General features: G+C 42.1%; 2 protein-coding genes, 1 long non-coding RNA gene, 1 other non-coding gene and 1 pseudogene across 9 annotated transcripts; 3 read left to right on the top strand and 2 right to left on the bottom strand.

The window, feature by feature from the left end:
• Nucleotides 1-21,608: 21,608 nt before the first annotated feature.
• On the top strand, nt 21,609-22,787 carry LOC146425720 (syncytin-1-like; annotated as a pseudogene).
• A 3,430-nt stretch (nt 22,788-26,217) lies between these two features.
• LOC146425719 (uncharacterized) lies at nt 26,218-32,092 on the bottom strand. 2 transcript variants are annotated; one of them, XR_014846475.1, is made up of 3 exons: nt 30,272-32,092; nt 28,752-28,853; nt 26,218-26,756 (listed from the first exon to the last, which is right to left on the bottom strand). It is a non-coding gene; the product is annotated as an uncharacterized LOC146425719 (long non-coding RNA). The 2 variants fall into 2 exon arrangements; XR_014846474.1 differs by lacking the exon at nt 26,218-26,756 and adding an exon at nt 27,447-27,712.
• A 17,847-nt stretch (nt 32,093-49,939) lies between these two features.
• On the bottom strand, nt 49,940-62,577 carry LOC146425718 (activated RNA polymerase II transcriptional coactivator p15). 4 transcript variants are annotated; one of them, XM_085041520.1, is made up of 5 exons: nt 62,496-62,577; nt 60,824-60,896; nt 59,039-59,158; nt 51,532-51,640; nt 49,940-50,189 (listed from the first exon to the last, which is right to left on the bottom strand). In XM_085041520.1, exons 2-5 carry the CDS (start codon nt 60,893-60,895, stop codon nt 50,110-50,112), a joined length of 381 nt encoding a protein of 126 aa, XP_084897646.1. In that variant the 5' UTR covers nt 60,896; nt 62,496-62,577; the 3' UTR covers nt 49,940-50,109. The 4 variants fall into 4 exon arrangements, with proteins under 4 accessions (XP_084897646.1, XP_084897647.1, XP_084897644.1 ...); XM_085041521.1 differs by having other exon boundaries at nt 62,503-62,521; XM_085041518.1 differs by lacking the exon at nt 62,496-62,577 and adding an exon at nt 62,145-62,341.
• A 5,864-nt stretch (nt 62,578-68,441) lies between these two features.
• Nucleotides 68,442-121,568, top strand: LOC146425716 (zinc finger RNA-binding protein-like). Of its 2 annotated transcripts, XM_085041576.1 has the most exons (20): nt 68,442-68,582; nt 68,829-68,913; nt 78,464-78,746; nt 84,370-84,517; nt 85,293-85,511; nt 86,749-86,990; nt 87,976-88,167; nt 91,086-91,386; nt 92,303-92,496; nt 93,898-94,017; nt 94,965-95,110; nt 96,884-97,046; nt 99,254-99,459; nt 99,705-99,855; nt 102,634-102,775; nt 112,363-112,460; nt 113,257-113,352; nt 118,058-118,169; nt 118,280-118,377; nt 119,169-121,568. In XM_085041576.1, the coding sequence occupies exons 1-20, from the start codon at nt 68,546-68,548 to the stop codon at nt 119,346-119,348; spliced, it is 3,213 nt and encodes a 1,070-aa protein (XP_084897702.1). In that variant the 5' UTR covers nt 68,442-68,545; the 3' UTR covers nt 119,349-121,568. The 2 variants fall into 2 exon arrangements, with proteins under 2 accessions (XP_084897702.1, XP_084897703.1); XM_085041577.1 differs by lacking the exons at nt 112,363-112,460; nt 118,058-118,169; nt 118,280-118,377; nt 119,169-121,568.
• LOC146425717 (small nucleolar RNA SNORA66) lies at nt 75,810-75,946 on the top strand. Its single transcript, XR_014846654.1, has one exon. It is a non-coding gene; the product is annotated as a small nucleolar RNA SNORA66 (small nucleolar RNA).
• Nucleotides 121,569-144,179: the final 22,611 nt, after the last annotated feature.

Here is a 144,179-nt window from a genome sequence, read left to right as displayed (position 1 = left end):
TGTATCAGACTGCTGTTTCTGCTGGCAACGCTGTTGGTTAGTTCTGGTTCGCTGCTGAAGCTGTCAATCATTTCTTCATCCTTGGGGTGGAGTAGAGTTTAGAATCTCACTTTAGACGTCACCGTTGGGGCAGTGAAGGAGGCGTGGATGGCTCGCGGCTCCGCCCACCGGGGCACCCTCTGGGACCTCTGTTTTCGTTGTCATTCGGCCGGAAACCACGGTTGGAGCAACTTCCGCCACAGGTCTGTTTGTGTGGTCCGCAGGCGGTGCGCAGTGAAGGGTAGGGGCCGCCACTGCTACTCGGTCACTGGTCACTTTCTGTTTGTTCTTTTTGTTTTTACAAGCTTCTGTGCTGTGAGTATCTCTGTTGCAGCGGGAACACCAAACTTTTTCGTTACAGTTCTTTCTTATGTGTTTTTCACTCCCACTTCAATAACATCGGGATGATTTCTGGTTACTCTGTTTCTTTACCCGCGATATTTGAGCTCTCTCAAACAAAGCAGCTAAGATGTTTTTCGTTGTAAAATTGCCAAGCTCTGTGATATATTGAGACAGGAATAGCTTTTTCATCCGATCGAGTAACTTTGTATTCTCGGCTGTCGGCAGCGGCACGGAGCACCCTCTCCCCCCCCCCCCCCCGGCGGGGGGGGCTTCCCTGGCTGCGCTGCGGCTGCCGAAGTTTTACGCATAGCAAAAGCGGCACAGTAACTCACAGGTTTTTCTCTGCTCCATGCGGCTGTTATGTCCTGTGCCGTGAGCCACGCAAGGTTTTGCTCCGTGGTATGTTTCTGTAAGCAGGCTACGACTTTACTCCATGGTTTGCCAAGCTTTCTTGCAATTTTATCACACTCCAAAAGTAAAATAGCTCCATAATTCAACCATTCTCTTACATCGAATACTGTAATAGGATTTGTAAAAAATCCATAGGCTTGTCCCACTGCCATCAGGCCAGCCAAATGTGACAGGCTGCCTTTGTTAAGTCCATGCTTTTCTAAAAAGCATAACAATAAAAATTGGGCTACCTCTGTTTCCATTATGGTCCAGCTGGTTTTCAGGGTCCTGGTCGACACTGTCTAAGCACTCTGTCGGAGCTCGCAGTCGCCAGAGTTTGTGCAGTTCACCGAAGTGTAGCCCCCACGGTAGGCAGGTCCTATTCGGCCTGTGTCCCTGGGATCTCCCCCGATTCGGGCGAAGATCTTGACACACCGTCGCTGCACAGCTTCGGCGCCTCTCCGTTCCCGCCACTCTCAGAAGCAGGGTCGTAAAACTCTGCTGTTGGTGCCCGTAGTCGTCGGGGTCACCATTTAACATTGCGACGAGAGGGAAACTCACAGCAGTCTCAATATGAGATATAAAGTAAGCTCCATTTTATTTCACCAAACAAGAGAGTTATATACTGTTACCGATGCTACTAATTATAGCTACACACACATCTGCAGTCTGTTCTCACACATTCAGGGATCCTCCTGTTAACTCCCTTATTCTTTTCTCATAACACTTCTGACTCCCTAATCTTTCTCCTGACATTCTTCCCACAGCTCAGAAACACAGCTGTGGTTCTCAGGCGTCAGCTCTTCAAAACAACTTGTCAGGATTTTCACTGAGGCCTGGCTATGCTGAGGCTCCGTTCAGGCCTGTTTAGTTAGCATAAGTTTTGCTGGAAAACTGCGTTTTCCAACATACCTTCCCCAAGGGGCGGTGTCCAGCCTTCTAGTTCTTTAGCTAATTGATCTCCAAATATCGTGGGGCTATTTTTGAATCCTTGTGGCAATACAGTCCATGTAAGTTGGCTTTTTCTCCCTGTTTTAGGGTTTTCTCATTCAAAAGCAAAAATTTCCTGACTGCTTTCAGCTAATGGCAGACGAAAGCATCTTTTAAATCTAAAACTGAAAACCACACCCAGTCACTTCACAATTTTTTAAGCAAGGTGTAAGGGTTAGACACTACAGGATGTAGTGTTTTTGTTGTTGCATTTATTGCCCTCAGGTCCTGTACTAATCTGTAACTTCCGTTTGGCTTTTGCACTGGTAGAATTGGGGTATTGTAGGCAGACCTACATTCTCTTAGCAACCCTTGATCAATAAATTTAGCAATTATTGGTTCTATTTCTACCCGAGCTTCATGTCTTACTGGATATTGTTTTACTGATACTGGCTGTACTCCTTCCAGCAGATTAATAACCACTGGGGAAGCCTGTTTTGATCTTCCTGGAATTTTGACATCCCATACCAAGGGGAACACTTGATCTGTTATTTCACTATCTATGGGTATTTCTTCTTTTTCAGGGATATTTGCTAGGCTTAAAGCCATAATTAATTTTTCCTCGGGGACCTGTAGTCTCATTCCTTGTTCTGTGAATTCTATTTTTGCTTCTAACCAGGTTAGTAGATCTCTGCCTAATAAGGGTTTTGGTGAATTTGGAAGATATAAAAATTGGTGTATTCCCATTTTCTTGCCTAATGTAAATTTTAAAGGCCTCAAAAAGTAGGCATTTTCAGTTTTCCCCGTGGCTCCGATAACTTGGATGTAATTACTGCTTATAGGACTCAAAGTTTGATTCAGGACTGAGAATGTGGCTCCAGTATCCACTAAAAACTCCCCCTCCCGTTCCCCTAGCTTAATTTTAACCAGCGGGTCTGCTAGGGAGGGACTTGCCGGTCCCTGTCGTTCTGTATGCAGCTGTGCTACAGTCACTGGTTCTGGAGGCGCTGATGATTGCGTCTGCATAATCGCAGCACGGTTAGGACAATTTTGCTTCCAATGCCTGAACCCACTGCAGCACAGGCACTGGTCACGGCCTGGGCGTTGCCGTCTTTGCCCTCTAGGTGGGGGCCTTCTCCCACCCCTGGGGGTGCTCGGCTCCTCAGCCTGGGCCACTGCTACCATGACGGCCTGTTTTCTGTTCTTATATACTTCCCATGCTTCTGCTAAGAGTTTTTCTAAGTCTTGGCTATCTGGTCCCTTAATTTTTTGTAACTTTCTGCATATATCTGGTGCTGACTGACCCATCAAGAAAGATATTAACTGTTGTTGCCCGGCTTCAGAGGCTGGGTCCAGTGTAGTGTGTTTTCTCATATTATTTCTCAGTCTTTCTATAAATGAACCTGGGGACTCAGTGGTTTCCTGGTGAATATTGAATAATAAGGACCAATTGATGGTTTTAGGAATGGCATTTAGCAGTCCCCAATGTACTAATTCCCTGTATCTAACCAAAAATGGATACATTTGTGTATCGTTCGCATCCCACTGCGGATTTGAAATAGGAAAGATGTTATCTACATTCCCATGTAATATTCCAGTAGCTATCTGTCCCTGCACGTGTTCTTGCTGCAGATACTATTGCTGCCTTTTCTGTTTCAGTTAATTCTAATAGCATTAAATCTATGTCCTCCCAATCAATATCTTGATTTCTAACAATTAATTCAAACCTCTTTGCTACCTTTTCAGGGTCTTCTCTATACAGCCTGGCTGCCTCCCTCCAGGTATCTAAATCCAAAGCTGTAAATGGTGTTTTAACTTTTGTTATTCTCCCGTCTGGCCCTACCACTTGTCTGAGTGGTGCTATCAGTTTCTCTTTTACAAGGGCCTTGCTTCTAGTTCTGGATGATATTCCTGAGCTAGTTTCACTTGTCCCTTCATCCTCATTATCCTCTAGGAATGCTGAGGACCTGCGGGATGTTGCCCCTGATGTTAGGCTGTCACCATTGCAGTTCATCAGCTCCTGAGTTTCTAAGGGATCTTGGTCTCTCTCAGCTTTGAGCTTTAAACACCGCTGTCCAATGCTGCGAGATGAACAGCACCTTATCATGCGGCTTTTCCCTTTTGCCTCTTTTTCCAATACAAGGACCATCGAGTCCTGAGGTGCTAAATTAATACCACATTGTTTCTGCCATTCTGGTTTACGTCTTAAAGTGAAAAAGCAATCAGTGTAAGAGGTCTCATCCCATTTGTTTGCCCTCCTTAAAAATAACATTAGTTGTAGTAGGGTGTTATAGTTTAAAGTCCAATTTTCTGGCCACTTTTCACCATCATCTAATTTGTACAGTGGCCACCACTGGTTACAATATTTAATTAGGGTGCTCTTTTTCATAGTCCCCCCAGAGAACACTCCTAGTTGTTTCCAATGTGCTAACACACATCCCAATGGACTTTTTTGGGTATTTCCTTGCTTTCTGATGATCCCATTGCCTCCTTTTGTCTATTCTCCCTCTCTTCTTCCTTCCACACACACTTTCTTGCACGTCTCCTCTGGCTTTTCCTCTCAAAACCCCTCAGATCTGGGGAACCAGCCACAAAGTCACACTACTCTCTGCCACTTCTCCCCTTAATCTATTCCTTCAATAACAAGCACACAAAAGTCCAGTTTCCACACTAAACACAGGATTTCAGAAGGAAATCACATGGAGCTGTATTAGAAAGGTGTAGGGGGTCTGGGTGTTCTCAATTCAGTCTTTCCCCTCCAATAATACAATCTGCCTTCCTCCAGATACTCCAAACCAACAGTTTATATATGATTTATACTCATTCACTCTTTGCCAGTTGCTTCGCTTTTCTCTGGCTGTTTCTGTCACCAGAGAACAGAAACGCAGATAGAGCTCCACTCTCGCTTCGTGTCGGAGACAGGTCTCATTCATTCACACTCACACAGTAACAAAATAATGACACAGTCACGCAGTAACAAAATAACGACAGACAGAACAAAAATCACAGTATGGTTGTCCTTGGTTGCAATATAGATGTATTTAAGTATTCTATTACCACCAGCTGTGGGCTGTTAGCTGTTATCACCTGCTAATGACTTACTCCAGATGACAGACAATGGGCCATCCGTTAGCTGTTATCACCTGCTAATGACCCACCCCGGATAACAGACAATGGGCCATCAAGGACCCAACACATGACTGATGGATTTATCCCATTGTGGGATGCTCTGCCCAGGAGGGAGGAGCCAGGTGTTCCCACGTGGATATAACCTGCCTTTGGAACTGCCTGAGCTAGCCCTGTCTACTGGGTTCCCAGAGGACAAGAGCTACCACTGGACCTTCAGCTGGAGACTAGACCTTCACAGGATCACCGCTTCAACTGATCTACTTCAGTTGGACTGCTACCACCACCCTAACAGGGTGTCAGGTTGTATCTGACTTTGTCGGTGCTTTTTTTTGTTGTATTATTTCACTTATTTTTAATTTCAATCTTGACTTGTCATCTTCCACGGGTGTCACAGAATGGCTTCAGGATCGGGGGCACGGACCCTTAGGAGGTTTGTGCAAGCCAGACCATTGTTAGCTAACGTAGGCCATACAGGCCACGGCGGTGCGCTGGGAAACTGCCGTGGGAAAGGTACCAAGAAAGCGCAGCTGTGCCCTTGAGTGCTGAGAAAGAATGTACCAGGAGGGAGTTGTGATTAAGAAGAATGAAGGGGGAACCCTTAAAGTGTGAGAATGGAATGCAATAAAATGTAAATTGTAACTTGTGTGATTAACCAGTAGATTAGTAATCAATAATATAAGCATTGTAACAGTATATAAACTGCACACGCAGTAAAATAAATGGAGCTTGCTTATATCTCATATTGAGCTGGAGCTTGCTTCCCTCACCGGCAAAATGGTGACCCCGACGACCATGGACACTGATAGTGGAACTTAGGACCCTGTTCCGAAAAGCGGCTAGACCAGGAAAGCACCGGAGCAGCGCCGGTGAGCTAAGATCAACACCCCTTGCTCCGCAGGGGGCGATCCGAGAGCTCGGGCCGACCGAGAGGGGACCCGCCGCCCAGGGGGACTACACTCTGATAAGCTGCAAGGCGATCGCGGAGTGAAAAGAGAGACGCAAGCTGTGTGCTACTCTGACGCGACGACCAAGACGTTTTAAAACCAGCTGGACGAGAATGGAGAGAGAGGAAGCCCAAGATTTATTGCAACGCTTTTTAGAAAAGCGGGGGGTGAGCAAAGATACTTTAAAGCAATTAGCCGGACTAGTTGCCATAGGGAAAGCCAGAGGATTTTTGTTGATCCTGATATGGTATTTGAGGAGGGGGAGTGGTGAAAGTTTGGTGACTGCTTGTTTGATGGATTGCTAGATGGTGATAAGACGTGCACTAAATTAGGAAAGCCATGGAGGGAAGTGATTAATTGCTTACAGCGGTTTAAAGCAGAAAAGAAAATTGCTGCCATAGCCACTGAGAAGCTGGGAGTAGCTGTCAGGGAGAATCACTCTGAGTCAGGAGAGGGGGCTGTGAGGGGTGAGCGTCCCATTCCGGGCATGCTTGGCATAGGTGCAGAGCCACCCAGCTTGCCCGCAGTGGGAAAATGTACGGTGCTAGGGGTTCAGGGGTCGCTAGCAAAGCACGGCATCATTCCTGAGGCAGACCCTGTCAATCCAAGCCACTCTCAGCCCCAGTCGCCTCTGCCGCCGGGTTCTGTGGAGTGGCCCAGTGCACCTCCCCCACCTGAGGAGGATTACGTTCCCCTCAGACCAGTGCCTCAGATTTATAGTTGTTTAAGTGGCCAGCGGAGAATTAATTGGAAGAACGTAGAAGAAAAAGCTGTGGAGGAGGGTGATATGGAGCTGGCAGAGGCAGTCAGAGCACTGAGTCGAGCGCAGCTGGCGTTTCCAGTAGTGTTTCAACAGCTGGAGGGGGGTGAGGTACAAGCGACTCATACAGCTACCGATTGGAAGCTGCTCACCCAGCTGCGTAGCACAGCTAGTGAATCGGGTCTGCATGGTGAGCCCACAAGGATGATGTTGAATTATATTTGGGGAGGCTTTGTATTGTGTCCAGAAGACATCAAAGGTATTATCAGAATGATTATGACCCAGTCACAACAGTTGTTGTGGCAGGCTCACTGGCAACAGCTGTGTTACGATTCAGCGAACCAGCATCGGGGAGATGACGACCCCTTGCGGGGAGTCATTCCAGAACAGCTCATGGGTCAGGGGCGGTGGTCTACAATTATTGAGCAAATACAGCTGGGGGCAGAAATTTTGCTAGAATCTATGCGGACCGCACGAGAAGCCATAAACAAAGTGCGTACCCCACACACACACACCTTCGTATATGTCTATTAAACAAAGAAAGGATGAGTCTTTTGCTAGCTTTGTTGACAGAGTTTCAGCAGCAATTATAGCTTCTGGGCTAGCAGCATGGATGTCGGGGGCATTATTGCATCAGTGTGTGTTAGAAAATTGTAATCAGCAAACAAAAAGCATCCTTATTACACTCCCTGCGGATGCTACCCTAGAAATGATGTTAGAGAGAATGAGTCGAGTGCCAGTAGGCACCCAGGCGTTTGTAGCAGAGTTAGTAACAGCTATGGGAGATAAGCTAGGAGAAAAACTAGCCCAAGCACAATCTCAAGCCTTTGCTGCTTTAGGGCCACTGCGACCTCTTAGCTTGTCTGCAGGCGGAACAAAACCAGGGAAGACTATTAAGTGCTATCGCTGTGGGGCTGAGGGACACTTAAGGAGGCAGTGTAGTGGTCCAGTCTGGTGTAACAACTGCAACCGAGACACCCACTCCACGGCGGCTTGCCGGCAGTCGGGAAACGGGAAGAAGAGCGTGTCCGGCCGCCGCGCCTCGACAATAGTAGCGGCTCCAGCCCTCTCTGCAGCAGCAACGTTACCAGCTCCACCTTCATGCACGACTGTGTCTCTGCAGACAGGTTTGCCCACCGCCAACCCATTCGGCCAGCAAACACCCTTCAGCCCGCCACAAGAGGGAGCCTCGGCCTGGACCTGGCAACAGCAATAGGTACAACACTCATCGATTTGCGCCCTGTGAAAATTCCCACTAGAATTCAAGGCCCACTGAGCATCGACAACAAACCTGTGGGCGCGCTTCTAGTGGGACGTTCCTCTGCAAGCATGAAAGGACTGTTCGTACTACCAGGAGTAATTGATGCTGATTTTACAGGTGAAATTTGCATCATGGTGCAGACTATGTTTCCTCCTATTTACATTCCTAAAGGCACCAGATTAGCTCAGCTTGTTCCGCTCCCTCAAATGGTCGCGCGGATGCGAGAACACGAAGCACTCGTAGACCGAGGGGCCGGTGGATTTGGCTCTACGGGAGGACTTGCAATGCTAACAATTCCGATGGCAGAGCGGCCAGTTGTAGAGACCACCTGGACATGGAGGGGCATATCCCAGACCTTGCCAGCGCTGCTTGATACAGGTGTGGACATTACTATCATGTCCACAGCTTGTTGGCCACCAGAATGGCCACATCAACACACCTTGAGTGGAGTCGAAGGTGTGGGAGGCTCAGTCTCCGTGCAGCGGAGCTCTGACCCGATCCAGGTAGCCATTGAGGGCAAGATAGCTACGATTCATGTCACTATTATGCCCTTACCTAGAGGAGTAAATGCCTTGATCGGCCGAGATGTACTAGATCAATTGGGACTTGTGCTGACCAATCAGCATTTTTAGAAGCGGTCGCTGCAGAATGGACTTTCCCGATCCAGCTCACATGGACTACTGATGAGCCTGTATGGATCGTGCAGTGGCCACTGAAAAAGGAAAGTCTGGAGCAGGCACAACACTTGGTGCAAGAGCAACTGCAGCAGGGACATTTGCGACCTTCCACAAGTCCCTGGAACACGCCCATTTTTGTCATTAAGAAAAAATCCGGCAAATATAGACTTTTACATGATCTGCGAGCAGTCAATGCGCAAATGCAAGCAATGGGAGCCCTACAACCTGGACTACCGAATCCTGCAATGCTTCCTGAAGGTTGGCATTTGCTAGTAATTGACCTCAAAGACTGCTTTTTCACAATCAAATTACACCCAGTTGACACTGCGAGGTTTGCCTTTACATTGCCAACGCCTAATAGAGAAGCTCCCTTCCAGAGGTTTGAATGGACTGTTTTGCCTCAAGGAATGAAGAACAGCCCCACCTTGTGTCAGTTGTTTGTTGCTAACGCACTTCAGCCCATTCACAAGGCGTGGCCAGAGACGATGATTTACCATTACATGGATGACATTTTACTTGCCCAGGCTCAAGCCTTCACCAGCAGCCAAGAAAAAATACTAGAACAGCAGTTAAGCAAACATGGACTGATTATTGCTCCGGAAAAAATCCAGCATAGCCCTGTTTGGAAATACTTAGGCTGGCATATAACAGAAGGGCAAGTGCGGCCACAAAAATTGCAACTTGACACACATGTACAAACGCTGCATGACACACAGCGCCTCCTTGGTGACATTCAGTGGCTGCGTCCAGTTGTTGGCATCTCAAACGACGACATTGATGCTCTGCGACCATTGCTACAAGGCACTGACCCAGCACGAGCAGTGCACCCCACGCCAGAGCAACAATGCATCATTCAAAAAATTGGCACACAGATCGTACAGCACTGGGTTGACTGTCGCGACCTAGATGACCCCGTGGACCTTACAATTTTGAGTGGTGAGAAACAACTCCTTGGTGCACTGACGCAGTGCAAAAAGAAAAAGGGGGAAAACAAAGTGAAAATACTGGAATGGCTTTTTACCAGCATCCAACCCAAAACTACACTTCAACAGAAAATTGAAAATATAGCAGAATTGACCCAGAAGGGCCGCACCAGGATTTTACAGCTAACAAGCCAAGAGCCACGAACTGTTTACCTACCATTAAAACGACGAGATCTTGAGTGGTACTTACAACATTCACAGGCCTTACAAGTCAGCCTGCTGTCCCAGGCAATGGAGATTAATGTGGAACCACTGCAATCCACCATCCTGCGCTGGGTGAGTAATCAAGATTGGATTACAATACCTAAAAGGAGCAAGCGCCCATTGCCAAATGCAGTGACGGTCTTCACCAATGCAGGAAGGAAGTCCCGACGTGCAGTGGCGACTTGGATGCAAGACGGCAAGTGGCATCATCAGATATTAACCGCGGAGGAAAAAGACTCACTGCAAACCCTGGAACTGGCAGCAGTCGTTTGAGCCTTTGTGAACTGGCACTCCACAGAGCTAAATGTGGTTTCTGACTCCATGTATGTCACAGGCATAGTGCACCGTATAGAGGATGCCCGACTCTAAGACTGACAAAATAAACGGCTGTTCGAGCTGCTGAGACAACTGCAAGCTGCAATTCATCAGCGAGAATGTGCCTATGCTGTGATTCATATACGAAGCCACAAATGGTCAAAAGGCCTTGGAGAAGGCAACGAGAGGGCAGATCGTTTGGTTTCTGTAACAGTACCACTGAGCGAATTTGTTAAAGCCAGAGAAGCTCACAGCACCTTCCATCAAAATGCCAAGGGACTATTTCACCAGTTCAAAATAACTATGGAAGAGGCAAGAGGCATTGTTAAGGCTTGCCCCAGTTGTAGCCACCATGGTCCAGGCTTAGGAATTGGGGTGAATCCACGGGGTTTGGGCCCTTGTGAGCTTTGGCAGATGGATATCACCCATGTCCAACAGTTTGGTCGGCTAAAGTATGTTCATGTTACAATCGACACATATAGCAGATTTGTGTGGGCTACAGCTCAGGCAGGGGAGAAGGCCTCCCACGTGATACGGCACTTGACAAGCTGTTTTGCAGTCATGGGAGTGCCTCAGCAGATTAAGACCGACGACGGACCTACCTATGTCAGTGAAAGATTGCGACGATTCTGCCAACAATGGGGGGTCAAACATACGACAGGCATTCCCCACTCACCAACGGGACAGGCCATTGTCGAACAAACAAATCAAACACTGAAGCGATACCTGGATAAGTTTGATGAAATCCATGATACATACGAAAAACTGTCTAAAACATTGTTTGTATTAAACTATTTGTGTATTTTTTCTGATCAAGATTCTCCTCCTGCACAGGTCCATGGCCGAGTTGCAGCCTCAGAGCATAAGGCACCTATGATGGTTATGTATCGCGACCCTTGCACAGGCCTGTGGCAAGGCCCAGCAGAAGTGAAATATGTAGGGCGCGGTTACATGTGTGTGCTTACATCCACAGGTACACAGTGGGTCCCTGCGAAATGGACCAAGGCTGTTCCTCGTGCTGCTAGTGATCGAGATTCTGGTGTCAAGACCAGCCACAACCTTCATAGCAGAAGTTGAAGACAGACAAAATTTGTGGGTGACTTGGGCCAATGCAACACACAATTCAGAATTCTGCCTCAGCTTGCAATCAGCTACTGTACCATTTAAAACATGCTTAGTTGGAATACCTTTGTTTAGTTTTGAGGCTTTTAAGAATTATAGCACATATACAAAGTGCTCTGCAGCAAAAAGCACCTCTTGGTGTGCTGCAAACTTAATCAACCGATTAAACAACACCTTGCCATGGGACCCGCAGGAGTTACATCTCCTGGGCTCCATGAAAATTGGTAACACCTCTAACAACTGGACTCAAACGTGTATTTGGTTTGGAAATAAACAACAAAATGTAAATTTATATCTAAGTCACTCTAACGAAGGCTGGACAAATGTCAGCCCGATAAATATAGCAGGGTACTCACACACTGTTAAAGGCGGCTATTGCGGAAACAACAACACTGCTAATCAAAGTTTAGGTGCTTTGGGAGCTGAAATAAAAGGACCACCAATTACAATTTGGAACAACAGAACACCCAAAGCGTTGCCTCCATCTGTATTCTTGATATGTGGAGACAGAGCATGGCAAGGGATCCCTCATAACATTTTTGGCGGGCCATGCTATTTAGGAGAGCTGACTCTCCTGGCGCCCAACCACCGCCAATGGCTCAACGTAGCCGCTGAGCCAGGGCGCCAGCGATGCTCACTGTCTCACCAACTAGATCCCCAGTGCAAAGATGATGTTGAGTTGTGGTCTGTGACAGCTAAGGTGTTCACCTCCCTGTTCACCCCCAGAGTAGCCGCTGCACGTGCCCTTAGGCAGATTGAAAAACTGGCATGCTAGACAGTTAAGCAGGCAAATGTTACTACTAACATTCTTTCCCAATTGCTGCTTGATCAAAAGAGCTTGCGACATGCTGTGCTTCAAAATTGAGCTGCCATTGATTTTTTATTGTTAGCTCAAGGTCATGGTTGTGAAGACCTCGAAGGGATGTGCTGTTTCAATTTGTCAGATCATAGTAATTCTATCCATAAGCAACTACAGTGGCTGAAGAAACACACCTCCACAATTACAGTTGATGTCAATCCTTTTCATAAATGGTTATCATCCCTGTTTGGAGGTCTGTCACCATGGCTAATAACCTCGATTAAAGAAGGACTACGTTGGCTAGGAGTTTTTATATTAATAATTGTTGTAATAAAAATTGCCTATAGCTGTATTAATAACCAAATTACTCAAACAACTAACAAAGTCTTGCTCGCACAAAAGAAAAAAAAGGGGGAATTGTCACAGAATGGCTTCAGGATCACAGGCATGAATCCTTGGGAGGTTTGTGCGAACAAGACCATTGTTAGCTAAAGCAGGCCATACAGGCCACGGCAGTGCGCTGGGAAAGTGCCATGAGAAAGGTACCAGAAAGCGCAGCTGTGCCCTTGAGCGCTGAGAAAGAATGTATCAGGAGGGAACTTGCAATTAAGAAGAATGAGGGGGGGAACCCTTAAAGTGTGAGAATGGAATGCAATAGAATGTAAATTGTAACCTGTGTAATTAACCAGTAGATTAGTGATCAATAAATATAAGCATTGTAACAGTATTTAAACCGCACATGCAGTAAAATAAACGGAGCTTGCTTATATCTCATATTGAGCATGTCGCTTGCTTCCTCTCGCCTTTTAACAACGGAGGTTACTCCTTTTCCATTAGCTGCAGTCCATCTCAAAAGTCGCTCAAGTGAGTGAGAGGACATAGTCTTCTCATACTTTTCTAGCAGCTGTTTTGTTAAGTTCAAAATGGACTCTTCCTCCGTAGTAATATTTATTACCCATGTTCCCTATGGCTCACCTCTTCCACCGAGGTGATTGATTTCCAGCAGCTGCTTCCTTTTAGCAGAACTTCAGTTCCATGGGGCAAGCCACCAGATGGACAGATAACTGAATTATTCGCTCCTCACATGGGGCACCATTTGCAGCAATTAAGGCACAGACTACATTATGGTAGGCGAAGACCCTTTACTGCCAAAGTCCAGGGTTTTTAAACTGTTAGTTTGTTTTGAGTTTACATACTTGTGAGGCACAACAAATGTGTTTAACCAACCACCATAAACCACAATAGGAACACGCGTGAGGTATAACCAACCACCATACGCCACGATGTGAGCACTCACTGGTTCTATCAGTTGCTTTCCAGGGTTATGTAAATTGTTTTTTGTTGCAGTGTGCTAATAGGATTTCTGTATATGGTTTATGTTCCAGAAATTTCTCCCTAGCAAGAGCATGTACCCTCCCATGCTGTAAGCTCATTGGTGTACCTTTTTCCCCTCCTTAGTTCCTCCCCTTTGGCTTTCCCTGATTGGTTCTTTGGAGCTAACCACTCCTCTCTTCCCTCTCCTCTTAACCCTCTGTGAGAACCTTGCTCGGGGTTCGCCATCTTGGATTTTCGGCCCCTTCATCCCCCCCTTGCTCTCCATCCCTCGACCCTCACCTGTGAACCTTAATAAATTCCCTGGAAATCTGCACTTCTTTTATCGCTGCGCCTCCACAGCAGCTTGCGTCCCCAGCAGCTCCACCGCTTGCCGCAGCCAGGTGCTCGCCTGGCATGTTTTGGCCCTGGACAACTCCCTCTTAATGCGGCGTGGGATGGTCACTCGTGAACTGCGAGAATGCACTGCTGCAGTTTTTCACCTTTAGTTTAGCTGAGTAATTCCCAGAATGCTTTTCTGGTTAGTCAAAGTAACAGGAGTGAGCAAGGATTTTACAGGAGTAACATGCCCTCATTTTGTAAGGTTTTTCTGCTCTGCAACATTAGATCCTCTGTGTGTTACTAGAGATATTACTGGGTACTCATCGCCTTTTAATTAGGTTACTTACTTAGGAATCTAACTCAACATTTATGGACCATACTTCCTCGTATTGATGCCTGATGGGTTTTTGTCCTTTTTCATTTTACTTTTATACTCTATATATATCCTTTTACCCTTCCCCATTCCTGTACTTTTTACTCCCTGTATCTTAACCCTACATGTTTATAACCCTAGTACCCTTGCCCTGCTCAGAATTCTTTAGAGAAGACGAAACAAACCCCACAATCTCCAAAGCATGAGGCACCAACCTTAAACAGAGCCCCATCACTGAGACATGCTTTTGTAAACTAAGTTGTAACCTTTTGGGGGGGAGGTAACTTTAATAAGGGGGCAATTACTTCATTTGTTAAACTTCTTATTGGAGACTTTTAGATAGGTATTCTAATCTAGGCTGTCCATAAATTGTATACGAGAGATATCGTCAGGGGCTTGTTCATTGGTGTGCATCTGAGATCCTATTAAACCAAAGTAATACCCTTTTCCTATACTGTGTATCTGCGTCTCAAAATTTTTTACTAGTGATTTAAGGCATCAGTTCTGGCGAGCCAGCCAGGAGGAGAAGGAACCCCGAGTTCTGATTTTGGACCGAGAAACACCCCGCTGAACCCCTCCACTTGCTGGCACTACGGGAGGGAAGCGGCGGTCCAGGATTGAAAACCGGGAGTTTTCCAAAGACCCTACCGCAGAAACACAGCTGGAGAGGTAAGATCAAAGGGGTTGTTTTATGGTTTTATGGCTAGCTAGCACCTGGGGAGATCTCCAAGGGTGAGAGCGTGGCCAGAGGGGGCCATAAAAGGGGATTTTTAAACTACTCCGCTCCCGCAGGGGGATGCTGTGAGAAGGGGACGCTCTTCGTTATTACTCACAGCAAGCCACATAGGGCTCATGGGGGGGCTGTGGCTCAGAGGGGGCTGTGGCCCACGGGTTGGGGTGTGGGTTCAACTACCGAAGTTCGAATCCCGCCAGGGTTTCTAAGCTGAACACGCGTGGTTTTCAGGCTTGCTTTCTTTGCTCTACTGGTTTGCTCCTGTACTGACCTATAAGTTAGGAACCTTTTCCTACCGTTTCTTTCTGTTTATAAGTAAGATATTGGTGGTGTGTTATCTACCAACCCAAAAATCCCGCAGGATTCCCCGCTGGCTTTGATTTTGAAAAACTGGAATCTGCTGACAGTACAAAGCGTTGATTTACATTCCGGTGAATTAATCAGACTTTCACTGTGGGTGTGGCCTGTGTTGAAACTGGAAGGGGGGAGTAAATGGCCTCGGTTGGGCAGTTTAGATAATGAACTTATTACAGAGTTACTCGTAGAACTCCGAGTTCAGGGCAGGTTTAAGGAGTTAAGATATGCAGAATTGTTTTCTATATTTCTAAATCGAGAAGAAGCTTATAAGCAAATGAAAGAGAACCACTTTGAGATGGCTTTACAAAAATTAGAAAAGAAAAAAGATAGACAGAAACAGCCTCTGACGAAAGATGAGGAGATAGACATGACAGACACAGATTTGGTGGCACCAGCTTTATGCAGGGGGGCATCACACCATCCACAACAGGGGCCGATGCATCCCCTCCTCCCCCCTCTTCCTCCTCCTCCTCCTCCTCCTCCTCTCCCACCGCCATTCTGGCTGTCTGCCTTCCCCCTTCACCTACTTGATACAGCATGGGGAACAGAGGTGGTGTGGCCTCCTCCTCCCCCACTGCCACCATCCCCCGACCGTTCTGATGACGAGGATGAGGGTGGGAGCAGGGGCGGAGACAGGGGTGGAAGCAGGGGTGGAGGCAAAGGGGGGGACCGGAGCGGAGGGAAGGGCGGAACCGGGACGGACTGGGATGGAGAGGGAAGCACGTCTACCGCTGGCTCCTCCCAGACTGGGGAAAGGGGGGGCGGCGGGTGGCACCCTCTCCACAGCTCCACTAGAACTGAGAGGGGAAAAACCCAGATCAAGCGTGAGTCAGACGAATCCAGTGTAGATGTAGATAGTTCGGAAGAGGAAGGGGAAACCGAGGCTGAAGCTGCAGGCAGCGAACCTGCTGGGAAGAAAAGGGGGAAAATAGCCCAGGAAGCTATCAGAGCTGCCAGTCGGGTAGCAAAACGTACTAGATCTAAGAGAGATGAATCAAGGAAGGAGAAACCTGTCCTAGAAGTACCTCTAAGGCAGGCTGTCAGGAATCAAGGGATGGTTTATATCAAAACTCCTTTCTCCCTCAGAGAACTCCGACAATTGAAAGAGTCAGTCGGAACATACAGAGACAATCCAGAGAAAATAGCCATGTGGTTTGAATTAGCTATCAAGGCACAAAACCCAGATTGGAGTGACCTAAATGTAATGTTAGATGAAGTACTGGATAGTACAGAAAAGGAGATGGTTATCAAGGCTGCTGTAAATGCTGTGGAAACTCAAATTGCAGCTGGAACCATTCAAGGACCTGTTGGTAATATTTTTCCTTTCATAGATCCAGGTTGGGATCCCAATGTGCCCGAGGAAATGGCCAAATTAAAACAGTATCAAAAGTGGATAGTTATTGGACTAAAATGTGCTATTCCTAAAGCAATTAATTGGGCCAAAATATACGAAATTAGGCAAGGTCTAAATAAGACCCCCACAGATTTCCTGAACAGGCTCAAAGAGGCTGCACGGAAGTACACAAACTTGGACTTGGATTCCCCATTGCAGCAATCTAATTTAGCCTACATATTTGTAGGCCAATCTACACCTGATATAAAGAAAAAGCTGCAAAAATTGGATGAGTATGATCTAAATAAGTCGTTGAATGTGGCCTGGAAAGTATATCAAAATAGGGATTCAACAGATAAGGATACTGGTAAACCCCACTACAAGAAGAAACAGGGTCAGGGGAAAAGAAAGGGTCCGCCTCATCCTCCTCTAGCCGAGGACCAGTGTGCCATCTGCAAGAAGAAGGTACACTGGAAGAACGAGTGTCCAATGCAGGCGAAGGAGATGCCCACATCTTCTCAGTTAGCTGTGAATGGGAATTGACGGGGACCGAAGGCATTATCCACCCCAGCGGAGCCTTCAGTTATAATTAAGCTGGGGAAAGATGATGTTGAATTCTTGGTTGATACGGGGGCAACATATTCTGTGTTAAATACTTTAAAGGGGAAACTGAGTCAAGATACTGTAGATGTAATTGGTGCCACGGGGGTAAGTGAAACAAGGCCTTTCTTTCAACCTTTAAGATTTAAACTGGGGAAACATTGGGTGACTCATCAATTTTTATATATGCCAAATTCTCCAAAACCATTGTTGGGCAGAGATTTATTGGAAAAATTGGAGGCAGAAGTTAAATTTTCCAAGGAGGAGGGAGTGAAAGTTAATAATTCCTGAATCTAAATTTGTCGAAGCAGCTACTATTCTTATCCAGGAATGTTGTGGAGAAATTCCTAAAGAAGTTGAGGATGCGGTAATTCCACTAGTATGGGCCAGTGATTTTCCCGGGAGATCCAAAAGAGCTGAACCTGTGAGTATTGCACTCAAAGTGGGAGCAACACCGGTAAGGCAAAACCAATACCCTTTGAAATTAGAAAGTCGTAGGGGACTGGCACCTGTAATTGAGAAATTTCTCAAATTCGGGTTGCTAGTGGAATGTGAGTCCAAGTACAACACACCCATCCTGTGTGGCAGGACAAACACCCCCCCCTTCTCTCTCTCCCTGATTGCTGGCCGAGATCGATGGCTCAGATTAAGTCAATAGCTTAATCCAGACTATCAATGCTGGCGTCTGGAACTCAGTGTGAGACACTGAGAGAATGTGAAGAATTTTCAAGTGACTGCAAATACACACTCTTTTTCCCTATAAAACACCACGAAAAACTCAGCAAAAGTAGAAGCTTTCTACATGGACATTGAAGTAAAAGCTTTCTCCCCTGAGTTTGGACGCAAGCTCTGTGGTTACTTCCCGAGGGATTGGGTGAGGAAATCTTAATGTATTCCAGCTCCAAAATTGGATTTGGTAAGATCATTTGAGTTTCCTAAATTGTATTATTCCGGCTAACTTATAGGTACCTTTCTTAACTTGCATTTCAGCTAGCTCAAGCAAGCATCTCTTAACTTGCATTATAGTTCAAGCAAGCATTTCTTGCATTTTTGACTATTTTTATAGTTCAAGCAAGGTTTTACCCCATAATTGCATTTTTAACTATTGTAGTGTTGCAATTATGTATTCATTGTGTGTTTATGTGTGTCAATCTGTTCTATGTTTGTATGTTTGTTATGTTCTGTGTCAAATAAATGGTATTTTTAGACAAATCGGCCAGATGTCAAAGAATCTTGCGAACGGGACTAAGTCTTGGGGAACTAGCTATCTTAAAGTCTGTCAAACTGCAAAAACACATAAATCTCCTCTCCCATGCAAGACATCCTGCCAGTAAAGAAGGCTGATGGTAAGAGTTACAGGCTAGTGCAGGATTTGAGGGCAATCAACAGAATTACAGAGGACATACATTCAGTTGTACCAAATCCCTACACCTTTCTGACCACACTAACAAATGAATTAGGGTGGTTCTCAGTCTTAAATCTCAAAGATGCCTTTTTCTCTATTCCAATCCACAAAGATAGCCAGGAACTTTTTGCTTTTGAGTGGGGAAATCCTGAGACAGGAAGAAAGACTCAACTCACCTGGACAGTGCTACCCCAAGGGTTCAAGAACAGCCCAACAATATTTGGACACCAGCTATCAAAGGAACTGGAGGACTGGAAAAAACAAGAATCAAAAGGAGAAATCCTTCAATATGTTGATGACATCCTGATCGCAGCAAAAACACGAGATGACTGCATCCAACTCACTGTAAGTCTTTTGAATTTTTTGGGCATGGGCAGATACTGAGTCTCAAAAGAAAAGGCACAAGTTGCCAAAGAAACTGTAGTATACCTGGGGCTGGAAATTTTCCGTGGTCATCAACAACTTAGCAAAGAATGGAAAGAAGCTATCTGTCGGCTTCCAGAGCCCCACACGGTGAGAGAGATGCAAGCTTTCCTCGGCATGGTAGATTGGTGTCGACTTTGGGTGGCAAGGTATGAAATACTAGTAAAGCCTCTGTATGAAACCCTTAAGACAGCTGAAAAGGGAACCATTAACTGGATAGAGGAAGCGAAGGCTGCCTTTAAACAATTAAAACATTCCTTGATGTCTGCTCCAGCTTTAGGGCTGCCAGATTTAACAAAGCCCTTTGAACTATTTACATACGAGTGGCAGAATGTAGCTCTTGGAGTGCTAGCACAATATCTTGGGGATCAGCGAAGAGCTGTGGCCTATTTTTCAAAACAGCTAGACAATGTTAGCCAAGGGTGGCCAGGGTGTCTGAAAGCTGTGGCAGCAACTGTCATCCTAATCCAGGAAGCTCGGAAATTCACCCTTGGGCAGCACATTGTCGTGTATGTACCCTACGCCGTGATTTCTGTGCTGGAGCAAAAGGGGGGACACTGGTTATCCCCTAGCAGAATGCTTAAATACCAGGCTGTATTGTTGGAACAGGATGATGTCACTCTAAAAACAACATCTGTTGTAAACCCTGCAATGTTCTTGTCATCTACATTGCTTGATAACGTGCCTGAGCACGACTGCAGACAATAGAAGAAACCTACTCCAGTAGACCAGACCTGAAGGATGTGCCTCTGGAGAATCCAGATTGGGAAATTTTACTGATGGGAGCAGTTTCATATGGAACGGTAAGTGTATGACAGGCTACGCAGTGACCACCACAGATGAAGTAATTGAGGCAAAAGCCTTGCCTTCAGATGTATCATCACAGAAAGCTGAACTGATTGCACTGACCAGAGCTCTAGAACTGAGCGAGGGAAAGAAGGTAAATATATGGACTGATTCCAAATATGCATTCAGTGTTGTTCATGCCCATAGAGCTATTTGGAAAGAACATGGCCTGCTGACTGCTCAAGGTAATGGCATTAAACATGCCAAACAAATCCTAGCACTCCTGCAGAGCATCTGGAAACCTACAGAAGTAGCTGTCATGCACTGCAAAAGTCATCAAAAGGGAAAAACAACTCCTGAAGTGGGAAATTGCTTTGCTGATGAAATGGCAAGAGGGATAGCAGAAAAAGGCATTTTTGCAATAGTGCCACAGAAAGAAGTAGATCTGACAGGGTTTGCTCCAAAATATGATCAGAGTGACCAACAGTTAATTAAATCTCTTAAGGCTGAAATTAAGGAGGGTGGGTGTGTGGAAAGCTGGCTTCTAGAGAAGGGACACGCAGATGTAGATAGATTGCTTCTTAACAAGCCGCTTCTTAACAATAGCCATATTCAGCCAACTATTAATTAGATACCTTCGTCCAATCAGCGATCTAAGGTCACCATGACATTGCTGCAACATAGAAGTCGTGGGGGCCGTCTAGAATGCGTTAATTGGTAGCAAGAATGCTGAAATCAGGCATTATAGATGAACATAGATACATGTTAAGGCAAGTAGCCAAACTTAGGGCGTGGAAGTATATAACCAATAGTATTGTATGATTACAGAATATGCATGATTTAGTTAACTACACTATAAAACTGTATACTGTAAATCAATAAACTGAAGCTTGTATTAAACCCATATTGGATTGTCAAGCCTCCGTTTCTCAGCATGGATGGGCTGTTACACCTGTGGGCCAGGTTGTAGTCCCACCCCTGATCCTTCGAGAAATAGCGCAAAGAGAACATGAGAGTACACACTGGGGAACAGAAAACCTTTTAAAACATCTAAAGAAAGTAGTGATAGGGAGAGGAATGACTGACATCGTGCAGTCTGTAACAAGCAAGTGTGAAACCTGCTGCAAAAACAACCCTGACACAACTAAAAGAGTAGTGTTAGGAGTGACCAAGACAGGGCATCTCCCAGGAGATTACTGGCAAATAGATTTTGCTGAAATGCCACGGAGGGAAGGATAAAAATATGTATTGGTATTGGTTGATACATTCAGTGGATGGCCTGAAGCTTATCCCTGTCACACCAACGCAGCAAAAGAGGTAGTAAAAGCTTTGCTCAATCATATAATTCCAAGATTTGGGGTTCCCTTGGGAATGTCATCAGATAGGGGACCACATTTTATTGCAACAGTGGTCGGGGAAGTTAGCAAGATCCTGAGACTCACTTGGGACCTGCATACACCATACAGGCCCCAAGCAAGTGGCAAGGTTGAACGTATGAATGGAACCCTCAAAACCCTGATTGGAAAAATTTGTCAAGAAACATCTATGACATGGGTTCAGGCTTTGCCTATAGCCTTACTGAGGGTCCGCATACAACCAAGGTGAAGGGACAACATAAGTCCCTATGAAATTCTATATGGCAGACCATACCAAGTTCCACATATTCCAGGTGAAATTCACATGAGGGGAAAAATTGATTTGCAGAAATACTTAATGGCTTTGAGTTCCACTTTGCAGAAGCTCCAGAGATTCGTTGTCCTGTCCAAGCCGAGAGGATTGGACATCCCTGCCCATCCGTTTCAGCCTGGAGACTGGGTCTACATCAAGTGGTGGGACAGTGACCCCTTGCAACCCAAGTGGAAGGGACCATTCCAAGTCTTGCTGACCACCCTCACTGCTGTCAAGGTTGCTGGGAAAGGACCGTGGATCCACTATTCCAGAGTGAAGAAAGCTTCTGCTCCTGAGACTACCGAGAAAACAGAGACTGATACAAATCAAGATGATGGTTAAATTGTTCCTTACATGTATGCTGTTTTTCCAACTGGTAACCATGACTCAGGGCTCAGCCCAGGAGTTGCACAATACTGTGATGCAAAATGTATCTAAAGCTCTTAATATGAGCAATTGCTGGATCTGTACTCAATTACCACCTCTAAATGGGAAGGGGAAATGGTCATTGATTGGTATTGCAATGGAAGAGAAACATGCAGAAAGGTGGCAACGGATCGGGCCCAATACCACCTTGCTGCCTCCTATACCCCTGAGTGGCCTGATAAAACGTGGGAACTATACAGTTCGCTGCATGCTCATGAATGCTACAGGAAAGGCCGTTCTTCCACCATATTGTCATAAGACCAACTTTAGAGAAATACTTAACCCAAGATCTGTAGCAAAAATGAGGTTGCTGGGATGGAGATTGTCTCTGCCTTTTGGGACGGGAGTGTGTTGGATATGTGATGATAAGGCCTGGAAAATTCTACCTGTAGATAAAGACCAGGCCTGTGCCCTCGGGGCTGTAATTCCAAATATAACAATATTTGACCAAATTGAAAAACCAAGTAGGAGGGGGAAAAGAACTCTTAATCCCCTCATTGAACATCCCACAGTTTTCCATAGTATAGTGAGAGCCCTCCTTCCCTCTTATGGGATAGTTGAATTTGAAAGGGCAATTGTGAATATATCGAGTGTTATTGAAAATATTGAAAAACATACTGCTGATGCAATTATAGCTTTGCAAGAAGAAGTCCATGGCCTGTCAAGGGCAATGATGCAGTACAGGATAGCTCTCAAATTCTTGCTCGGCACTCATGAAGGGGTATGCGATATTATCAATGGCAGCAGTTGTTCCTTTGTGGACCAAGATGGGAGAATCAGAGAGGATTTGAAAGAAATTTGGAAGGGAACTCAAATTCTACACGAAGTGGGTTCAAGAAATTACACCTTGAAATTTGACCAAATTTTCCATGCCCTCACTTCATGGTTGCCAGACTGGGCCTGAGTGAAAGAAACATTTATAATTATTGTAATTGTAGTTATTATTTTTGCCATAGCTAGTTGTGTAAACCGATGTTGTAGATAGAGTAGTTTAGAGACTAAACAAGGTAAAAGCTTGTTAGTCTCCAAAAAGGGGGGAAATGATGCCTGATGGGTTTTTGTATTTTTTATTTTACTTTTATATTCTCTTTATATATCCTTTATATATAACCTTTTACCCTTCCCTGTTCCTGTACTTTTTACATGTCTATCACCCTAGTACCCCTTGCCCTGCTCAAAATCCTTTGGAAAGACGAAACAAACCCACAATCTCAAAAGCATGATGCACAACCTTGAACAGGGCCCCCATCACTGAGACATGTTTTTTGTAAACTAAGTAGCAATCTTTTGGGGGGGGGCAATTTTAATAAGGGGGCAGTTACTTCATTTGTTAGACTTCTTATTGGAGACTTTTAGATAGGTATTCTAATCTAGGCTGTCCATAAATTTTATACGGGAGATATCGTCGGGGCTTTCGGGCTTTTGGCTTTTTGGCTGGCCTTTGGGGCTTGCTTGTTCGTCGGTGCGCATCTAGGATCCTATTAAACCAAGGTAAAACCCCTATCCCATACAGTGTGTCTGCGTCTAAAAATTTTTCTAGCAATTTAAGGCATCAGAAGAAAGCCTTCTCTTCACCTGCTTCCTTCTGGGACAGCTATATCTCCTGCAGATATGCATATCTGAAGTTGCGGCAAGCTCCTTTTTGTTCCTTCTCGCTGCACCTTATGCCCCTCAGTGCAAATGCTGCCAGGAGCTTGCTGAAGCAGAAACAAGCATTCTGAGCACATTGTGGCTGAAAAGCAGCTTTCTGGTGAAATTCGGCCAAGTTCTGGACGAACTCAGCTGCAGTGTGTTCAGCCCCTGGTTTGTTCGCTTTCTGCGAACAGCCAGAGAGCAGGAGAGGTTCTGCTTGCGCTGGTACAGAGCAACTGTTCTGTGCCTCCTATAGCTGGTGTGTGACAAAGGCTTTGCACATGTCGCCCTGGCATCCATTTGGAATATTTTGAGAGAGCCTGCTTCCATAGCCGGCCATGTCCCAGACACTCCTCTCTTGGCATGTGTGGCCTTCCAAGCATAGTTTGGCATATCTCCTAAAGAATGAAGGGGGCGCACAGGCGGGTTGCAAGAAGGGACGAGGTGTGTGGACTTGAATAAAAGACAGCTCTGGAATAACTGAATTCCGAAGATCTTCCCCACCGTGAGATGACATCGATTGACGCAGAGGCCGAGGAACGCCTTCTGGACAGGACCCTCAGAGACGCTGGATGTCTGTGGAGCCGTGGTGATAGCCGTAGTGATAGCTATAAGACCCGTTTTCTTCCATTTTCTCCCTATCTTTCCCAGCCTCTCTCTCTCTCTTTCTAGCCCAGGCCGGTTTATGGGCTAAATTAATAAAGTCCCTCTTTGGACTGAAATTTAATTCCCTTGACTTGTTGAATTCTGTTGTGCTTTTTTCTTCTTTTTGCACTCCGAGATCATAGCTGGTACGAACCATCCCACGTCGGCTTCTAAGTGGACTGTGACAGGCACCTGGGTGACACCAAATCCCGCCAGGCACACGGCGTGTTCCTGCAGCCCCGTGTGTCTCAGCATGGATGGGGAAGTGTATGGGATACAGAACCTGCCCACTGCCTGCGTTTTTTGAACATCCAGTGCATTTCCTTGTCTCCTTGGGGTGTTCCTGTTCTCCTTGGGCAAAGTGCAGTTAGGTTCCAGGGGTGTGGGGGGAGGGAAAACCCTGAAACCATTTCTTTCCTGGAAAAATATCCCCTTCTTTCCAGCACAACTTGAGTGCTATTTCCTCCTGTCTCATCCCTTTTTCCTGGGAGTGAAGACCGAGAGAATGTGGCTAAACCAACCTTTCTGTGACTTGTTGATTGGGAGTACTTGAGCATACTAGCTCAGTGTTCTCTTCATGCCATCTTTGAATGCAATTATGGTTGGAATTCAACAGGAAATTCTAGATGAATGATAGAAGAAGGAGAATTCAGTAAGAAGTGAAAATGGACTGTGCCTGAAATGGCCCTGGTTATTTCTGAAGGAGATTGAGATGGTTGTGTATATCCATGCGGTGTGTTGTTTGCGAGACAAATTGCATGGTCAGAGGCTAATAATCAGAGCCTCCCAATGCTTTGAGGGTGCTGGAGGGTGTTTTGATTCAAAAGTATTTGATTCTTTTTTCTACTATTGCACTATCAGAAATCTGCTGGATTATTAGGCTGAGAACATTCTGGTTTCTCTTGACGGTGTTTGAAAGATCTGCCAAGGTTCTGGCAAAAGGTTTCTGTCTGTTGCTAAGCTCACCATGTTCTTGTATTTTGTGTGATTTGTGGTAGTTCCCAGTTTGAATACTCAGTAGATGAAGGAATGAAGCCCCTTGTCTCTCACAAGGGTCACGGAAGAGATTCCTGTTCAAGCTGATCCAGTGGCTCTGTAGAGCTTTTCAAATGACTACACTCCGCATAAATCCAAATCTAAGTTTTAAAAGCAAGAGTCCTTTCTTTATACATTCCTTTCTCTTTTTGTAAATAATGAAGAGGAAAAGGTACATCATGCTTTGTGAAAACCAGATTTGAAAATGATTTTCTGGAAGTTCGATTGAGCCACGAAGTGAGTTGCTCATCCATGCTCTCGAAATGCGTGTGTTAAGCCCAAGAAAGGAAGCCATTGTAGAGTGAAGTTAAACCAACGCACACTGGAAGGCAGCGTTGACTGCCAGAATCAGTCAATTCTTGTTGACCGTGAGGGTTTCTGCAGCCCGGGCTTTGGAAAGGCCTGCATCTGTCAGATGCCCCACTCACTCAGACCTGATCAAGAAGAATGATTTGTTTTTCTCCTTCAGGAGGAACGTCCGTGTGAGTATTGCTTTTGTTTGTGGCAGTGTCCAAACGATTGTTGTGAAATGTGGCAATGTGAGTCGACACAGGCACAGGCAACTGGAGCAACCGCAAAACCAGGGCAAAGGGTAACTTTATTTCCGTACCTCACTAAGCTGTTCTTGTATCATGAAAGGATGTGGAATATGGAGGTAATTCTTTCTTGTAAGCACACTTACTTTGGGATACCATCCTTCTCTCCACACTTTCATTTGAAAGGCAGCTACCAGCCTCCATCTCTTCTTTTGCAAGGCAGAAAAGCGTTACTCTAAGAAACCACCAAGTTTTCTACAAGGAACCAAAATAACTTACAACTGTATTTAAAATAAAAATAACATACAGATCTTTTGCATTGACCAATTAAAAAAAAAAAAAAAAAAGAACAAAAGTGTTTCTAAGGCTTCAAAAGAGCAAAGAACTTTGAACTCTTTACAACCCGGAGAGCCAGGTAAGGCACTTTGGCTTCCAGTCTGGGTCACTGTAAATTGTGTCTGATGCAGTGTATAAGGTCAGGCAGGGTGTTGGTCACGTCAGCTGTTTTTTTCTCAGCAAAAAAGCCTGGAAGAAGGGCAGGGAGAGAGAAAACCTTTGGTTGGATTCATCCAACAGGGACATGTGGCAGAGGACAGTCAATGACTGGAGTGACTTTGCTCCAAGAGGACTGGCAAAGCCTTTTGAATTTCAGCAGCTGCCTCCTCAGAGGGAGGATTTTAGGGCCTTCCAGCCCTTCAGTCAGGCACACGGCGTTTCTTTTCTTTTGCAAGCTTGCCAATAGATGGTGGCAATGCATCCCCTTGCCCAGAGGGTGTCACGAAACTTTGTGTTTGATGGAAAATGACACTGCAAAGGCCACGTGGGATGGCAGGTGTCAGCTTCTGAGCATTCCCCACTGCTTGCAACACAGGACAGCACAACATTTGTAAGGACTAAAGTGTACAATAAAAAAGTAGCAGCAACTCTAGGAATTCTGCTGGCAAATCCAGGTCACAGGCCCAGCAGGGAGTCAAAAATTCAAGTGCTGCTCAGCTCAAGCCAACTGACTCAGCAGGTGCTGCCCTGACTGGGCAGGTCTCCCCCACGTCTCCCTCTCTCTTTGCTCCCGAAAGAAGTGCTGATGATCAGGGAAGCAAAAGTCGGGGAGCTGCAGGGCCACTTCTGCCTGGTGGCTTCAGAAACTACAGGCAGGGCTGCGAACCAAACACTTCTGTTCAAACTTGAGGTCTTCTTGTCTTGTCTTCTTGTGGGAAAGGTGTCACCGGGAAAGGATTCTTCTCATCCCCCGAGGATCCCTGAAAAACCACGGAGAGAAGAATGCTGCTCAGAGAGAGATGCATAAAGCAATTCCAAAGCCCGGCTTCCCTAAATTTCAAGAGAAAATGTTCATTTGTCCTAGGCAGAGTCTATTCGCCAGGCTCTCCCCTCCTGCCTTCTTCCCCAACAATCCCTCCCCTAATGGAAATGGAACCTTGACTTCTCAGCTGGCAGCTCACAATGCTTAGCTCCAGTCAGCTTTTCCCAGGCACAGAGGAATTCAGCAGCAGGTGTCCTTGCTCAGTGCCTAGGAGAGCAGTGAGGGCTGCAAGCAGGAAAACGATGGGGGAAAAGCAAGCAGTTAGAAGGCAGCTACTACAGCGTGCACACTCTGGCCTAACACACACAGCCCCCAAACATGCCAGAGCCCACACCCAGAGCCATCAGTAAACAGCCATGGAATCCAGCTTTAGAACCTGGAAATGCAAAGCTGCAAGGCGGCTCACCAAGTTTGTCAGCAAACTAGAAAACCTTAGGCCCAGGTTGCAGCCAAAGCCACAGGTTTGCTGTTTCTTCTTTCGCAACAAACACCCATTGTTTTTAGAACCACACTCCTTTTGACACCCACCAGTCTTGTCTTGGCACTTGCCTACAACCAGAAATGGTTCCTTATCTGGGAGGATGTTTCTGAAGAGAATCACACAGCCCTTCAGCAGGGCTTGCAGGGAAGCTCCCCCCAGGTCTCCTGGATGCCAGTGTTGATGCCCTTCGATAGTTCCTTGTGATGTTCCTCCATTTTCCTGTCCTTGGATAACAAAGGATCCTGGTTCCTGGCAGGGTTATCCATGGCAGGCAGGTCGTCAGTGTCTCCGTTCTGCCTCTCTTTTGGCTCGTGGTGCTAGAGCTTGGTGCACGTTGTGCACTAGTCGTCATGCCTGGCAGTGGTGGCAGCACCACATTGTTCGTTTTCGTTTGGAATGAAGCTTTTGATGCTCTGCACAAGAGAAGCAAATCCATTCTTATGATGTACATACAATGGAGGGATTTCCTAAAAACTTGGCTACATCCTGAAGCAATTGTTGCCGGTGTCCCAACTAGACAATGCTTCCAATGTTGAGAGGCATCAAGTGAGAGGTGAGAGAGACTTTGAAAGTGGCAGAGACTTTCACATTTAATAGTAGAGTGGCCTAGCAGTTTTCTGATCATCTGAAATGAGCATGACCGGGGCACTCTGGCAACAATGAGCAGAACCAAACAGCTCTCTCAACCTTCTTTCACCACTGCTCATTGACATAAGTTTGAGTCAGCTTCTCCAAGTTTCCAAGAACACACCAAGCAATGAATCCCAGCTCATGGACTGCAGCATCAGAGGAGGAGGAAATGAAGTGAAACCTAGTGAGAAGGCTCAGGTGTGACGCTGCACTTCTTGCCCGACTCTGCTGTGCACAGGTCATTGCCCTGCCCTCTTTCAGCACCCACTTTTCCCATGCTTTGCTCTCTACTCCCTGCACACGTGCTCTCCAGCGTCTCTGTCTTGGCACCGCTGATGCTGTACAGAGGACTATTTGACACAGAGCACAGCACCATCCCCAACCTGATCAAGAGCCCTCTCTCCTCCAAAACACCTCCCATCCTTCCCATTCCAAAAGCCAGCACATGACTAAGACAGCTGCTCATTTTCCCTGAGAAAAAGGGAGGAAGGAACTCCAGAATTCAAGCTCTTCCGTTCCTACGGCAGTTGCAATATCTCTTCCCCCAGCTCCACGTCAGCCCCAACACCTCTGGGCTTGAGGATGATGTCAGAAGGGAAAGACTCCCTAGCCTTACCCACCTGCACCTACAGAGCTGCTTTCTGCACTGCTTGCTTCCAGCATGTAAAGGCCAATCTGCAGCATTTGAAGTTGCAGAAGGCATATGATGTTAGAAACTACCTCTCGAGTATCACGACAGGAGATGCAGCTCTTCGTCTCAGCCGTCTGAAGAAAGACTTAGATTTACACATCTTCCTGACATCCCACCGGCTGCATACTCACTTCAATTTCTTGCAGTCTTTGTTTGCTGGGGGCTGAAATCATTTGGTTGGGTTTCTTTCAATTCTTTTGTCTTCCTGGGAGTATCTGCCTTGTCTTCTCTCTCTAACACAGGAAGAAAGACAAAAGGAAAAAGAAAATCCCTCAGGCCTTGAAGGTTCACCTCAAGTACAGAGCAGTACAACTCAGCAGCTGCTTTGTCCAAAGGCTTGGGGGCATTCCAGGGAAAAAGGTGGCAAGAAATCCAACGATGTGACTTGCACATCTTGTGGGCCTTGAGTACTGATGCAAACAGGGAAGCTGTGTCCCAGTCCAGGCAGGAGAAGCCCTGGACTGGGGCCTCTGCAACCTTGTTAACGGCATAAAAACCCCAAAACACCACAGCAATCCAACTCATCTAGATCATTCACAAATTCTAGATGTTTCTTTCTTGTGCAGAGAATTCTTGAAAGACTTCCTGCCAGAAAAGATTTCTGCACACTGAGTAACTCCATCAGAATGTGATTGCCGTATGAAATTTTCTCGGCCAAATAGATCCGGTTCATCAAAAAAAGTCAAAATCAACTCATCACTTAGACAAAAATCATCAAGATGCTGAAAAATAATCACCATCAGGTGATTTTTTTCCTGAGATCAGATGCCTGCAGCTCACTTGCTCTACCTACCTGTGCTCTGCATCATCTTCTTTTGCCTCTGGTTGTTCCACTGCAAGTCTACAGCAGAAATTTTTCTGAGAAAAGAGGCAATTGCCTATCAAATTTCTCTTGAGGAGAGCTCTGAACCACAGCAGTAACACCACCGTTTGCCGCCTTCCCTGATCAGAGACACCATACCTATTGGCCAGCCCCTTTCCCACCTAAGCCAGTCACCCAGTCTGAACTTCTACAAACATTGGAAATCAAAGCTGAGCTTCACACAGTCACCTCCACTCCCTGCAATAGTAAAGCTTTCAAGTGTTCTACTTTTGGGATTAACAACCTGGATTGATTTCATTTTCTTGAATCACCTAAGCTATTTTCCTTCATGCATACATCCAGCATTTCCCAATGCATGCGTGTACTCAACGGGAACACAAATTTGTGCAGCCCAAATGTGACTAAGGACTAATGGCTCCACACAGCAGAAGGCTGCACTTGAACTGAAAATCGGTCTCACAAATCCTACTCCTGTGCTACAATGGGAAAATACCAATTTCTTTTGGAAGTACATGTTTCTGGCAAAGTTCTGTGAGAGAGAAAGAAAAAAAACCCAACAAACACCAAAATGTCCATCTGGAATTTTACCATAGCCTGGGGGTCTACTTGTGGATTCCAGTCTGAATCATAGAGAATTACAACCTCAGCAGTAGCCAGATTGATTCCAAGACCTCCTGCTCGTGTGCTCAACGTGAACACAAATTTGGAGCTGTCAGGATCGTTGAATGCATTCATGGAAGCCTAACTACATGAAAAGAACATATCAGTTGAACCAAATGTTTTACAAGTAGTATTTGACTTCAACACAATACTTCAAATTGTAAATACCTGTCGTTTGTTGTGAGGAGCTTGTCCATCCAGTCTGCAATATTCATCATTCCTCCAAATACAGTCATCTTCCAAGATATCTAGGACTCTTGACATCTGACTGAAGAGAAGAACCCCCGAGCCTGTTTTGGGTAGAAAGGTTTCTTAGGCTTTCACCAAAACATAAGAGTTAACAAACTCTGTGAGTCTGCACTACTAGAAAAGGAAGGAGGGCAGTTCTGTGGACTAAGAAGAAAAGTAGTTCAAATTTCAGACCCCAAACTACAATGCAGCAGTACACAATGTGCAGCTGCTACTCTCGCAGCTATGGAACATGCTATGGAACATGTTTGCCCTACTCTGATATGTCCCTGTGTATGGCTGCCTTTTCCCTTTGGTTTTGTGTTGTCCTCCTCAACAAAATATTCCCAGACACAGCAGAGTAAGATGGTAACACAACTAGAAAAACATCAAGTAGAAAGAATAAAAATTTGCAGTAATTGGTTTGAATTCAAGATCTCTAGAAATAAAGAAGTCAGTTCTTCTTAGAGACTTGTCATTTTACTTACCTGCCAAGAACAACTTCAAAGAAAAATTCTGTAAACCTTCCGTAATTTATGCATACATACACAACCATTTCCAGTCTACTGGAGAAATTGAAGTCAATCACAAAGTGTCTACCTCCCCCTACTTTCTCTTCATGTGTTTCTTGTTTTGGGGTTTTTTTTGGGGAGGAGGGTTTGTTGTTGTTGTTTAGGTTTTGGGGTTTTTTGTTTGGTTGGTTTCTTTGTGGGGTTTTTTTTGTTTGTTTGTTTGGGTTTTTTTTGTCCTTTGGACTCAAAGGCTAAAAATGAACTCTTTTGTTGAAGATGATAATTTGATTTGAGACCAGGCCAGTATTAATTACAACACCTCTTCAATAAGCCTGATAGAAGGCAGAAAGCAGGCTCAAAAAGACACAGTAACCACTGAATTGTTTGATCCTTGGTCTTGAGTTATACGGCCACAGCTCCTTGGATAATACCTAGATACAAAACACAGGTTACCTTGCTATTACTAAAGGCTGAGGTTTGGATATGGTTTTGTTTTTCTGCTAAGCGTCCCCAGTCACAAACTTACCTCCAACTCCTTTAGCAAAGGTACTTCAGTAAGCATACTCAAAATCAGATGAGTTAAAATTTTATTCCAGAGTCAAAAACTCTGTGGAAAGTGAGTTCTACAGTAAAGCATTTCAGAGCTTTCGCCCTACTATCAAACATTAAAACAACTGAAGAGCTCCCCACACGACTGAGTGTTTCTAGAATACAATGAAAAAATTCAAGTGCTGCACAAAACCACATCCAGCAAGAAAGACAAACATTTCACAAAGGATTGACATTAACCCTGCATGAGGGCTCTCAATATGAAAGGGGCCCAAAGCGAAAATCAAAGGTAGAGCTAAACCAAAAAACAATGATATTTCAAACAGCTAGTAACAATAGGAAAGCAAAACTAAAGACAGGGTAAAAGGAAGTTTCTATGGTCTCATATAGCTGAGATGAAAAAAAGGGATGAAAAAAAATCAAAACACCTGATAAAAAAAAGCCATAATGGACTAAGGTGGCATTGTGAAAGAAACAAAAACAATCCTGCAAAAAGTGTTGCCCTGGAAAGGGGGCGAAGAGAGGGCAGTACTGGAAGAAAGCCTTCTCTTCACCTGCTTCCTTCTGGGACAACTATATCTCCTGCAGATATGCATATCTGAAGTCGTGGCAAGCTCCTTTTCGTTCCTTCTACCTGCACCTTATGCCCCTCAGTGCAAATGCTGCCAGGAGCTTGCTGAAGCAGAAACAAGCATTCTGAGCACATTGTGGCTTAAAAGCACCCTTAGGACAGAGAATGTGATTTTTTCCCCCCCTCCGAATTATTTAATTTTGTAAATCAAGGGCTTTTCAGGCAAAGGTATGGGAAAAAAGGAATATCAGTTCTTTACTAGTATCTATAAACAAGCAATAACAATAATAGCAACCACAACTAGAACCAGAAAACCAATAGCAGATGACTTGTGAGCTGCTGAGCCTTTTCCCATGTGGTGTAATCACAGTTGCAAGCAGCAGGGGCGCTGTTGAGCTCCCAGCTGGGCAGGGCAGGTGCGATGACTCCCGAGCGGCTGCAGGTGGCGCTGTGGCGCAGGGTCAGGTCAGCCTCAGGCAGCTGGTGATGGTGGGAGGCTGAGAAGCGCAGAGGGCAGCGAAGCAGCTCGGAGCAGCAAGAAAGCAGGGCGGCAGGGGGTAGGAGCTGGCTCTCTCTCCCGGCTAGCCAGCGAGGTAGCAAGGATTTCTGCAGTCACAGCAGATGCCGCGGTCTCGTGCGGCAGAGGGCGGGAGCAGGCAGCAGAGGCAGCTGGACTCTCCCGGCTGCAGCTGCGGGAAAAACGCAGCCCAGGGAAACGTGCCCTTTCCCAGTGGGAAGAAAGGTTGAATCAAAGCTCACCCAGCCAGGAGAAGAGAAAAAACAGGGCACAGTTGGATTTCCTCTGGTGGCAGCCGAAAAGCAAAGAGCAGCCTTTCCTCTCAGCGTCCGAACCACGAGAGCGCGTTCCAAGGGCCAGCTTTTCCCTTACCCTGCCCTGCCCAAGCCCAGCTTTTGTCTTTAACAAAAGACTTGATAGCTCTAAACATCCAACTATTTGTTGCTTAGTAACAGGAATGGGAAGAAATTCTAAATGTACTCAACCCCCGACATCATCCACCCCTAATTTTTTCCCATTCCAACATGTTACATTGAGCTTAAACATTTAAATTATATAAGTACATGCATTACTCTAATTAGATACATATATACATACAGATATGGATACAGGCACAGTGTTATGGGTAATTCAACCCAAACGAAGGTCTCCCTGAGGTATGCATCGTGTCTCTCCATTCTTTTGCATCACCCACCAGGTACACCCTGGTCCCTGAGCGAAAACAACCCCACAGGTGGGTTTGTCTTTGCTTGAGGCAGAATTAATCCAAACAGTTTTCCCTAGCATGCCTCTCATGTGTACCACTGGAACTTTATCCCCGTCTGCTGTTTGCAGGGGTTCAGATCGGGCAGGGCCAGCTCGGTTGGTGGAACCTTGGGTGTTAACTAGCCAGGTGGCCTTGGCTAAATGCTGTTCCCAACCTTTAAAAGTCCCCCCGCCTAAAGCTTTCAAGGTGGTTTTTAGCAGACCATTGCATCGCTCCACTTTGCCAGCAGCAGGTGCATGATAAGGAATGTGGTACACCCACTCAATGCCATGTTCCCTAGCCCAGGTGTTTATGAGGCTATTTTTAAAATGAGTCCCGTTATCTGACTTGATTCTCTCAGGGGTACCATGCCTCCACAGGACTTGGTTTTCAAGGCCCAGGATGGTGTTACGGGCAGTGGCGTGAGGCACAGGGTAGGTTTCCAGCCACCCCGTGGTGGCTTCTACCATTGTGAGCACATAGCGCTTGCCATGGCAGGTTTGAGGCAGTGTGATGTAATCAATCTGCCAGGCCTCTCCATACTTATATTTAGACCACCTTCCACCATACCACAGGGGTTTCACCCGCTTGGCTTGCTTGATGGCAGCACACGTCTCACAATTATGGATTACCTGGGAGATACAGTCCATGGTTAGATCCACCCCTCGGTCTCATGCCCACTTGTAGGTGGCAACTCTGCCCTGATGGCCAGAGGCATCATGGGCTCATCGAGCTAGGAACAGCTCCCCTTTGTGTTGCCAATCCAAATCTATTTGTGACACTTTTATCTTTGCAGCCTTATCCACCTGTTCGTTGTTTCGGTGTTCCTCATTAGCTCGGCTCTTGGGGACATGGGCATCTACATGACGGACTTTCACAGGTAGCTTCTCCACCCTAGTGGCAATGTCCCGCCACTCATCAGCAGCCCAGATTGGTCTTCCTCTACGCTGCCAGCGGGCCTTTTTCCACCTTTCCAACCAACCCCATAGAGCATTGGCTACCATCCATGAATCAGTGTAGAGGTAGAGCTTTGGCCACTTCTCTCTTTCAGCAATGTCCAGGGCCAGCTGAACGGCTTTGAGTTCAGCAAGTTGACTCGATCCCCCCTCTCCTTCTTTAGCCTCTGCGACCCGTCGTGTGGGGCTCCATACGGCTGCTTTCCATTTCCTATTTGCCCCCACAATACGACAGGAACCATCAGTGAACAGAGCCTAGAGTGTTTCATCTTGTTGCAGTTGGTTGTAAGGTGGAGCTTCCTCTGCGCGAGTCACTTGTTCCTGCTCCTCTTCATCCGTGAGGCCAAAGTCTTCACCTTCGGGCCAATTTGTAATTATTTCTAAGATCCCAGGGCGATTCAGGTTTCCAATACGGGCGCGCTGTGTAATGAGAGCAATCCATTTGCTCCACGTGGCATCGGTGGCATGGTGGGTTGAGGGAACCTTTCCCTTGAACATCCACCCCAGCACTGGCAGTCGGGGTGCAAGGAGAAGTTGTGCTTCCGTACCAATTACCTCTGAGGCAGCTTGGACACCTTCATAGGCTGCTAGGATTTCCTTCTCGGTGGGAGTATAGTTGGCTTCAGACCCTCTGTAACTTCGGCTCCAGAATCCCAGTGGTTGTCCTCGAGTCTCACCATGCACCTTCTGCCAAAGGCTCCAGGACAGACCATGGCTCCCGGCTGCAGAGTAGAGCACATTCTTCACTTCTGGTCCTGTCCTGACTGGGCCAAGGGCTACTGCATGAGCGATCTCCTGCTTGATCTGAGCAAAGGCTTGTTGCTGCTCAGGACCCCAGTGGAAATCATTCTTCTTGCGGGTCACCAGGTAGAGAGGACTCACAATCTGGCTGTTCTCGGGGATATGCATCCTCCAGAAACCTATGGCGCCTAGGAAGGCTTGCGTCTCTTTCTTGTTGGTTGGTGGGGACATCGCTGTGATCTTGTTGATGACTTCGGCAGGAATCTGACGTCGGCCATCTTGCCACTTCACTCCTAGGAACTGGATCTCTTGGGCAGGTCCCTTGACTTTGCTCTTGATGGCGAAGCCGGCTTCCAGGAGAATTTGGATGATCTTCTCTCCTTTCTCAAACACTTCTTCTTCTGTGCTCCCCCACACAATGATGTCGTCGATGTACTGCAGATGTTCCGGAGCCTCACCCTTTTCCAGAGCAGCCTGGATCAGTCCATGGCAGATGGTGGGACTGTGCTTCCACCCCTGGGGCAGTCGGTTCCAGGTATACTGCACACCCCTCCAGGTGAAAGCAAACTGAGGTCCGCACTCTGCTGCCAGAGGAATGGAGAAAAATGCATTTGCAATGTCAATAGTGGCATACCATTTTGCTGCCTTGGACTCTAGCTCATACTGGAGCTCCAGCATGTCTGGCACAGCAACACTCAGAGGTGGAGTCACCTCATTCAAGGCACGATAGTCCACAGTCAATCTCCATTCTCCGTCAGATTTGTGCACGGGCCAGATGGGGCTGTTAAGGGATGAGTGGGCCTTGCTTACCACCCCTTGGCTCTCCAGCTCACGGATCATCTTGTGGATGGGAACCACAGCATCTCAATTAGTCCTGTATTGCCGGCGGTGCACTGTCAAGGTGGCAATTGGTACTTGTTGGTCCTCCACCTTCAAAAGTCCGACTGCAGAAGGGTTCTCTGATAGTCCAGGCAAAGTGTTCAATTGCCTCACGCCCTCTGCCTCGACAGCAGCTATTCCAAAAGCCCACTTGAGTCCTTTCGGGTCTTTGAAATAGCCGTTACGGAGGAAGTCTATGCCCAGAATACATGGAGCCTCTGGACCAGTCACAATGGGATGTTTTTGCCACTCCTTCCCAGTCAGGCTCACCTCGTCTTCAACCAGGGTCAACTGCTGTGATCCCCCCGTCACCCCAGCAATAGAAATGGATTCTGCTCCTGCAAGTCCCGATGGCATTAGGGTACACTGCGCACCTGTATCAACTAGTGCTTCATATTCTTGTGGCTCTGATGTACCAGGCCATCGAATCCACACAGTCCAAAAAACACGGTTTTCCCGTACCTTTACCTGGCTAGAGGCAGGGCCCCTCTAGCACTGGTTATCATTCCCTTCCTGGTCATACATTCTAGAGGTTCCTTCAAGGGGATCTGACCCATCATCTTCCCTTCTATTGTACCTAGCAGGTCGGCCACGGGAAGCTGAGGCTACTTTCACTTTAGCAGAACCCCCTCAGCCAGCGTTTCCCTCCTTAAGCTGACGCACTCATGCTGCCAGGGCAGTAGTGGGCTTCCCATCCCACCTCCTCATGTCTTCCCCATGGTCATGCAGAAAGAACCACAACTCAGCTTGTGGGATGTACCCTCTCTCCCTAGCTGGGGGACATCGGGCTCTGGTATTGGGGCCTGTGACTCTTACTGGTGCAACATTGATCCTCCTCATCTCGTCCCTAATCTCCTCCCTCAGGTCCTTCATCTCCTCTCTCATCTCCCTTATCTCATTCATCTCCTCCCTGAGGTCTTGAACCACAGCAGAGACCTGAGCCTGCATCGGGCCACTGATCACACTTGCATAATACCTGAGCCTGTCAGCTATTGAACCCACCGTCTCTCAATTGTCATCAGCATTAATTGTTGCAAGGAAGGTGGCATGTTGGGGTGGCCCTTGCCTTGCAAGGCTCCACAACATTTGCCTGGTGCACCTGACCCTGTCAGGGTCATTTTTGTGCTGTCCGTCCCTCCCAAAGAGCACCTCCATTATGGCTGCTTCTCTCAGCTGTTGGATCCCTTCCTCAATGGTCTTCCAGGACATTCTATGGTGGGGATCCTGCATTCTGTCTTTGTGGACAAACTTCTCTCTTACACCCATTAAAAGCCTCTCCCAGAAAGGGGCCCTGTCTCCCTCGTGAACACTTTGTCAACACCCGGGTCTTGGGCCAAGGGTCCCAAATTCCTTGCTTCATTATTATCCAGCTGCACACCTGGGCCCATAAGGTCCCAAACCCGAAGTAACCAGGTTTGGAAAGCTTCGTGCACCCGTCTCTTAACATCATCTCGCAGATTACGGAGAGTATCGAAGTGGAAGGACTCAGTGATGATTATGGGCTCAGACTCCACTGCTGGTTGTGAGGGCAATGGCTCCCCATCATCATTAACTGGGCGTACTGATTTGGTCTTTGTACGCACTTTGTACGCACCACAGGGGCAACTGCTGCTGGCTGTGGCTGTTCTTGGGATTCAGCTGGAACCTGGATGGTCGTAACATCTGTGGGTTCCACTGCTGCACCATCAGACTCTTTCCCTTTGGGGTGAGGAGAGGGTTTTACACCTGCTAGGGAGATGTATTCCTTTAGCAGCTGGTGTATTCTGTGTATTTCTTCCACTAGCACCCCCACCCATTCTGGACGGTTTGTTTCTGAGGCAGGCTGTTGGACAGGGTCAGGCTGTGGGGTATCCCCAGGCTCTGGGACAGCTCCGGGCTCTGTGGCCGCATCCCTATTCCCTGGCACAGCTGTTAGAATGGTTACCCAGGGAAGTTTCACCTTATCCCAGAATGCAAAGTAGGATAGACCTATCAGCCACAGCAACACCAGGCACTGTATGATATCATAAGCATTTAGAGAGTATCCAAACCTTTCGAGCATTAGTTGAGTAGGCCCAAAGTAATGAATAAAAGGTTGAGAAAAACCTTCTCCTGGTGTTATCTCCTCACAAAAGGTACCATTACCAAACAAACTCCAAAAACATGTACTGATGGTGTCAAAAAACTGTAACCATGTGCCTGCCGTTAAAATGAACTGAAAGATCCAGAAATTCTTCACCCTATTGGCCCATTGTGCAAACTGGATGACAGCCACAATAACCTTAGTTATAGGGCCCATGTTTAGGTAGGAAGCTGCAAATGGGAAAAATGTGGTCACAAGTATGTGCCAGCCAAACCAGGGTATACTGGACAACATGGTGCCACTTAATGAGGTTTTCATGTTCACCACACTAAGATAGGTCTCACAGAAACTGTTATTCCTTTTTCTTCCAATGCCCTCGTGCCCCACATTGGGCGCCAAAATCTGTCTTGGTTTGAAAGAGAGGTGTCTGCCAAGAGAGGTTGAACCCTCCCTTAGGACAGAGAATGTGATTTTTTCCCCCCTCCGAATTATTTAATTTTGTAAATCAAGGGCTTTTCAGGCAAAGGTATGGGAAAAAAGGAATATCAGTTCTTTACTAGTATCTATAAACAAGCAATAACAATAATAGCAACCACAACTAGAACCAGAAAACCAATAGCAGATGACTTGTGAGCTGCTGAGCCTTTTCCCATGTGGTGTAATCACAGTTGCAAGCAGCAGGGGCGCTGTTGAGCTCCCGGCCAGGCAGGGCAGGTGCGATGACTCCCGAGCGGCTGCAGGTGGCGCTGTGGCGCAGGGTCAGGTCAGCCTCAGGCAGCTGGTGATGGCGGGAGGCTGAGAAGCGCAGAGGGCAGCGAAGCAGCTCGGAGCAGCAAGAAAGCAGGGTGGCAGGGGGTAGGAGCTGGCTCTCTCTCCCGGCTAGCCAGCGAGGTAGCAAGGATTTCTGCAGTCACAGCAGATGCCGCGGTCTCGTGCAGCAGAGGGCGGGGGCAGGCAGCAGAGGCAGCCGGACTCTCCCGGCTGCAGCTGCGGGAAAAATGCAGCCCGGGAAAACGTGCCCTTTCCCAGTGGGAAGAAAGGTTGAATCAAAGCTCACCCAGCCAGGAGAAGAGAAAAAACAGGGCACAGTTGGATTTCCTCTGGTGGCAGCCGAAAAGCAAAGAGCAGCCTTTCCTCTCAGCGTCCGAACCACGAGAGTGCGTTCCAAGGGCCAGCTTTTCCCTTACCCTGCCCTGCCCAAGCCCAGCTTTTGTCTTTAACAAAAGACTTGATAGCTCTAAACATCCAACTATTTGTTGCTTAGTAACAGGAATGGGAAGAAATTCTAAATGTACTCAACCCCCGACACACTTGTTCCTAAGTTTTCTGCAATGCAGTATGTTTGCCCATCTTGCGTACAGGTATCTAATTTGGATGGGTCATAACAGTGACTGCTGACATGGGTGTGAGTAGTAAAAAAGGAACCTCGGGTTCTTCCCCAGTAAAGCGATTGATAGCATTTACAACGTGATTTTGCTGGCATCCCAAAAGGGAAAAGACAAAAAAGGAGTGGCATGACAAAGGAATAACAGAGGTCTGGAATGGCTTATACCCCCACCTCCCATGCCTATGGGGTTGCTACCCATAGCAGGTGTATATGATCTTTTTGTGGCAAGTACAGTGGCCAATCCAGTCTTGTCCTCTATTTTCTTGTCACTTTTTTTTTTTTTTTTGCTATTTTCCAGGCAAATCGCTTTTGACACTTCTTAATTGCACTTTCCCACTGTTCCTCAGGTAACTCCCATGTAGCAGGCACTAATAATTCTCATTCACAGAGCAGAGTTATTATGTTTGTTAGTCCTAGCTCTATCTGGTCAGGGAATGAATTTGGCACATGACATTTCATGCAATGAGGGCGCTTATTTTGTGAACTGCAATAGCAATTTTTCCCACAACTTATGCAGTTACATTTAACCCAACTAGCATGGCTGGTATTGGGATGAATCAGATATGGTATATGGTATGGTGTGGCTAGCACAGGTTTTTCCCATGAGAACTTTCTCCTGTGTTTTATAAACAAAGATAAAGTTTGGATGTTATTGAAACAGTGTCTCGAGATTTGGACAGTTCAGGCCTGGCCAATCGGGCCTAGGGGGAGGTTTCTGACTGACCAATCTGGGTGACCTCTGAAAAGTCTATATAAGTTGGAATCAAAATAATAAAGCGCTCTTTTCTTGCCACACTGAGAACCCGGGTCCTTTCTCTTCTAGCGGCTCAACAGCGACAGTATGGCACTGATAGAGGTTGTAATTCCTGCTCAAGATTAGGATACAGTCTATTCTCTTCCTTATATAAGTCACAGGCTAAGGCCAGAACATTAGGACCCTCTGACTGAAACAGTCTTGATTTTCCTGTTTGGGGTGGAAGTATCCCTTCCCAAGGGGAGTATCGGAAGGATTCTCAAAACTTGTCTAGACAGCACTTGAAACCACTGATATAAGCTTGGCCTTATTTCCCAGTTATTTGTGATCTTTGGTACATCCCTTGGATCATTTGGGTTTCCTCAGTTCACAACAACCCCAGTCCTCGCATGAGTCAGCTTGATATCACCCAGCTTAGATGTTGTAGTCCACTCTTTAGGTTCCTCCATAGGCCCTTTGATTGGCGTGGATCTACGCTCTTTCCTTGGTCTGGATCGCTGCTTCAGTCTTCAGTAGCACCTGAAAAGGACTTTCTACAAATACCTATTCCCCGAGTGGACATTCTGACTAGGCATTGCTGCCCCAGCAGCTGTTTCATGCAACCAAAAAAAAAATCCAACTTCCCAACCAGTGCAACTGCTCCAAACCTCTTCTTTCCTGTCGATTTCAGTGAAATTCTACAAAGAATTCCTTCCCAACCTGGCTCAATACTTGAACCCCCCGGACCTGTACTGGTGCCTTCGGTGCCAAAACCTGTCCATGGGGATTGGGGCTGGGAAGCAAAGGACTGGTCAGGCTCTAATTTCAGTTCAGTTTCCCTTTTCAGGAGACAGAAATCTCTTCCCTCACTCAGGTTCCTTTCCCTGCTACAAACACTCTGACATCAGCCTTTGAAAATCCTGGATTTTTGATGCCAGCATTCCCTGCAGTGCTGTTAAATTCATTCCTGGGGGAACAAAGTGTAATGGTTTAAACTCTGTCACGACATCCCTTTATTTACACATCCCATGTGGAGGTGGATTTACTGTTTGTGGGAAGGTCAGATGATTGGAAGGAGCCTCAGCTGTGGAGCAGGCTGATCCCACCCCAGGTACTACACAGGCTGCAGGATTCCCCATTCCCACACCCAGCTGCAGCACATGTGAAACTCCCAGGACTTTATCCCTATTTCAGGGAGTACTTCCAGGGATTATTACACCAAGCCTGTTATCCCGAACAATTTCCTCACACTTAGTGCCCTCCGCTCACCCACGGAGATGCTCCACCGGGCTGCACCAGCAGCGTGCTCAAACCTCAGATGGGCAGAGAGATTTGATTTCCTTAAAAAGAAATGGAAGAAAAGGAGCTCAAGCAAAGCGTTGATCCATGAAATGGAACTAAGGCACTGACAGGTGTAAACTCCCAAGTCACCAACAAGATCTTGCTCTGGCCAATGCCAGCCTGGGGCCACCTCCATGTCCAGGATCACCGACTGTCCCACCATCCTGGGATGGCGAGGCCAGACAGGCACATTCCCATGGGATGGCTCAGGGAATGGTAGCTCCCTGCACTGCCAGGGAAAGGGCACAGCAACCAAAATCTGTACTCAGCCAAGGACACTGGGGAAATTCAATGGGAGGAACCAGCTGGAGCCACAGCCAGGATGGTGACAGTTTGGGAAGTGCTAGGGGACCTCTGGAAGAGCCTTTCCAGCGGCAGCTGCAGCATCTGGAATGCCTGTGAGTGCTCAGGGTCACAGCTCCTTCCTCATCCTCTGCTTCCCCTTTTTCAACAGCCTGGAAAAACACTCTGAGAGGAGGCAAGGAGTGACCAGAACTGACTCAAGTGTGCAGTGAAACTTCTCGCTCTCCTCTGAGGCAAGAGCCACTTTTTCAGTTTGTTGTTCAACCAGCACTAACTTGCACATCAGACTCTCCTGGGCTGTCCCAGCCAGGAATGGAAGTGCCTGTCCAGGATTACAGGAAGGAACTTCTCTCCTGTCTAGATGAGGCCTGAGGGAGGAATGAACAGATCCTGCTCTCAGGTCCAAGCCAGCCTACACTGCATTCCAGGTTTACAAAAATGCAGGAATTCCTTTTCCCAAACGCGTGCTGGAAGCAGGAAGTGGCAGGAACATGCACAGGCCAGGGTCTCTTGGGCTATCACCACCACCAACACAGGTGCAAGGTGCTCATGGGGACAATTTTGTGCAATTTTTTGAAATTTCAGTTTTAGATTTAAATAACTGAGTTAATTTCTAATCCCTAAATCCTCCTCACCACAGGATGCCTGAGCAGTGATGTGGAATCATGACAGTGGGGGTTACTGCTTTGCAATAAATTTAAGATGACAACTCAGAGCAGGCTATGCTGCAGCTCCTGAGGTGGCTGTGCTCCCTGCTACCACGGGATCAAGTCTGCAACTCTCTTTTCCTTATCATCACCAACTAAATCATGGAATCATGGAATATTTTGTGCTGGAAGGGATCCTCAAGGATCACAGAGTTCAACTCCTGACTTTGCACAGAAACCCCAACAATCCCACCCTATTCTTGATAGCATTGTCCAAATGCTCCTGGAGCTCTGGCAGCCTTGGGCACCACTTGTTCCTTGGAAAAATCACTCAGGGAATTCTTTCTGCTCCTCACCACCAGTTCCTGGGGAGAAGGGGAGGGGAGCAGTAGTACAAAGGAGAGGGGAAGGCTGAGGACCCCATGCACCACTCAGCTGCCCCACTGCTGAGGGAGTATTGCTTCAGCTAAACTTATAAGATCTTTTAATACCCCTCCAATTTCTTTTTAACTTCTTTTGAGCTCATAGGAGCATTCCCAAATCCCATCCTCCCCCTCTCGAGCCCTTCCTATAGGGTCCTCTCCCAAAGGAAACACGCCGACTGCTCTCTAGTTTCTGTTGAACTTCTCTTAGTGTTCTAACATGATCCCCACCAGCAGGAAGGGGAGCTTTTGGAACTGGGAGGGGGGGGGGTTGGAGCAGCAGAAGCCGCCAGTGGAGCGCCAAAGCGGCGGGGAATCGGGAGAGCACCGGAGGGGCGGGGAACCGGGGAAGGCGGAATGATACTGGCGCAATGTCTTTTAGAGGTTCCCAACTCTTTTTCTTCTTTTCCTCTGTTTTCTCTGTCTCTGAGGCTAGCTAACTTAATTTTTAGTGGACTATCTTGGAGTATATTTGCTAGCACCTTTTTACTCTCTTTTTTTCTTCGAACTTGACTTACTGGTTCCTTGTCCCATCTTCCCAGGATTTTATCTGTTTGTCCCTGGCACCTATTTCTTTGCTCTAACCCACTCTTCTGACAGCTGAGATACTACCCACTCCTCACAGCACAGAAAATCTTTCTTCTCCAATATTATAATCCACCTCCCTCCAGATAATAAAGTTAAACTATAAATCAACAATTGATATAACATATACTCATTCATTCATACTCACTCACTCTATGATTTGTCTCACTCATTCTATTACCATAACAACATGACAATACAACACTAGGATACCTTTATATTCAAATCACTTGTTAACATTCACCCACAGGTATTATCTAAATAAATAAAATGCTAAAATCTCAAATGTTGTTGGCCAACCCCAGATTCTCTTGGGTATAGTATGCTTAGGATATTTTCCTCAACCTTTAATTCAACACTTCCCATCTGTGGGATATTTTTCCCCAGCCTTCTATTCCACACTTCCCATCTGGAGGAATTTTCCTAGCCTCTGTGGATTCCAACCCTCAATCCAGCAACTTTTCTGGAATTGGGGAACTCTCACTCTCGTCCCCTGTTTCCTAATGGATTGCCTTAGGAAACCCTTTGCTCCCTTTACCTAGGGGTCCAACCCCTCCCTGGGACCCAGTCCCAGTAACCCCGGGGGATCACTCACTCTTTTGCCTTTTGCTTTGTCTCTTCACTGGCCAGCCCCCTCGCAGAGATACCAGAACCGCAGCTAGAAAGACTCAGAACTCACTTTGCAGATCTGGACTGTCCAGTCCGCGTCTCACACACACACCAGTCAATCCCCTTACCCTGCCCCCCCCAACAATACTTATAATCCTTTTTCTTGTCTGAGTCTTCGTGCACAAGAATTGTGTGCTAGTTGCCAGTTTCTTAGGGAGCCTTTTTCTTTTCCCCTTTCTTTTGCTTTATGTGTCCCTTCTTGTCCACGGGGTGTCAACCTGCGACCGTCAATGACACCAGAAGAAACGGAGCGGGCTGCCAAACTTGGCGGGGCGCGCCTCCCCTGCTTGGGATCTCCTAGGGCCTCGGAGGCAAGGTGTTCATCCCGGACGAAGCTCCCAATTGTGAAAAACTAAGTTTCACTCTCCTGTTAAAATTTAAATGTTTAATAAAGGACAATATGTGACAAAGACATTAAAGCAAAGTAACAGCACTGGGTGCTTGGCCCTTAGCCAAAAGCACACCATGACTACAGGGTCCAGGCTTTACATAGTTAACTATTGCATCATCTAAATGTATATTCGTAGAAAATTATGCATACTCAAACATTTCTCTTAACTAGTTTGCATGTTCCAAGAACTGTTTAGCATGGCCCCTCCTCTGGTCCGCCTTTTAAGAGCGCGCACCGTCCTCTTGGCTGTGGTTTTGGTCAGTTGTCTTATCACCCCCAGCTTGAGCTCTGTTCCATGGTCTTTGCAGATGACAGTTGCTGATAGTAGAAATGCCAGTGGCAGGGGTCTTCATCACACTGTTCGTTGGATATTATCCAACCAAGCAGGCAGTTCATTTATTGTAAGTTAACCATAAGTATTCTAAAATAACCATATCAGCCATTTCACCACTATGTCTAAGTTTAGTTAGTAACAGAAATAAAGGTATTAGTTATTACTACACAACTATATAACAAGGCTACTTTTGTAAGAATTAAAATTATACACATAGCATCCATTTTGATATTTGTGAAAAGCCAATATTATAATATGTATTTATCACACTCACAAGACAGCACAATTTAATCTTCCCCGATAAATCATCACTGAGCCAAGAAACATTTATTTCAGTTCTTCACCAGTCTTCACATTTTTACATAACACTGTGAAGAGAGAGTAGGAGACAATAACCTTGATTCACAACATTAAAAACATTGTCTATCAGATTGCTCTTCCATACGTAATCACCAGAGCTAGTCAAAGATGAATCCTACCAATAAGTGAATGGGGGTAAATGGGAAATAAATAGGATATGATGACTCTCCATCAACCCCAAACTGCATGTCTTCCCTTTGAGTCAAGATAATTTCTGATTCTGTGACTCTAAATTGCCTAACTAATCACAATTACTTGAAGAAGTCTGTTTCATTCAAGGTTACAATTAATCCACTCCCTACAGATCAGTCATAGCAAGCATGTGAAAAACAAATATCCTTCCCCAAGAAGCCCACACTAACCTATGACCAATGACAGAAAACAGCTTCGCACCCATTTTATCTATCTAATCTATGGTTACATTTATTGTCACACCAAAAAGAAACTCCACTCAAAAGCTAACCAGCCATTTTCTTCACAATAGCACTTTATCAGGTGCTTTCCTTCTGTTTGGTGTTTGAAGTGTGTTTATATCTAATGCTTCCATCTTCACATGTGTCTTGGATTGATGATATGATAATCCTTTATCCCCTATCGTTGGCTTATATGCCCAAGAAAGAAGGGCCCCGACACCCCCTCCCCCACCCCCAACAGAACCTCTTAGATGGAAGTGAAGAAAAAACTATTTATTTAACAAAACCACGCAGAGTGCCCTACAAGGCACAGGGGAAGGGGAAAAAACAAGGTGAAAGGCAGTTATTTAACCTGATTAAAAAGTCCTTTTCTCAGACGCAGTCCCTCTCCTCCTCGCCCCCCACCCGGGGCCGGGTGGAGCTCCCTGGAGAGCTCTGCTGTCCTCTGGCCCTCCTGGGTCTCCGGGTGGCAAAGCAGATCGAAGAGAAGGGGTCCAAACGAGGAAAAAGAAGAAGAATGGAAAAAACGGGAACAGAGCTCACTCCGACCCCCGTCCAGCACGCAGTCTCTGCCGGGCGACGAATCCTCCCCCGGAGCAAGGCTTGGAGAAAATGTTTTCAAAACAACCCGCGTTTCTCTCTGCGGCTGGGTGCAGTTAAAGAGACAGCACCACACATTTTTTTTCTTTCTTGGGCATATAAGCCAACGATAGGGGATAAAGGATTATCATATCATCAATCCAAGACAACATGACATTTGTTCTTCTATCATAATGAAAAATTCCTATCCCTCTGGCCTAACAAAAGCAACCACCCACCCATAAATGTGGACCAACTATTAGATGATTAAGTTTTCAAATTTCCAAACTCCAACAGTTGCAAGAAACAAATTGTTATGAAAACAGCTATTAAGAAAAAATAAGTTGAAGTGCAGCTAAATTTTTGTTTAAAATAACACTGTGTCAGCAGAAGTAATTTATTTCCAAGTGTTCAAATTGCTATTGCACACATGCCATTTAATGATTTTTTTTTTTATTTGAACATTAATATATAGTTGGAGGGTGCCTATTTCCAGTGGCCTCTCTGCAGTAGATACTGCCAAAACAAAACATGAAACATATCACATGGTTAACAATATGACATTTGAGTTATCAGAATTACAATCAATTTCTTGCTAACAGATCACATGAGCAGTACATAACTGGGGCATTTCCTTTAACAGAAATATCAAACTTAGTACTGCATTTGTTTAACTTCAATATGAACACCTCTACATAAGAGCAACATTATACATGACAGTTTGATTTAGCACACATATAGTACTTTGGCAGCTCTGTGATCTATTTTTTCTCCTAAGCTCCACAGCAGATTTAATTTATCAAACATATTGCTAATATGTCCAGCATAAATATGAAGAATCAAATGCACCTTTCTTTTGCCACTTCAATGAGAAAGGGAGCAGTGTTTTTATCTCATGACACAATCTTTTCATACATGCACAATTTTCTTCCATGGACATTTCTACATATACACTAACTACAATTACATGACAAATCACTACCAACTATTTATTTCCAAGTAACCTTGAGTGTGTCAAATTTTAATCCAGATGACTGATGTGCTAGTCACTTAAGTGCAATGAATTCCCTCATAATTAAACACATCCCCTTTTGAGTTCATTTGTGAAACTGACTAGCTTATTAGTTACCTTCTTTTGTAGGACAGTCATGCAGACATTAAGACAGGTTCAGGTAAAATGATATTTTATTATTATTAGAGGCAGAAATGTAACTGGCAGATGGAAAACTTTTTAAGCACACAAGCTAAGTAAAATCAAATTGTGCCAAGTTTTCTCAAGCAATTATAATCACAAATTCAGCAAGGGTGTTATAAGAGGAACTAATAGTTCTTGATTAACAAATACTAATTTCTTTGAACATCTCTACCATCAGTTTCCACAAGAGAACTAATTACTGTTATGAAAACTTTCACTTACTTCCCCAAAATTAATGAATTTTATTCTCCACCTTCCTGAACACAATTATATTGTACACAACTGTCATCCAATGACCTACTACCACAGTAGTCTAAGTGAAGACAATGTTCCCTCTATTATGATAATCATGCAGTTTAAAGTGGCCATATGAAAGTTTTGAGGTAAAAATGGGTTAAATCTGGTTGCAAATTTTCAGATTTAAAGGAAAATAAAAATCATATGGACATATCACAAATAAAAACTACACCTAGAATCTGTTGATAGTGATCTGAAGCAATTTCTTTCATAGACTCATCTGAAAATTTTAGCAGATATTTTGTATTTTTTCTATTTGGTCAAAATACCCTGACGTGCCAGTAAGTCACTCCAAAAAAGATGCTATGCCCAAAAACCACAACTGCTACCACAAAACATCTCTTCACCCTTTTATTCACCCTCAAGCAGTTTTTAAAAAACGCAGATTTCCTGAGCCATACGAAAACATAGCTTAACTTTATTTGAAATATGTCAACAATGGATAAGTTAAAAAGTAGGTGGAGGTATTTAACATAATGGTTAAAATTAAATTATATATTATTAAATAGTATATATTTTTTTTGATGAAGTTATGTTTCCTCACCCTTCAATACCCATTTGTATTGAATTATAAACTCTGCAGCACAGGAACAGTCTGTGTATGGCACTTAGGAAAATAGGACTTCCATGCATGTTTGCAATAAAAACAATTATATAAAAATATTCAAAAAATAAACAAATAGTAAATCCTGTTTATGCACACACACTTAAAAATTACAGTAAATTTAACATCAAATTGGAAAATTACAGCTGAACCAATAAATTGTTATATTCACTACATAGTCTTGAAATGTCAATTTTCATTAAGCTGTTTCAAATCCAAATATACAGGTCCAAAGGAGGGCCACAAAGATGATCAGAGGGATGGAACATCTCTCTTATGCGGAAAGGCTGGGAGTTGGGGTTGTTCAGCCTGGAGAATAGAAGGCTTCAGGGAGACCTTATTGCAGCCTTTCAGTACTTAGAAGGGAGCCTATTAGAAAGATGGGGACAGACTTTTTAGTAGGGCCTGTTGTGATAGGACATGGGGCAATGGTTTTAAACTAAAAGAGGGGAGATTCTGACTAGCTATAAGGAAGAATTTTTTCACTATTAGAGTGGTAAGACACTGCAATAGGTTTGCCCAAAAAGGTGGTAGATGCCCCATCCCTGGAAACATTCAAGGTCAGACTGGATTGTGCAGACCTAGTTAAAGATGTCCCTGCTCGTTGCAGGAGGGTTGGACCAGATGACCTTTAAAGGCCCCTTCCAACTTAAACTATTCTATGATTTATAATCTTCTTCCTTTGATTAACCAAATTAAGTCAGAAAATAAACTCTTATCCAATTCTGCTAACACATTTCTTCACTGAAGATATTATTGTCAGCTAACTTTGATCTGTCACCTTTAACTTCTGCACTGGCATGCCCCTTATCACTACAAGTTCTACTCAAACATCATATTCTCCCTTCTTCATTCCATAGTTTGTGATACCTATCAAGAAGCCCTTCATCTGGGGCAGCATCTAGTCTAATACAACTTCCACTGGGCAGAAGTCTCTCTTACCAGAATAGTACACTGTTAGACAAGCAAGGTTCACTAGAGTCATGATCCACTATGTACCAGTGTTCCATTGTAAGCACTAAGTGCTTTCTGTACAAAATATAAAACAGTTGTGCGCATGTAAGCCACACAAGGCAAGCCAAGTTAAATGGTTTGGGCAGGCAGTGTGGACAGAGCAGAAGCATGATAGCCAGCTGTCTTGGCTGAAGCAATCTTAACTCCCTTTGATTGTTTAATCTTTTATAGCCTAGTTTAAACATTGTTTACACAATACTCTCATTTGGAGCTTTTAAATACTATCTTACTCTGAGGTATATGTCTATTACTATAAAAGTTTATGCATCACATTCAAAATCTAGGGTCTAAGAATAAAAGCTAATTGTATTTTTTAAGTCAATCAAGCTATAGAAAAATGGGAAGAAATAGTGTGTGGCTTGTTTTCAAGTGTTATTGTTTAGCATAACACTTCATGCAAGTAATGCAAAAAAGTCTATATACTCAGGACTGTTTACATCTGAAAAAATACAGCAAATTAGCAAATACAGTATTTAAAATTATCTACAAAAATGTGTTTTACCAGGTATTTGCTGTTTGTATCAAGTCTTAAAGCTGAAAGCTGTCAGGGCAATACCAAAAAGTATGAAATAAAAGAAAAAAAACCCAAAACATTAAAATGGAGACATTTTAAGAAAAAAAAAAAAATCACATTAATGGTTAACTAAACTAAAACTAAAATTAAAGCTATTAGGCAACCTTACCAGCATCTTCAATCAAAAGGCCATAAACATCTACACTTTACATATTATTTGTTTTGTTTATTTTATACCATGAGGTGAAAGCAACACATTTCCTTTTAGTAAAGTATACACAAATAGCCTCACTCAGAATACACTTTTAATGCACATAAAGTATTCATTTTACAAATAATTTTGCAATCTAAATAAATAAACAATAGCTTGGAAAACAATATTTTAGAAAACAAATGCCAATGTAAAAAGACCACTTAAAACAACTAAAATGATAAAAGTTTTCTGTATAGCTCTGTATTTACAATTTTCTTACTGCATCATCAATATCAGAAATCTGTTCCTTCAGCTGGTTCCACTGTTCTGGATTTAAAGAAATACCTGAAATGCATTAAAAAATAAATACTTAGGACAAAAAAAAAATTGTAGCGCAGAATCTTGCATAATTACTGACAAGGCTGGTTTCATACACAGTGTACGTCACAACTATTAATGCTTAACCTACCTCAAGTGTAACAACCACCTCGGTTACAAAGAAACTACTCATTTGGAACAATTCAGTTAAACTTTAGACCTTAGCTTATCTCCTCACAAAGAAAATGAGTGCAGTATAACAAATTCATTCACAAGTGTTAGCTTAAACACAGAAATACAGTGCTGGCCTTGACAGAAGGTGATGCTGTGCTGATTTTTTGCCTTTTTCTTTTATATATTCTCTGTATTCTTAACACATATATTTGTAGCCTATTATTGTATTAGTGGCTAGTTTTCCCAGTAGTTTTCCATACCCTTTCCCTAGGCAGAAAGGATACGGGCCCTTGGAATGTTTTGTCTATCTTGTTTCTCCCTGGCTACCAAGGTTGAAAACAGCTCTTCAAGACACATTTTCATAAACAAAGTACAGCTAGTACCAAGGGGGGGGGGGGCTTCAGAAAAGGGTTGAACCAGAAGGGGGAATTACCTCATCACCTGTGCTTCTAATTGGGAATTCTTGTCAGTTATGCTAATTTGCTAAACTTATAAAACTGCATTCACCTATGGGGGGTGGGCTTTTGTGGACATTTCCCATATCTGCCCCTGGAGGCTTCCAATAAAGACCAGCTTTTATATTACCTCCTATACTAATATTATCTTGAAAGTGTGTCGTTTCATTTCTAGGGTCTTTAAGGCATCAAAGGCGGTACAAAAAGAAACGAGGAAATCAACCATATTCCTGTTGGCTCCTAAAAAGCCATACCTCTGTGGACTGAATTTCTATGCACTTTTGAAGTACCATAATTCTGGGGTTTTTTCCCCTCCTGTTTCTTAAAGCACTGTGAATAAGTAACATTTTGGAGAGAGTATTGCCACTCCCTAGCGCTCAAAAACCAACATGGAAATCCAATTGTAATAAAAGCAAGAAGTAGAGTTAAGTTAATCAATGGGAAAATGTATGGCTATGTATATAACTCCCATACCAAATCTGTGTGTATTCAATGCCTCATTTTCCATAAATTATGGGGGAACAATTTAGGAAAACAGACTCAGGCCAATGAAACCACTTTGCTTTTGTTTATAATCTACAGATAAAACAAATCATATGTTAAAATATAAATCATTAATAAGTAAAAATATTACTCTAAAAATACCACATAGTAACAAAGTATAGAAATCTGATATACAAAGATCTCCAGCAAACTGCAGACAATGTTTTAATACAAAATAACATGAAGCAGAACAATACCTTTTCTGCCAGGCTTCATTTCACCTTCTTGATCCATCCAATATTCTCTAATATCAATTAAGACTTTTCCTTTAAAGTCACGAACACTGACATACCTCATTTTGCCAATCTGTCAAAACACATATAAGGATATTTTTTAGATATTTTACATATTACAGCATTCGCTTTTCCCAGCAGTATCAGACATGGACACGTGACATTGCACACTGCAGCTTATTTTAGACACCAGTAAAACAACTATATCAAGAGCTTAATCCAGAGCAATCAGTAGGTGAATAAGTAATGTCAATATAAATGGATGAACAACTTAAAACCAGTTGAGCATTCAGCATTCAATGCTCAATGCAAGAGTGGCTCTCCTAGAAAAAAAAACCTGTCTTCCTAACAAGCTTATATCTTACAAAACCCACTAATTTACTGTTTTCTGAAATAAAGTTTTGCCTCTATTATAACCATCTTTGTTGATAACAGTTGTAAACAAACAGGGAAGAAGGAGCTATACTCCCAAATCTAAGTTTTAGTCCATTCCATATGTACAGAAATCAAATTAGATATTCACATGAGATGGGCCCAATTTCTAACTGGTCTCCCCCCCCCCCTCTTTTTTTTTCCTTTTTCTTTTTTAAAACACATTAAATACAGATGGAAATAGAAAAGCCACCAACTGCCCCCCACCTGCTTCCACCAGTTCATTGGGACACTATATTAGAACTGTGGTTAAAAGACTGTACCAAATGTTCAAAAAAAAAAAAAAAACCATCCAAATACTTTAAGTTTACCAACATAGCAATGGTATGATATTGTGATAATGGCTGCAAGTTCCCCACACCCCTTTCTTAACGACTGTACTTGTCACCTATTGTCCTGCCTTCCCTACTCCACATAGTCCTAGCCACGCCCCCAGTTTTCCCTATTGGTTCCTGTACCCTAACCCCACGTGGCCCTGGCCACTCCCTCAGGTTTCCCCTATTGGTTCCTGTACTCCTAACTCCGCCCCTGTACCTCCCCTGTACCCAGAGGTCACTGGGCCTGTGTGCTGTCCCTGCCCCTCTCTGTTTCCCTATAAAACCCCTCACCCTCCACCATCTTGCTGTCTATGCTCCACGTGTGTCTATGCTCCACATGTGCTGAGCATGTGAGGCCTTCGCCCTCGAGGCATCTCTGCCTCGGGGAGGTCGTTGGCCTCTGCTGCACCATGCAAATAAACATCTTCCATGGACACAACGCATAGACCCTCCTTGCCTCCTTTATCACCGCCGGTTGTGGAAGCAGACGAACCAGAGCTAGCCTTATGGCTCCCTGGCTGGTGAGAGCGCAGTGTCCAGCCCTGGGACAGAGGGTTTGGAGCACTGAGGCGCTGAACCGGGCTGGGTAGAGAAGCTCTAGGGTAAAGCCTGCTGTAACATCCTCTAAACCGCAACAGTATGAAATGACTTTGAAATATCAGAATTTCACACAGTGGCTTAACTGAATTATGAGGGCTTTTTTTTTCTTCTCCAAAGAAGGGGCAAAGGGAAAAGAGACAACAGGCACACTACACATTACATTATTTAGGCTTTATCAAATTTGAAAAAAAGTTCTAAAAAAACCTATTTGTTCACATAAATTCAAAATATAATATGAATCTGAGAACAAGAGATTTGATAATAATAAAACCAATCAAACAATTAATGTAAGAAATTCTTAGTATTCTGTATGTGCTTTCTGAATACACTTTGTGAAGAAAGAATACATTATAAAAATTTTTAAAATAGAATATTCCTTCCCAATAAAACATTAGTTTTAATTTTCAACTTCCTTAATTCACATATCTTGCACTTTGACATAATTTAACAGGAGACAAAACACATCTTACTAGCATTAAGTCTAACCAGAAAGCATTAACAACTCTCCAATCAACTAAAACCATCCACGGGTGTTTAAGTCTGAAATACTAAGGCCCGAACAACAGGCCCTGGGCCAAAGTTGACCAATAGATGAACCTTCCAACCAAACATTATATGTATCCACTCATTAATGAAGTATTATTAGCAATATGATATATGTATCCACTCTTTAGCAAAACATGTATTTACCTTTCCGTATTTAGAAACTGGACAAGGCTACATCTGGCCTTGTCTGGGGTGTGGGATCAAAGTCAACTCCCTTGGTTCCTCCTTGAGCCCTGGCCAAGCTTTGGGAGAAACCCAACAGGAGAATAAAACCAGATGTTCCCACATTAGAAGTAATGGTAGTTTATTATAAAGGCTGGGCTACTCTCACAGTGAAGTCGGAAGCCTTGTTGCCTGCAAAGGTGGATGCACTGCAGGATTTCCCAGTTACCAGGAGTGGTTATCCAGTCCTTTGCTGTGACAGCTTCATCCAGCTGATGATTGCAGATCTGGATGAAGGGGTAAAGTATTAGGGTAACTGGTGATGTATCTTTCTTAATCACTATAGGCAATCTTTTGTAGTAATGATAAGGTGAATTGCTTAGCTTATCCTTTTATGATTCTTTGCAGTTTAGCATTATAGTAAATTACACTATTCCTTAAGTTGGTGTCTGTGTCTTTGGTGCTGACCCTACCCACCAGCAAAACAAAGTCATAAAAGTTATTTCACAAAATATACATAAACAAATAGGCTTTGTGCTTGCTTAAACTAATTTTTCTTCTTATGCAGATCATGCTAAATTAAGTCTAAAATTTATTTTTAAACAATTGGGACATCTTTAAATAGCATAAGCCTGAAGCAGTTGCTTTCCTACTTCAAAGCATCCTTTAAAATAAAGTTTATAAGATAGTATTTTGTGATTGATTTATTAAATACTTTCACAGCACTACAAATTTAACATTCAAAAAAAGGTATTATGTCACAGTAGCTGAGTTCTTTCAGGCCAATCTTGGTAACATGTCCAAGTCCATCAGCACTGCTGGAAAAGGATATCCTAAATAGCCTACATGAACATTTATTGGTTTTCCCTATAATGCTTCTGTGACTTTTAAGGTCACCTATAAACCACCTTCAAGCAGTAGTACTCTTCAACACCTTTTCCCCAGATCTATCAAAGACTATTAGTCCATTGCCAAGTAACTCCAGATTTACTATAAGAAAAAAATCTGATACAGTATAGCAGATCATAGCTGCAAATACAGTAAAGTGGTGCAGAATTTGACTATTAAAGATAAGGCTACATGTCTTAATTCAACTACAGTAAGGTGAGGGGCAATAATACAAAGTACACAACATTTATTCATTCAGTAAGTCTACCTTAAATGTAAACAGTTTCATATGATAATACTAAAATTGCTAGATTTTACACCACTGCCTAGATTTCAGCTGAATGCTCACATAAAATTTCAAATATTTAGGTAAACTCAATGCAAAACTGTTGTCACTGTTGAAAAGCTTTAAATGGGCTTCTAAAGTACAGTTTAAAAACCACAAACCTAGATTTTGGCTAAGCAAAGTGATGTTTCCTGAAGTTCATTTACCTGCAATTCTGGCATTGAATAATTTCTGACCAATTTTTTTTTTTTCACACAGCAGCTGGCAGACCTAGAATAATTTCACTCCTCTAAGACACCTTTGTATCTCTGTAACAACATATTAATATTCCATGGGCTGCATTAATTACTAGCAGGGTAGCTACTGCAGTTCAACCTTCATAAACAAGATCATATGCTTTTGTGCTGGTTTTGGCTGGGGTAGAGTTCATTTTCTTCCCAGTGGCTGGTATGGGGCTGTGTTTTGGATTTGTGCTGAACACAGTGTTGATAATAGAGATGTTTTTGTTATTGCTGAGTAGGGCTTGCACAGAGCCAAGGCCTTTTTTGGTCCTCATATGGCCACAATGGTAAGGAGGCTGGAGGTGCATGGGAGGTTGGGAGGAGATACAGCCAGGACAGGTGACCCCAACTGACCAAAGGGATATTCCAGACCATATGACATCATGCTCAATATATAAAGTGGGGGTAAGGAGGAGGAAGGGGGGGATGTTATGCATGACAGGCCCCTGCTCTCTTGGAGATGGCTTAACACCTGCCTGCCCACGGGAAACAGCAAATGAATTCCTTGCTTGGCTGCGCAGTGCTTGGTTGCTGGCTGGGGTTAAACCAAAACAGTTTTCTATTAAATATCACAACTACTTAGATATATTATTCTATTAAACACAAGACATTAAAAACACTATTTCCAGGTTTCCATTTCTTACAATAAAATGCACTGAACTGTGTCTAGGTTTGTTTCACAGCTATGCAACTGACTTCCTGTATGAGTTTCAGCAACCATCTTCTTCACTATTTTGCTTCCTATGTCCTGTTTGCCTTGATTAAACTGTATATATATTGTTGAAGAAAAAACAGCAAAAACACTCATTCTTTCTTACCATATGCATAGCATTAGAAGAAGCACAATAAACAAATATAAACTTCTAGAATAGAGAGTCCTGCAAACAGCAGAGATCTATAATACAGCAAATTGGTTTAGCAAATTAATTCTGAAACTTATGTGGTCACCGATGCATTTCACAATGTCCTGGTTCCAGCCAGGATAGAGTTAATTTTTGAAGTAGCCATGAGGTGGCATGGCTAAGACAGGGAGGTTATTCCATACCACCTCTCATCATTGCTAGGGGCAGGGGAAAGGGACTGTCATTTCTGAGGAGAATGGATTCCTTCTGGTCAAGAAAACATGGCAGGGGAGCTGTCTGGTATTGTTTCTTGCTGGGGACTTTCCATGTAAATAATTTCTTTTGTATGCTTTTGTTATTAACATCATTGTTGTTATTGTTCATTTTCTTATCTTATCGCTGTTTCCAGTAAATTGTTCTTATCTCAACCAGTGATCTTTGCCTTTTGTGCCTCCAATTGGACGGGAGAGGAAGAGGGAGTGTCACATGGGTTGGTTTTTGTTTTTTTTTAGTGTGAGGAGTAAATTGGAGAATACTATTGCTAAACAATGACACACAATCAATCACATTGCAGACCATCACAAACATGTATTACCTACTTACTTATCTACTTTCAGGAGCCTATGATAGGTAAAGACATTACACCAGGAAACTGAAGAACTTATTTCTCACAAGTGAAAAAAGCAAATTTGACCCAAACTTAAATAGACGGGGGGGGGGGAAGCCACACATGCAACAGGCAAACTACTTTTCAAGTAACAATTTCTGTGAAATGCCCAATCATATAACGTGGCTCCACTCTGGATAATTAATATTAATACTTTAACAAACCTAATCCAAATCAGGCATAGGTAGATGACAGGATTTGTCAAATTAACCAAGGCACATGATGAACAACTCACATTGGCTTGAAGCTACAGACAGGAATCTAACATAACATGAATAATGCTTGTCCTTAGGGCCTCTAGTAATACATCACAAATGGGAGTAAGGTAAATTTCCACTCCCCAACTGCACTCAAATCCTTTAACAAATTATAAAGTATACTAGGCTACCTATAAAACCTAAAAAGACCAAGACGTAAATAAATAAAACAAAACATACTTGGTCTCTTATACTTAATTCCCTTCTTCTTACAATTATTTTATTCTTTATGATTAGTTTCAAAAATACCATTACAATAACATTAGTTTCAAACAAAAATAATCAAGTGTAGATCTTTATGAAAATGCTCAATCTTCTGAATACAGCAGTCACAATGAGTTCAATATTAAAGGAAGCTGTATACTTTAAGAACACAGCCCAAAGATGTAGAGCAGCAAACCACTAAGTTTCATGTCAGTTGCTATCATTCCACCACACAATATGGATGCCACAGAATTTCTGACTATCATATGAATGCTTTACAGCCTCATTTCCATCAACTGAAGACACACTTGTAAGTTATGCTGCAAAACTACTTGCACATGGATCATTTTTATTACCATGGGGAAGCAGAAAGGAGAGATTCTAGTATTATTAATATTCCTAGAACAAACAAAATAATACCTACAAAATTAACATGCAACTAGATCTTCTAGCATGCTCTCTTGGGTAGAAAGAAGAGAGGGGGAGCATCCTCAGACCTACAGTGCTATTTCTACACTGAAATAGGTGCATCTTAGTTAACACACATAAGCTGATGCTACAGGAAAAAAGCACATACATAACACAACAAACAATCTAAAAAAACTTTTGTTGTTGAGTAACTAAAAGCAGGCAAACTTAGGAACACTGATGTTTTAGGTCAGGGCGATACTGAAATATTTTTTCTGTATTGTAGTCAACACTGGAAGAATCCTGCTCTTAGATTAATACAAGTTCTCTACTGTCTGTTTTTAGTAACTTATTACCTTGGGTCAAAAAAGGTTGAAAGAAATCAGAGCACACAAATACTTTTGCTTTTATTTGAAAGTTTTTTTGCTTTGGTTGGTTTGGTTATGGTGGTTTGTTATGTTGCTTTGTTTTTCCTCTTTTTTTTTTATTGGGAGGGCATTAAAATTAACTTTTCTCCAAGGCTGCAATTTCTGAACCTATTACTTACAAAAAAATCCCAAACATATAGGCTTTATGTGATGTTTGAATTTTAAGTGCAGTTCACCTCATTAGATGCAGAAAATACTATCTCATTTTTCCTACATGGATCAAAGCATGCCCCAGAACTAAAAGTATTATATTCTTTCTTCAATGGACAGGCAGTTATGCCCAGGGTCTTAAATTGAAGCTCTCCCTCCAACTATATATACAGAGGAAAGTGAAAATCGACACGGGCCTTCACTAGAGCGTCCCCCCATGTATTACTTTGCACAGCTACAGCCCAAAACCATTTATTTTGCCTTACTGTGTTGGAACCATCTTATTAGGCACCTCTCCCATAACTTTTCACAAACTTAAGAATCAAAGTCTCTAAGAATTCAAGTCCCTTTCTCATCCCCTGCCCCTTTCGAGCCAGCTAGTCACAGACATTTAATAAGTCTTGATCCACACCCCTAAAAAAAGGAATTCTGAGCTATGCATATTCTTGCACAGCTTTCAGCACACATTGCTTCCTCAGCTAACCCCAGGATATGTAATACCCTGAACTCACAAATGTTTCTGGCTACTGAAAAAAACATACATTCATCCTATTTTGACAATGTCAAAAATTGCAACATTTTTGGATTTTCAGAGAGAAAAAACTGCATCATAAAGGAACAAGCAAAACTTATTCAAAGATACTGTTTTAAAAGACAATAGCCAAGTTCCCTTGACCTAGCTAAATAGGAATTACGGGTCCATATTTTGGGTTTCCAAGACTGCCCTGATCTAATATTTACAGACAAAATGACTACCCAGAGAATTACCACATGCAAAGACACGAGGGTTAGAATCAATTGCCACAACTCTGATTGTTTTACTCTATTGAAACCCAACAATGCTTTTTCTCAGCATCTCATCTGCATGGTAATCCCCTTCAGCCAAGATTTCAGGAGAGCAAGCACTATGCTATCATGATATTCAGATAGCCTCATAAAATTTACACAGATTATGAAGTAAATGGTTACCTTAACCAGGCTCTAAGAGAGTCACCAATTTTACCTGAAACATATTCTCATCTCTGTTACTGCTTTGCTTAGAAGAAGCTGCACCTTTTGAACTTTCACCAGTCTTTTGTTTCTTTATAGGCTTTTCTGGAACTACTTGCTTTTTCCGCTTTGCCTTGGAGCAAGAATAAAAAAAAACAAAATCATGAACCACAACTCATTTTATAAGTTATAAAAAAAGTTTATGTTAGAGGTCACAAACTACTATTATGCAATACACATTATCACCTTCCTCCTGTGAAGGCAGGAATCCAATACTGTACATTTAGACTGGAACAAAAGAAAAAAATCTTCAAATCAGCCTATTTCTGTTCTCACTGAAGCTTACCATAATAATTTGGCTTTAAAGGGAAATTAATTAGATCAAAATACATTTCAAAAAGCCTACTTTCTTTGTGCAGTAATACTGTCAGTTTAAATTAAAATCTTAAAGTCTGACAGAAGTTTCACTTTCTAGAGAGTGCAATGAAAAATGGGGAACAGCTAATAACTCTGCTAAAAAATAAAAGTAGATAAGATAATGAAAAAAAGATCTGAAAAACCAAATCAAAGAGATTTTTTTTAAAATTAAAGTCCAATCTCTGTTCATATCATGATAAATTAAGCATGTTTTTAAAACATTCAGGCGATATCACCTGTAAATCAGATTACTTTGCTAGCAGATGCTACATTTCCACTAACAGTTATATAGTAATCATGCCCACCCTAAAGAAAGAATAATACAAAGATAGCAAAAACTATTCTCACCTGCTAGAATCATATTGTAGATAACCTCTTTTAAAGACAAACAGCTCAAAAACATATGGGAGGTTGTCATAGGAAAAAAAAAACCAAAACCAACCACCTTACTGTCCACTGAAGTTGATTGACTATGTCTTATTAGGAATACATTTCCCAAACAACTAAAAAACAAACAAAAAAACAAACAAAAAAACCAAACCAACCTGACCATTTTCTCTTATATTAAGATTTCACAAAATACCTAATTTGCTAGGTGCAACCAAGTCATATTTGAACCAATTCAGTAAATCAGGCGAGTCTCTTCACATACCGCACTAAAAGACCCAGTGTCTGCATTACCACCCAGCACTTAAAGATAAATTGACTGTTGTATTCAATTTGTTTGCAATGACTGATATATCTATACAAATTTATAAATTAAATAACTATTAAAAAATGAAAACATTACATTTATGCATTTAAAACAGTTAATGTTAAAATTAGCAACTCAAAAACATTCAGGTTGGCTCTGTTTTTAAGTGAGAAACTAGTAGATGGTAGTACAGTAAACGTAAAGCTCTGAAACATAAAAAGAACATGAACAAGATAAGCAAGTGGCACGTGGATGGCAAGGAAAGTGGAGGTTTTTGTTTTGGATTTGTAAGTAATCCAGATATGAAAATGAAGGTGGGGGTTGTCCTCAAAATTAGTTCAAATTCTTACCACCAGAGGCAGCTTATACAGAAGCCTTCTATCACTTGCCACAAAGCAGCAAAGAATTCCAGAAGCTTGTGGCTAGATATACCATACAGAAAATCATGAAGCAAAACGCATCTTAAGAAAAATGTTTACTGCAAAGCAAAAAGTATCCACCCAAACCATAGTCTTGGGGGGTGGGTTTTGTTGGGGTTTGGTTTGGGAGGGGGTGTTTGGGGTTTAAGTGTCTGAAAAATCATATGGAATGACATGCATTTTGTGACATAACACTCAACTAATTCCTTAACCCCAACCTGAAATATAACAGCTAATACAGTAGTTATAAACAGCATATAATGTTCACCTTTTTGTCAACTTCGCTATCTGAATCACTGGCAGATGAGCTTGAAGACACAAGTTCCTTTGACTTAGGCATTCTAGGAAGAGAAAGATAACATGAGAACACTATACAAGGAATACGTCCCCTTATGGCTAGAAAGCCATCTTCAAATCTGTTTGGAAAGACTCATCTTATTCAAAACCCTCCTGAAGACTTTCCTGCCTTTTCATATAACCTTTAATACACATCACAGATGTGATCACAAACACCCTTCCCTCTTATAGCTTTTTGCTGTGACTGCCTTATATGCAATATTTTAGATTCTGAACTGCTTACAAAATTTTTCACCAGCTTCATATTCCCTCAGGTATGGTAGATAATATAATGAAAAAAATACAATATAAAACTGGCGTCCAGATGAACTCTCAACATTACATTCATAAATATAAACAATTAAGGCCCCAACACTACATATATTCTTACACGAGCATTTTGCCTAGTTGAAATTGTAACAGCTGCATAGTTGTCATACATGAAGCTAAAGTTCCCATCGTTAATACAAAAGTCTGAAAATATCTCAGTTACAGAGAACTACAGTACTGCAATTAACATTTCCATTGCCACTTTACCACATCAGTCACTAGAATCTATTCATTTACTAGACAAGTAGACATTCAACTTTCCTTGAGTACATGCTGCCAGGTGTACTTCTACATCTCTCTAGTACGCAAACATGATTAGATACAGCAATTTAACATCTTGCCTGCTACTAAAAACTCTAACAAAAACCACGCTACAGGATGGAGGCAGGCAGGGGAGAACTGGAACAGGACAATGCAAAAATAAGCACAGCAATGACATGAAATAGGGAAGCTGAACAAGAAAAGTCTGATACGCGGAGGGCGGGACACCTACAGAGGACAACTGCAGAGTCCGCATCAGGAAGGGAGAATAACAATATGGAGGAAGATGGAGGCGGAAACTAAAGGAAAAAGAAATGGGATGGGGGGGTGTCCCCTCGTGAGAAACTAGCAGGCAAAGCGTGAGGACACCGAAGCACCGGGGAGAGCAAGGGTGGAATGAGACGGGACAAGAGAAGACAAAACAAAGTAACTGAGAAAGACAAGCGAGTACGAACTAGGAACACCAGATAGGCGGATTACTGCCGCCATTTTCCTCTCCTCTTCCTCTTTTCTACGGCTCGTGTTGCCCCCCAAAAGAACGGAGCGAGAGCCCGGCGGGGGGGCGTGGGCAAGAACACCCAGGTCCTCCCAGAGCAGGGTGGCAGCAAGAAGGATGCAGGTTACCGGCGGTAAAGGAAAGACAACACAATACACACACGCACATGCACAAAAAAAAAAAGTTGAGGGTCGTCAGCGGGCAGGGCCTGATCCCGGTGCGAGGTGAATGGAGCTGGGCGGTTCCCCAACGCCATTTTCTCCCTCGCTCAAATCCTCTTTGCCCCCTCAACATGGCAGCGGCTCCTACTCCCGCCCCAGACCCGCTCCACGGCAGGGCATTCCTCCCGCAGAGCATGGCAGGCACTCGAGGAAAAGGGGAAGTCTCGCCACACGGTTACCCAGCGCGCCTCTGCTACACCAGGCTAGGAGATGCCGAGCGCCCTACAGTTCGAGGTGGAGGATAGAGAACACGGCAACAATCCTAACTAAACACGCAAAAGAACCCAAATGCTCACGTCTCACTTCGTACGCGACTCCTCTACAACCACCAAAGGAACAGAAGAGATTCATCGCAGAATCCCCGCCCCAGCCCTGCACCACGTGGGAGGGAGCAGAAGGAGGTGTTTAAAGGGGACGCGTACCTTTCTAACTAATTCCTACCTCCTCCGCCCTGACTAGGACAGCCGCAAAAAAACCCAAAACAACCCAAAAAACTGGCTTCCACGGGGCTAGTCAGCCGCATCATTCCAATCGAGGGAGCCCGATGGGACCGACAGCAGGGCCCTACCTGAAGCCAGGCCCCGTCGGAACTGCGGCCCCGCTGAGGGGAGGCCTGAGCTCCACTTGGTGACTGTGAGAGGGGACCGAGAGGAGGGCCCTTACTGTCTAAAAGGAACCCTTAAAAATAAATCTGTAAATCGTTGTGGTTTTTTGCACGCTGCAGCGGTTCCTCGATCTCATTTACAACCGCCCCGCCTGCAGCCGTGTGCAAGGGAAGGAGGGGAAACGCTCTGCTGTAGCTGTGTTGACTTTGCATACTGAAACCGCAGCACGCTGAGGGCGCTGTTCAGAAAAGTGCCGGTTCTCCTTTCTGTCAATGTGTGACTTGGGTTTTTTCTTCCTGGAGGGCTTTGCGTTTGGGGAACGGGTGAGCCTTATGGCTCCAAGCTCGGCAGTCACCTTGGGTCAAATGCACGTCTGAAGTACTGGGGAAAAAACCGTTAAAAAATACATGCCAGCTTCTGTTCGAAATAGTTCCTTTTTAAAATCCCTCCAAGCAAAAACCCTTGAAAATATAATCTGACAATCTTGCCTACTTCTGTAGCATGTTTACACAACACTGCATCATATGTGCCCTGCTGATGCCATTTCCTGTGTCAGGATTTGAGGGGTGGTAGGTTTAGTTCATCTAAACAAGTATGCAACAGCTTTTGAGATAAACCAAAAACACACCTGTGTGGAGTGAGAAAGGAGTGGTTAATAGGTAACTCAAGTTAACTATTGAGAGACAGAATATGTGAATTCCATGTTAAATGAGTGGATAGTGAATGTTTGCTTTCGCATATATGAATTTAGCATTTATAAGTGATAAGGTACTGTGTAAAGTAGCACTTAGATAAAATATAGTTAAGTAGAAACAAAGTTAGAGTGAATTATAAACTATGTAATAGTTGTAGTATGGTAGAAATGTGGTAAGAAATACATGGTAATAGATGTCTTTTAAACTGATAAGCCACAAAGCTAGAGATCAAGACGCCCTGAAGGAAGAAAAATAAACAAACCTCATGCATCCCAGGAAATCTGTGATCTACAGTCACACCTCCCTGAGAAGAGTGTCAGCTACAACTTGAATTAGGGCCATAGAAGACTTCAGCCTTCAGCCCTGAGACAAACCAGAAGACCAGGCCTGGCAGACGGGCATAGAGCGAAGAAGGAGGAATGATTGAAGTGTAAATAGTTTTTTTGACTTAATGAATATGTAACAGTAACAGAAAGTACTTAAGCGCACATTAAAATTAATAGGGCATGGGACTGAGAATAAGGCAAACCAGCCACTCCCACCCGGCTGTAAGTCTTTGTTCTCCTAATAAATGTTCAATGTTATATTCCTAAAAATGCCAGCTTGTGAATTTGTCTATATCAATTCTAAAACCTAGAAAAACAGGATTTCCTTAATCTTATCAAGATAAGCGGGACAAGAATCTGTTTGAAGCCAGCACGGAAACTGCTGAATCATCCCATGAAGGACTGTGCATGCTCCAGAGAGAAAGGTGAAAAATGCATTGTGATGAAGACTACTGGGACCTTCATCCTGGAGGTGGTCTTTGGAGACCCCCAAAGACCACCAGGATACACAGCACATGCGTGGCACATATGCTAATGATATTAATGCGTCCGAGATATTATTTGTATAACCACGCCTATCCCGGGGAATGTGATGAATATTCATGATTTTACCCATAATATCGTGGTTTTGGAAGTGCCGGTGTGTGTGTTTGGAGGAGTGAATTCCCCACAGCCGGTGCACCGAATAAAGCAAACAATCACTTCTCTGTCTCTGAAGTGTCTCTGGGCCCGCTTGGGGTGAATCCAGACGGGAGGTGGGGAAAGGGTCTCCTGCCCCCATCTTTGTGAAAGGAGAAGACTTTTAGCAGCCTTTACAAACTGCAATAGGCCAAGCATGCTGTTGGAGCTTGAGTGGTTTCACGTTCTGTCTTCTCATGTTACATATTGGAGCCTGTATTTTTTTTGTGTTTATGATGAGATTTAATAATATTAAGATATCGTAATGATGACATTGCATGTTATTTGGTGCTGTCATGGTTTGGACACTGGCCAAACGCCAGGCACCCACGGCAGCTGCTCACTCTTTCTCCCCTGCCACAGCTGGGCAGAGGAGAGAAAAAAAATTAAACGAAGGGGTCATGAGTTGAGATAAGGACGGGGAGAAAACACTCCAAGGGCAAAACAGGTTCAACTTAGAGTTACAAAGTGAATTTATTACTAACAGAATCAGAAGAGGATAATGAGAAGTAAAATACGTCCTTAAAACACCGTTCTTCCCCTCAACCCCTCCCTCCTTCCCACTGACAGCACAGGGAGACAGGGCAGGGGGGTTTGGTCAGTTTGTCACCGAATCTGCGGGGGAAAAAAAATACAAAAACCCTCCAACAACATTTTAATGTTAGAGAGTCAAGGCATGACATAACAGCGAGAGGGAAACTCACGGCAGTCTCAATATGAGATATAAAGTAAGCTCCATTTTATTTCACCAAACGAGAGACTTATATACTGTTACAGATCTTACCAATTATAGTTACACACACACCTGCAGTCTGTTCTCACACATTCAGGGATCCTCCTGTTAACTCCCTTATTCTTTTCTCATAACACTTCTGACTCCCTAATCTTTCTCATGACATTCTTCCCACAGAACATTCTCAGGTAAACAAGCCACTGTAGCTTGTTGGAATTTTACTGAGGCCTGAGAATGCTGAAGCCTTGCTCAGGCCTGCTCAGTTAGCATGAGTTTTGCTGGAAAACTGCATTTTCCAACAAAGGCATTACTTTATTATCTGGCCAGGATGTTGTTCTGGCCAGGATGTACCAGAGAAATCATCTCATCCACACATAGCCCGGGTGTGCAGAGAGAATCATTCCATGATACATAGCTTTTACTCGATTTTTCAGATATTTTATACAGTAAAAATACATAGGAAAGCATTGGGTCAGTGTTCATTGGTCTAAAGTTGAGCAAACCCCCAGTATTCAGTTTCTCATTGGATCTGAATCTCCTCGCCTCTGATGCTAATTAGATTCTTCATTCTTCAGTTTTTCTTATCAGTCTTTTTTCCAGGCCAAGATGTCTTCAGCCCTGCTAGAGGTGGTCTGGGGCAGCTGTTTGTGATAGTTATCATGTCCTGTTGATAACTTCAAGGTCCTGGCGGATGTTCTGTTAATAGTCTTTATCTTTCTGGTTATCTTCGGGGTCACTCCCGACCTGTTAATATGCTGAGTTCACCAGACCTCATCTGGTAGAACAATGCCCTAAAATTCCTTTTCCCAGGGTAAAGACAAACAAAACTTTTGACTAAAGTTATACAAAATTTTTAACCTGATATATTTTCCAACAAGTTCATCACCGAGATCTTCCACTGCTCAGGGATAGGAGTCCTTCCCCTGCTGCACCGTGGGGTCCCTTCCCATGGGAGACAGTTCTCTGTGAACTTCTCCAGCATGGTTCCACCCTCACGAGCAGCAGCCCGCCCAAAACTGCTGCAATATGAACTCCTCCCACGGACAGACAGTCCTCCCAAAACTGCTGCTGTCACTGATAATCGGGAGGAAAATAAAAACCCTCTAACACTATATTTGAAGTGATAGAGAATCAGGCATTACTTTCTTTTCTGGCCAGGATGTGCCCAGGAAAATATTCCAAGAACACATGAACACATGCTTTTAGAGGATTTCCCCCCAAACTTTATACAGTGAAAAACCCATAGAGATGCACTGTTTCAAAGTTCATTGGTCCAGAGTTGAGCAACCCCCAGTATTCAGTTTCCCATTGGCTCTGAATCTCCTCGCCTCTGATGTTAATTAGATTTTCATTCTTCAATTTTCTTATCAGTCCTTTCTGGACCAGATGTCTTCAGCCCTGCTGGAGGTGGCGTCTGGGGGTAGATGTTTGTAGATAGCCACTGAGGTCTTGCTGATGTTCTGATGATGGCCTTTTATCTTTCTGGGTATCTTCCAGGTTGCTCCCAGTCTGTCGGTTATGTTAATCCCATCTCCTTAGGGTGATATTATATCTCCTAAAAAACTGAAGAAAATTCCTTTCCCCAAGGCAAAGTCAAATCAAGCCTAACTAGAGAGACAAAATAAAAATTTAAAAGTTATATTGTTTCCAACACTGCGGCGTGGGTCACTCGGCCACGGGGTGCAGTCCTCAAAGGACAGGCTGCTCCAGCTTGGAAGCAGGGGCCCCCTCTCTCCACCGGCTCTCCCACTGGAACATAGTGTCAGGAAAATTAATCCACAAACACCAGAGGTTTATGTCTAAAAAGGAGACACAGGAGTCCTGTAACTTTATTCAAATAAAAGGAGAGCCCATGGGGCATTTCCCGTGGGGTGTCTCAAATTGTTAGAGTACACAGCCTCCTTTTTATTCCTAATTTCCCGGCCGCATTTCCCTCACTCTTTCCCCATTGGCTGAAGTACTTGAGAAGTACAGACTTCCCAAATCGCCTAATACAGGCCCCCCTTCTAATGTGCACCCCCCCCTTTGTTTTCTTTGTGTCTCTGTTCTTTTTATCTAAGTCCAGGAATTTAGCATGGCCCTGGGCGAGTAACAGTCTGTGTCAATTAGTGGAATTCCTATGGAATTTATGGTTCCTCCCATTGCTTCTTTCACCTATCAGTATCTGTCCTTATCTACCAGCAGGCCCCACAGTTTGTTTGTAAAGACATCTCCCTCTCATTCCTTTCAATATTGACTCATGCAGTGTGTGGGGACAAACACGAGTATGTGGCAAGGGGAATAATGATGTGGTTCACCTAGATGTCTATTACTTGAGCTACCTGCTGTAGTGTGTTGTGGGTTTGCAGGCAAGAATGAGAAACTGACCCTATTGTCAGGAAAATTAATCCAGAAACACCAGAGATTTATGTCTAAAAAGGAGACAGAGGAGTCCTGTAACTTTATTCAAATAAAAGGAGAGCCCATGGGGCATTTCCCGTGGGGTGTCTCAAATTGTTAGAGTACGCAGCCTCTTTTTATTTTAATTTCTCAGCCGCATTTCCCTGTCTCTCTCTCCATTGGCTGAGGTACTCAAGAGATACAGACTTCCTGAACTGCCTAATACAGACCCCCTTCTAATGTACATTTCCCCCCTCCTATTTTTTTTCCTTTGTGTCTCTGTCCTTTTTCTCTAAGTCCAGGGATTCAGCACAGCCTTGGATGAGTAACAGTCTGTGTTAATTAATGGAATTCCTATGGAATTTATGGTTCCTCCCATTGCTTCTTTCACCTATCAGTATCTGGCGTTATCTACCAACAAGCCTCACTGTTTGTAAAGACATCTCCCTCTCGTTCCTTTCACTATCTTTGCAATATGAGTCCACGGGTACAGGTGCGGTGTGACTGTAGGTGTGACACGGGATGATGGAAGGAGGGAGGGAGGGAGGGAAGGGACAGGCAGGAGGGGTGGTACGTGCACCGTTACTCTAAGAACAGCTCTTCCTCGCGCTTGGGTCCAAGGGAGGGGAACTACAACTCCCAAGAGCCTTTGCAACATCACGCGCATGAGGATTTGCGCCTCAAGTGTGTTGGCGGCCTACGCGACACCGAGGGTACTCTTCTGCGGGCGGGGGCATAGCTATTGGCTGAACTACAACTTCTAGCAGCCCTTTACCCATCTCGCGCGTGCGCACGGCCTTGGTCCGGTTGCGCTTTGCCGTTGTCGCCGTTGGTGTGTGGGGAGGGGGGAAGGGAGTGAGCGAACGCGGCGGTGAGGAGGGGGGTGAGAGTTGAGAGTTCAACCGCCGTTGTCCCCGCTAGCTTGCACTCATGATTCCTATATGCCCGGTAGTTTCTTTCACCTATGGTAAGTAATGGCGCTCGATGTTTCTGTGTGTCCGTGAGCGTGGAGGGAGGGGGGAGGCGGCGAGGGGGAGGAGATGTGGCCCGCGCGCGGGGTGGAGAAACGGTGGTCCTGAGGTGCCGTGTCTGACCTGGCGCTCGCGCGCACTTCTGTCTCTTGTCTGTCTGTCCCTTTCTCTCCCCGCCTCCTCCTGCCGGGCCTCCTGTCATGGCCCCGACCACCGCCGCCTCTCTGTTATCTTCGCCACAGTGCCCAGCCGCCTGGGAGAAGATGCCAAAATGGCCACCGGCAACTACTTTGGATTCACCCATAGCGGGGCTGCTGCCCAGTATAGGTAACCACCGCGACCCCTCCCTGCCCCGCCCTTCCCTCTGTCCTTGCCCGGAGTCACTTCCCTCTTCGCTTCCGGTTTCGTGTCCCTGAGTGGGATCTTCCCGCCCCCTCGGGGTGAGTGCTCGGGACTGGTCCCATCCTCCGCCTCGTGTGGGGGCTGCTTCTGCAACGTGCTCCTCCGCGATAGTTGTGCTTGGGATATTTTCTTATCCTGGTAAGGACCTCCCTGTATCCCCAGTGGTGTGAGGGTGGGGAGGTGGAGCCGGACACCACGGAGGAGGCAGCATCAGGTCCCAAGGCCCTTACATTAAAATGGCCACTTGCAGTCAACAACACCAACAAGTTACAGTCTGCTGCCCCTGGACACTTCTCCTTCAGTGAAGATGGGGCTTGCTCCCCAAGTCTTTGCTTCCCCCATGTCAGTGTGGGAGGATGGAATCCTTTTTAACACGTGTTAAAATTACACCAACCCAACCTATGGGAGACTGGGTAAATAAGAGTAGAAGCACCAGAAAATACAGGGGACTGTCCCATTCCACCAAAGCAATGTTATAATTAATGTATCAGAAAGTAGAGAAAGTACTTTTAGAGCCATGCACCTTTTTAAAAGATTTCCTACTTGGGTATCTACGATCAGGAGCAGGTCTTATAGTAGAACTCAGGGACCTGTAACAATATATTTTGTATAGGTATGTTGCCTTAAATTTTTGTACCTTTGTACTCTTTGTGCATCCAAACTGTGTGTCAGACTGTTAAAAAGTAATTGGTAGCATCTATTATCTCACTTTTTCTGAAATTACTTAATTTGGCAAAACCCAGATACAGTCATGAACATCTTCACATTTTTGGCTTGTGTTGGAGTAGCACCTTGAAGTTCATATTTGAATCTATGTTGTTTCATAAATTTATAATAAGGGCCTTCCTTGACTCCTAAGTCTTGGTTAATGGGAAAATAGTAGAATAAAGCAAATATATGAAATATGAGGGATTATTGACAAATTACCACAGATGTGTGCTACTGTTATCTAGCTAATCAAAATTGCATACCTGACATAGTTTCAGGAATATACAGTTTTATGTGGGTCTTGGAATGACTCCCAAGCAATTATTTTCTGAAAATGGATATAAAATAAATGAATTTTCATTTACTCCAATGTATAATAATTAAATGAGAGGATTAACTTAGCTAATCTTTTTGGTTTTTTTTTTATTAGGTGCTCACAGTATGTTTATGTTTTACTTGACAGTTATAGTGAAATGTGAAACTGGGTTGTCATGGGGTATGAAGGAGTTTCTAAATAACATAGAGGATTTTTTTTGTAAGTAAATAAACAATCTTTAAGTGAATAATAAACTGTGATCCATATATCTGCAATTTTGAAGTGGAGAACCATTTTTTAAAATTGTTATTCCTTTTATTGTGGAGCTGAGGTGGTCTGTAGACTTAGGAACCTGAACAGCTGTGGCTAGCACAGGCTTTTCCCATGAGAATTCCTTTTGTGTTTTATAAATAAAGATAAAGTTTGGATGTTATTAAAAACAGTGTCCCAAGATCTGGACGGTGCAGGCCTGGCCAATCAGGCCTAGGGGGAGGCTTCTGGCCGACCAATCTGGGTGACTTTTGAAAACTCTATATATATGATGAAATCAAAACAATAAAGGTCTTTCCTTCTTGCCACTGAGAACTGACCTCTTTACTCTGCTAGCTGCTCAACAGCGACAAACAACTAATTTGAAATTTCCTTAAAACCATATAATTGGAATAAAGTTCAAGTTCAAAACTGTTTTCATAGTTAATCCTAAATGTATTCTTGAGAAAATGGAAAGACTGATTGAAAGAAGCTTTTTCCTTTGCTGTCAGAAGTACAAGATACTATTCCATTTACGTATCAGTAAAAGACTCTGTATCCTATAAATGGTTTGTATATTTACCATGTTTGAAAGTGAAGAGACAAAGCAATCAGTGTTAAAGCAGTTCTTTCATAAGAATGAATTTAATATTTTGAGCAGAAAACAAATGAGTCAATGTCTAAAAGGGAGTTTATCTTAATGTAATGACATAATTATTTAATGAGAGAAGCGTTAGATTATGCAAATACCAATACAGAAAATTTCTCTGAATATTGCAATACCTTTGTGCTAGTAGTGGTATTGGGCCTAGGGTTATAAACCTGCATGCAATGCAAAACTGTTACTTATTTAAGTAACTATTAATCCATCTATTTACAAGCCTGAAATAAATGTGAAATTTGGTGATACTAGTCGTCTTTAGTTTGTGTGTGTGCACACTCTGTAGACCACCTGAACCACTGTGCGTCTATTCAGTTTGACATGAACAACCTAATATTGACTTTCTTTTTCATGTGTAAAAAATATTAGCATTCTTGATTCTTCTTCTAGGTAGCCATATGGAAGTGAACTCTTGCAATTATAGCTAGTTTTCTATTCAAGTGCAGTGTATGATGTTACCGGATGTTCGAGACTGGTACAAAAGTGTTATGACCTGCCCTAGAAGGCAAGGGTAACCCAGGTTCTTGTTAATCCCTTGGGGTGGATTAGAGTGAAATGACACTGAATGATTGATATAGGGTTTATTTTAGAACAATTTGTTGCAATGGAAAGCAGGTATGTAGCCATTAGGGTTATTATTATCTATAGTAATATAGCAATATGAAAGCATAAAAATATAATTTAAGGAAATGTATAAAGGAAAAGAAAGGATAAGAGTAAGGGAACATATCACCACCCATGGATCTGCAACAAGACTTGATGCGATTTCCATGTCTATTGGTTGCAGTAGTGATCACTGTCTTGATCCATTAGGGATGTGGAAAAAACCCTCGAAACAGAAAAATCCGATGGGTTAAAATACGCTCAGGCTGGGTGGGAACACCCAGGTACCTCCCCGAAGCCAGTCCCCTGGTGGAAGGCCTCAGAAATTAGTCTGGGGGCACTTTGGGGGGGTCTTTGGTTTATGACACCTTCTAAGACATGACATCTGCCTCTCATGTCAGCACAGTTGAACCAGTTACGCCCCATCAGACCTGGAGTCTTGTGTCCAGTTCTGGGCTCCCCAGTGCAAGAGAGACATGAACATATTGGAGAGAGTCCAATGAAAGGCCACAAAGATGATGAAGGGGCTGGAGCCTCTCTCCTATGAAGAAAGGCTGAGAGAAAGAGCTGGGATTGTTTAGCTTAGAGATAAGAAGGCTCAAGGGGGATCTTGTTAATGTATATAAATACCTAAAGGAAGAGTGCAAAGAGGACAGAGCTAGGCTCTTTTCAGTGGTACCCAGTGACAGGACCAGAGGCAATGGGCACAAACTGAAACACAGGAGGTTCCCTCTGGACATCAGAAAATGTTTTCTAAACTGTGAGGGTGACAGCACTGACACAGGTTGCCCAGTGAACTTCTGGAGTCTCCCTCCTTGAAAATGTTCAAAAAGCAGTCTGGACATGGTCCTGGGCAACTGGCTCTTGGTGGCCCTTCTTGAAAAGGATGGGACCCTCCAGATGACCTCCAGAGGTCTCTTCCAACCTCAGCCATTCTTTGATTCTGTGATTTTGACAAGGAAAATGTTAGTAGTTGATAGTTTTCAGGCAGACATAACATCTAAAGCTTAGTTCTTTTTGTCATGCATTATCATTGTGAACATGGCTGTTATCTAGACTTGAATAACATCAATGTTTTGATAATGAGCTGTCAATTGTGTGCAACCGAGTAAAGAGAAGTAGATGGATGAATTCTGCAAGATTATGAGCCAGCGTGGCCCTTCACTCTTCAGAAAATCAGAAGATTAGTGCGGAGAAAAATACACCATCACTGCTTGCTGCAATCAGCCTTATCTAGGAGGTTTAATATATAGGTTCACAATATATGGCACTTTTTTTGATACTAATACATCGCAAACATCAGTATTTTCCATCACTAATGTCAGTAGAATTTAGCGTAGTTGTTATTCAAAGATTTGAGTCAAAGGTGTTTGAAAAAAGCCCAAACTTTTCTCATGCACTGTAGTACAATAATTCTATGTAAGGAATTAATTCTCTTGATCCTTAAGGTTTTTTTGGTTAGACATAGAAGATGAGAACATGATAGGTATACGTTGGGGTCTAAAACTTCTGAATAGAAGTGAGCTTATTTGGGAGGAGGAAGCAAAGAGCATGTTTTGCCGAAAATGTCAGGATAAATTAAACTCTCTAACGCTATTTTAGGGTGCATAAGGGGATAGCTCCACCTAGGTGCACACAACTTTCAAAACTTTTTACTTATTTATACATTTTTAGCAAACAAAGAAATTAATGTTCATCGGTTCTAAATTACAGAATTCTCTTCATTAATTAGTATTCTATCTTCTATTGGTTATCAATTTCTTGCTTCTCATGCTCATTAGTCCACACTTTTTAGTCTTTTTATTATCTTTTTCCTGGACAGGGAGTCTCCAGCACATGTTGGATTGTCTTTGTTAGTCTCCTCTTTGTCTTCTGATTATTTCAACATGTCCTTGGAGGGCTATAAATTCTGGATTCCAGGTGTCCAGCTTTTAATTCCCTCAGGCTTTGTTCATTGAAGCTTATCAGGGTTAGTTTAGCAAAACTCAAAGTTTCAGTGATCCAATAATCAAACTCTAATAATAACAGTCTGTAACAAAAACCGAAACAACTTAGCTATGTGCTGGTTAAAGTGGAAAATTACACTGCTTAAGAGTAATACACTGCTTATGATTAATTAAAGCAATTAATAAAAAAGTTAATTAAAACCATTAATTAGGAAAGTTATATAATTTCCAACACATGGGGAAATAGAGATATGCAAGTAGTAGTTTAGGGCACATAGGGAGAGATGAAAAACATTAGGTAAGGTGTTAGAAATGACCTGTCGTTGACTAAAACATACATCTACAGAACATGGAAAAGAACAATTGAGTGCAACATGTAGCCTGTGTGCTGGCTGTGACTGCAATAGTGAAAACACTGTGAAATAGAAATCCAAGATGGAAGATGAGTATTGAATAATGTGTGGTGTTCCTAGAAAATAGAAATTAAAGTGAGCTTGGTGGGGAAGCACTGTTATTATTATGATCAGCTAAAGAAATAGGTGTGGTATGAATAAAATACATTCATTTTGTATGAAAATCTCTGGCAGAAGAGGTATTATTAAAGCAATGCAGCAGAGTAAGATTTGAAGCTAAGTCCTTTGCCTGTAACTTCTTAAGTCAAAGAATGATGTTTATTTTGATAGTAAGTTAAAATACTGTATGAATTGTAATATGAAATTACCTTGAATTCAATGTTCACAAACTGGGTTTGTTTTAAGTAAATGTTGGTTTAGAACTCATTTGCTTTTGAAACAATCTTTTATAAAGTAAGGAAAAAATTTTTGATAGTGAGAGTGCTCAGACATTGAAACAGGTTGTCTAGAGCAGTCTTGGATTCTCCATTCTTGGAGATGATTGGAACCTGACTGGACACAAAGCCCTGGGAAAACTAATGTAACTTTGTTATTAGCTGTGCTTTGGGCACAGGGTTAGAACAGATGACCTCACAATCTTTGTTTCAGCCCAAATTATTGTCATTTTTTAGTTCTGTCTACTTAGTAAAGCCAGTTGGACTACATATCTTTTCATATGAAGAGCACTAGAATTCTTTGAAGTCAAAGATGTGATTAAGTATATTAGAGTTTATTTGGGGGAAGAGAAGAATTGATCTACAAAGAAAACTCACTTAGGTACCAGGTTGTGGCTAGCACAGTTTTTCCCATGAGAGGTTTTCTTGTGTTTTGTAAATAAAGATAAAGTTTGGATGTTTTGGAACAGTGTCCCAGAACTTGGGCAGTGCAGGCCTGGCCAATCAGGCCTGGGGGAAGGCTTCTGACTGACCAATCTGGGTGACTTTTGAGAACTCTATAAATGTGATGAAATCAAAACAATAAAGGTCATTCCTTCTTGCCACTGAGAACCGATGCATTCATTACTCTGCTAGCTGCTCAACAGCGACATCAGGTCAGTTAGCTTCTCTGTCTTGTAATTTGGTTCAACTTTTCCCCCACTATGTTGGGGATTAAACTAAACTGAATTACTTTCTTTGTTGCAGTAAAGAGCACGCGTGGTTTGTTACCATAGCTCAGCTGACATACTGTATTTCACTGTTGCTCTAATAACTTGATCAAGTGCCTAAGTTTTTTGAGTCTTATTTATTAGGACTAAGCTGAAATACTTGATGTGGTGCAATATGGAAAATTATTACTTAAGGTAGAGATTAGTTAAAGAATTGTAGAGAAGGAGCTGGTAAGTAGAATTAGAAGAGTGATTATCAAAGAGGAATAATTGCAGTGGAATACCCTAGGGATTAGTCTTGAGTCTTAGTATTTATGGTGTGTCATGATATTTGATGCAAGGGAAATATTGCCAATACACAGGTAACTACAGGAAGCTGCTCTGAGGAAGCTAGATTGTTTGGAAAAAGTCTGGAGCAGAGTGAGTGGCACAGCTGAAACTTCATCTGAAATTATCCATACAGTTCTTGCATTTTGTAGTAAAGAAAGAATAGATAATAGGTGCAGTGAAAAATTGCAAGAAAGATTGGTGGAAGAGGGAGTCTAGCAAAATAGTCTGGAGGGAGGTAAGTTCATCTTGGCAAATGTGATGAGGCACTAATCACCAAACAAGGATTAAAAACTCTTGTAAGTTAAATGAAGTTGACACAAAAATATTTTGATTATAAATTAATTAATTACCTGAAAGTATCTGGTCATCTTTATGTTAAAAGGTTCTCAGTAAGACCATGGGGAGAAAAAGAAACATAAATTTAGAAAAGATGTTGATATGAATTTCTGTAACATAGCATAACTTTTAAAAAGGAAGTAGCAGTCAATTCTAGAATATTTTTCTTGTAGTCTTGCAAACTTGGTCACTAGCTCTGCATGGTGTTGCAGAAGCAAGGGGAACAGATTTGCTAAAATAAACATGGTCATAGAATTATATTAGCCTTAGAAATCAAATTATTTGAGCTGTTAATTCTATACCATGATAAGGAAGTTTGATACAAAAATAGCACAGAAGAAATTAAACTGTCTGTTAGCAGAATCATGTTAATAGTCCTGCTCATAATGATCACAATCTCCTCTCAATATTAAACATTGAAAAATGTCAGGCAGCTTTAATCATTTATATATATATATTCTGAGAACAAAGCATTTTCTTTGATAGACTGATACTGTTATCTCATAGTGTGTTGTGAACACTGTATTGTATTTTGTAATAGTAACTTAAGCATGGTTTCATGAAACTTGAGACAAATTAATGCTTCCTGGGCAGGTCCCTGTTCTTTCTCTCTCTCCCATTATTTATTTTCCTCTGCTTCCATATATATAACTTTTGTGGGTTCTAGCACTTGAAAGACTGTTTTGTGAGCTACAATGTTTCTAACATTTCTGCCACATTAGAAAACGAGTTCAGGAAAAAAGTAAAAACAAAATATCATAGTTTTCTGCTAGATTAATGAGTTACATCAGTGCAATGAATAGCTTGACAAGTAGCAGAACTAGCACTAGGGATGGAATAGGATGGCATAGCCAGGTTTGGTATATGGGAGGACGAATAAGAGTGAGGAGCAAGACTTTTCCTTGTTGGCAGTATTAGACTGTTGATGTGTTCAAGTGCAGTCTGAGATGGTCTGCTGCCTGTTTTCCCAATGTAATGTATTTTTAGTAGATACATATGATAATGTGAATTACTTCAGAATGTACGAATATTTTACACTTCTGTACTGTTAGTTATGTAGATAATACAGCCTAATTTTATAGATTGTCATTCACTTTTATCATCATAAAATAGTATTCCTGAATTTTCTGATGGAGTCTGATTTCTCACTTTAAATTGACAAAACAGATAAACTGTCTATATACATCAAGTAGGAGGAATTGTTTCAAGCAGTCGTGGGAGCTACACCAGAGTGATTCAGGTCTTTTCCTTCCACTGTTATGCTAAGAAGTTGAAAACGAAATGAAACATAATTGTGAGTACAACTCACAACTGATGAATTAAATTTGGATGAAATGCAAAGGATTTTTAAAGTAAACAGGGGCCTAAGATGGGAAGAAGGTGGAGTCCAGGTGTGTAAGTCCAGTAATAACATTTTCTCTGTGTTTCTGCTGTAAGAATTTTTAAAAAATATGTTGAAGGTAATGGGTTCTGCTGTAATTAAAATTACAAAATCAGTTTTTCTTTAAAAAAGTTATTGAACAAAAGAGAGTTATGGAAATGTCTTTTGCAAAAAAAATAGTAACTATAGTTAAAAGGTGCTTTGTTTCTCATAGTTATGTCAGAGAGAATATTGTAGTCTTTAGGAAAGAAATACTGTAACTTGTTCCTTTTGGTTTTGAGCATAGCCATGCTGAAATTCTACTTTTACACTGAGTATGTTTGCTTCCAACGAGATTTCATTTTTCTATTTTTTTTCTAAAAATTAGAGGATACTACCTCCTTGATAGGCATGGAATTGTTTTTGAATAATCTTTTAATAGTGCTTTGGAGATGTAAAACTCTATAGAGACTCTTAAATATTGAAAAGCAGTGCAGGTAGTGTACTAAAAATTTCATAATAATCACTCAATCCCCTATTTCATATAATTGTTCCAGATAGTGATATTTTGCCCAGTTCGCTTTATTTGTTTAAGAATAGCTATTATAGGATTTTAATAATAATGCAAAGTTATAAATCAATATAGGATAACAATATTAGTTTTAGTTCAAATAATTAAGCCTTAGAAGCCATAGTTTTTTATTTCCACTGTTAATATTTACCTATTCTTATTAAATAGCCACATAGTAATGTTTTACCTGCACATTTAAGAGGAGCAAATTAGTCTCAGATTTCTGGTAGCAGTTGTCTTGCTTGATTTGACTGTCTGTTCTTTTGATGCTTCATGTTGTGAGGCAGTGGACTTCTGTATAAGTGTGGCCAGCTTTTATAATTTTCAAATTTTGTGGGAAAAGTGCCACATCAGAAATATTTAAAGTGTCTCCTCAAATTTAGGAGTTCTGAGCTATTTTTCACAGAAGTCTTTAAAATCTCATTACTTTAATATGATTTACTGAAAAACATAATGCAAGTGCATATCAGTAATGGGCTCTCAAAGAAAAGCAGTATTTTTCTTAATTTGACAGGTATATCAGTTTTATTGAAGAACCACTAAAACACTTGAAAACGTATTGGTCGTGAAAAGATAACTGTGTAAGACTTCTGTATTATTTTGAATGAAAGGCTTGGGTTCTTTTCAAGCAGTGGAACACATCTACCACCACTCCTTGCTAAGAAGAAAGTCATTGCCTGCAAGATCTATTTGCATTCACAGAAACTTGAAAATGATACAGCCTTTTTAATGGGGTGGATAAGAGGTGATAAAAGTCATTACAGTGTATGATAACTGTTCCAGGTCTGTTTGTAGAATAGACAAGTATGAATCAAGTCTGGGAGTTTGAAATGTTTAGGCATTAGCTTAGTATGTTGGATTAATCTAATTATTTACTTACTGTCTTTTTCCAATGTAGCCAGCAGCCAGCTTCGGGTGTAGCTTATTCCCATCCAACTACAGTTGCCAGCTACACTGTCCACCAGGCACCAGTTGCTGCACACACTGTCACTGCAGCCTATGCTCCAGCAGCAGCTACAGTTGCAGTAGCCAGGCCTGCTCCAGTAGCTGTTGCAGCAGCTGCAACAGCTGCTGCTTATGGAGGCTATCCTACAGCGCACACAGCTACAGATTATGGTTATACACAGAGGCAACAAGAAGCTCCACCACCACCACCTCCTGTCACTACGCAGAATTACCAGGTGTGTTTAAAGAAAACCAACAACTTGTGTAATTTTTAAATGATGTGTTAAAAGGAGGAGGCCGGCTTGAATAAGAGAATGTGGTGATATTTATATTTTTTCTTCCATGGATCACAGCTAAAACTGTGATAAAATGTGAAGTGACTGCAGTCTCATATGGTGCGTATAGAGGATTATCAGCAGTAATACTGCTAAGATTTAGACATTCACACAATAAGCAATGGAATGACATTTATCTCCAAATGATTTTGTGAACTACTGCTGAAATACTTGTCTTGGCTAGCCTAAATGTTCAAGTGGCATGTGGTAAAATGGGTCATGGAACTGATTTAGATGTAAAAACTGTTCCAATAACAATTTTCAGTGGGAGATAGAAGTAGTTCCCTTGTCAGATTCCTGGTTGCCACAGGAGCTCTAGCACCGAATGTAAGAGGATAGAAGATTACTCTAGGAGAGGAACTGTCTTTTGGATAGATTTTGGGTTACCCTTTGTGAGACTACTGCCTAACCTTGTGTGGCTACAGGCTTTTACAAAAGGAAACTGTTGTCTGTTTTCATTTCACTCTGACCTTTACTGACACTTCTTTGCATTGAATCGAGCAGTTGTCAGCATTTGGGTGGGTCAGTTCAGGATAAGGATTCCACAGAAAGTTAACCAACTAAAAAAGGAACAGCATCTTTCCATGGGATTGACAAGCTTCTGCAGAATTTCCTTGGTTCTGCACAGTTGTGGTGCCAATGCAAGAGATGGAGGTGGTATCATGTAGGGTGAGGAGAGATGTGACGGAACCTCAGACAACTTCCTATTCTTACACTGGCTTAAATGTCTTATGAAACAACATCCTGTCAGTGACTGGTATTACTCTTCAGGAATAAAGAAACTTAGCAGTACAAATCAGTGCTGCATCAGTTTTGCAGTTGGAAGATTTCAGTATGTAGTGGTTATCTTGGGACTTATTTAAGATAAGTGTTTACTCCAAAGAGTGGGAAGTTGCAGTCTTTTCTGTCTGTCTAGATTAACACAATGCAAAGGTATCAGTAACCCTAGCCCATTGGTTTCAATCAGACATCTTAGATGCAGAAAGATGAGCGGTTTTACATGGCCAGGTAGTTTCCCATTAGAAATGTGAGCTTTATTTGTATTTTTATCAGCTTTTTTGCTACATTAGCATTTTTTAGTCTTCAGTGGATATTTCTAGGCTGGTGTTTTATGTGCAAGTTATCAAACTCTTATGGTGTGACTTAAAATGTGCATTTACTATGAGACAGAGGACATGAAATAGTATGTCCCTTGTAAAAATTCTTTTAGTCCTAACTTTATCAAGGCATTATCTAGACTCTAATTTGCATTTTTATTTGTTTAAAGCTACTATACTGTTGCTGTATGTTATTAATTCCTTTGTATGGCTTTGTACTTTGTTACATATTGTAATGAACCAAAATGTAGGAGTCTTTCCAGTAGCATGTTTATGCATAATTACAAGGTTGTTAAACTAGTCAGTTGTTAGATGCATTCAGATAGAAAAGAGTCCCCTAAATTAAAGAAAAATACTACAAGAAAGACATTGAGGCACTGGAGCATGTCCAAAGAAGGGCAGCAAAGATGGTGAAGGGTCTGGAACATAAGTCTTCTGAGGAGTGGCTGAGGGAGATAGGGTTGTGTAGCCTGGAGAAGAAGAGGCTGAGGGGAGATCTTAATGCTCTGAAAGGAGGAAGGAGGTTGTAGTGAGGTGGGTCCTCAGCCTCATCTCACAGGTTACAAGTGACAGGACAAAAGGAAATATCCTCAAGTTGCACCAGGGGAGGTTTGGCTTACATATTAGGAAAAATTTCTTCACGGGAAGGGTTCTAAAGCATTGGAACAGACTGCCCAGGGAAGTGGTAGAGTCACCATTCCTGAAAGTGTTCAAAAATGTGGATATGGTTTAGTGGTGAACATGGTGGTGGTGCTAGGTTGACTGTTGGACCTGGTGATCTCAGAGGTCTTTTCTAACCATAATGATTCTATGATTTCATTCACCAGCACCCCCAAGTCCTTGGCAGGGCTGCTCTCAATTTCTTCATTCCCCACCCTGTATTGATACAAGAGATTGCCCAGACCCAGGTGCAGCACCTTGCACTTAGTCTTGTTGAACCTCATGAGTTTCCCATTGGCTCACTTGAGCTTGTCCAGGTCCTTCTGGATGGCATCCTGTCCTTCAGGAGTGTCAACTGCACTGCTCAGCTTAGTGTCATCTGCAAACTTGCTGAGGATGCACTCAATCCTTTCATCTATGTCATTGATGAAGACATTGAATAGCACTTGGTCCCAATATGAACCCCTGAGGGACACCACTTGTCACTGATGTCCATTGGGACACTGAACAGTCCACCCATCAAATCCTCTCTCCAATTTAGAAAGAAGGGTGTTGTGGGGGGACCATGTCAAAGGCTTTACAGAAGTCTAAATAAATGACATCTGTAGTCTTTCCCTTGTCCACTGATGGAATCACTCCATTGTAGAAGGCCACAAGGTTGGTCAGACAGGACTTGCCCTTGGTGAAACTGTGCTGATTGTTCTGAATCACCTCCTTGTCCTCCACGTGCCTTAGCAGAGCTTCTAGGAGGATCTGTTCCATGATCTTCCCAGGCACAGAGGTGAGGCTGACAGGTCAGTAGTTCCCAGGGTCCTCCTTTCTGCCCTTTTTAAAGATGGGTGCAATGTTTCCCTTTTTCCAGAGACCTGGGACTTCACCTGACTGCCATGACTTTTCAAATATGATGGAGAGTGGCTTGGCAATTACATCAGCCAATTCCCTCAGGACTCTGATTCATCTCATCGGGTCCTATAGACTTATGTATGTTCAGATTCCTCAGGTGGTTAGGAACCTGATCTTCTCTTACAGTGGGAGGGACTTTGCTCTCCCAGTCTGTCTTGCAGTCCATCCACTCGAGAAGTGTGGGAAGAGAGGTTGTCATTGAAGACTGAGTCAAAAAAGCTGTTGAGTACCTCAGCCTTTTCCTCATGATTATTGATAGTTTGTCAGTCTTGCTTATCAGGAGTGGTACATCTTCTTTGACCTTCCTTTTCTGGCTGACATACCCGTCATAGAAGTCCTTCCTGTTATCCTTTGCCTCCTTTGTCAAGTTCAGCTCCAGATGCACCTTGGCCTTCCACACATCATCCTGACACAACTGGTGTCCCTATATGCTTTCCAGGACACCTGTCCCTGATTCCACTGCCTGTGCATTCCCCTCTTGCCCTTTACTTTGACTCAGCCATGCTGGTCTCTTGCCTTCCTTGCCTGACTTCTTGTGCCTGGGGATCACAAGCTCTTTTGCTCAATGGAAGACTTCCTTAAAGATCTTCCAGCTCTGTTCTGCTCCTTGTCCCTGAGGGCAGTTTCTCAGGGGTTCCTATTGACTTGAACAGCTGAAAGCTTATTTTCCTAAAATTCTGGGTCTTGACTCTGCCTGACCCATATTCCTCAGGACTGCAAACTCCACGAGTGCATGATCACTTCAGCCCAGGCTGCCTCCAATCTTGATGACCCCCATTAGCTCACTTACATTGGTGACCATCAGGTCCAGTATTGCATCCCCTCTGGTAGTGCTGTCTATTACCTGGCTCAAGAAGTTATCCTCCATACATTCCAGGAGTCTCATGGATTGCCTACAGCTCCCTGTGCTACTTTCCCAGCAGATGTTGGGGTGGTTGAAGCCCCCCAGCAGGACGAGAGCCTGCGAGTGCGATGTCTCATGTAGCTGGAGCAAGAAGGCTTCATCAATAGGCTTCTCTTGATCGAGCAGCCTGTAATAAACACCAACCACAGGGTTCCCTTTTTTGGCTCACTCTCTATTTCTCACTCATAAGCTTTTAACCTTCTCATGGCTGTTCTTCAGAGACAGCTCTTCATAATCTATCCATTTCTTAACAAAGGGGGAAATCCCTCCACCCCTCTTTTTTTCTCTTTCCGTTCTGAACAGCCTGTAGCCATTGATAACCACACTCCAGTCATGGGATTTGTCCCACCAAGTTTCAGTAATGGCAATAAGGTTGTAGCTTTGTAGCAGCACGGAGACTTTCAACTCCTCCTGTTTGTTGCCCATGCTGTGTGCATTGGTGTAAAGGCATCTCAGCTGGACTGTCAGCCACGTCACCTTTTTTAGAGGAACACCCTTCCTTTGAGGTGTTTCCCTGGTGGCTTCTATTACCTCAGGAGCCCCTGGCTCATCTCTATAAGTCTTCAAGTGTGCCCCAGTGGGGCTAGCACATCTCAGAGTCACTGGCTGAGGGCCCTCACTACCATTTCATCCCTCTAATGTTGATGTGTTGTCCCACAACTTGTCAAGGGCAAGACTGACATTATCCCCCTCCCCCATCATGTTTAGTTTAAAGTTCTATATCAATGAGCGCTGCTAGCTCCTGAGCAAAGACCCTCTTCCCCTTTTGAGAAGGGTGAATCCCATCTGATTCCAGTATGCCTGGTGCCATGTAGGCCATCCCATTATACAAAAACCTGAAATTGTGGCAGTGACACCAGCAATGGAGCCATATATTAGACTGGTCTCATCTGTTTTTTCCAGTGTCTCTGCCTACAACTGAGAGGATAGAGGAGAAAATAACCTGTGCTCCAGATTCCCTTACCAGGTATCCCAAGGTCCTGAAGTCTCTTTTGATTGCCCTTAGACTATGTATTGCGATTTCATCACCACCCATGTGGAAGACCCATAATGGGTAGTAGTCTGAGGGCTGTACCAGGCTAGAGTACTTTCCTGGTCCTATCTTTAACCCGGGCCCCAGGGAGGCAGCACACTTCCCTAAGAAGAGGGTCCATCCAGCATATTGGACCCTCTGTTCACCTTAGAAGGCAACTGCCTACAGCTGCAACCTGTATTTTTCTCATGGAGATGGTCGTTATACAGGGAGTAGGCCTTTCTGACCCTGGCAACACCTCTGGTGTAGATAGACCTCCATCCTCATTATCCTTTGACTGGCCTTCTACATCTTTGTACCTATTGTACAGAGGTGCCTGGGAGAGTGAGGTGGGCAAGGAGGGGATTCACCTGCTGTCCCGAGTGAGGACTTGCTTCCATTCACCCCTTTTCTTTGAGCTACTGCCTTCTACCTGCCCGAAGGGAAAAATACCCCTTGATTTTGTTTTTTGTTTTTTGTTTTTGTTTTTTTTTTCTGGTGACTCTTCCTGTCTTAGGGAGGGCCAAGCATGGTTCCATGTTTGTAAACTTGTGAATATATTGTGGTTTGTGGAGATCTGTGGTAGTTTTTTCCTTCATATTTTACAGGAATGCAATCTGATATAGTCATTATGAAAAACTAGTGCGCAAGGAGTTGCTTTTTGGTAACAAAAATAATTTGGAAGGGAAAAAGTGATTTAATAGCATGAGATTAATTCCTATATTATGTCTGAAAAAGACCATTCAGGGTTGTCTTCAGGCCTGAAGTATCTGTAAACATAAATTTAATTTCTTTAATGCATATATTGGTATACAATGTATCTGTAACTATTTTTTTAATCTACTTAAGTAGAATAGAAGAAAAATCTTTGACTCTGCTAATGATTTTTATTACTCCAGATGTATACTCAAGGAGAAAATGGATGGGTTTTGTTTTTTGAATTTTTAGGATTCCTATTCTTATGTTCGATCTACTGCCCCAGCTGTAGCTTATGACAGCAAACAATACTATCAACAACCAACAGCAACTGCTGCAGCTGTGGCTGCTGCTGCTGCCCAGCCTCAACCTTCAGTGGCTGAGTCATACTACCAGACAGGTGGGTGGCATGATTCAAACTCCTGTCATTATATACAGTCTGTATACTATTTTAATAGCTTAAAAATATGTATTTGAATATTTCATATTATCAGATTTATTTATTGTTTTGACATGTAATCCTTGTCAATGTGTAGAAAAAACTTGATGCACCTAGAACTTGGAGATTATTGTGACATTGCCATAAGTAACTATCTTTGAGGTTTGGATTGTTATTAATACACTCAAAATGTACTTCTAGGCAAACATTTTTGCTGAAGTAGATTGAAAAAGTCAATGATGGGTTCAGATGCTACCTTGCTTAAAAAGACTTTTTTAATTCTTTAGTTAATATGTATAGTTCTTTAATTATTGGTATCATAAATGCTACAAAACATAAATCCTATTTACTTTTTTTTTACTATTATTAGAAATAACAGCAAAGTTTAGATGTACTTTGGTTTAGTGTGTACTCTAGTAAAACCATTGAAGGAGAAGGTTGTTTAAATACATGGCAGCACAGTTAAAAATACGTAAATAAATCTGAGGCTTGCTAGTGTGAGCTGTGATTTGATTAAACCATTGTGGGATATATGGTAGCTGAAGCATAATCATTACTGTAAAAAAACCAAACAAAACCCAACCAAAAAAAGGCAAAAACCAACCAAACTAAAACAAACCCACATGTTAATGTGTTTATTCCCTAGCATATCATTAAGTATCATTTAATATGGTTTGCATTTCATTCAACTAAAGCATATCAATGTTTGTACACTTCTATTTTCTATCCTAATTAGCTCCAAAAGCAGGATATAGCCAAGGGGCAACTCAGTATACCCAAGCCCAGCAAACACGACAAGTGACAGCTATAAAACCTGCAACTCCAAGTCCAGCAACAACAACATTTTCTATATATCCAGTATCCTCTACTGTGCAGCCAGTAGCAGCTGCAGCTACTGTTGTTCCATCCTATACTCAAAGTGCAACATACAGTACAACAGCGGTTACTTACTCTGGTAAGAATTTTGCATATTATATTGATGGGATCTTTGCATTTGTTACAAGAGAGGATTTAAATACTCAGCGTTTTAGCAGTTTGTGTTCAATTACACCATAGTCTACTGAGAAATATCAGCTAGTTAAATCATAATAATGGCAAAATATTTTTATGTATCTTTAAAAGAGGTTTGATGTTTGTATGTGCCTATTTTGTTACATGTGAGAATATACAAAGTGTTGGCGTTACTATGTGCAGAAGTGTTTTGTGACTTACTGTAAAGTTTGGAGAGAAAAGATGTGAGATAGAAAAAATAAGGAAACCCAAATGTAACCCAGGGAAATTTGGAGCATGCTGCCATTGAGCAGCAATTATAGAGACAAGGAGGAGCAGTCAAATATAAATCTTGTAAGTTTGGGTTGTCTTGACCCAAGATGGGAGGAGAATGGATGCTACAAAGAAAGACTTTCCTTCAAATATTAGAAATCCAAAAAATAGTTAAAGGTAAACAGATGTTAATTTTATGGCCAGATGGTAATCAACTGGCATATTATAACTACCTTGAATTATTTGTTTTGGTTTGTTTTCTGTTTAAAAAGGGATTGTAAGATTTCATTGAAACAGAGCTTGATCAGAGGATTAAAATAGTTGAACCAGTAGATGTATAAATTTTATGGGAAAACTGGCTCAAAAGGTATGAAAGTCCAGTTTCCTTGATTTATTAAACTTTGATATCAGAAATCAAGGAGTGTCTAGACAGAGTGTGCTGCAACCTGCTTGAAATAGAACGGCTAATGCTATTGCATTCTATCTTTTATCTTCTTTTATTTTTATTCCTTAGTCTACATAATATCTGTCCTTCTTTTCAGTTTGGAACTTGAACAGTAAATCTGGCTCTGTATGACTGCTTACTTCAAGTGACCTTTGATAAATCTTTTATTAAAGTTCTTGTTGCATCATACTCAGTCTTACCAGATGTACCAGGAAATTTCACGTATTCTTTAGGGATGCTTTGATATATCTAACAGAACAGCGTGTGTGCAAAGTTTTGTCTAAAATCAAATATACTCCTGATACAAATGGTATGCTATGTATTTGTGTACTATGAAACATCAAGAAAAATTCAGACTGCCTGACAAGATCTCAATAAATAATTTATATCCTACTCTATTATGCAATATGCTTGGAATTAGTGTATTATGCAATTGATACATGATGTACAGTGATGTAACATTTATTTTATTTTGATCTTTGAGGTACCTCTTATTCTGGCTATGAAGCTGCAGTATATTCAGCTGCATCATCCTATTACCAGCAGCAGCAGCAGAAACAGGCAGCGGCAGCAGCTGCTGCTGCTGCTGCAACAGCTGCTTGGACAGGGACCACCTTTACTAAAAAGGCACCATTCCAAAATAAGCAACTGAAACCAAAGCAACCTCCCAAACCACCCCAGATCCATTACTGTGATGTTTGCAAGATCAGCTGTGCTGGACCACAGGTACCAGTATTATGTAATATTCTGCTATATGCTTTTGTCATAATTTTTTTCAGCTAAAAAAATGGCCCCTTTAAGAATATTTGTTAATTTTTAAAGACCTGATTCTATACTTATACTAAAGGAATAATTAAATGAAAATGTGTGCTATGATAGAAAGAGGCCAAAGAAGACAAAAAGACTAATCCCCTTAGCTTGTACAGAGAAGCTTCAGCTGTGCTTTGGACTCCAGAAGTATTCTAAACTTTGAATTTTATCTGTTTTTTTAACATAGCAAACTTCTTAGAAAATACTTTTTTCAAAACTTTGTGAATGGTAATCCTGAAAATGCATTCATTTTATTCCAGCATCCCAGTTTAGTTTCACGGGGTACAAGCGCATAAAAAGTAGATATCGATTCATGAAGTGTGTGTGTGTGTTTGGCAAAACAGTTCTTACTCTTTAGGTAAATTTGTCATTATTTCCCACCCTGTCTGCTCCATAGATTGCCAGTGTTAGTATAGGAACAAATAGCAACTTCTGTATTTTATTTTCAGCGCAGCTTTATTTATGTGCTACCATTTTTTGAATTAATTTTTTTAGTTATCTGGATACATTTAATAACTGTGGTCTTGCAGTTTGAGGAAAATTCAAAATCAAGAATAATTCAATGCAATGTAGGAAAATGCAACTGAGACACAGTTTTCTGATATTATCAGGCTTTCAATGGTAATATATGTTGACCAGTACTTGATTGAGGAAGTGAGAAGGTAGAGGAGTAAAGACCATATTGTATTACCTAAAAGTGGAATCCTGGTGGTGAAGAAAATGTCTTGGTTTTGGAAGTGGCCTGCTTATGCCTTAGAGCATGTCATGGAAGAAATGTTCAGCGTAGGAAATATTTTTCATACAAAGCATGTGTTTTATGCTATGTTCTATATTACATGTATACACATGAATGATGAATGAGCAGTGCAAAACCAGCTGTGTGTACTTTTTATTTAAACAGACTTATAAAGAACACTTAGAAGGCCAGAAACATAAAAAGAAAGAAGCGGCATTAAAAGCTTCCCAGAACACCAATAACAACAGTACTTCTGCTCGTGGAACTCAGAATCAGTTGCGCTGTGAGCTTTGTGATGTGTCTTGTACAGGAGCAGATGCTTACGCTGCCCATATCCGTGGAGCCAAACATCAGAAAGTAAGAACTTTCCCCTGTCCTTATTATACAAGTCAGTCATATGTTTCTTCCCATAATTTTTCTCATCTTAGGAGAAAATATGCAGAAACAATATAATTAGAATTGTTTTGTTTAGAGACAGTTCTGCTTTTTGTTTCAAACTTTAAGCTCACTATTAGGAGGGCCTTGTTAGGAGAAAGAGGGAAAACATATTGCCACAGCATCAAGGAGAAAAGGATGTATTGGGAAAGGTATGTAAATTGTAGGAAGAAGGTGTAGAGTAAGATGGGGAAAAGTGTCAATGAGGACATGCAGTAGCACGCTTGTGCCCCCTAACACTTTTCAAGACTTCTCTTGACATTCTTATTTGGTGCTGTGAAGCTCTCTGTGCTTTGAAACACTGTAAACTGAGTCAGTGCCAAGGGATGGGATTATTATGTGTCACTTTTTGGTATTTCTTGCAAAGAAAATTGGCATATGGAAGCAAGGAACAATGTTCTATAGTAGATTTTACGAGTATGTTTGAAGAGTTTTGGTAAGCATGCTTTTCCTACTGTTTGTGTGCAGTTAGGTGAGCATTTTAGAATAAAGACTGCAAGCTGCACTGTGAACCCCTGTAACCTGTGTTCTAAATTTGGTCAAATGACAGTTAATGGAATAGTGCAGTGTAGAATGTGTGTTTAGATATTACAGATTTTCCTTAAAGTGATGGAATTATTATTATAAGTAACACAGTATTAATATTCCGTTTTTATAGCCCTTTGTATCTCAGAACACTGTACAAAGTGGCATCAGTAATAACATTCCTATTAAAATAAATAAATCTCATAGCAAATTTAAAATAATTTTCCAAATATTTTTTGTTAGTAGAAGAACAAAAATTATAATTTAGATAGACTTGCCTAGTGTTCATTCTTTCATTAATGAAATTGAGCCATTAAATTTTTCGGTTGTGCCCAGTAACTCCATAGGTATATGGAGTATGATAATATATTATCTTTGTATATTTGGATGTCCTTTTCTCTTCCTCATAGATAGTTGCTAACTAATGCTAAGTTAGGTTGTCATCAGTGTAAAAATGAAATCTCAAAGGACTCTTTCTTTGGTACACTGAAGAAACTTGTGCATTCTAGTAGGAAAAAAGTAATTTTGAAGAGTTGTTTGAACTTAAATTTTCAATATTATGTGACATTAATATGTCTGTATTCTGATGAGGAACATGCTTAAAATAAGAATAGAAAGCTAAGAAGTGTATGTATACACTTGTGTGCATAGCATATAATTATTTAGGGTGTAAAAGCCCTCTAAGGTCATTGACTCCAACTATTAAGCTAGTGCTGCCAAGTCCACCACTAAACCATGTCCCTAAGCACCACATCTACATGTCTTTCATGTCTTTTAAATCCCTCCAGGGATGGTGACTCAGCCACTTCCCTGGGCAACCTCTACCAATGGTTGACAACCCTTCCAGTGAAGAATTTTTTCCTAATATCCAATCTAAACCTCCCCCAGCACAACTTGAGGCCATTTCCTGTTGTCCTATTCCTTGCTACATGGGAGAAGAGACCAACACCCACCTGGCTACAGCCTCCTTTCAGGTAGTTGTAGAGAGTGATAAGGTCTCACCTGAGCCTCCTTTTCTTCAGGCTAAACAACCCCAGCTCCCTCAGCCACTTCTCATAGGTCTTGTGCTCTAGACCTTTCGCCATCTCCATTGCCCTTATTTGGATGCACTCCACCACCTCAATGTCTGTCTTGTTTTGAGGGGCTGAGAACTGAACACAGGATTCGAGGTGTGGCCTCACAAGTGCCAAGTACAAAGGGACAGTCACTTCCCTAGTCCTGCTGGCCACACTATTTCTGTTACAGGCCAGGATGTCATTGGCCTTCTTGGCCACCTAGGCACATGCTGGCTCATGTTCAGCTGGCTGCTGGCCAACACTTCTTGGTCCTTTTCCACTGGGCATCTTTCCACCTGCTCTTCCCCAAGCCTGTAGTGCTGTGTGGGGTTGTTGTGACCCAAGTGCAGGACCTGGTACTTCACCTTGTTGAACCTGATTGTGTACATGTATTAGCATTAAAGACATACCTAGCAGATTTGTATTTTTTTTACTGCTACTTTCAAACCCAGTCATTAGTTTTCATTTTGCATGTTTTGTTCTTATGGACTACATGCATCGCTTTTTCAGGTGATGGTCAGCTGTCACCAAAAAGAAGTATTATTCTATCTCAAGTGTGTTGTAAAAAGGCCTCTGCTTATTACTTCTAAGAATAAGCACATACCTCTTAACTTTCAAGGAGATAAAGACCTCTGAAATATGCCTTTTGCATCCTGCTTAACTCTTTCTGCAGATGTGCTTTAACAAAAAGAAAAGAAAGCCTTTGTCTAAGGAGTATCTTCAGTTTTGTTAGGTAACCTGGAAAGTCTTTCAGTATAAATATTCTTAAAATGTAGTGATGAAAAGAGACAGTGTTGAATCTGAATTAAATAACTTATTTACAATAATTATTTGGAACGAAAATAGTACAACATACTACAATTTTTGGAGGGAGAATAAAAAACAACCAGGCAACAAAACAGTCACATTGGAAACATTTTGCGCAAAGTGTTTCTTGAGTTTTACTGGCTTGTGAGTTTATTGACTTTCTGTTCTCATCTACACAGCTTTTGGAGTAAATGTCTGAATTTCTAGTGGAAATAAGCAACCTGAGATAACTATTAACTATTTCCTTGTTACAGATGATAAGAACTTTTGCATGTCCCTTTTTTTTTTCCCGAGAGATCACTTTTTGTAAAGAGGCAATAACTTTAAAAAAAAAAAAAAATCAACATCGCTGGTGATATTGATGTTTCTGTTAAAGCTTCAATAACCTATAACAAGTTCATTTTTTTATAGCTACCCCAGGGAGATAATATGAATTTCTTGTTATTTTTATAGGTAGTAAAGTTGCATACAAAACTTGGCAAACCTATTCCTTCAACTGAACCAAATGTGGTTACCCAAGCTGCTACTTCAACATCCACATCTGCTTCTAAACCAACTGCCTCTGCTTCGAATATAGCAACTAGCAGCAGTACTGTGAACTCCTCTGTTGCATCCTCTGCAGTGAAAATTCTTACTCCCACGGCAAATGCACCACTTAACACTGTGTCCAACAACAAAACATCTTCAACCGCTGCTAATATAGCTGTAAAGAAAATATCTCCACCAAAAATAAACTTTGTTGGCAAGTACAGAAGTCAGTCTTTATTTTGAAACCTAACCTATTCTATATTTTTTAAAGATTTTAGTGCAACAAATGTATTTAGTTAGCTTCTGCATGAGTAATTCTTTTTTGTTTAAGGAAATTATTACTGATGGGGAAAATAAGAATGCATATTAAAATTTTGCTTCACAGTTTATACTGTTTTCTGCCCTTTTGTCTTCACCTGACCTCTCTTGGAGGGTTCTCCCACCTTCAAATAAAGCCTCCCACCTTTGGTTTCTTATGTAGTAGCTGCTGGAGTATTGCAGATTATAGTCCAGTTGCTTCTAATTTCAGTTGATAGCTTGGCATGTTAAAACAGCCTGCAGTAGGTTGGCAGTTGGTAACTGGGAAACCGAAACGTTGTAACACTGGAAATTTAATAGTAGAAACTTTTGAAATAAGCATGACAGACATTTAGAGAGAGAAAGCAGTTGTTCAATAGTAAGATAACTTGCTCTCAAAGGAAAGACCTATGCAGTTGCAACACTGAAAGTATGTTACCTTTGTTAGTACCTCAAAACCTTTTAATGTTTGTACTTTCTTGGATCCATTTGCAAAAAGAAAACAAATCTGATGACCAAAAAAAAAAAAATTCAAATATATTTGCTGAGTTGTTCCCATTCAGTCCTATCTCTTGAAAAAGCATGAAAATGAATGATGACAATTACAACTATATAAAGCAAAAGATTTCTTGCTAAAATAAAGAACTAGGTGTTTAAATATGTTTTTGTTAAGCTTTAAAAAAAAAAAAACTTTAATAGTATTTAAAAATGTTTGGTTTAACTACTTTTAAGACTGATAGTGCTTTGACCAGAATATTGATACTTGCAAATAAAGTCTTCAGTTTGCACATCATGTGTAATTCTCATTTTATGAAAGTTAGAGATTTAACTTTTTTGATTTGTAGGTGGTAATAAACTTCAGACAACAGGAAATAAACTGGAAGAAATGAAATCAGCTGAAAGTGTTAAAGCAACAACTGCTGCTACAGTACAAACACAGGAAGTAAAACCAGACACAGCAGCTGAACCAGTGACACCTCTGACTCTTGCTGCCTTGCAAAGTGATGTCCAGCCAGTGGGCCATGACTATGTGGAGGAGGTATTGATATGAAAACATAGATTATTTTTTAACTATTATATGGAGAGAGGTTCCAGTCCCTTCATCATCTTTGTGGCCTTTCATTGGACTCTCTCCAGTATGTCCATGTCTCTCACTGGGGAGCCCAGAACTGGACACAAGACTCCAGGTATGACCTCACCAGTGCTGAGTTAGAGAGGAAGCTCTGTCAACCTGCTAGCAATACTTTGTCGAATGCAGCCAAGGATGCCATTTGCCTTCTTTGCAGCAAGGGCACATAATTGGCTCAAGTTCAACTTAGTGTTCACCAGGACCCCCACAGCCTTTTCTGTCAAGCTGCTTTCCAGCTTGGTAGCCCCCAGCATATATTGGTACATGAGGCTGTTCCTCCCCAGATGCAGGACTTTGTTCTTCCCCCTGTTGAACTTCACAAGGTTCCTGTCAGCCAGTTTCTCCAGCCTGGTGAGATCTCTCTGGATGGCAGCTTACCCCTCTGGCATATCAGCCACTGCATTCAGTTTTGTGTCATCAGCAAATTTGTTGAGGGTGCACTCTGCCCAATCATCCAGATCATTAATGAATATGTTAACCAGAACTGGACCCAACATTGAGCCCTGGGGTACACTGCTAGCTACTGGCCTCCAACTAAATTTCATTCTACTGATCACCACCCTCTGGGCCTTGCCATTCAGCCAGTTTTTGATTCACCTCACTGTATGCTTATCCAGCCCTTACATCAACAGTTAGTCTATGATGATGTTGTGGTGAGACTGTGTCAAAGGCCTTACTGAAGTCCAGGTAGACAACATCAACTGCTCTTCCCTCATCTACCAGGCCAGTCACTTCATTGCAGAAGTTTATCAAGTTGATCAAGCATGACTTTCCCTTGGTGAAGCCATGCTGACTACTGATGATGATTTTCTTGTCCTTAATGTGCCTCGAACTGGTGTCCAGAATTAGGTGCTCCATCACCTTCCCAGGGACTGAGGTGAGGCTGACTGGCCTGTAATTCCCTGGGTCCTTCTTGAAGATAAGAGTGACAAGGCACTGAACCTGCAAAGGCTTGTGCATATGTTTACATTTTTGTATGGTGCATGTTTCTTTTGACCTCAGTGGGGCATTCTTCATGTTGGTGGCATGAGATATGTGGATGAAATCTGATGTAAATTTTTCATAGTTTATAATTATTCAACTCATTATATTTGGGCTCAAGTTTAAAGCTGTGGAAGAACTTTGTTCATTACAAAACACAATGGCGTGTCTGTCAGAATTGAAAGTTCTATTTTGCCTTTTTTCAGTTCCTGTGTGAAGTTTTAAGCATGTTTTGAGATGGGTAGACATTATCCAGTGTCACTGAATTAGATTAATTTTTAAATCAGCTTTTGTTAAAAAAAAAATAGTGTTATAACTTTTATTTTCCAGGTAAGAAATGATGAAGGAAAGGTGATCCGCTTTCACTGTAAACTTTGTGAATGCAGTTTTAATGATCCTAATGCCAAGGAGATGCACTTAAAAGGGAGGCGGCACAGACTTCAGTATAAGGTTGGTAAAAATGCTAATACTTTTATCTGAAAATCTACCAGATATCAGCTGACTGGTTACATATTTTTAAAGACTAGTCAGAAGTAGGTGCTCTGAGTAAACAGCATATTAAAAAAGCTAGAGAAATATATTTCTTAGGGAGTATAGTCTTTAAAGTTGTAATGCAGACTCTGAAACTGCATTTTGGTTTGGGTGTTTCTTTAAATATTCTGAACGTTGCTTTCAGGCATTTTTTTTCAACATTAAAATATTGTACACTGTGTGCAAGCAATAGTAGGTGCTTTGTTGTTTACCGTGAATTTCAAACACTCAATGTTTTTGTCAGGATGAACCACGTAAACCCCTTATGGAGACATTTGAGAAACAAGTATTTGCAGACATTTTAGTCATGAATGGAGAGACACTAATGGTGTGCATTTTCATTATTATAAGATTATATAAAAAGAATTTACTGTGGTTACAGGAGATACAATGGGCCTGCATAATCATAAAAGGAATGAAAGAAGAGGAAAAAATTGCCAGAAAAATGCATTTAGTGACATGATTATACTCCAGTATGAGGGACCCTTCAGGAACAGGGCATCAGGAAGCACACTGTAGTTAAGATGAAATGGTTTATTTCAGGCTATATTGTAATCATCCTGTACAGAATGAACAGCAAATGACTTAGTATTTCATGTAACATTTTAATCTTAGATAGCTTTGTTCTTACATAGATGAAGAGGGAATTCATGCTATATGTAGTACATTGCTATTTCTTTCCTTTAAAATACTGGACACAGATTTTTCTTCTTCAGCTGTTCATTCAGTGAAGTTCTAAAACTGCATTTTACTCCCCTTGATTTTATCGTAGTCCAGTAGTGTGTGCTAAACATGTCAGAAGAACTCCATAACCTTGAGATGATAAGAGGCAAACCAACATTTCATTTGTTATTTTTCTGAACTAGAAAAAAGTAAACCCAGATTTACAAGTAGAAGTAAAACCCAGTATTCGAGCAAGAAAAATTCAAGAAGAAAAGATGAGGAAACAGATGCAGAAAGAAGAATACTGGAGAAGGCGAGAAGAGGAAGAACGCTGGAGGATGGAAATGAGGTAATGCATTCTGTTTTATCAACAAATGAGACAAAGTTGCAGTCAGATTACCTAAAACTAACTCTTCTTCTGTAATTACTTATTTTGAATATTTGGTTGGGAACTCTATACTGTCTTGGTTTAATTTAGGTTGTCATTATCCCTCAGGTTTTTTAGGGTTTTGTATTGGTTTTTTTTTTCAATTTCTCTGAGGAATGTAGTGATGGTTTTGATTGGCTCAAAACATCAGCAAGGTATCTTTAACATCTAAGAGAAATTTAAACTCTTCAGAAGCTGTTGTGGTGAGCTTGAGGAAGTGTCTGAGGGGTGGGGAGTGGCACAAAGATGGCTCCTGTGTGTCTTGAGGGAAAGTTCTGGAAGTTTTTTTCATTAAGTCTAGCAGAGGCAATTTTTGATAGCTCTAAAGGTGATAGACATGCTGCCGGCCAAATGTGGGCCAATTAGAGGTGCTAGTTACGCCTCTGTGAAAACATATTTAAGAAAAAATCAAAACAAGGTAGTCACGCACTTCTTTGTAGTTAGAAGAGGAGGAGGAAGTGGAGGTAAAAATATGTGAGGAGAGAACAACATGGAGACACCAAGGTCAGTGAAGAAGGTGGGGCAGGAGGTGCTCTAGGTGCCGGAGCTGAAAACTCTCTGCTAGCTGTGGTGAGGACCATGGGGGGAGCAGGTTGTTTCTCTGCAGCCTATGGAGTCTACAGGGGTGCAGAAATTCACTCACAGCCCACACCAGAGGAGCAGGTGGATGCCTGGAGAAAGCTGTAAACCAATGGGAGTCTCATATAGATAGTTAAAACTGCAAAAGCCTTGCAAGGGAGAGAAAGGCCTTGCTCCTGGGATGGAAGAAGCCTGGCCTCAGCTTGGGAGAGTCTGCACAGCACCTTGTGGATGAAGAGGACTCATGTTGCAGCAAAATTCAGGTGGGCTGCTGCTCGTGAGACTAGACCCACGCCAAAGAAGTTCCCAGAGGACTGTCTCTCGTGGGAGGGACCCCGTGGCTAAGTAGAGGACCCCTCTCCCTGATGGACTGACCAAAGAAAAAACCCCTTAGCCTGCCCCCTGCCCGTGTTGTTAGTTTGAAAAGAAGGAAGGAGGGGTGAGCGGAGAGACTGCTTCTTAAGAGGGAGGGGGTGAGAGCAGAGAAACTGTCTACAGAGAGACAGAGATAAGTAGAGATAAAGAGTATTTGTAGTAAAAGAATTGTGGTGATGAATAGATTTATGGACCTGCTCTGTGGACTGAGAAAATACCCCACACCCTGCCGCCCTACCCGAGCTTGTTGGTTAAAAGGAAGAAAGGGAGTAAATAAAAATGGGTTCGTAAGAGGGAAGAGGGTGAGTGAACAAAATAGTGCATAAAAAGCTTATTTTTACCTCTCATTTATCCTCCAACTCTGTTAGTAATTAAATCACTTTGCAACTTTAAGTTTAGAGCCTGTCTGCCCTTTTCTTCTGTGCATCCTCCTACCAGTGTCCTATCTCATTTAACTCATGAAATTAGTGTGTTTTTACAGGTTTTTTTTCCTCCTCTCTCCTACACGTCTTCAGTTAGAGAAAGCAAAAGTGCCTGGCATTTAGTCAGAGTCAAACCCCGACAATTTGCTATAAATTCAGACCTGCTTTCAAAATAACCATTCATTTTAGGTACCCTCTGGAGTTCATTGGTATTTGCTCTTGATTACTAGAAATGAGTTAGTGAGAACATCCAAGAATTTATTTAAGATAGTTGGAAGTATTAACTGCTATATAAAGAGAACACTTTGATGCACTTCAGGCGATATGAAGAGGACATGTACTGGAGGAGAATGGAGGAAGAGCAGCATCACTGGGATGACCGTCGCAGAATACCAGATGGAGGATATCCTCATGGTCCTCTGGGACCTCTAGGCCTGCTGGGAGTTAGACCAGGAATGCCTCCTCAGCCCCAAGGACCACCTGTGAGTTTTTTAGGTTGAGGGAAAAAAACTAAAGAAAGAAATACTTACCGAGAGGCACAGTTAAGAACTATAAATTATCCAGTGCTACTTCAGTTGTCTCCAGTGTTTAAATAAAGTTTAAAAAAGGATGTGGAAAAGTGAAGAAAAAATTATATACTAATAAAACTCTGTAGATGGACCTGTCTTTCAAAATAAGCCCACTTATATGACAAAAGGATGCCTTGAAGACAAATATTGTTTCTTCTGAAATACAAGTCACTCTGGATTTGTGTACTGCTTCTTATTTAACTGCATTATACTTTTATTTATCTAATTGTGGACAAATGTATGGATAAAAAGTGGTTGGATCATCAGCCCCAGAGGATAATGGTTTAGTGGTGGGCCATATTCTACCTGGAGGTCAGTAAACAAGTGCAGTGCTGCATGTGTTTATCCTGGGATTTGTCTCATTAGCACCTTATCAATGATCTGAAAGGTGATGGAGTGAGTGCATGCTCATCAGGTTTGCAGATGACATGAAACTGAATTGGTTTGGGATGGGGAGGACAGTTGATACCTTTGAGGGCAGGGCTGCCATCCAGCATGACCTAGGCAGACTGGAGGAATGGACCAACAGGAACTTTATAGAATTCTGCAAGGACAAATGCCTAATGCTGCACTTGGGAGGGCGTAACCACTTGCACTGAGGGGCTGGGTAGCAGCTCTGCTGAAAGGCATCTGGGGTTCTTGGCAGATAGTAAGCTGAATGTGAACCAACCATGTGCCCTGGCAGCAAGCAAGACTAATAGCATCCTTGGTGATATTAACAGGAGCATAATCAGTAGATAAAAGTAAGTAATCCACTTTCATGAGACCCAAACTGCAATACTGCATTCACTTTAGGACTTTCCCGTACAAGACAGATACTGATACACTATATCAGGTTCAGTGTGTGGCTACTGGGATCCAGGGTCTGGAGTGTGCCCTGTGAGGAGAGACTTGAGGGATTTGGGCCTGTTCAGCCTGGAGAAGAGAGAGCTTCAGTGGGGCATAATAGCCTTCTAATACCTCTGCATTTTAAAGACAATGAAGCCAGGCTCTTTACAGTGAGAGGGTGAGATGTATCGCCTTAAGCTGAGACAAAAAAGGTGCAAACTGAATACAGGATTATTTTTTTCTCTTTTTCTCCACACGGATGAAGCTCCATCTTTGGCGGTTTTCAAGAACCGACTGGATGAAGCTCTGAGCAACATGATATAGTCTTATAGCTGACCATGGTTTCCACAGGAGGCTGGATTAGAGGACCTCCTGAGGTCCCTTCCTATTTGAATTCTTCTGTGATTCTATGAAAGCAATCATGGATACTTTATTTTGTGGCAGTATGCAAGTATTTCCCAGTTAACAGAAAGGCAATAGATATTTATTTTGGGGAGGTACTTTTGATCCTGGGATTTCCCAATTTGTTTATTTTTTATGCATCTCATGTTCTTTTCAGATATGATTGATTGTGACCAGTGTAAGTTATTAAGGATACTTCAGTTCATGTTTTGTTACAGCTCAATAATTTGAGGTTTGAATATTCTGTTGTTTAGCCACGTTTGGTTTTTGGTCTCCCATCACCTGTGAACTTGAAAGTATATAATAGAATCATAGAATAGTTTGGGTTGGAATGGACCTTAAAGATAATCTAGTTCCAACCCTCTACCATGGGCAAGGACACCTTCCACTAGAGCAGGTTGATCAGAGCCACATCCAACCTGGCCTTGAACACTTCCAGGGATGGGGCATCCACAACTTCTCTGGGCAACCTGTGCCACCCTTACAGTAAAGAAATTATTCCTAATATCTAATGTAAACCTATCCTCTTTCAGTTTAAAGCCCTTGTCCTTTCACTACATGCCCTTGTAAAAAGTTCCTCTTCAGCTCTCTTGTAGGCCCCCTTTAGGTACTAGAAGGTGCTTTAAGATCTCCCTAGAGCCTTCTCTTCTCCAGGCTGAACAGCCCCAACCCTCTCAACTTGTCTTCCTAGGAGAGATGCTCCAGCCCTGTGATCATCTTGGTGGCCTTCTCTGGACTTGCTCCAGTAGGTCCACATCCTTCTTATGTTGGGGTTGCCAGAGCCAGATGCAGTACTCCAGGTGGGGTCTCAGGAGAGCAGAGCAGAGTAGTCACCTGCCTTGACCTGTTGTGTACCCAAATTTCAGAAATGTGCTTTTTCATCTGTTTAGCCTCTACGCCGCCCTGACTCCTCTGATGACCGCTATGTGATGACCAAACATGCAGCTATATATCCAACAGAGGAGGAACTTCAAGCAGTCCAAAAAATTGTTTCTATTACTGAGCGTGCTTTGAAACTTGTTTCTGACAATATGACTGACCATGAAAAAAGCAAGAGCAAAGAGGGAGATGACAAAAAAGACAGCAGTAAAGACAGGTATTTTTTTTCCTTATTATTCTTTAAGAATTTTATGACTTGTTTCTGAAGCTATTTTATGTTTTTCTTTGTACTGTTATCAGTGCTTTCAGGAATTCTGTTCCCTTCGGATTTTGATATGGCATATGTCACTGTGGCCTCAAGAGTATATGGAATACTGCTATTTTATTTAATTTTTCTATCTTCATGTTTGGTTTTATGATTTTTATATTATTTTAAATGCAACTTTTAACTATAATTCACAGAGCTTTGAAAGGAGTTTTACGGGTGGGCGTTTTGGCTAAAGGTTTGTTACTCCGTGGAGACCGAAACGTCAATCTTGTTTTGTTATGTGCTGAGAAGCCTTCAAAGATGTTACTTGGTTTTATTGCTGAAAGTCTTCCCAAACAACTTGCAGTAAGTAATATTTAGATTTTTGGATTTGAATTTTGGTAAAAATACTGTAAAAGTCTGTCCTCAAGTCAAATGTCTGTAGGGCTGACGGTGCTGCATTTCATAGCTCAGGTACAGTTTCTTTTCATTTTCTGAGTGTTTGTGTCTGAATTCAGGGACTATGCTGCGTGTTTTGCTTTCTGTACATTACATCTGTGGTGGTTTTGCTTAGCCCAGAACATCAGCAAAGTATCTTTGGCATCTAAGAGATATTTAAACCCTTCAAAAGCTGTTGTGGTAGGCCTGAAGAAGTGTCTGAGGGGTGGGGAGTGGCACAAAGATGGCTCCTGTGTGTTCTGTGTGAAGGTTCTGGAGGTTTTTCACCAAGTCCAGTAGAGCCAATCTCTGATGGCTCTGAAGGTGATGGACATGCCGCTGGCCAAGTCTGGGCCAATTGGAGATGCTAGTTACGCCTCTGTGAAAACATATTTAAGAAAAAAATCAAAACAAAGTAGTCACGCACTTCTTTTTAGCTAGAGGAGGAGGTGAAAATATGTGAAGGGAGAACAACATGGAGACACCAAGGTCAGTGAAGAAGGTGGGGCAGGAGGTGCTCCAGGCACCAGAGCTGAAAACTCTCTGCTAGCTGTGGTGAAGACCATGGGGGGAGCAGGAGGTCCCCCTGCAGCCTATGGAGTCCACAGGGGATGCAGAGACCCACCCACAGCCTGTGGGGAGGTGCCCATGCTAGAAGAGCAGGTAGATGCCTGGAAGAAGCTGTGATCCAGTGGGAGTCTCATATAGAGAGTTAAAGCTGCAAAGGCCTTGCAAGAGAGAGAAAGGCCTTGCTCCTGGGATGGAAGCAGCCTGGCCTCAGCTCAGGAATCTGCATCCTATGGACAAGAGAACTCATGTTGCAGCAGAATTCAGGTGGGCTGCTGCTCGTGAGATTGGACCCATGCCAAAGAAGTTTGCAGAGGACTGTCTCTCATGGGAGGGACCCCATGGTTAAGTAGAGGACCCCTCTCCCTGATGGATTGACCAGAGAAAAAACCCCTTACCCTGCCTCCTGCCTGTGCTGTTGGTTGGAAAGAGGGAGGGGGGTGAGCGGAGAAACAGTGTCTTAAGAGGGAGAGGGGTGATCGGAGAAACAGTGTCTTGAGAGAGAGGGATGAGTAGAGAAACAGTGTTTGTAGTAGAAGAATTGTAGTGATAAATGGATTTATGGACTAAGAAAAAAACCCCATACCCTGCCCCCTATCCAAGCTGTTGGTTGGAAGGAGGGAGGGGGGTGAGCAGAGAAATGCTGTCTTAAGTGGGAGGGAGTTGAGTGAAGGAATGGTGTCTGAAGTGCTTATTTTTACTTCTCATTTATCCTCCGACTCTGTTAGGTAATAAATCACTTAGCAACTTTGTTTTGAGCCTGTTTGCCCTTTTTCTGTGCATCCTGCCACCAGTGTCCTATCTCAACTCATTAATCTGGTGTGTGTTTAACCGTTTTTTTTGTCTCCTCTCTCCTGCACGTCTGTGGCAGGAGAGAGCAGAGGTGCCTGGCATTTAGTCAGGGTCAAACCCCGACAACATCCATACAAGTGTCTAGGCGCTTATGCTAGCAGTATAGTATCAATCATCATTTAATAGATTTCCTTCAGCTGGGAAATAGAAATGAGCAGAAGAAAGACTATTGTCCAGTTACCAGTGGTGATAGAGGTAATTTGTGTGGTGATTCAGGAAGCTTGCACTGCCTGAAGGTCAAAGTTCTCCATTAATGCCAGTCTCTTTGTACTTGTCTTGTTTCCAGTTTGTATGTGTCAGTGCTTTGTAGTCTCAGAAGTAGTTAACTAAGTCTTGTGTGCGTTTTTTTAATTTGGCACTAAAAAAAAAGTACACATAGTCTTAAACTATTCAGCAAAATGAAAGTACAGAATAAAGTTATTTGCTTCAGTGCTCTCTACTGAACAAAGCCTGTCCACCATTGTTATAGGATACTATTCACAGAATTAGTACTTCAATGTAGTCTGGTAAAATGCTCAACAGAATCAGTGGCATGGTAGAAGCGTTAGCAGGATCAGAATAATTAGAAAATAATCTTGTTTGAAATAACAGAAGAAAACTTAAAAACTGCACATCTTGGTCTGGCTTTATGGAGAATTCACTTGTCCCTCTAGTTTGTGGAAGAAGGTGATAGAGGTGCCTACTGCTTTATTTTGGGGTATTTAGAGTTATTAAATCTAGTTGCAAGAAGCAATTCTGAGTAACCACCTTGTTGCTCTTACTATTTTTTCCCCCCTGGTGTTAATCTTGCCCTTTACTCTCATCAGAGGATGTTGTGATAGCCAAGTATAGAATGTGACTTGCAGTACCCATCTTGTAACTGTGAGCTTGAAGAACCACCACTGCATCTTTGTGCTTTTTAAAGGCTCCTATGTTTCAATGAGAAAAATATTCAACTGGCATTTGAATTGGTACTGAGGCTTTTATTTATCTCAAATGCTGTCAAGATTCTTGCTATGTAATTTATTTAGTATATGAATTTCACTTGGTTGTTTTTTTCTCGTTTGCACACTTGGCAACTGCTGTGTGTTTTCATTAATGATTTGGAAACAGTATGCAAGTCTATATATATATATATATAAAAATTGTGTATACTGGTGTTTCTTTGAATACAGCAGAGGTATTTGCTTCATATAATTATATTGTGTTTCTGCCTTTCTGTTAAAAAAGGCTATGTTGAAATCCATTTTCTTCCCCTTACTTTTCTTGGCCACATGGTAATAGAAATTTCTGTTTCTTTATATTTAGGTAATAAGTCCCGAGAAATATGATATCAAGTGTGCAGTTCCAGAAGCAGCAATAATTTTAAATTCATGTGTGGAACCCAAAATGCAAGTTACTATCACACTGACATCTCCAGTCATTCGGGAGGAGAACATGAGGGATGGAGGTTGGGAAATTGCTAAAGATGTGACTTCTATCTATTCTGCTTAAGATGGCATTGAGGTCCTAGAAGGCAACATGCTGGCATAACTAATGTACTTGATCAAAATCTTGTTTTTCAACAAGCTGTCTCGGTAGAGAACAATTAGTTATAAAAAATGTTTATATAATGCATTTAATTTTAAAAATTTCTAACCTCAAGTCCAACCTCAGCTTTCTGGAAAAGGTGCAAACTTGATTTTTTCCCCCTCCCTTATAAAATTATATGGAAAACTAAGTAATTTATAGCAAGTGGCTATAAACTTGTTTTCTAATGCAGTCCTGCCCTAAAAGAAAGATCACATTTTCAAGTTTTAGCTGGATCAGTATTACCATCATTTACATATTCCAAATAGCAGCACCACTTAAAATGTACTTTTATAATATTTTTGATGGTAACAGTGCTTATAATTTTAAAAGAAGATGTAATTTTTTTCCAGTGCTCTGAGGTTGCTTTTTGGTCTGGAGTGATTTTTGAATATATTTAGGCTCCTGATATTACAACCAGTCTTCTATCCAACTGGCAAACTCAGACTAGGAAAATAAGAAATGGCTTTGTCATTTCAGCTGTAGCAGAAAGTGGAGTTAGTCAATAAAATTACATTTCTGAAGTTCACAGTTTCTCTGGTGCCAGCAACGTTGCCTTATGGTCTGTTTCGTAATGCTTTCCAAGCTTTAAAAGCTTTTAAGCCAACAAGCATGATTATTGTCTACAGTACGTCTGTTCCTTTTGTTTACGGGTCAGATAAAATTAACTTTTGTTTCCTTTTAATCCTGTCTTTTCATAGTTGAAAGAGATCATGGCAAGCAGGGTTCTGGTGTTTGAGCCTTTGTATAGCAAATCTGAGGCTGTCTTAACACTTCTCCTATGCAGGTTGAAAAAGATTGTATGTATGTATACTTGTACTTGTGTATATATATATTTATATAAGCCACAGAGACTTTTTTTATTTCATCTCATCATTACATGTCCTCTAAATTGCTTGAGATTTTTATATTGCATTAGTAAATGTTCTGTAGCTATGACTAATGCATTGTAAGCAAGCTGTGTTAACAAAGTCATCCTACATAATCAGAAAAAAAATGTCAAGATACATTCTCTAGTTTGGATGACTTCTGAAGAGTCTTAAAGAGTTCTTTGTATGTGATTTTTGAGCTGTACATATTATTCCTAGTTATAAAGTCTTTGTACATATACTGTCACACCCAACCAATTTACTTGTTTTTTGAAAATCTCAAGTGTAACATGACTTTTAATTTGTCTGTGCTGAATCAGACTTCATGTATTATTTAAGCTCATAAAGAATGCTTTAACATATTTGATTATTAAATTACATTAAGCATTAAATGAAATTAACCTTAAACACCATGTTTGTTTGTTAACATACTGTGAAAAAGTGCAATACTGATCCTGCCACAATACTAAATTTCCATTTTCTGGCCTAAAATTCTATGATGTAGACTAAAAAGAAAACAGATTTCAAATTATTATGATCAATCACTTTATTTATGCCACCTAAAGGAAACAAATCTGTACTTTTGTCTGACCCACACTCGAGTTAAAATGAGTTTATTCACTGCTGGAGTACTGCCTCTAGGCAAGCAAAATCGAGTTAGATTTCTTTTCAAGACACTGAGCAGTATAAAAAGTTCACTTTTGAAGCTAAAGCAAATAGAAGACTGAATTGCAAATTATTGCAGCAAAGAAGGCCTTATTATGAAGACTTCTGCTTATTTGCAGCAGAGTAACAGTATGTGTTTGTGGTTTTTCTTACTGCAGCTCCTCATGCTCTGTGTCTTACAATGGTTTAAAGTTTTCTTTTCTTTTTTTTACTTTTAGCCTGCAGTTTGAATAAAGATGGGACTGAGACTCGCATGTGGAATAGAAACATGTTTGATGTGTAATAATCCCATTACATGATAAAGGGCTAAAAAAAAACCAAACCAAAACCAGTGTGAAACAAAATTGTTAACCACATAGCTACTGTTCCTTACAGTATTGTGCATTTGACAGTTTACCAAATCTGATATATTCAAAGGGCTCTAACCCAGCTGTGGAGTCTTTCCTGCAGCAAAGTATACATATTTATAAAAGCATATATGTGTGCACATGTGTATTTTTTTTTTTTATCCTTAGCTAACAGCCCCGGTCCAAAGCTTTCTAGCAAAGGGTCTTGATTCCTGTCAGGGTTTGCTGCCAAGACATTGGAAGGATTTTTGACCAAGGTTTTCTAAAGCTCAGTGTCACACCTGCCATGCTTTACAAAGGAGGGGTTTGGATGCATAGTCCTAGCACCTACTGTTACTTCGGGGTTTTTTCCTTTTTGTCTTTGTCTCTATCCTAGAATTAAGCAGTGCTCACACTAGTTTTCAAATAGTTGACTGGGTAAAATGTATTTTGCGTAATAAAACTTAGTAAAATTGATATGCCTGGTAACTTTTAATGAAGAAGTAGTGTGGACACAGCATGTCTAATTGACCGATTAACCCCTTATATTTAGGGTAGTAATAAATTAAGTTATATAGGGTAAGAATTTGTGCTTGTGTTTTGTAAATTAATTCAACTTTTTTTTAACAGGGTGATAGGTTAGGCATCTGAATTTAGTTAGACTATTTAAGGGGTTAATCCTGAAATGTAAAACAGATGCAAAAATTCACAGATTAAGTATTACAAGAGTTTCCTTGATACATTTTTTTTCAGTCAATGTATTCTCAGTACAATTAAGTGTCTTACAACTTCTGACTTAGTCTTTATAAGTTTCAAGAATATTCATATGATACCTAGTAGTAGCACATTTTAGATTGACATTTCTAGCACTGAGAATGTTTCTTTTCTGTACACTTAAACTGTAATTCTTTTTAGCAAAATTATTTTTGAAATTGAAGTTTTTCGGAGCTAGAAGTAATTGGAGTTTCAAATTATGTAGTGATTTATTGTGATAAAAGTTTGCATAGTATAATCTATTTACATAGTAGTTTTAAAAGACTGTAAAAAATGGACTGATTAGGCTACTAGACAGAACAGACACATTTTAAATTTCTCAACCTTATTTTGCTTCTTATTTTTCTGCTGTGCATTTTCTCTAAATGTGCTCCTTGTCTTTCTATATCCAAGTTTTACTTGTTTCATCAGTTATCTTACCTGGCACCCCTCTTGTATAGGTGTCGGTTTGATTTTTGTTTTGTTTTAAATGAAATGCCTCTGTAAATACCTTGTTGGTGCAGTTATTCTTCTTTCCACGTTAACATATAGTCCATAAGTTTAAATATCTGTTTGAGAAGATACCAATGTTCTTCTCAGCTTTGTTCTTATTTTGAAATCCTTTCCCTTTTAGCCCTGTGCAGAGCAATGGGACTATCCTATAAAAAATGCCCAAATCTGAATGGAGTACTTCAGATTTAAGTTTTGCAAAGTTATAGCACCATGTTCATTCATGGCTTTTTAGTTCTCTCTAAAGTATCCTACTATTTAAAGTATCCTACTATTTATTTTGCATTTGTGTATAAATAGGTGGTTTCTGGACTGTCTCTCTGCAGCATCCCTACTTGCTGGCATGTTTCATGAGACTATATATATAACTTCTATTCTTGTAGTTACCTAACTATATCTTGCTAGAGTAAACTATATTCCATTCAGCCAGCTCCTGTGAAATGAGTGCTATTACAGAATCACAGAATCACAGAATTACCAGGTTGGAAGAGACCTTCAAGATCATCGAGTCCAACCTCTGTCCTAACACCTCAACTAAACTAAACCATGGCACCAAGCGCCACATCCAGTCTCTTTTTAAACACGTCCAGGGATGGTGACTCCACCACCTCCCCAGGCAGACCATTCCAATATTTTATCACTCTTTCTGTAAAAAAGTTTCTCCTAATATCTAACCTATATTTTCCTTGGCGCAACTTAAGACTGTGTCCTCTTGTTCTGTCAGTTGTTGCCCAGAAAAAGAGACCAACCCCCCCCTCACTACAACCACCTTTCAGGAAGTTGTAGAGAGTGATAAGGTCACCTCTGAGTCTCCTTTTCTCCAGGCTAAACAACCCCAGCTCCCTCAGCCGTTCCTCATAGGGCTTGTGTTCCAAGGCCTTCACCAGCCTTGTTGCCCTCCTCTGGACACGCTCAAGTGTCTCCACGTCCTTCCTGAACTGAGGGGCCCAGAACTGGACACAGTACTCAAGGTGCGGCCTCACCAGTGTCGAGTATAGGGGAAGGATGACTTCCCTGCTCCTGCTGGCCACACTATTCCTGATACAGGCCAGGATGCCATTGGCCTTTTTGGCCACCTGGGCACACTGCTGACTCATGTTGAGTCGGCTGTCGACCAGTACCCCCAAGTCTCTTTCTGCCTGGGCACTCTCCAGCCACTCTGTTCCCAGCCTATAGTGTTGCAGGGGGTTGTTGCGGCCAAAATGCAGGACTCGGCACTTGGACTGGTTAAACTTCATCCTATTGGACTCAGCCCATGTATCCAACCATTCCAGGTCTCTCTGCAGAGCCCTCCTACCCTCCAACAGATCGACACACGCTCCCAGCTTAGTGTCATCTGCAAATTTACTAATGAAAGACTCAATACCCTCATCCATGTCATCAATAAAAATATTAAACAGAGCTGGTCCCAGTACAGACCCCTGAGGGACACCACTGGTGACTGGCCGCCAGCTGGATGCAGCACCATTCACCACCACCCTCTGGGCCCGGCCTTCCAGCCAGTTCTTAACCCAGCAAAGAGTGCCCCTGTCCAAGCCGTGGGCTGCCAGCTTTTCCAGGAGTATGCTGTGGGAGACAGTGTCAAAGGCTTTGCTGAGGTCTAAATAGACAACATCTACAGCCTTTCCTGCATCCACCAGGCGGGTTACCTGGTCATAAAAGGAGACCAGGTTGGTCAAACATGACCTACCCCTTCTAAACCCATGCTGACTGGGTCTGATCCCCTGTCCATCCTGTAGGTGCTGTGTAATAGCACTCAATATAAACTGTTCCATAACCTTCCCTGGTACCGAGGTCAGGCTAACCGGCCTGTAGTTACCAGGATCCTCCTTATTACCCTTTTTATGAATGGGCATCACATTGGCCAGCTTCCAGTCATCTGGAACCTCGCCAGTGAGCCAGGACTGCTGGTAGATGATGGAGAGTGGCTTTGCAAGCTCATCTGCCAGCTCTCTCATCACCCTGGGATGGATCCCATCCGGTCCCATAGATTTATGGATATCCAGGCAGCTCAGCAGTTCCCTGACTGCCTCCTCTTGGATAACAGGGGGACTGTTCTGCTCCCTGACACTATCTACCAACCCAGGAAGACAGTTGTCCTGAGCACCATGTGTCTTTTCAGTAAAGACCGAGGCAAAGAAGTCATTAAGCACTTCCGCTTTCTTCTCATCTGCAGTTACTAAATTCCCTTCCGCATCCAATAGACAACAAAGGTCGGTCTTGTCCTTCCTTTTTTCATTAATATATTTGTAAAAGTATTTTCTATTGTCCTTTACAAGGGTTGCCAAATTGAGTTCAAACTGAGCTTTGGCCTCCCTAATTTTTTTCCTACATGCCCTAGCAGCCTCCTTAAATACTTCCTGAGAGACCTGACCCTCCTTCCAAAGATGATATATCCTCTTTTTGTTCCTAAGTTCCTTCAAAACTTCGTTGTCCATCCAGGATGGACATTTACCTCGCCCACTCATCTTTCGTCGCACTGGAACAGTCTGTTCCTGTGCCCTCAAGATCTCTCTTTTGAAGTATGCCCACCCTTCCTGTACTCCTTTGTTTTTAAGGGCTGCTTCCCAAGGAACTCTCTGGATAAGTCTCTTAAATAGGTTAAAGTCTGCCCTCCTGAAGTCCAATGTAAAAGTCTTATTGATGTTCACCCTCCTTTCACCAATTATTGAAAACTCAATAATTCCATGGTCACTATGCCCCAGTTGTCCTCCAACCACCACATCTCCCACCAGCCCATCTCTATTTGTCAACAATAAATCTAGTAAAGCCTCTCCCCTGGTGGGCTCACTCACCAGCTGCAACAGAAAATTGTCCTCCACCCACTCCAAGAACTTCCTGGACTGCCTCTTTTCTGCTGTATTAAGTTCCCAGCAGATGTCCGGTAGGTTAAAGTCACCTACGAGAACAAGGGCTGGTGACCCTGAAACATTCTCTAGCTGCTTATAGAATAGGTTGTCCACTTCTTCATCCTGGTTGGGTGGTCTGTAACAGACTCACAGTAGGATATCAGCCTTGTTGGCCTTCCCTTTAATCTTTACCCATAGGCATTCAATTTCATCATCATTAGTTTCAATGTCCATGGCATCAAAAACCTTCCTCATGAAAAGGGCCACCCCTCCACCTCTTCTCCCTTTCCTGTCTCTTCTGAAGAGCTTGTAGCCATCCAGTGCAGTGCTCCAGCTATGTGAGTCATCCCACCATGTTTCCGTGATGGCAATCACATCATAGCTTTGCTGTTGTACCATGGCTTCCAGCTCCTCTTGTTTGTTACCCATGCTGCGTGCATTAGTATACATGCACTTCAGCTGGGCTACTGTTTTCACCCCTAACTCAGGCTTACCATCCTTGGGACTGTTTCCAGAGAGCCCAGCTGTATCCCCTTCCCCCTTCGAACCTAGTTTAAAGCCCTTTCAACGAGTTCAGCCAGTTCATGAGCTAAAAACCTTCTCCCTTAACAGAGAGATGGAGCCCATCTGGTTCTAGCAGACCAGGTGCTGTAAAGGTTTCCCCATGATCAAAAAACCCAAAATTCTGCTGATGGCACCAACCCTTGAGCCACCTGTTGATAATGTGGGCTCTCCTATTTCTTTTGTCATTTTTCTCTGCCACCAAGAGGACTGAGCAGAACACTACCTGAGCTCCTGCCCTATTCACCACTTGACCCAGTGCCCTAAAATCCCTTTTAACTGCCTTGATGCTCCTCCTCTCAATCTCATCACTGCCAGCCTGGAGTATCAGCAGTGGGTAGTAATCAGAGGGCCGAATCAGCCCAGGTAGTCTCTTGGCAATATCCCGTACCCGAGCCCCAGGGAGGCAGCAGATCTCCCTGTGGGATGGGTCCGGTTGACATATGGGGCCCTCTGTTCCCCTAAGAAGGGAGTCACCCACTACCACTACCCTTCTTTGAGTGAAGGCTTTTACTTTCATCTTCTCTGGTGTATCACCAGTTATGCTACCAGTATACTTTGTCACTAGTCACAATAGACATTTTCATAATTAGTAAAACAAAATACTTTTAAAAGTGATCATTGCATTATATCCCTACAATTTTAAAAGTAACTTGAAGGTACCATTTCATATTGTTCAGCGGTTCCAGTTTCATTGATTTAAACCATTTCCAAAAGGGCCTTGTGGTCTTTTCCATTTTGGTAACAAAGCAATCTGATTTGTAATTAATCCTTTTCTGAACATTTAAATATAAAAGATCTATCATGTTTCAGAATGATAGAATGATAGAATCATTTAGGTTGGAAAAGCCCCTTGAGATCATCACCTCCAACCGTTAAACTAATGCTGCCAAGTCCACTGCATCTACAGTGCCACATTTACCCTTCTTTTAAATCCATTCAGGGATGGTGACTCAATCACTTCCCTGGACAGCCTCTTCCACTGCTTGACAACCCTTTCCATGAAGAAATTTTTCCTAATATCCAATCTAAACCTCCCGTGGCACAACCTGAGGCAATTTCCTCCTGTCCTTGTTTGTTACTTGGGAGAAGAGACCAACAGCCATCTTGCTACAGCCTCCTTTCAGGTAGTTATAGAGAGTGATAAGGTCCCTCCCAAGCCTCCTTTTCTCTAGGATAAACACTTCCAGCTCCCTCAGCCACTCCTCATAAGACTTGTGCTCTAGACACTTCACCATCTCCATTGTCCTTCTCTGGACACACTCCAGTGTCTGTCTTGTTTTGAGGGGCCAAGAACTGAACACAGGATTCGAGGTGTGGCCTCACCAGTGCCAAGTACAAAGGGACAGTCACTTCCCTAGTCCTGCTGGCCACACTATTTCTGTTACAGGCCAAGATGTCATTGGCCTTCTTGGCCACCTAGGCACATGCTGGCTCATGTTCAGCCACTGTCAACCATTGCCCCCAGGTCCTTTTCTGCCAAGCAACTTTCCAGCCAATTCTCCCCCCAGCCTGTAGTGCTGTGTGGGGTTGTTGTGACCAAAGTGCAAGACCCAGCACTTGGCCTTGGTGAACCTCATACCATTGGCCTCAGCCCATCAAACCAGCCTGTCCAGATTGCTCTGCAGAGCCTTCCTACCCTCGAGCAGATCAACACTCCCACCCAACTTGGTGTCATCTGCAAACTTACTGAGGGTGCACTCGATCCCCTCATCCAGATCATTGATAAAGATATTAAACAGGACTGGCCCCAGTACTGAGCTTTGGGGAACCCCACTAGTGACTGGTGGCCAGCTGGATGTAACTCCATTCCCCACCACTCTCTGGGCCTGGCTGTCCAGACAGGTTTTTACTCAGGAAAGAGTGCACCTGTCTGAGCCACAGGCAGCCAGTTTCTCCAGGAGAATGCTGTGGGAAATGGTGTCAAAGGCTTTATTAGGTCTAGGTAGACAACATCCCCAGCCTTTCCTTCATCCACTAAGTGGGTCACCCTGTCATAGAGGGAGATAAGGTCATTTAAGCAGGACCTGCATTTCCTAAACCCACGCTGAGTGGGCCTGATCCCCTGGTTGTCCTGTATGTGCCTTATGATGACATTTAAGATGATCTGATCCGTGACATTCTCTGGTACCAAGATCAGGCTGACAGGCCTGTACTTCCCCAGATTCTCCTTCTGGCCCTTCTTTCAGATAGTCTGCTTTGTTTTTTTCTTTTTTGGCTTTTCCTTGCTGAATAGTAAGTAAAGCAGTCCCTTTTCAGATCCTTCCTTGCATTCTGAATGATATTGGAGCACATAGATTATGGGCTGAGGAATTTATATGAGTAAGAGAGGATATTAAAAAGTAATGGAACTCTTAAAACTGAAGAGCATTTCAAAGTCCTTTAGTCAGTTTTTTTAATGCAAAATAATTTTCATCTAAAGTTTAGGGTATGATAAAAATAACATTACAAAATATCTAGTGCTTTTAAGTAGTTTTTTTTAAATACTAATCTTTTCTTAAAAAGAGTAGGTCCCAAATAGCATGTGACCATTAAAATTTACATGAAACTAAGTGTGAATATTTCTACTTTGTTCAAATGGATTTTTAGTGTTCCTTCTGTCTTGTGTTCTCTGTGCTGGTGCACCGTGTCCAACCATTCTTCCTTCGCTATTTAATTTTAGGGGATATATGTTTTTCCAGTGTTAGCTTAAAGAAGTACTATGTATTGCATAATCTGCAATGCATTTGAAAATAACCTGACAGCTAAAGTTTAATATTATTCTAAAATCTTCATACTGGGTTAATGCCCTAATACTAATTTAATGACTTTTATTGAACAATTATATTTGTTGTTCAAGGTTTTAAGCTTTAAATGGCATGTGTGACATTGAAGCTACTTTTAATGGTCAAACACCCATTCCTCACTGCATTTTGCCAATTCAATCCATTTTAGATGTAACCTCGGGTATGATGAAAGACCCACCGGACGTCTTGGACAGGCAAAAATGCCTTGACGCTCTGGCTGCTCTACGCCACGCTAAGTGGTTCCAGGTTCGGAACATCATTTTATTTTCTTCTTGTAGCCCTATGAGAGATTAGTTCAGTTGCAATATAAATGTTTAACTGTGTGAAAACACTCAGTGTTGTTCATGCTAATAATACTTCATATTTTTCTGGTCCCTGAATTTAAATGTGGAAGGTTGAGTATGGAGGAACTGCTTTATGCAGTTATTGCTCATTTGACTTTTTTTTCTTCTGGTCATCGAGAAGGCGATGTTGAAAGCTTGACTCACTTGGGGTGATCATATGTTGTATATGTGTTATGTATTCCATAAGGCTGCAGAGTAACTTTGCTTTAAATAATGGAATATGTGTTTAAAGCTTTGTGTTTAGATTTAAGACTTTTTTCCTATTTCTTTAAGTGTAGGGAATGAAAGGTAAGAAGCAACTGTTTGGTTTAGTGACTTTGCATTCTGGCAAAGGCACAATAAAGAAACCAAACAGATTCCCTTGACCTTTCAGTCTCTATACCTATTTCTTAGACCTTTATTCTTATTTCTAATATAGAAAAATACTGTATTTATTGTTGCAAGTGAACATAGGTCAAAGTGTATAGGGGATCAAGAAATGTTATTCTTGTATAACCTGTGCACTTTGACTTCTATCACCTTAAATTACTAACCCTGTATAAAATACTGCTGTAAATGGCAGCTCTTGGAACAAAGTTGTAGAACGATTTGTTTCAGTCTTGTATCTGAGCTTCCATTGAACAGCAGTGTTTTAGTCTTTTAACAAGTCCTATTTGCTGTAGATGCTGGTATTAATTTGATTTTGTATTGCTCTCAAGGCTAGAGCTAATGGTCTGCAGTCCTGTGTGGTTATCATACGTATTCTTCGTGACCTCTGTCAGCGGGTTCCAACTTGGTCTGATTTTCCAAGCTGGGTGAGTAATGTTCTTTTGAATGAGCCTCTTTAATGCACATTGTTTTTTTATTCATCCACTGCAAATAAAGCATGGGAACATGTTACTACAGTTTTAAAATTTAGGTTTTTTCAAGGAGTAATGTAAGGTTTTGCTTGGATGTTTTTTTGGTTGGTTGGTTAGTTGGTTTTTTGTTTTTCCCCAACAAACAATCCAGATCACCTCTAAAAATTTAATTTTCTGTGGTTTTGCTGTTTGGAGCTGAAAACTTTTTTCAAAAGGAATTTTCTTGTTGTTTGGAATTCTTTGAGGGTAGCATTCTTATTCTATATTTTAGCTTTTCTTCCTTTACTCTGTATAAAAGAATCTATTTTTTTCTTACAGCCTACTCTGAATTGCTTGGACTTTACTGAAACTGATTGAAAATAATGTCAGCTGTGCCCAGATAGCTCTGTGATAACAGAAAGGCTACTTGAAAGAATAAATCACAGCAATTTCTGCAATCATTAATATACTGTTTCTGCAAGATTGAATACCACAGTACTAGTCTGTGGATGTATCACCATTGGCATTTTAATCAGTGTCACTTAGATCTCTAGGTTGTAACTGGTTACCTATCTCAATTCTTGCAGCTGAGTGGTTTTGGAGCATTCTTTTACATTGACTATCTTAAATTATGCTCTCCAGGAGTGCAACTTGTGTTCCAAATAATAATAAATGTTCAATCTGTGGACTGGACAAAGTTAGTCTGAAACAAAATCTCTGAAGTGTATATATGTGGAGGTAAATTCAACTTTGACTGTTTTGTTTCATAGACCAAATCCTGTTGCACTGTGCTGCTTCCTAATGTAGACTTTTCAGTTTTGGCAGGAAGAGTGCTAACATTGTTTAGACAGTTATAATAGCATTGTTTCAATGAGAAATGTTTTACAATTGTAATAAACTTGCCAACCGGAAAAAATATGGAGCAGTTATTTCTGCTTTTTAAAATATTTAAAGGAAAAAAAATCCAATTTCTGTGCTATACTTCATGAAAGATACACTGTACCAATATAGTTTAACAGAAGCTCAGAAGTATGTAAGTGCCCTCAATATTGCTTACTAGGTAGCCAAAGAATAAACCCTTGCATACTTTTAGAAAAGCATCCTTAAAAATATTGCAACACGCAGCAGGCACATAGATGAAGAACAAGGAATATTGTTTCTTATTTCTCATATCTGTTCTAAGGCACAGCCAGAAGGGAAGAGAGGTATGAAGCTATGTGTCACAGAGTCACAGAATGGGTAAAGTTGGAAGGGACCACAGTGGGTCATCTGGTTCAGCCTCCCTGCTCTAGCAGGGTCATCCCAGAGCACATGGCACAGGATTGTGTCCAGATGGATCTGGAATATCTCCAGTAAGGGAGACTATACAACCTCTCTGGGCAACCTGTTCCAGTGTGTGGTCACTCACAGAATTAAGTTCTTCCTTCTCATTCAGGTGGAACTTCCTGTGCATCAGTTTCTGCACATTGCTTCTTGTTCTATTGGTTGGCATCACTGAGAAGAGCCTGGGTCTATCCTCTGGCACCCACCCTTTAGGTACTTATAAACATTGATGAGGTCCCCTCTCAGTTGCCTTTTCTCAAGGCTGAACAGGCCCAGCTCCCTCAGCTTTTCCTCATAAGAGAGATCCTCCAGACCCTTGATCAACTTCGTAGCCCTCTGCTGGACCTGCTCCAGGAGCTCCATGTCTCTCTTGTACTGAGGAGCCTAGAACTGGACGCAGAACTCCAGATGTGGCCTCACCAGGGCTGAGTAGAGGGGCAGGATCACCTCCCTCGACGTTCTGGCAATGCTCTTCCTAAGGCACCTCAGGACACCATTGGCCTTCTTGGTCACCAGGGCACACTGCTGGCTCATGGACAGCTTGTTGTCCACCAGGACCCCAAGGTCCTTCTCTGCAGAGCTGCTTTCCAGCAGGTTGAGCCCAGCCTGTACTGGTGCCTGGGGTTATTCCTCTCCAGGTGCAGGACCCTGCACTTGCTTTTGTTGAATTTCAGATATTTCCTCTCTGCCCATCTCTCCAACCTGTCAAGGTCCCTCTGAAGGGCTGCACAGCACTCTGGGGTATCAGCCACTCCTCTCAGCTTTGTGTTGTCAGCAAACTTGCTGAGGAGGCATCTGCTCCTTCATTCAAGTAATTGATGAATAAGTTAAACAATACTGGGGCCAGTATAAAACCTTGGGGGACACCAGTAGTGACAGGCCTCCAACTAGACCCTGTGCCACCGATCACAACCCACTGGGATCTGCCATTCAGCCAGTTCTCAATCCACCTCACTGTCCACTCATCTAGTCCATACTTCCTGAATTTGCCTATGAGGATCTCATGAGAGATTTCAGGCCTAGGTGTGTCTCAGTTCTCTCTAAAAGTGCTTCCTGTCTTGCTCTTGTCTCTGAAAACTGGGAAATAAACTCTCCAACCAATTTGCTAGGTTAGAAAGCCAACATTACTTTATTAGCAGCACTGGATGCATGGGGGATTCTCCTCAAAGCATGCATGAGCATCAACCTAACAGACCAGGTTATATTCCTGAAACTAATACATATTCATCACATTTCCTGAATACATGCATATATGCTAATTATTTCCATGGACTTGTTTGGATATGGTTCCAGATTTTCTGATGAATCTTTTATCTTTGAGAGTATCTCAAATATGTCATCAGGTCATAATGTACTTCTCTTATCATTCTTTGCTCTGACACACAATCCTTCTCTAAACTAAGATAGCTAGTACATATTAATCACTGATAGAAGTAAACAAGGAAGCATTAGCTGGCACAAGACTTATTAGTCACAGATATAGAGACTTAACACAAGGTCCCATTAATCTCTGGTATTTGCACTAAGCACTATATGGTACAAAACTAAGCATTAACCACAAATTTAGGGATCATACAATATTGTGCTAAAGTTAAAAGAATTTTCCAACATCTTCCCCCACTGCTGCATAGACTTCTTATTAAAGAAATATAACTTGTTTGGTAACATTCTTGGTACCCAATGCATTGCCAGTGCCATGAATCAACATTGAAGTTAGTGTATTCAGTTGTTCTTTTGGCCTGTTGGCAAAGTCTTACTGACAAAGGAAAAAAATTTAAATATTTAAAATATATATAATTTCTGACATTTACAGATTAAATTTTGTGGATTGAAGAAATATATTTTTCTGGACACAGAACTTCTCCTGACCTGTATACTAGAAGCCTGTTACAAGCTAGAGATGCCAGAGCTTTTCAAAAAGAGCCTACGTAGTTTTAATAATAGAAAATATTAGGAAATCTAAATGCACACATTAGTATCAGTCTCTTTATATACCTAGAAATAAAAACTAAATTAGAAGAATTGTGTCAAGTTCCTACAAGTTAGAAGGAACCAATATTCAAGGTTGGTTTATTTTTATTTATTTTCCAAACTTGAAATCTAGCCTTTTGTGCACATAAACACTGGGGCATCATAATTAACATTTTCCTATGATTAAGTTGAAGACTTTAGTGTATTGTATGAGGATCCAAAAGAACTAGACTTGAATAAATGCAATAATATGATCTCCTTTTTTTCTTTTCTGATGTATTTTGCTTCATACTTGAAAACAACTAAATTATTGTTGCTAAAACTCAAAAGCTTGGTCCTGAGTGATTCAGTATAAGTACCAAAATACCATGCTCAAGAACTGAAATTTGTCAGTTAAATTGAGGTAAAATAGAAAGGAATAGGCACCCTTAGTGAACTATTGTAATCATCACTGCCTGTAGTTACTTGCATGCATGAGAATGGACATTTATTCTTGGAAAATAGAAATAGAATGCAACATTAGAGCAACTGTAAACTTGGGAGAGTAACCAAAAAAGCAAACTCCCAAAAATCCCACCAAAAAAACAAGAGAGACATATTGTTTGAAAATAAAACTTGCCAAGGAGGTGGTGTTGAAACATCCATTTAATGCTGAAAATGCTAAGGAAAGCTATTCTTTACTTTTGCAAAAATCTTTTATATTTTTTCCTCTGGAAAAAATAGTGTCTAATAGAGGTAAACAATGGAAATAGTCACAGAAAAAAAAAAGTAAATTTTAGAAAACCTGTTTATCATCAAGGGTTTTTTACACTTGTTTAACATCTAAGTTAGTGTTAGCCTATATCCAGGAAAAAATTGCAGTGAACTTCAGTTTTGCGAAACTGAAAAACTAGTAACCACTTAAATGTTAAAAGGTCATTAAATTTTGGATATTTTAGGTTTCTGTATTCTTATAGAAAAAATAATTTCTCTGTAGCATCCTGTTAAGTTAATTAGATGAATCAAATTCGTCATTTCATACTGTGTGCTGTTTATTCACGTGGCTGACAGATTCCAATGACCTGCCATGTTTCATGCTCTCAAAAAATGACTGGACAAGTTCTCCAAGTAGGCTACTACTGTATAAATTTCTAAGAAAAGCTTTGGACAACTTGTCATGAGAAGCAGCATATCAGTACTCTATACTCAGTGTTAATCTTACAGTAGCTTTCTTTTTATTAATCGTTAACAAACATCTGATTTTTCCCATTTTAACTGAAAGTCTTCTGTAATGTGTAATATTCTTCAAAATTTCAGTATCAAAAGTTCTGTATTGAACAACAGTAGTAGCTTTTTTTTTTTTTAATCAGTCTTCTAAATTGTCTGGATTATTTTATTGTTGTTCTAGGCTATGGAGTTGCTTGTGGAAAAAGCAATTAGCAGTGCTACTGGACCACAGAGTCCTGGGGATGCACTAAGAAGAGTTTTTGAATGTATATCTTCAGGAATCATCCTTAAAGGCAAGTTGCATTTGATCAGTGCCTGTATACTTATGTTTAAGTAATGCAAAATCTGTAATCTTGATTGAAATAAGGTAGAGATGTGCTACTAATTAGCCTAACTGTTTTAGGTGGTCCTGGCCTTCTAGACCCTTGTGAGAAAGATCCTTTTGATACACTTGCTGTAATGACAGATCAGCAACGAGAGGATATTACTTCAAGTGCACAGGTAAGGAAAAGTATGCGTTAAGTAACTAAAATTGATGGATAGTTTTTTAGGTGGGTGGTTGGATGATTTTGGGGTTTTTTGGGTGTTTTTACTAATGGAGCTATATGGTGGACATGAATTTTCTTTTCTTAGAATATAGTCTGGTCTTTCAAATGATCAGTCTTAAACTAGGCAATAAAAATGTCACAACCGAGAATGTATAATAGTGTTCATTTTTGTACTAAAATTAACATATTTTCCTGAAAAGTTTGAAGCACTCCCATCTACATATATATATATATATATATATATATATATATATATATACATATCCATAAAGATGTTTACTCTGCAGTAGTATGTTATTAGAGTTAAAATTGCATTGGCATTTAATATTTTATAAATAAATCTGTGTAAGCTTAATTTTTAATATTTATTGTATCTACTTACAGTATTGGCTATTCATGCTTGCAGCTTAAGAGTTTACTGCCCCTACCTCTTCATTTGATCCTTTTGCTAAAGATTACTAATGCATATTGGGACACGTGACAAGCCTTCGCTGCTTCAATGCAAGTTCAGCAGCTAAAGTACATGTATATTATTTTTAAGCTAATATGTTGTATTTTGTATAGAAGCAGCAAACGTGACATACACATTTTATTTTGTTGACTTTGTTGGGGGAAGGAAGAGAGGATAATAAGAGCTAAGGATAATATCTTATACCATTAATGTTCTTCATTAATTGTTTGATAAAGTATTTTCAACTGACATTTGTTTCTAACAAAAATATCTTTTTTCTGTCCTTTTTCTAGTTTGCGCTGAGACTCCTTGCATTCCGTCAAATACACAAAGTTTTAGGAATGGATCCATTACCACAGATGAATCAACGCTTCAGCATACATAATAATCGTAAAAGAAGAAGGGACAGTGATGGGGTTGATGGATTTGAAGCAGAGGGAAAAAAAGACAAAAAAGATTATGATAACTTTTAAAAATGTTTGTCATTAGTGCTAAGACTGAAGGTGATAAAAAGTCCATTTGTTGCCTTGCTTTTAAATGGACATAATAATTTATGTTTAAAATATCCAAAACCAACTCAGTAATTAGATTTGGAAGAGAAAAATATAGCTCTTCTGTGAGATTCTGAATATTTTAATGATATACTGTATCAGACATATTATGGATGGAAAGACTGCAAATGGAAACTCTGTCATTGGAAAAAATAGTGGTTTTTCCTCATTACATTTTCTTTAAATGTGTTGCTAACTTTAGTCTCCATCTCTCTCTCTCGTGCATTGTTTTATCTTGGCTGTCTTTAATGCAGCGTTTGTGCTTTTGTTCCTATGAGTATTTTGATTTTTTTTTATTTAGAAGGGTTTTTTGTTTGCCTTCAACACTAGTTGTATATGTTACATTGTGTTAGCATAAACTGTTGCCCTCCCAATTAATATTTTACAGAACTTCGTTTTGTAAAGTGAGACTTCAGGATTATGTTTTTGCTTTTGTTCTCCTAAATGTGAAGGAGTTGCAACACATAATTATCCTGCCACTTGAGTGCTCAGAATTAAATGTTTTTGCCAATCTTGTGGCGTTTTTCTCTTTAGTGTGATATAAAGGTGTAATTAAGACAAATTTTTGTTAATCTAATCAACTTTGCTGTTAGTTGTGTATTAGCAGTATAAAAGCTAATATATACAGTATGGTCTTGCAACAGTTTTAAAGCAGCTGCATAATTGATCAAAGTTTTGCATGATGTTTTGGGTTATTTTAATATAAGGGCTTTTAAAACTATAATTTTAGGTTAAATGCGTAGGTCTTTCTATTATTGACTTTGTGACACAGCAAGGTCATAATATAACTTTCTGAATTTCTTTTTTCAACATACAAGCAGAAGCAGGCATTTTCCATTTAGACAAAGTAATTATTTTCAGTCCACTTTGTTGATATTAATGCCTCTCAGCCCTTAAAATAAACGTTTGTCATATCGGTGCCTGTAAGGCTATTCCTTATAGCTATTTCTGTATAAACTCTCAGTGATTTTTTTTCAATAATTCAAATTTTAAAAAGTGAAGTATTACTGAAAAAGTGAACATTATCAAAGGAAAAAAATAACCCTGAAAATTGTTTGATGCATGCTTATCTCTTTCAAAAAGCTAAGTATAGCAGTGGTGTAGTAAAGTTACACCATACTGTTGATGTATGCTCTGGTACACAGGTGTGATTTGTTGTCACAGCACTACTGTGGAATATGCAACCAAAAGCTAAAACATATTAAATTACTAAAATTCATTATACACTTGAAACTGAAGTTTCCCTCATTCTGTTCAGTGTGTATTATGCTTTGTTGCAAATCCATAAAACTCACAGATAAACATAGACTAACATTCTAGAAACTGTTAATGGCTGTAGGAGTGTATCACACATTACAAAGATCATTTGTTATTTCTGGTACAATTAAAAAAAATTTTTGTTCCATTTTGAGGTCAAATTTATCTTTGACCTTTTTAATAAATAGCTCTTGGAGTAGGGGGTGTGTTTTTGTTTGCAATGCTTACTATTAACAGCATGGGCCTGTGAAATAGAAATATACAGTATTTTAGAAAAATAGAGAGAATCTTAAGGAAATATATTAATAGTGTTCTTCAAGCATTAGAGTGCAGTTTTAAAAGGAGTGGTTGTTAGTGGTTAGCAAATAAAAGGAAAGCTTTCTTGTTGTAGGAAAGATTTACCAATTTCAGCATCAGAAATACGATTATTATTGCATGCTTTAAAATTACTTTAAAAAAAGGATTATGGTAGTTTCTTTTGTCTAGCCTTGATGTGTGGCTCCAAGCATGTGCTTGTTCTTAGTTGGTGGTTTTTGGTTGGTTGGTTGGTTGGTTTGTTTTGGTTGGTTGGTTGGTTGGTTTGTTTTTTAAGAGGGATATCTTGCTGCCATGGTGTCTAATTAGCCATTACTGTTTATTTTGAAAGCTACAGGTGTTATTCATGTGGCTAGTTCCATTCCACACCAAAGTTTCTTTCTTCATAAAACAAACATGTATTCGGGCATGTGATTGACCCTAAAATTTGGGATTAAAAAGGTCAAAGATGTATTTTGGATTTCCTGTGGTTTTGTTCTACTGGCTTTTAACTCTTAACCAGTTTCTGGATCTTTTGAACTATTGTATACTTAAAGTGATTCCACATTAAATATGAAGCTGTGGCTATGATTTTTGCACTGCGTGGTGAAGAGTGAATTTGCAGTTTATTTCTGTTTTACCTGCCCATTTTAATGGGCTATTTTAACTACATAACTTCTGACTCTTGTTAAGCTAAAAATAATGGAAAAACAAGATTTAAAAAAGTACAGAGTAAACTTTGGTTTTAAACATTACATTGTGTGCTTAGGAGGATTAAGTTAAGACCAAATAATCAATTTACAAACAAGTAACCATTTTAATACCCTATTTTTTGATAACGCTAGTGGTTTACTAATAAACAGTGTTTGCCTTTCTTATTCAACAATGCTGTGTCTTAAATCTCAAAGTGCCAGATGCTATAGTCATAATACACAAAAGAGAAATGTACACAGCAAGAATTTTCCCCTTAGTGCTCGCTTTAGAGGAACAATTTAGTAAAATGAGAGCCATTCTGTTTTGAAGTATTTTCAAGCTTTGACTTGTCTGCCTAGTTTTTAAGTATGTCCTGTCTGTGAGCATTGTGGTCTCACATGGGTTCCTGTAGAGGCATTGGTAGAAATGCAAGTCTGTTGAATATATTCCATCAACTTCTTGCCCTATTATAGAATTCTATATGAATTGCTAATATTATGGAGCTATTGAATGTGATGGATTAATTTTCTGCTTCTATTTTTAGACCTATTTCACTACTCAGAAGTGATTTAATAGTACATAAAATTGTACCTAGCAACTTTCTGAGAGTTGGAATCAACTTTAACTATTCCTACAACGATTTTCATGTATATTTAATGTTCTTGTTGCTTGTTGAATATCTGATGATGATGAGTCTGTGAAGAATTCACACAATGCCAAATTAATTTCTTTATTAAACAAGACTTGTTTGCACTACCCAAATAAATTTTATCAGCATACCACTAGTAATAGAGAGGGAAAAAAAAGAAATTGGGAGGTATTATTTGCAATCTGTTGTTTTTTCCTACTTACATCATAGGTTTACAAAGTAGAGTGATAGATTCAACTAGAACATGTTTTCCTTCTGTGTGGTTTTTTTTCTTCTGAAAGCTGTAAGCCAAAGAACTTTCCTAGGCAAAAAAGAAAAGACTAGCTAATTAGATTTTTTCTGAGAGATACTTTTATAAATCTTCTCAAGAGTTCTCTTTTCTTGCACTGTGATATTTCTCAGCCTTTTTAAAATGAAACAGACACCTAGTCTTTTGAGGAGGAAAAAAACATTTAAGGAGTGTCATCAACAGTGTTATCTCAATGGTTTTGATTTACATCCAGATAAAAATCAGGCTTAATTCTGTTAATATCTGTTGATTTGTGTTCTCCAATTTTGTTCCATTTTCTCTTTTAGATTTATGAAAATGTGCAAATCATAGAATCATTAAGGTTGAAAAAGGCCTCTTATATCGAGTCCACATGTATATATATTACTAGTACTGAGAAAATCTGAAGTTACTGAACTGCTTTCTGTTGGTTTAGAGTTTACATTTTAAGAACTGCTGCCCTAACAACATGTGGCATGTGTAAAGTTTCTAACAGGGTAAAGTTTATTGGTTTTCATGGATACCTGGTTAGCAGTTATTGATGGGGATTTTTAACCTGCATAATGCACACTTTCCCACTTAATGTAGCCTTTGCATATCTGCATTAGCAAAGTTCCTCATTAAGGGTTGTAGTCTTGAATACATATATTTTCCTAAACTATTTTGCAAAGCTAGGTCCATTAATATTTATACTGAAGCCAGTGATTTGTTCATTGCAGGATAGTGTAAATCCTATCAGCTTTTAGAGGCTCAGCCTAGCTTAAATATTTCTACATATATTCTACATTAATCCTATTTGAGGTTGATATCCTAAATAAAAAAAACCAAAACCACCCATAGAATGGTATCAAGAAACCTCTATCAATTTTTGAAGTTTTCTATATTTAAAAATCCAAAATTTCAGAATTGAATAGCTGACCAAGAGAAAATAAAACACACTTTCTACAGTTAGAGGTTACTTTATCATTAAAATGGAGACACAAAGCCTCTTGTTTCTACATGAGAATTGCAAACCTTGCTCCTTGTGTAATTTTTTTTCTTTTTTGCATGCAGCATCATGTTTATATTAATTGTATGTATATGATTAGGAAGAGTTCCATTCAGAATATGTAGAATGCTCTTATTACAGACTTAACTTCTGGCATACATTTAAGTTTGTCATTAATTTGCTGGTTATACAAGGTAATGTTTTCTTACTAAGACAGTATGCTGAGTTGCATTGCTAACAATGCAAGTGAGAAAAATATAGAAGAGATTAAGGTACATAAATACAGAGGTTTACTGCTATTGTGACTACTCTGTGTCATGCCCACCTGCTGTGCCCCCAAATTAAAAAAAAAAAGGGACAGATTTCTCAAAGGCTCAGACTCATATCTGCCAGCCCCTTTATAATGGGTTTGCATGGCAGGATTTTAACAGCAGGGGGAGGGAGGTACAGGAGTGGCTTTTGTGAGATGCCAAAAGCTTCCCCTGTATCCAATAGAGTGAATGCTAGCTGGCTCTAAGATGGACCTGCTGCTGGTCAAGGCCCAGCCAATTGGCAATGATGGTAGCACCTCTGGGATAGCATATTTAAGAAGGGGAAAAAACTGCTGCACAACCGCAGCTGGGGGAGAGATGGGTAAGAATATGTGAGAGGAACAACTCTGCAGACACCAAGGTCAGTGAAGAAGGAGCGGGGGGAGGTGCTCCAGGTGCTGGAGCTGAGATTCCCCTGCAGCCTGTGGATGTCCACGGTGGAGCAGAGATCCACCTACAGCTCATGCAGGACCCCATGCTGGAGCAGGTGGATGCCTGAAGAAGGCTGTGACCCTATAGAGAGTCTGTGCTGAAGCAGGGTCCTAACAGGACCTGTGACTGTGGAGAGAGGAGCCCACGTTGGAGCAGGTTTGCTGACAGGACTTGTGACTCTCCAGGGGACCCCTGCTGGATCAGCCTGTTCCTGAAGGACTGCACCCTGTGGAAGGGACTTACCCTGGAGCAGTTCCTGAAGAATTGCAGCCTGTGGGAAGGACTCACATTGGAGAAGTTTGTGGAGGACTGTTTTCTGTGGGTGGGACCCCATGCTGGAGCAGGGGAAGAGTGTGAGAAGGAAGGAGTGGCACAGATAATGTGTGATGAATGTCATTACTGTAATCCCATTCCCCATCCCCCTGTGCTGCTTGGAGGGAGGAGGTAGAGAAATTGGGAGTGAAGTTGAGCCCTGGAAGAAGGGAGGGGTCGGGAGAAATTCTTTTAAGATTTGTTTATATTTCTCATTATCCTACTCTGATTTGATTGGTAATAAATTAATTTTCCCAAGTTGAGTCTGTTTTGTCTGTGACAGTAATTGGTGAGTGATCTCTCCTTGTCTTTATCTTGTCCCGCAAACCTTTTGTTACATTTTCTCTCCCTTGTCCAGCTGAACAGAGGGGGTGATTGATTCGCCCCAATCGAGCCCAGAGACACTTCAGAGACCAAGTCAGAGAAGTGGGTATTTGCTTTATTCGGTGCACCGGATGTGTGGGGAATTGCTCCCACCAAACACACACACCTCAGTACCCCAAAGACACAGTGTTATAGGTAAAATCATGAATATTAATTACATTCTTCAGGATAGGAGTGGTTATACAAATCATTTCTCAGAAGTCATTAATATCATTAGCATGTGCACCACGCATGCTCCGTATATCCTGGTGGTCTTTGGAGACCCTCAAAGCCCCCTCCAAGGTGAAGGTCCTCCATGGGATGATTCAGCGGTTTCTGTGCTGGTTTCAAATGCATGCTTAGCCGATAAGCCATCAGGCCAGAGCTGTTACCTACAATTTGAATTTGAATTAAGAATTCAGCCTTCAGCCCTGGAAGCCACAGACAGGCGCCTGTGCTGGTGGAAGGGGGGGCAAAAGCTCAGAGAATCTTTCTCATGATAAAACAGCTTTGGTGGGCACCTGGTGGCCAGCTACGTTTAACCCACTTCAGTCTTTGGTGCTCTATCGCTCCCTCTCCTCAGCTGGAGAAGGGAGAGAAAATAAGATGGAAAAGAACTCATGGGTCAAGATAAAACCAGTTTAATAAAGCAAAAGCAAATCCATGTGTGTGGAAGCAAAGGAAAAACAAAAGATTTATTCTCTACTTCCTATCAGCAAATGATGTCCAGCCACTTTATGGGAAGTAGGGCTTCAGTATGTGAAGCAGTTGCTCTGGAAGGCAAATGTAGTAATAGTGAATGCCCCCCCCCCCCTTTCCACTTTTGCTTAGCTTTTATATCTGAGCTGACATTATATGGTATGGAATATCCCTTTGGTTAATTTGGGTAAGTTGTTCTGGTTGTGCCCCCTCACAAGATCTTGCCCACTCCCAGCGTATTGGCCTTTGGGGATGTGGAGGGATCTTGGAGAGACAGTGCTGATGCTATGCCACTGCTGCTCAGCAGGAACCAAAACACTGAGGTGTTCTCAACACCTTTCTAGCTCCCAATGCAAAGCACAGCACTGTGAGGGCTGCTATGGGAAAATTGATGCCTGATGATTTTTTACCTTTTCTTTTTATATACCCTTCTATACATTTTTATACCCTTTTTATATTTTCTGTACCCTTTATACAATCTTTGTACCCTTAGCCTACATGCTTGTAATTTTTGTAGTCTAATATTCTAACTTAGTTTTAGAGCCCTGCAAAGCAGAAAGACTAAACACTCAGAGTAAGAGGCCAGAGAGCTCTATACTATCTCAAAACTCGAGGCTTCAACCTTGGTTGAAGCTTTCTCTCTAGAACATATTTTGTAAACTGGGCTCTAGCCTCATTTAAGAGGAGAGTAATCAGAATAAAGAGACAATTACTTCATTTATTAGGAGATTTTAGCAGATATACTAATTTACAAAGTCTATAAAATTGTATATGCGTTATACGGAGTGTGCATCTTGGCGTATTCCACCTTTGAAAATCTGTGCACTTAAGATCCTATTAAAATACTGAAGTAAAACCCTTTTACCCCTTTTAACCGTGTCTGCGCTCATAATTCTACCAGCCAAAAGGCAACAAAATGAACTCCAATCTACAAAAGGTGTGAGGGAAGACCCAGGGAACTACAGACCTGGTAGTCCAACCTCAGTTCTGGAAAAATTATGGTGAGGATTATGCTGAGTACTATTGAAAGGCATGTAAAGAACAATGCAATTATCAGGCACAGTCAACATGAGTTTGTCAGTGAATCTGCGGGAAAAAGAAAAACCCTCTAACACTGTATTTGAAGTGATAGAGAATCAGGCATTACTTTATTTGCTGGCCAGGATGTGCCTAGGAAAGTATTCCAAGAACACATGCCTTCAGAGAATTTTCCCCTGAATTTTATACAGTCAAAACCCCATAGAGATACATTGTTTTAAAGTCCATTGGACCAGAGTTGAGTAACCTCCGATATTCAGGTTCTCATTGGATCCGAATCTCTTCGCCTCTGATGCTAATTAGGTATTTCATTCTTCAGTTTTTCTTATCATTCCTTTTCCAGATCAGATGCCTTCATCCCTGCTGGAGGTGGCATCTGGGGTGGATGTTTGTGATAGCCACCATGTCTTGCAGATGTACGGTTGGTGGCCACAATGTCCTGCGGATGTTCTGTTAATGGTCTTTATCTTTCTGGTTATCTTCGGGGTCACTCCCAATCCGTGGTATGTTAATCCCATCTCCTTAGGGTGATACTATATCTCCTAGAAAAACTAAAGAAAACTCCTTTTCCCCAGGTAAAATCAAGTTAAAAACTAACTAGAGAGATAAAAAAAAATTTTTAAAGTTATATTGTTTCCAACAAGTTCACAAAAGGAAACTCCTCTTTAATTCCGTATTCTTCTATGATATGGTCACCCACCTAGTGGATGAAGGGAAGGGGGTAGATGTAGCTTTTCTGAATTTTAGTAAGGCTTTCAATACTGTCCCTCATAGTTGTCCAACTGTGGGATGAGTAGTACACAGTGCACTGAGTGAATGGCTGAAGAGCAGGGCTCAAAGGGTTGTAGTGAATGGGGCTACATCTGGCTGGTGGCTGGTCACCAGTGGCATTCCTCAGGGCTCGATTCTAGGGCTGGTCTTGTTCAATATATTTACCAGTGATCTGGATGCGGGAGTTGAATGCACCCTTAGTACATTTGCTGAGGATATCAAACTGGGAGGTGCTGTTGACTCTTGAGGGAGACAAGAAGCCTTGCAGAGGGATCTAGATAGATTGCAGCATTGGGCAATCACCAATGGGATTAAATTTAACAAGTCAAAATGCCAGATTCTGCATCTAGGACAGAGTAATGCTGGGTACAAGTATAGACTGGGAGAGGCTGGAGAGCAGCCCTGCAGAAAGGGATGTGGGGGTGTTGGTTGACAGGAGGCTCAGTATGAGTCAGCAGTGAGCCCTGACAGCCAAGAGGTCAAACCATGTTCTGGGGTGCATCAAACACAGCATAACCAGCTGGTCAAGAGAGGTGATGATCCTGCCTTATTCAGTGCTGGTGTGGCCTCACCTTAAGTACTGTGTGCAGTTCTGGGCCCCACCATTTAAGAAGGAGGTGAAGGTCCTTGAATGCATCCAGAGAAGGACAACAAAGCTGATGAAGGGGCTGGAAGGAATGTCCCATGAGGAGTGGCTGAGGACTTCAGGTTTTTCTAGTTTGGAAAGAAGGAGGCTGAGATGTGACCTTATGGCTCTCTACAGCTTCCTGAGGAGAGAAGTGGAGAGGGAGGTGCTGAGCTCTTCTTCCTGGTATCCATTGATAGAATGCATGGGAATGGTTCAAAGCTGCATGAGGGGAGGTTTAGATTGGACATTAGGAAGCATTTTTTTACCCAGAGGGTGGTCAAACACTGGAACAGGCATCTTAGACAGGTGGTTGATGCTCCATGTCTGTCAGCGTTTAAGAGGCATTTGGAAAATGCCCTTAATATCATGCTTTAACTTGGTCAGCCCTGAACTGGTCATGCAGTTGAACTAGATGATCATTTCAGAGAGTAGGTAGAGGAGAAGCGAGAAGAGAGATTCAATTTGTCCAGAGTTCCTGGGGGGCTGCAAAGAAGAAATGGGCTATAGAAGTTCTCCCAGACACTGAAACAGGTTGCCCAGAGAAGTTGCCCCATCCCTGGAAGTGTTCAAAGCCTGAACAAAGTCACACCATCACTGAGTGCTACTGTGCTGGACATGCTGGAACTTCCATATGAACTGGAGTCCAAGGCAGCAAAGTGGTGCCACCATCAACATTGTTAACACATTTTTCTCCATCCCTTTGACAGCAGAGTGCGAGCCACAGTTTGCTTTCACCTGAAGGAGCATCCAGTATACCTGAAACCAACTGCCCCAGGGGTGGAAACACAGACCCACTATTTGCCAGAACATTTGCAATACATTGATGACATCATTGTGTAGGGCAACACAGCAGAGGAAGTTTTTGAGAAAGGGGAGAAGAGAATCCAAATCCTCTTGAAGGCAGCTTTTGCCATAAAGCAAAGTAAGGTCAAGGGACCTGACCAGGAAATTCAGTTTTTAGGAGTAAAATGGCAAGATGAACACCATCAGATTCCAATGCATGTGGTCAAGAAAATAGCACCTATGTCCCCACCGACCAGCAAGAAGGAAACATAGGCTTCCCTATTGATTTAGGGTAAAATAGAAATTATTAATTTAAAAGAACTAGAAGCTGGATAATAATAATAACTTTTGAACTGATTTAGAAGGCCAGAGATTGGATAATGTTTTACTAAGATTTGCCTGCTGAAGACAATTTATTATTCACTTAATGATTTTGTGCCTACGTAGTATCGGGGAGGATAGAGAGAAGAAAGCCAAATAATTGAGAAAAACCACTGAGTGTGACCGAGCATCCTGCCCTTGGACCCCAGAACTGGTACAGGTTGGTTCTCAGGCTTGGACTTGGACCAAGAACCAAGGGAGCATGCGCAAGGGAACAGGGTGAAGAGTTCATCGTGAGGAAGACTACCGATTTCACCCTCATTAATCATTTGGGACCCTTGCCCACAATTAATCTGAGACACTGCGCTTGCATGAGCATATTTAAATGAACTTTGAACTTATTATAATACGAAGTGGGGATAGGTAATGAATATGTATAGGGGCTTTGTCTAACTTTATGCATATGTAACCTGTAACCTAATATAAACCAAGTGAAGTGCTGCTGATGGTGTGCATGCTTTTGGAGGGGCTACCCCCCATGCACCCCAGCTGGAATAAACACATACTTACTTCATAACTATTTGAGTTGTGGAGTCAATTCCACGCTTCACTATGTTGTAAAAACCTCTCTATTGTATGAAGCGGAAGAAGAATGATTTGAAGTGGGGTCCTGAACAACAAAACACTTTTGAACAAATCAAACAGGAGCTTGTTCATGCAGTAGCCCGTGGGCAAGTCAGGACAGGACAAGATGTGAAAAATGTGCTCTACACCACAGCTGGGAAGAATGGTCCTTCCTGGAGCCTCTGGCAAAAAGTAACTGGAAACTTGAGGATGACCCCTGGGATTCTGGAGTCGGGGATATTAAGGATTCAAGGCCTGTTATAACCCAACTGAAAGGGAGATACTGCACCTTGTGAAGGGGGTCGAGTTGCTTGAGAAGTGATTGGCAGTGAAGCACAGCTCCTACCAGCACCCCGACTGCCAGTGTTGGGCTGGATGTTCAAAAGGAAAGTTCCTTCCACATGTCATGCAACTGATGCCACATGGAGCAAATGGATCAGTCTGATCACACAGTGAGATCAAATAGGAACTGACCTGAAGGCAAAAATTTCAGATTATCATCAGAGGAAGAAGAGGAGAAGGTGACACACTGCTGTCCTAGTTACAGGAGTAGGGCACCAGTTTAGCCCTATGTGGGTGTAACCAAACTGTGTATTCTATCCCCTCTACATAATTTCTGATGAACTGTTAATGATGGATCATTTTCAGTGCACACCCAACACCTCAGGCTTCAAGATGGGTGTTAAATGAGATAAAGAAAAAGAGGCAAACCCTCCAAGGCAGGGTAGTGTTTCTTCACACCAATGACTCAGCTGTGATAACTCCCTCTGGGGAAGTACCAGCACAGTCACACCCATCCTGAGGGGTCACCTCTGCTAATGGGCCATAATGGACTCAGTGGCACCAGCAGAGTAGGCAGCTGCAACCATTTAGACCATCAAAGACTCCCAAAATATCCCATGACTCATAGTGTTACATCATCCACTGTGAAACTCCCCGCCCTGGGGGAAGTACTGAGCATTCCCATCCGAACCTGAGCAGATATAATCTTTGGCCTTGGAGACTTGTGGACCACTTGATGGATCCGGAGGAGGACCAAAACTTCAACAGGACTATGACCATGACTCTGACTAACAGAGTACCAGGTTATACTCTGCCTCTATGGGTTAAAACCGGTTTTCTCTGCATTGCTGTACTTATTGAACCTCTTTAGTAAATTGTAACTTCAACCTGTAATCTCTCTGAGGCAGTTGTGGGGTTAATTTCTCCCACCAGTTTACTTTTAAACCAGCACATGTGCTGAGGAGGCCCCACCATATAATCAGATACCTGAAAGTGAAAAGCAATATGCTCTCTTTACTGATGGTTCCTGCCATATCAATAGGGATACATAAAAAATTGAAAGCTGCCATATGGAGTCCTATGTGGCAAGTCGCAGAAGCTATTGAGGAACAAGGTGTATCAAGTCAGGCTGCAGAGTTGAAAGCCATCTAGTTGGCTTTGGATATCTGTCTTGGATTAATGATAAAACTCTCTCTCTTCCGAGAGCGCAGGGCTCCAACCCACCCCTCCCCCACCCACAACAGAATTTCTTAGATGGAAGTGAATAAAAAAACTATTTATTTATTAAAACCGTGCAGAGTGCCCTGCAAGGCACAGGGGAAGGGGGAAAACCAAGGGGGAAAAAGAGTTATTAAACCTAAACCTGATTAAAAAAAAGTCTTTTTTCCTCCGACGCAGCTTTTCCCCTCCTCGGCCCCCTTGGGGGCTGGGCGGAGCTCCCCAAGAGCTCTGCTGTCCTCTGTCTCCCTTGGGCTCTCGGGCAACAAAGCAGATCAAAGAAAAGGGGTCCAAACGAAGAAAAAATGAAAAAAAAAAAGAAAGAAAAAAAAACCGAAACAGAGCTCACTCCGAACAGCCGTCCCAGTGCGCAGTTTCTGCCGAGCGAAAAGGAATCCTCCCTTCCTCCTCCTCGCTCCCCCTGCAGCCAGCCTTGGGGAAAAGTTTTTAAAACAACCCGTGTTTCTCTCTGTGGCTGAACGTAGTTAAAGTGACAGGACCACATTTTTTTGAGCATATAAGCCAACAATAGGGAATAAAGGATTATCATAACATCACTCCAAGACAATATCATTGAACGAGAGAAATGGACAGCACTCTACCTCTACACTGAGTTGTGGATGGTGGCAATTGCTCTGTGAGGGTGACTAGACTGATGGAAACAGACCAATTGGCAGCACAGAGGGAAACCCATCTGGGATGCTGGAGTGCCATCACTTCCTGGGTAGAGAAATTGGCTGTAAAAGTGCGTCATGTAGATGCACATATTCCCAAGTGTTGGGCTACTGAAGAACATTGCAACAATGCACAGGTGGATCGGGCTGCCAAGATTCAAATGTCTCAGGTGGATCTGCATAAGGGTGAATTATTTATGGCTCAGTGAGCCCATGACACCTCAGGTCATCAGGGAAGAGATGCAACATACAGATGGGCTTGTGACTGAGGGGTGGACTTAAACACAGACAGTATCTCCCAGGTTATCCATAACTGTGAAACGTGCTGTGATCAAGCAGGCCAAGCAGGTAAAGCCCGTGTGGTATGGAGGGGAAATGGTCAAAATATAAATATGGGGGGGGGGCTGGCAGATCGATTACATTACACTCCCACAAACCCACCATGACAAGCACTACATGCTTACAACGGTGGAAAAAAAACACAGGATGGCTGGAGACATATCCTGTGCTTCACGCCACTGCCTGGGACACCATCTTGGGCCTTGAAAAGCAAGTCCTGTGGCAACATGATACCCCAGAGAGAATTGAGTTGGACAACAGGAGCAATTACAGAAATAGCCTAATAGACACCTGGGCAGGAGAGTATGGGATTGAGTAGGTGTATCATATTCCTTATCATGCACCAGCCTCTGGGAAAGTTGAATGGGATGATGGACTGTTAAAATCCACATTGACAGCAAATGGTTGGTTGAATATTCAGGCATTGGGACCAACATTTAGCGAAGGGCACTGTCTTGGTTTAAAAGGCAGGTGTCTGTGAAGGAAGGCAGGAACCTCCCTTAGAATGGAAAATATGGCCCTCTTCCCTCCAAATTTTTATAATCTTGAAATTATGGGGCTTTCAGGCAAAGATATGGGAAAAGGAATAAAAGTTCTTTACTAGTATATATATATATGTATAACAAGGCAAACAAACAACAACAAGGGCAGCAGCAACAACAAAAATGAGAAACCCAATAACAGCCTTTCCTTGGTGGTCGAGCACTTTCCCCTTTGGTGTAGTTATGGTCACAGCCGGCAGGGGCGCTGTTGGCTTCTGACCAGGCAGGGCAGGTGTGATGATTTCCCCGCTGCTGCAGGGGATGCTGTGGTGCCAGCTCAGCCGCCTCTGTCACATGGTAATGGCAGGCGAACTGGCGGGAGAGATGGAAAAAGGGCTTTCTTTTACAAACACACTGGGGCACCCAGTCTCAGTGCCCCTCCAAATTGCGAGATGGGCTGTAGCAGGAACCTCGGAGCGGAGGCTGGAATAGCAGAGGAGGGCATACCTGAGGTGACAAACAAAATGTAGCAGAAACTCCACAGCCGTAGCAGGAACTGTGGGAAGGGGGGGGGCAGCAGGTGATGCCTATATAATTTGGGTCAGAGTTACAAGATGCTTCTATATCTTGAGTTATAAGATATCAATATAACCTGAGTCATAACTTTCTATACCTATATAACCTGAGTCATAACTTTCTATACCTATATAACCTGAACCATAACTTTTTATACTAATATAACTTGAATTATAACTTTCTATACAATGTAATGGCTAGTATATGGTTAACTAATTGCTTAATGCTGAATAGACAAAAAAAAATCTCACCAGGTGGGTAGCTTCAAAGATGGACAAGTATAGTGCTAATGAGAAATTGGCAAATGTAAAGCCAATTAGCCACAGAATACAGAATTTAGTCCAGTTAGAACCAGAGAGACCAAGGAACACCATAACTGCCCATGCTCCAAAGACAAAGGTGAAAAATTCAGATGCGAAGAAGACCTTGGAAGCCTTCATCAAGAAGACCCCCACAACCACTGAATTGGGAAGGCACAAGCGCAGTGCAAAAGAACTATTTATAACAATGAGATCATGTTATGCAAATTAGTTCCTGTGCATATATGATGATGTTATAATGACATAGCAACATTAAGTGATATCTAATGTATAAATAAACCACAGCACTTGACAAAGGTGGGTGAGTTAGGTGGAGAAATCCCCCTCACCTCCAGTGCAGAAATAAACAGATACCTGCTCTATAGACACTGGTCTATGTGGTTTCATTTCCAGCCTATCTTTTCGGGCATCAGTTTTGGTGACAGTGGGCGGCAGGACCTTCTCTGCCTGGCTGCAAGATTCGTTGGAGTTGGGGATTTCCTTGACGCACCCCAAGAGTTTCTCGGAGGGGCTCCGCGCTTCATCGGCTCTCTGCGGGGGTAGACGAGACTGACTGACTACAGAAATCTTAAGATATTTGTAATTTGATTTAAAACGTTCTTGGTTTGTTTGGTTAAGTAACTCCTGTAAGACAGGGGAGATGTCCTTCCACAGGACGCTGTATCACAGGGGAATTCCTGAAGTCGATACACAGGGGTTACAGGCCCCGAAGGAAGTCTGATGACTTTATTATTGGCCTTGGCTTTGGAATTTTGAGTTTGGTCATTGTATGTGTTGTTTTGTGTATTCTGTATAAAATCAGTGTTTCTTGTCTGTGTGTGTGTTAACAGCTGTTACTGGCCTCTGAGCGTCTGCCAGAAGTTTTCGCTGTATGTGTCTTTACAGTTGTTACTGTCTGGGTGTCTGCCAAAAAGCTTTCACTGTCTGCTTTGCTAACAGAGTTAATCCATGTCCTATCTTGCTCTGTGTTACGAATGGAGACAGGAGCTTAGAGTAATCTTTGCCTTTTGTCTAGGCCTTTGACAGCAGGCAGTAGCTCTTATTGGGGTGGCCAGCACCCCAATACCCAGTCTCATTTGCAAGTTCTTTAATAATGGCCGATTGGGTCTAATATGACATCAATTATCATTTATTAGACACAAAAAATAACAAACATAAGACTTAGGATGAAACTACATACTACACAGGGATTAAATAAAAGAAAAACTACTAGTAGCTAAAAATGCAGCACGCTAAAAGGTACCTGTTATTACATCTAGCAAGAAATAATATAACTTAGGAACCAAATGTATCTTACCAACGCCAATTTGGTGCTGAAGTATACCTCGGAATCCTTTCATTCAATCCCCAGGAAAGTAACCAGCAGAGCCTGCATCCAGACTCTGGGGAGAAGTCCTTCCACATTTCCAGAGTGTGTGTAGGAGGCTTCTGCATCTGTGATATTTCGTGTGTCTTTTATAGTGTAAAAGTGTGTCTTTCAGTCACGTATTTATTCTTTTCATCTCTTTCCACATCTGCTCTCCATACCAAGATATGGATTCTGGGTTGGAGGCTCCAGACTCTTGGGCACCAAGAGATAACCCCTTGATGGACTTTTGACCCAACCTGGGTTATCTATACACCAGCCATGAAGATAGAGAGAGATGGGGGGGACGTCCTGTCCCATTCTGATACCCTACCTCATTCCTTTCATTCATAAGACCCCAATTCCTTGTTTGGTGTGTGGCATACCGTGTCGGTATGATATCCCACGATTATGTGACCCCTGAGTGCATATTGAGTGTCTTAATTGTAGAAGAAAATATTGGAGTTGGTCACGGCTCCAATATCTGCTGTGTTACAAGTGTTCACAGTGATGCCTTAATAATTTCTGTTTTTCTACTCTTCATGTATCTGTAACTTGGTGTAGTTCTGTGCTTCTTACAGAATGCTAAAAACCTCTGTTCCCAGCACCTTTAGCCAAAACAAAGCTCTCTGGATAGAGATTCAAGGACATATTTGCTGCCCTAGGGCCCAAAAATATGTAAAATACAGTGGAAAGGGGGAAGTGGGGCCTGGGGCAGTCAATATCATCGCCTGAAGGTGTGATTGGAGAATTAGGGACCAATATGCTAATAGGACAGAACTTAGAAAAGGTGAAGGGCTCATGACCCGGCATCCATTTTGGATGTAGTCCCTTTGAGGGGGACTTTGCTTGCCTGAATGTACCTTGAAGGCCTCGAATAAATTTGTCTGCTTTTTATACTCCTAATTTGTCTTGGCCTCTGTTTCAGGTAGCCTGTTTTAGGCATCAGCGGGGGTTGAGAGACGATGAAAGTAAGATTTGTATTCTTGCTTTCACCAACAATTAAGGTTACATTACACACTGGAGCATTTGTGTGATTGGTTCAAGGTCACATGGTATGGAAGGATCTCACCAGGGTTGTATCATAGCCACACAAGGGACCCTCTAGCTTTAGACTGGGAACAGCGAGACCCAAAAGAATATTTGCCAGACAATCCAGTACCCTGGTCAATCATTTGTTTAACTTGTAGTATTCATAGATGTGAGCCCTGGACTTTGTGTGAGTGTATTCATTGTGGCCAAAGGTGGTATTGTATCTCATCCTGGAGGAGAATTGGGTGCTCAAGTTGTGTGGAAAAAGGAATCGGAGCCTGGGGACAGAGGCATAGTGGAGAAGTAAAAGTTGTAAAATTGCTGTGTGGAAAGCAATAAGGGGTTCCCAATATTTGGGAAGTTAAAGAGGAAGATTGGCAAAGGGTTGTAGAACATTGCCAAGAGACATTTCAGTCGAAGGTAGAGAAAGCCAGGAAGAAATGGGATCTGCTAGTAGCAAACAAATAGTAAAGAAAAGCCCATTAGGATGTGTGCTAGCACACTGGAAAGAATTAGGGGGCATACCAGGAGGAACTATGAGAAAAGCAGATTTAATTAGATACTATAATCAGTGGTAGCCCCATACAAATTAGTCAGAGGAAAAATGGCCTGTAAATGGAACTTTAGATTACAACACTTTGTTGCAGTTAATGTTGTTTTTAAGGAGGTAAAACAAATGGGACAAAGTAATGTATGCAGATATGTTTTTCACTCTAAGAAATATGCCTGAGTGGCAGAGGGAATGTAGCATAAATCTGGCTCCGCAACATTATAGATCTTCAGGATTTACAACCTAGCTATTCAAGGGCAGCTGCACACTCTCCTCCAACCACTCTCCCCCCGTCAAGCCAGTAGTGAAGATGAGATTGATGATCCTGGTGAAGGGACTAGTTCAGAAGCTCCGGTTACAGCACGGACAGAAGTAAAACTAAAAAGGTTTTGCCTCTAATAGCCCCTCTGAAGGAAGTAATAGGTCCTGGGGGAGAAGCAATGTGAGTGAAAGTTCCCTTTTCCACTAGTGATCTGACTGGCTGGAGAAAAGAAGTTAGAAATTACAGAGAGGATCCCGGTAAAGTTGTAAAAAGGTTTGAGTTAGTTGTAAGGAACCAGGACCCTGATTGGGGTGATGTTGATTTAATGTTGTCAGAGCTTGCAGAAACAGAAAAGGAATTGGTAATAAAAACAGCCAAAGCACATGTAGTGGGACAAATTGTTAGTGGAGCCCTGCAGGGTACAGCAGAACAGGTGTTTCCTGCTTACAATCCCCGATGGAACCCGAATGATTAAGATTATGCACTGCTGGTTAGGTACTGAAATTTGATTAAATTTGGATTGGAAAATGCTATCCCAAAGGCAGTGAATTGGTCAATGATATTCCAGGTTAAACAAGGATGGCAGGAGTTTCCTACTGCTTTTGTAGACAGACTCCGTGCAGCCTTGCGGAAATATACAACCCTGGACCCTTCATCAGACATAGGAAAGCAGCAGTTAATCTCTCTAATGTTAGGGCAATGAAGCCCAGACATCAGATCTAAGATTCAGAAAATGAAAGAACCTGCAAACAGGGACCTGGAAGCATTAATGGGAGAAGCTTGGAGAGTATACAATAATAGGGACAAACAAGAACAGGAGAAGCTGACCACAGCTATAGTGGCTGCGCTGGATCAGCACCAGAATGGTGGGCGTGGTCAGGGACAGAGCAGATGTCGAGGCAGAGGTAGAGGTGGAAGCAGCAGAGGAGGCTCAAATAAATCCCAACCCAGATTGGGACCAAATCAGTGTGCATATTGTAAAAAAGAAGGACACTGGTAGCGCCAGTGCCCTGATCTTGCAAATCAAGTGCAAGAGACTGTCACTGCAGCTGTAGATAATAGTGACTGACAGGGACTGGCAGGTCTTGCCCTAGCAAATCTGCTGGTTAAAATGCAACAAGGGAATGACAAAAAAAATTGAATTTTTGATAGATACTGGAGCCACATTTTCTGTTTTGAATCAAACTTTGATGCCTAAAAGGAAAAATACATTAGAGTCAAGGGAGCCACGGGCCAACCAGAAAATGCATTCTTTTTAAAACCACTTGAATACAAAATTGGGAAAAGGACGGGAATACATCAATTCCTCTATTTACCTAATTCACCTAAATCTTTGTTAGGCAGAGATTTACTAAAAAATTTGGTAGCAATAATTGAATTTAAAGAAGGGGAAAAAAATTTAAAGTGCCAGAAGACAAATTAGTTTTAGCATTAGGATTAACAATTGAGACAGAGACAGGAAATAATGACACCTTTTTGGAACAAATATTGAATCAGGTGTACCCAGGAGTATGGAATACTGATATTCCGGGAAGATCAAAATTAGCTGACCCCATTAAAATTGAATTACAAGGAGGAGCTAGACCAGTGACTAAGAAACAGTATCCCCTAAGATTGGAAGATAGAAAAGGAGTAGAGCCCATAATCAATAAGTTTCTAGCATCAGGACTATTGAAAGAATGTGAGTCAAAGTATAATGTCCTAGGTTGCAATATAGATGTATTTATTATCATATTACCATCTCCACAAGCTGTGGGGCACTGGTTGTTATCTCCTGCTATGACTCACCCCTGATAACAGTTGGTGGGCTATCAAGAACCCACCACATGACTCATGGACTTATCTCATCCTATTGTGAGATTCTCTGCCCAGGAGGGAGGAGCCAAGCATTCCCACCTGCATATAACCTGGGTTTTTGAACGGCACAAGAAGCCCTGTCTACTGGATTCCCAGAGGACAAGAGCTACCACTGCACCTTCAAGTGGAGACCAAACCTTCCACAGGATCACCGCTTCAACCTAACTACTTCACTTGGACTGCTACCACCACCCCGACTAACAGGGTGTCAGGTTGTATCTGACTCTGTCAGTGTTTTTTCTTGTATTATTGCATATATTTTTAATTTTCCTATTAAATTATAATCCTGACTTGAGATCACCCACTGGTTTGTTTTCATACTAATACAGTTTAATACCCCAATATTGCTAGTGAAGAAACCTAATGGAGTCTACAGACTAGTACATGATCTCCAAGCAGTTAATGGAATTACTAAAAGTATACATCCAGTGGTAGCTAATCCTTACATGCTGTTAACAAAATACGAGAGGATTTAATCTGATTTTCAGTCATAGATCTCAAAGATGCCTTCTTCTGCTTACCTCTCGCAGAAGAGAGTCAAATGATTTTTGCATTTGAATGGGAAAATCCTAGTACAGGAAGGAAAAGCCAGCTTACCTGGACAGTGTTACCTCCAGGGTTCAAAAACAGTGCCACGTATTTGGAAATCAATCAGCTAAAGAATTAGAGCAATGGCAATCTACACTTCTACAATATGTAGATGACTTGTTGGTTGCTACAAAAACTTCTAAAGAGTGCCTTGAGTGGACAGTGAGCCTATTGAACTTTTTGGGACTGAATGGCTATCGAGTTTCTCAACAGAAAGCTCAACTGGTGCAACAACAGGTGACCTACCTTGGATACGAGATCTCTGGAGGACAACGATCTCTGGGAACTGCATGGAAGGAAGCAATCTGCCAAACACCTAAGCCACAGACTGTAAGAGAACTTTGTTCTTTCATTGGAATGACAGGTTGATGTTGACTGTGTGTTGGGGTGTGACCCTGACTAAATGCCAGGCACTTTTGCTCTCTCCTGCTGCAGACATGCAGGAGAGGGGAAAGAAAAAAACTGTAAAAACACACACCAATCTCAGGAGTTAAGTGAGATAGGACACTGGTAGGAGGACGCACGGAAGAAAGGGCAGACAGGCTCTAAAGTTAAAGCTGCAAAGTGATTTAATTACCAAACCGAGTTGGAGGATAAATGAGTGGCAAAAATAAACTTTTCATACACTATTTTGTTCACTCACCCCCCTGCCTCTTATGAACCCATTTTTTATTCACCCCCTTTCTTCCTTCTAACCAACAGCTCAGGTAGGGGGGCAGGGTGTGGGGTATTTTTCTCAGTCCACAGAGCAGGTCCATAAATCTATTCATCACTACAATTCTTTTACTACAAATACTCTTTATCTCTACTTATCTCTCTCTCTCTCTCCAGACAGTTTCTCTGCTCTCATCCCCTCCCTCTTAAGAAGCAGTCTCTCCACTCACCCCTCCTTCCCTCTTTCCAAACCAACAGCACGGGCAGGGGGCAGGGTGAGGGGTTTTTTCTCTGGTCAGTCCATCAGGGAGAGGGGTCCTCTACTTAGCCACAGGGTCCCTCCCACGAGAGACAGTCCTCTGGGAACTTCTTTGGTGTGGGTCCAATCTCATGAGCAGCATCTCTCCCGAATTCTGCTGCAACATGAGTCTCTTTGTCCATAATGTGCAGACTCTCCTGAGCCGAGGCCAGGCTGCTTCCATCTCAGGAGCAAGGCCTTTGTGTCCCTTGCAAGGCCTTTGTAGCTTTAACTCTTTAGATGAGACTCCAACTGGATCACAGCTTCTTCCAGGCATCCACCTGCTCCTCTGGAGTGGGCTGTGGGTGGATTTCTGCATCCTTGTGGATTCCATGGGGTGCAGGGGGACCTCCTTCTCCCCCCATGGTCTTTACCAAGGCTAGCAGAGGGTTTTCAGCTCCGGCGCCTGGAGCACCTCCTCCCCCACCTTCTTCACTGACCTTGGTGTCTCCATGTTGTTCTCCCTTCACATATTTTCACCTCCACCTCCTCCTCCTCCTCTAACTACAAAGATGTGCGTGACTACCTTGTTTTGAATTTTTCTTAAATGTTTTCACAGAGGCGTAACTAGCACCTCTAATTGGCCCAAACTTAGCCAGCAGCATGTCCATCACCCTCAGAGCCACCAGAGATTGGCTCTGCTGGACTTGATGTAAAAACTTCCAGAACTTTCACTCAGGACACACAGGAGCCATCTTTGTGCCACTCACCACCCCTCAGACACTTCCCCAAGCCCACCACAACAGCTTCTGAGGGGTTTAAATTTCTCTTAGATGTTAAAGACACTTTGCTGATGTTCTGGGCCAATCAAAACCACCACACTGGTTGTACAACTATAGATTGATTGTGAGGCCTTTATAGGAACTGGTAAAGATCTCTAAAATGCTGTGGTATGAACTCCTGAAGCTAAGGCCTTCAAAGAATTGAAGCGTGAACTTATGAGAACTCCAGCCCTCGGACTTCCTGACGTGAGTAAGCCTTTTTGGCTGTTCTCGCATGAGAGGCAGGGGATAGCTCTGGGAGTCTTAGCACAGCAGTTGGACCCCTATAAAAGAGCTGTAGCATATTTCTCCAAGCAACTGGACACTGTGAGCAAGGGGTGGCCTGCCTGCCTTAGATCAGTTGCAGCAGTTATAATGAACATTGAGGAAGCAAGAAAATTCACTAGGACAAAAGATGACTGTTCAAGTGTCACACACAGTGTCAGCTGTCCTAGAGCAGAAAGGAAATCACTGGTTGTCCCCTTCCAGATTTCTGAAATATCAAGCAGTTCTGGCCAAATCTGATGACATTGATGTTCAAGTAACTAACATTGTTAACCCTGCTTCCTTTCTGCAAGGAAAATCTGAAGCTGAACCAGTGGTACACAATTGCCTGGAGACCATCAAGGCTGTGTACTCCAGCCACCCAGATCTGAAAGAAGAACCACTCCCCAGATGCCAACAACTGATTTACTGATGGCAGCAGTTTCATGAAGCAAGGGACGTGAATGGCTGGGTATGCTGTGACCACTGTCTCTAAGGTAATTGAGTCAAATTCATTACCTGGAGGAACTTCAGTGCAAAAGGCTGAGCTGGTAGCTCTAACCCAAGCATTGGAGCTAGCCAAGGAAAAAATCATCAATATTTGGACAGACTTCAAATATGCTTATGGGGTTGCCCATGCTCATGGCATGATTTGGAGAGAAAGAGGACTCTTAACAGCTCAGAAAAAAGTTGTCAAAAATGCAACTGAAGCCCTCAAACTCCTGGAAGCAGTGAAACTCCCATCTGTCAGGGTTTGACTCTGACTAAACACTGATACTCCAGCTCTCTCTTGCTACAGAAAAAAAAACATTATAAAAATACACACCAATCTCGTGAGTCAAATGAGATAGGACACTGATTTGTAGGAGGATGCACAGAAAAAGAAAAAGGGCAAACAGGCTTCATCTTTTAGTTGCAGAAAGTGATTTAATTACTTAACAGAGTTAGAGGATAAATGCAAGGCAAAAATAAACTTTTCATACATTGTTTCGTTCACTCTCCTCCCTCCTTCTTACGAATCTATAGTATTCACCCCCTTTCTTCTTTTATAACCAACAAGCCCGGGTAGGGAGGCAGGGCATGGGGCATTCTCTCAGTCCACAGAGCAGGTTCATAAATCTATTCATCACTACAATTCTTCCACTACAAATACTCTATCTCTACTTATCTCTCTCTCTCCCCAGACAGTTCTCCTGCTCTCACCCCCCCCTTAAGAAGCAGTTTCTCCGCTCATCCCCCTTCCCTCTTTCTAAACCAGCAACACAGACAGGGGGCAGGGTAGGGGTTCTCTGGTCAGCCCAATCAGGAAGAGGGGTTCTCTACTTAGCTGTGGGATCCTTCCCACGAGAGATAGTCCTCTGGGAACTTCTTTGGCGTGGGTCCAATCTCACGAGCAACATCCTGCCCGAATTTTGCTGCAACGTGAGTCTTTTTGTCCATAGGTTGCTGTGCAGACTCTCCCAAGCTGAGGCCAGGCTGCTTCCATGCCAGAAGCAAGGCCTTTCTCTCCTTTGCAAGGCCTTTCCAGTTTTAACTCTTAGATGAGACTCCTACTGGTTCACAGTCTTTTCCAGACATTCACCTGCTCCTCTAGAGTGGGCTGTTGGTAGATTTCTGCACTCCTGTGGACTCCATGGGCTGCAGGGGGACCTCCTGCCCCCCCATGGCCTTCACCATGGCTAGCAGAGAGTTTTCAGCTCTGGCGCTTGGAGCACCTCCTCCCCCACCTTCTTCAGTGACCTTGATGTCTCCATGCTGTTCTCCCTCTACATATTTTCACCTCCACCTCCTCCTCCTCTGTTATAAATATATCCTAATATAGTGTTGGCTTTTCGTAGATATTCATTGTGTGTATGGTTTTATTCTTTTTACAGAAGTAGTCATAAAGATAGAGGCATAGAACCAATGTTTTAATTTCTGTTATAAACTAGATTTCGATATTGTAATAAAAGTAGTTTAAAGGACTTTCCTTTACTAACCACACTACCTGCTTGACTGGATAACACCCAAAAAGAAGACCTGCCACTGATACCTGACTATCAACCTATAACCAGATGCAAAAACTAAGGACCCAAGCCCAAACTGGGAGGCGATAACCAAGGCTGGAAGAAACCACAGCCGAAAAAGCGCATGCTCTAAAAAGGCGGAACCAAGGAGGAGCCATGCAAAACAGTTCTTGGAACATGCAAAATAGTTTTGAGAAAAGTTTGAATATGCATGAATAGGCATGAAACTGACACAATACAAAGAGTATTTAAGGCGACTCCCTCAATAGCAAGTGTGCTTTTTGGCCCCGGGCCAAGCACCCAGCGCTGTTTCTTTGCTTTATTGTTTGGTGTCCCCTATTGTCTTTTATTAAACCTTTTAAATTTCAACAGGAGAGTGAAGCGTGTTTTTCACATCCTCCAACTACAAAGAAGTGAAAGAAGTGCGTGCCTGCTTTGTTTTGATTTCTTCTTAAATATGTTTTTACAGAGGCGTAACTAGCACCTCTAATTGGCCCAAACTTAGCCAGCAGCATGTCCATCACCCTCAGAGCCACCAGAGATTGGCTCTGCTGGACTTGATGTAAAAACTTCCAGAACTTTCACTCAGGACACACAGGAGCCATCTTTGTGCTACTCCCCACCCCTCAGACACCTCCCCAGGCCTACTACAACAGCATCTGAGGGGTCCAGATTTCTCCTAGATGTTAAAAAATACTTTGCTGATGTTTTGGGCCAATCAAAACCACCACACCATCACAGGTGGCAATTATGCATTGCCGGGGACACTCTAGAGGAACTCTAGAGGACTTTAGTTGCCCTTGTGGGACTCAGA

The sequence above is a fragment of the Lichenostomus cassidix genome, chromosome W (assembly GCF_008360975.1).
Source record: "Lichenostomus cassidix isolate B80296 chromosome W, HeHo_3.0, whole genome shotgun sequence".
Taxonomy (NCBI): domain Eukaryota; kingdom Metazoa; phylum Chordata; class Aves; order Passeriformes; family Meliphagidae; genus Lichenostomus; species Lichenostomus cassidix.
Note: the sequence above shows the minus strand (reverse complement) of the source record. Positions and strands in the feature narration are given on the sequence as shown.

Bases quoted from the DNA above. Each gene is read 5' to 3' on its own strand.
- LOC146425716 (XM_085041576.1), top strand. From the start codon at position 68,546: ATGATTCCTATATGCCCGGTAGTTTCTTTCACCTATG. The intron at 84,518-85,292 runs GTGGGTGGCATG...TATCCTAATTAG, and splicing joins TGAGTCATACTACCAGACAG to CTCCAAAAGCAGGATATAGC. The intron at 95,111-96,883 runs GTAATGCATTCT...GATGCACTTCAG, and splicing joins CGCTGGAGGATGGAAATGAG to GCGATATGAAGAGGACATGT.
- LOC146425718 (XM_085041518.1), bottom strand. From the start codon at position 62,335: ATGCTCTGCGGGAGGAATGCCCTGCCGTGGAGCGGGTCTGGGGCGGGA. The intron at 60,897-62,144 runs GTGCGTGTGTGT...TTCTCTTCCTAG, and splicing joins AACTTTTTTTTTTTGTGCAT to AATGCCTAAGTCAAAGGAAC. The intron at 51,641-59,038 runs GTAAAATTGGTG...GTGTTTTGACAG, and splicing joins GAGATGAGAATATGTTTCAG to ATTGGCAAAATGAGGTATGT.